At 66.0% G+C, this 134054-nt stretch overlaps 7 protein-coding genes across 10 annotated transcripts; 3 read left to right on the forward strand and 4 right to left on the reverse strand.

Moving 5' to 3' along the window:
• Window positions 1-15368: 15368 nt before the first annotated feature.
• Window positions 15369-26424, reverse strand: ALLC (allantoicase). Its single transcript, XM_045844718.1, has 11 exons — window positions 26335-26424; window positions 24949-24999; window positions 24402-24489; window positions 23267-23392; window positions 22147-22226; window positions 21345-21477; window positions 18326-18481; window positions 18005-18078; window positions 17055-17166; window positions 16228-16352; window positions 15369-15575 (listed from the first exon to the last, which is right to left on the reverse strand). The coding sequence occupies exons 1-11, from the start codon at window positions 26422-26424 to the stop codon at window positions 15369-15371; spliced, it is 1242 nt and encodes a 413-aa protein (XP_045700674.1).
• A 4788-nt stretch (window positions 26425-31212) lies between these two features.
• COLEC11 (collectin subfamily member 11) lies at window positions 31213-40230 on the reverse strand. Of its 2 annotated transcripts, none has more exons than XM_045844577.1 (7): window positions 40109-40230; window positions 37465-37608; window positions 36930-37001; window positions 33724-33795; window positions 32755-32808; window positions 32235-32330; window positions 31213-32016 (listed from the first exon to the last, which is right to left on the reverse strand). In XM_045844577.1, the coding sequence occupies exons 2-7, from the start codon at window positions 37580-37582 to the stop codon at window positions 31625-31627; spliced, it is 804 nt and encodes a 267-aa protein (XP_045700533.1). In that variant the 5' UTR covers window positions 37583-37608; window positions 40109-40230; the 3' UTR covers window positions 31213-31624. The 2 variants fall into 2 exon arrangements, with proteins under 2 accessions (XP_045700533.1, XP_045700535.1); XM_045844579.1 differs by lacking the exon at window positions 40109-40230 and adding an exon at window positions 39828-39909.
• A 3349-nt stretch (window positions 40231-43579) lies between these two features.
• On the reverse strand, window positions 43580-47663 carry RPS7 (ribosomal protein S7). The gene is made up of 7 exons (XM_045844408.1): window positions 47535-47663; window positions 47252-47335; window positions 47095-47166; window positions 46818-46961; window positions 46249-46313; window positions 44132-44282; window positions 43580-43691 (listed from the first exon to the last, which is right to left on the reverse strand). The coding sequence occupies exons 2-7, from the start codon at window positions 47324-47326 to the stop codon at window positions 43614-43616; spliced, it is 585 nt and encodes a 194-aa protein (XP_045700364.1). The 5' UTR covers window positions 47327-47335; window positions 47535-47663; the 3' UTR covers window positions 43580-43613.
• Window positions 47664-50321: 2658 nt separating this feature from the next.
• On the forward strand, window positions 50322-58329 carry RNASEH1 (ribonuclease H1). Of its 2 annotated transcripts, XM_045844406.1 has the most exons (8): window positions 50322-50533; window positions 50822-50937; window positions 53526-53693; window positions 55260-55359; window positions 56155-56209; window positions 56563-56647; window positions 57127-57251; window positions 57976-58329. In XM_045844406.1, the coding sequence occupies exons 1-8, from the start codon at window positions 50412-50414 to the stop codon at window positions 58060-58062; spliced, it is 858 nt and encodes a 285-aa protein (XP_045700362.1). In that variant the 5' UTR covers window positions 50322-50411; the 3' UTR covers window positions 58063-58329. The 2 variants fall into 2 exon arrangements, with proteins under 2 accessions (XP_045700362.1, XP_045700363.1); XM_045844407.1 differs by lacking the exon at window positions 53526-53693.
• A 5066-nt stretch (window positions 58330-63395) lies between these two features.
• On the forward strand, window positions 63396-67458 carry ADI1 (acireductone dioxygenase 1). The gene is made up of 4 exons (XM_045844289.1): window positions 63396-63671; window positions 65503-65622; window positions 66271-66450; window positions 66564-67458. Exons 1-4 carry the CDS (start codon window positions 63552-63554, stop codon window positions 66681-66683), a joined length of 540 nt encoding a protein of 179 aa, XP_045700245.1. The 5' UTR covers window positions 63396-63551; the 3' UTR covers window positions 66684-67458.
• A 1298-nt stretch (window positions 67459-68756) lies between these two features.
• TRAPPC12 (trafficking protein particle complex subunit 12) lies at window positions 68757-87446 on the reverse strand. 2 transcript variants are annotated; one of them, XM_045844287.1, is made up of 12 exons: window positions 87310-87446; window positions 84262-85445; window positions 82015-82131; window positions 80165-80278; window positions 78792-78930; window positions 76833-76945; window positions 75517-75589; window positions 74129-74202; window positions 72856-72954; window positions 70518-70618; window positions 70096-70183; window positions 68757-69962 (listed from the first exon to the last, which is right to left on the reverse strand). In XM_045844287.1, the coding sequence occupies exons 2-12, from the start codon at window positions 85438-85440 to the stop codon at window positions 69720-69722; spliced, it is 2340 nt and encodes a 779-aa protein (XP_045700243.1). In that variant the 5' UTR covers window positions 85441-85445; window positions 87310-87446; the 3' UTR covers window positions 68757-69719. The 2 variants fall into 2 exon arrangements, with proteins under 2 accessions (XP_045700243.1, XP_045700244.1); XM_045844288.1 differs by lacking the exons at window positions 68757-69962; window positions 70096-70183; window positions 70518-70618 and adding an exon at window positions 70627-71122.
• Window positions 87447-93242: 5796 nt separating this feature from the next.
• Window positions 93243-119498, forward strand: EIPR1 (EARP complex and GARP complex interacting protein 1). The gene is made up of 9 exons (XM_045844662.1): window positions 93243-93420; window positions 96976-97059; window positions 98915-99047; window positions 108900-109056; window positions 110768-110867; window positions 116106-116242; window positions 117211-117378; window positions 118508-118675; window positions 119046-119498. The coding sequence occupies exons 1-9, from the start codon at window positions 93379-93381 to the stop codon at window positions 119218-119220; spliced, it is 1164 nt and encodes a 387-aa protein (XP_045700618.1). The 5' UTR covers window positions 93243-93378; the 3' UTR covers window positions 119221-119498.
• Window positions 119499-134054: the final 14556 nt, after the last annotated feature.

Consider the following 134054-nt stretch of genomic DNA (forward strand, 5'->3'; position numbering starts at 1 on the left):
GAGACTGGCCACGGCTCACGAGGCTTAACACACCTACGACGTGGAGCAGCACCTGTTGGCCGAGCCCCGGTCTACAGCGTGAACCCCGGGTGCCGGGCCTGGCCTCCGAGGGCCTCAGAGTCAGCCCGGCCCCTTCTTCCGGCCAGTCCTTGACCCCTCGCCCTCCGGCCACAGCCAAGTCACTGTCACCACGGGACGGGCCACCCCAAAATGGCACAGCTTATGAGCAACTGCTGTTTTGCCCACACGATGGACCCTCGTGGACGTGAACCGTAGCCCACGGAGACAACGAAATATTCCTGCAGGAAAAGGCAAATGCCGGGCGGGCGCCGTGTGAACACGGGCACGCACACGCGGTGGTCAGCGGGTGTGACCCGCGTGGGAGTATCTCACTGGCAGGCAGCGGGCTGTGTCTGCAGCGTCTGCCCATTGGGGTCGTTGCGTCTCCCTGGGAACACGATCTGATTCCGGGTCCTACCTTCGCCCCACCTCCGGCTCCCGCCCGAGCGAGGAGGCCGCGGCCGCCCGGGCGCCGCGGTGCGCTGAGTGCGAGGGCAGCGTGCTCGCATGCCCGCCCGACGGGCTCCGGGCTCTCGCCCCCTGCGCTCGGGCTGAACCACCCTCTCCTGGCGGGGGCAGCCGCAGGCTGCTATTAAAAGGATGTCAGTCGTGGGAAAGACGGAATGTCACTGGCACATGTTCGGGCAACGTCCTCCCGGAATGTTGCGACAATAAGCCCTGGCACTCCCGTGCGTGACAGCCTGGTGCGCCTCCCGGGCGTGTCACATGCCGACAGACGGCTGTCACGGCCAGCAGCGGAGACACAGGAGGCCCGGGGCCCTGCTCTGCGGGCTGCTCAGCCGGTCGGTCTGCGGGGCCCTGGACGAGGTTTTCAACGCCGGGAGGTGACGTGCAGATAATGGGCCACCTCAGCCCCTGCCCCTGCCCCTCCCCCTGCCCCCGGGGCCGGAGACGCTGTCCCTCCTCCCCGAGGTTCTCCACTTGGGCGGAGCCGAGTTCTCGCATCTCAGCCTAAAAGGAGTAAATAAACCTCGTCATGGGGAAAACTGACGGAGGAGCTAGGTAAACGCCCCACAGCACAAGTAACTGGAAGGTGGTTCCCGGTGAGGAACCGGCCGTGTGTGGGGAGCTGCGTGTCAGGCCAGCGTGCAAGCCCAGCTCGCTTGTCCGCGCGGCGACGCACTGCCGTGGGCCAGGCCACTCAGGGAGCGGGTGTGCATCGTGAGCTCCAGCCCGAACCCAGCGGCGTTCCTCCCGTCTCCCGGGCACCCGGGTGAGAGCCTCCCGTCTCCCGGGCACCCGGGTGAGAGCCGCCAGCCCCCGGCACTGGGGCCACAGAGCTCCATCGATGGAAAAGCTGAAACGCGGTGTTTTGTAGCATGGCCAGCAGTCCATCCCCTTTTTCCCCACAGGTGACAAGACAGGGGCCGCTGTGCGAGCTACAGCGGAGAACGCAGGCTACCCAGACTTGGCGGACGTGCGGGCGCTTCCCAAGCCTCTGCGGTTCTGAGGGTCCGAGCGTGGGGACAGGCCACCGCCGAGGGGGGGTGTCCGAGCTCCCAGAGCACGGCCGAGTCGCACGGAGGGGCATTTCTGCGCCGCACGGGATTTCCTCGGAAGGCAGGGGTAGGCGTGAGCTCTTCCCAGAGGCGGTAACGCAGCGTGCCCCTACCAGGGGGGCCCCCGCCTGGTCTCCGCTGACCCCGACGTGCAGCCTGGGCCCCGGAGGGGCCGTCTCAGGGTGGGACGTTCCCGTGCAGCCACGCAGCCAGGCCGGGGACCCAGGTACAGAGGAAGCCAAGTGCTGCGTCTTTGCAGGTGCAGGAGCTCGCTCACCTTCCACACGGAGAGCTCTGGGAGTGTCTGTCCCCCTCCCGGGGCCACGGAGGGGCGGGGCAGCGCCCCCCAGGTGAGACGCTGAGGGGCGGAGAGTCAGACACGCGGTCGGACGGGAAGGAGACGGCGGGGGGCCGGAGGGGTTCTCCGCGCCCCCCGACCTCCGTCTACACACGGGCAGGTCCTTGGCTGCTCTCCAGCCACCTCGCCTGGCGCTCGGTCCGTGGCAGGCGAGAGCCCCACGGAGTTCTGCAGCGGCCACACCCCGCAGGCCCCCGGCGCGGGCAGCACTCCAGCAGCAAGCGTTGTGTTGGTTCAACGCGCCGGCGTCTCTTCGGTCGAATCTCGGATCTGCACGTCTGTGCTCTGCCCCAGCCGCCCCCGGGCACCCTCATCTCTCTCGCATTCGTTCTCCCCACAGGAGTGAGAAACGCACTGGGCCCCCTGAGCCAGCACTCCGACCTCCTCGGGGCCATCGCCGCGGCATCAGCACCATTCGGCCGCCCGGCCCCCAGGCCATAACCTGCACGCTGCAATTTTTGCAGGATCGAGCAATGCTAAGAAAACAGCATTTTAAAGCACCTCCCAGCCTAAAACAACAGACAGGACGTGAACCCCGGCCACAGGGGAAACGGGACAGGAGACCCTGTGCGTGCTGGACCCTTCCTCATCGCCAAAGCAACCCGCTCTCATCGCAGGAAAGTCGAAGCAGGTGAGAAGAAAACTAAAACACGCGGCACCCGACGCAACCTCGGCCGGCAGCCCGGAACGCAGCTCTGCAGGCAGAGGTTCACGCCCGCACACACGTGCTGTTGCAGGGACGGCACGGGACTGACCCTGGTGGTGCGCGGCCCCCTCCCGCTTCTTAACCTGCGGCTTTGCGAGCGACTTTCCAGGTCAACAGATGCCCATCGTGAAGTTTTAAACGGTTGGGTGGTGGTCCAGTGTGCAGCTATTTACTTAACCAGTTCCGTATGGGTGGACACACCGCTTAGAGAATCCCCAATTTCAAACGTTATAACGTAAAATTCGTCTTTCTCGTTTAAGCTGGAATTGCGTCCCTAGATGCCCAGCCGCGGACTTTGCGGACACGTTGCCGAGACTTCCGAGGACCACACTGCCCCCGGGGACAGTGCCCCAGCCCAGCCCCTCCCCGAGCTGAAGGCGGCAGCCCCGGCCCCGGCCCCGGGCTGGCGATGATCTCTCTGTGTTTATCAGCGTTGTCTGCGGACAGTGCCAGCCTCACTGCCTTCGTTTTCGTTGGTTTGCTGAGTAGCCACGTTGGAACGTCTTTCCCTGCTTCCTCCAGCTGCCGGAAGGGCGTGTGGGCCTCATGTTTCTCCAGGGAGCGAACCGACCCCGGACGGGGGGAGGCCCCCGCCGTCACCCACAGGTGGCATGAGCCAGAACCCTTACAGCGTGGGCACCCTGGACACGCCGGGTCCCCGGGGGCCCCGTGCAGTCACTCAGGTGGAGTCCGGCTCATCCACTTCTGCTTGCGGGGCCCGTGTCTTCGGGGTTGTGTCCACCAAGTTAGAAAGCGCCACACAGCAAAGGGAGGCAACCCGCCCAGTGAGGAAGACACGCACGAACCACACGCCCAACCCGGGTTGGCTTCCGACAGGCATGAGGGGCTTCTACAGAGAGCACAGGAAAATGAGGACCAGGTTAAGGATGCGGGCAGCCAGCAGGCGTGTGGAAAGCTGTTCTGTCCCCAGCCGTCAGGGAAATGCGAACCAGAGCCCCAGGGCGGGACCGCCGCCCCCTGCTGGGTGGCAACAGTCACACAAACCAACCGACAGAGACAACAGAGTCGACGAGGATGTGAGGCTCTTTGAAAAACTGTTTCGAGGAACCCGGGTTGCCTTGATTCCGGCGGAGACCGGCCCGGAAGCACAGCCGCGGGCCTGACGGTGCAGGTTTCGGTGAGTCGGCCCCGGCAGGTTCGCGGCGCCCGCGCTCTGTCCTGCGGACCAGCTCCCCTGCCCTCTGACCCTGACGGCTGCCTGAGTCGGACACCCCCGAACTCCCTCTGGGCTCCAGACAACCCCACCCCCCACCCGCCACACCCACTGAGCTGTCAGCCCGAATGCTCCGGACCCCGGTCCCTTCTGCGGCCTCGCTGCTGCTGACGGCCAGTCACACGGCCCCCGCTGCCGCATGACCCGCTGCCCTGTCCCCTTGTTCTCCCTGCTCGCCGCTTCCTCCGGCTGCCCGCACGGTCCCCGGGCCACGGACGCTCAGGTGACAAGACAGACCTGGTCGCTCCACCTCCTGCCTGAAAAGCCCTCGGGGACGCTGTGTGGCCCCTCACGCCCAGTCCACAGGCCACACGCCTCTCCTGTCCCTTACAGCCCGGTCCTGGCCCCAGCCCCGCCCTCCAGCCTCCTCACGGATGAGCCACCCCCCCACGTGCAGCGGGCACCTGCCCGCGCAGGTCTGGGGCCGCACGGAAGGATGGTGCTCCTCCCTCCAGCGTCCACCGTCTCCCCGAGATCCCACTGTGCCCCCGTAGCCCCTCCGCAGCGCTGCTGACCAGGCCCGCCGGAGAAAGAGGCTTAAAGATCAACGTGTTCCTCCTCCAGAGGTGCTCGGTGGTTTGGGTTGTCCCCGAGCACCCCACGGTGGAAGCGGTCTCCCTCCCCCGCAGTGTGTCACCGACTGAACGCCGCGCAAGCAGGGGACTCGCAGGAACCCGAGAGAGGTCGAGGGACAGGCCTGGAGGTCGCCGCCCAGTCACGCACACGGACTCTGGGCCGGCGGTGCGATCCGAGAGGAGACATGAAACTTCGGGACATGGTCCGTGCTGTGCAGTAACTAGGTTTGTACCAGACGGGCCCACTTTTCATGCCAGGTTCCTGCACAGGTTTTACCGACGGCTCTGTTTGGAGAGAAAGCTCCCGCTTTCTTCCTTAAAGAGTTCTGGGCGGTTTTACGGGGCGGCTTGGGGGCGGGGACGTGTGAGGCTGTAAGCTGCACACAGCCGGAGTCCACACGCCGACACACGCCGACACATGCCTCCCCTCGGCCATCACAGCCCTCCTGTTCTCCCCTCCTGCCGCCTCCTCCAGGCAACGGCTGGAACGCGCCATCCCGCGGGAAGAAGAGGCCCTGGGTGCACGGGAGATGCGCTTGTGAGGAGATGGACCCAGGACACGAGGCCCGACTCCTCCGGACGACCCCCCCACGGTGAGGGGGAGCCCAGCACATGAAACTGAGTCAGGAACGTTTTTACTGAAACTCAGAACCGGTTAAAGGGAAGAAGGACGCAGCCTTCACAGACGGCGGGGGGGGGGGGGGGCCTGGACACTGACATGCTCCCCTGAGGCCTGAGCTCCGGAAGGTTCCGGATGGGGAGCCCCCTCTTGGGTTCCCTGCCTCCACGCAGGAGTGTGTTTTCTGGTGCTGGGTGGCCGGCGTGGTGCGGTGACCCAGGAACCCCAGCCCGAGGAACTCCAGCACCCGTGTGCAGCCGAGGAGGCTACAAGGTCACGAGGGGGTGCTCAAGGTCACGCTCCCCCTCGAGTGCTCAGGCTGGGCTGTCGCTCTGCCGCCGCCGCAGCACCTCCGCGGGACGCGGCCCTGGGCCTGGAAGCACTTAAGCCGTCACTTCACGCGCCACCTGGAGATAAACACGCTGGGTCCGTCCGAAGCCTTAATTGCGTAATTGTTTCCAGACGAGGTCTGAGCTGTGTTTATTATTCCACACAACAAGGGGAGCGGAGATCCCACCTAGAGCCCGCAATGCCCCTGGGGGGGACGGGGGGGTTCCCTCGGGTCCAGGCCCACGGCCTCCACGGTGGTCCCCGAAGACCTTGCAATGGAAGGGACCCTCAGGACTGCCCCCCCCGCCACATGGGAGGGGTCCAAGCAGATTTGACGTGGCAATGTAAACTTGGGACGAACTCCTTATCAAAAATCACTTTTATTTGGGGATAGTAATCAACATTGGTTTTTAATGGAAAAGAGAGAGTTAGTCATCGCAGTTACAAAAAGGCTGCCTTTTCCCCACCGTACTGATGACCGCAGGGTTCCCCGGGCTGCGCCCGCACCCTCAAGGGGGGGGGGGAGCGGGGCCCGGGCGCGTGGGAGGCGGCGCAGCGGGAGCGCTTCACGTGGCGGTCCCCCCCTACCCCGCCCCGGGACCCAGCTGTGAGAAACAGACACTCGATGAAAACGTGTGTGAACCTTTTACTACATTAAATCATGTTTATGCTGACTTCTTTCATCTCAAAGATGGTTTATCTCAGCGCGTGCGGGGCTGTAGCTGGCAGCGGGACGGCTCTCTCGCCGCGCTGCGGTCTTTGCCCCCGCCCCCACCCCAGTCTGTAAGCCCGGAGGGTCCGCGAGCGGCGGAAGGGCGGAGCTGGGTCGGCACCCGCCACCACCACCTCCTCACTTTCCTCGACCTGCGTCAGGGTTTCTTAAGTAGAGACGTGCCTACGATCGATAGGATCAGTAACGACATTAGTTATCAATAATAACTGCTGATTGCATGTGTTACCATGAGCTACGCTGACACAGGCGATATCACGCTGTGTGGTCTTATGTGCTGCTGTATGTGTCCTACCAGTGCATGGGACCGGGGGTGTGAATACACAATACTTTGCTATGTAACTGTCCGTCGTAGGGACACGGGGCGAACAGAAGGCAGGGTCTCCGCCCTCCGGGAGCCCGAGACACAGGTGTGAAGTCAGCCCGCGCTCAGAGCAGTGAGAGCGGGTAGGGGACCGTCGGAGGGCAGGATGGGTGGGGGGGGACACAGGGGGTGGCACGCCCTTGTCCCCACCCACGGGGGGGCCGGGCATCTGAGTGCGTCCTTCAGCCCTGGGCCCAGTGCCCACCCTCGTGACCTGGGAATAATGATGTCTACTTCCTAAGAAGGCATTGTAGGTAAAAAATTGAAATGAGGAAACTTATCAAATGAAATAACATTTAAACAGCGCATACTAGGAACTCAAAAGTAGTGGTGGGGATGGTGATGATGGTGGTGGTGTTGATGATGGTGATGATGATGATGATGATGGTGATGGTGGTGATGGTGGTGGTGATGGTGGTGGTGGTGGTGGTGGTGATGATGATGATGGTGATGGTGGTGATGGTGGTGGTGGTGGTGATGGTGGTGGTGATGATGGTGGTTGTGATGGAGATGATGGTGGTGGTGATGATGATGATGATGATGATGGTGATGGTGGTGGTGGTGGTGGTGGTGGTGGTGATGATGATGATGGTGGTCATGGTGGTGATGATGATGATGGTGGTTGTGATGATGATGGTGGTGGTGGTGGCGGCAGTGATACTTGTCAACACATTGGGAATGTGATTCCAGCAGAACAGATCTGCCCCCACAGCCGTAGGGCTGTGACGTACATAATGGAGGTGTACTGGATCTATTGACTGTGGTTTATTATTTAAAAACCACCCACTATGATTCTTATGAGACCACAGAACACAAATTCCACAAATACAGTGGTTATAAGTTTCACATGTTTTAAAAGCATTTACAGCCTTAACCATAGAACCCGCTCAGTGGTTTCCGAACAGAAAGACAGGGAGAAACCCGGGAGAGAAGTCCGGGGCGCCGCCTCCCCGAGGTGGGGGGCGGCCGGACGGCCGGGTCGGGTGTGCAGCTTTCACACCTGTGCACACCCGACGTGCACCGCTCCTCGCGAGCTGCCGCCTCACGCCCAGCTCTCACGGGAGAGTCACAGCAGGGACCGTCAAGTGCCACACGCAGAAACGACGTGTGAGGGCACATACTACACGTGTACACACATTCCGTGTAAGAGCACACGGATCTGTTATGTACAGAGAAGCGTCCATTGCACAGACTTTCCGTCTCGCCGTTTGGAGAGGGGGGGCACGCACCCACACGGATCCGAGGTGCAGCTGGCGAGCCGCCGTTTGCTGGAAAGAAGCTCCTGGGGGACGTTCTCTTTAAACACAGACATTCGCACAACAGAGCTGCCTAATGAGCACTTTCCGTCCTCATCGCAAGAGACAAAACTGGGGACTGACTGTGTCTGGTACGTTGTTAACTAGGCTCCTCTGGCGGCGGCCACTCTGCAGTAGCTGCAGATGCAGAGCCGTGGTGTCGTGCAGCGGACACGAACCCAGTATCACGTCCACAGGGAATTCTGCGTGGGGGGGAGGGGGGGTCGGCGGCCGGAGGGCGTCGTCCCCTGAGCACCAGCTTCCCCTGCGCCTGGAGGCTCCTCCCTGGAGACTCCCCCACTGTCGACCATCCAGGACTCCAAAGGGCGGGGCGGCCCCTCCCACACGGGTCCGGACCCAGAGGCCCCACTGTGCCCTGCCCAGCACCCACTCCCAACGCACGCATGCCACACGCCCCACCACCCGCGGAAACGGGGCCCTTCTGCAGGCTGCAGGGTGTGTCCTGCACCAGCCTCGTCGGCTGCAGGGCAGAGAGGGATAAAGCGGAGAGAAAAATGGGACAATTGTAGTAGCATAATCAGTAAAATATGAGAGAGGCAACTGCACATGGGTGTTTCTCTCCCTCTCTTTTTCCCTCTCTCTAAAAATAAATAAATAAAATCTTCTTTAAAATAGCGTGCAGTCTACTGGTTTACAAACCGAACAACAGATCAGCCCAAAGTCAAGACTTTCGTACCTCAGTGAAACACACTTCCGATGGCTCCGCTCACACGGGGTCCTCGCTGATTTCAGGGCCACGGCCCGCCCTCCGGGGCGTCCCCCACACTGACATTGACATCTGCCCCCCCCGAAAGGATCACCTCAAATAACTGCCCCCGGTAAACTTCGGGGGTCCTGTCCTCACGCCCCCCCCTTTATCTGACCTGGCCTTGGTGCTCACTGCGCCCCCCCCCCAGTCCGTGCTCCTGAGCTCCGACGGCGCGGCTCTGACCAACACCTTGGAGGGTTGGGCTGGGTGTTTGTTACGCAGCGTAATCCGGACAACCCTGGCTGACGCGCTGAGCAGCGCCCCCTGAGAGCGAGCACAGGTCCGGGCCGAGGGGACGCAGCCGGTCGGGCCGGGTGCGCGAGCAGCAGCCCCTGTTTGTCACAGCAGCGCCCGGTCCCCCCAGACGGCAGCGGGGAAGGGGCCTCCCCAGAGACTCGGCCGAGGGCCACTGTGGTCAGGACACATGGGCGTCCAGGTGCAACCGGCAGAGAGACGCCGGTGTCCTCAGTGTCACCTCCACAGCCGACACCCAGTCCCGGGAGGGGACTCCAATGGGTGCGGATGCCCCAGGCGCCTGCCAGTCTTGTCTGCAGCGAGGACGCTGGGGACCCAGAGCAGGCAGGAGGGGAGGCCGGCGTGAGACCCAACCCCCACCTGCGCTTCTCCCAAAGGCTCGTCTGCTGTCCTCGGAGTGGACGGGCCCCACACGCCCCCTCACCGTGACCGGAGCTGCTGCCCATGCGCAGCGCCCACGTGCTCAGCCGTCCGGCACCTCGAACCTGCAGTCCTGGGTCCGGGCCAGGACGTGGGGACAAGGGCACCCGGGACACCCGCGGGCACGGCACCCACGCCATCCGTGCTGCGGGGCCCGTCCGCCCGGACCCACCCGTTGCCGTGTCCGAAGTACGAGACGCGTTTCCAGGCCCCGGGGTCCCCCACCCTGACCACACGCTCAGCCCGGCGCGCGCTGGGTGAGGCGGCAGCTCCAGAGCCCGCGTCCCCCGGTCTGAGGTGGCGCTGCGAGACTACGCAGCCCTTTCTAACTCCGTTTCCAATTACCGCACGGCGCGCAACCCAGGATGGCGGGGAACTGATAAAATATGCAAATGCGCCAACAATTCATAGAGTGCATTAAAACTCCCATTTAAACTGTTAGTTAAGCTGTACGTGTTCGCACACGTAAACATTAACCCTCCGGAAAAATATTTCCTAAATGGCGGCACAATGGGAATCCCACAATGATTCGTAACAGGAGGGGCGGTCGCACACACTCAGGGCGGGGGGTGGGGGGGCCCCGAGGCTGTAAGAAGGGGCCGCCAGCACGGCGCCCCCACTGAGCGACCCCCCGGACCCTCCCCCGGGCTCCCTGCGGGCCAGGTCCCCTCCCCGCCTCCCAGGGGGGCGGCCAGGCGTCATCTCCGGGTCAGAAGGCCCTGCCCTGAGGACAGGACCCCAGCCTGAGGACCCCACACCCCTCCTCTGGCTCAGTGGTGCCCCTCACGCGCAGGCCCCAGCGGAGCTCAGCCGAGTGGAGTGAGATTGGACGGTTTGAACCTGACGGAACAGAATGGGTGGGCGGGTGCTGTCGTGTCTGGGGGCCCCCACGCTGGATGCTGAGGAAGGCCACCCAGGTCTCCTCCCCTCTGCCTCAGGCCGACCCTCCCGCCGACTGGAGGGGATGGGGCAGGGGGTCGGGGCCGGAACCACCCACAAACCGAACAAACAAGCGGCCCACCCTCCCCATCCCCCCTCTGGGGAGGGGTCTGAGCCCCACCCGGTGGGGAGGGGACCACCAGACAGACGGCAGCTCTCAGCACCTCCTCTTCCCTCCCGGGGGGTGCTGGGCGGGAACCCAAAGCAAGAGGTGAGGGACCCAGGCCCTCCGACAGCTGCCACGGCCCGGTGTTTCCATCAGCTTCCCAAAGGTCCGAGTCAGAGTGTGCGTCAGGAAAGGCTGGCTTTCGTGCAAAACGTGCTCAAGTGTGTTTTGTCTGACACTGAAGAACTCAGACCCCCTCGACTGTCTTCCCCCCGTTCTGCCCACGACACCAGGGAGCTTAGAGCGAAACAGGGTGACGTTCTGCAGCGGGACTGTCTGCTCGCCCACCCTCGGGGGTGTGGGCACTGCCACTCCCTTCTGGTTTGGGTCCTTATTTCCCTTTTTCGCTGTTTCCTCTGTGTTACAGCAGCACTTACTGACAATAGCCTCAGGTTCTTCTTGACAATGAGGATAAATAATGGATCGTCAAAGTAGGACAAGTACCTGAATTACATTAAAACGGCAGGGCAAGCCCGGCCTGGTGTGGCTCAGTGGGTTGGGGGTCACCCTGCAAACCCAAACATCGCCGGTTCGATTCCCGGTCAGAGCACATGCCTGGTTTCGGGCCAGGTCCCCGGGGGTGCATGTGAAGAGCAATCAACCCATGTTTCTCTCACATCGATGTTTCTCTCCCTCTTTCTCACCCCTCCCCCCTCTCTAAAAATAAATAAATGAAATCTTTTTAAAAACTGGAGAGCGAGAAAAGCGGCACTACAATGAATTCCAGGGCTCCTCTGGTCCCGGGAGGGTCGTTTTTGGGGTTCTCCGTCGCCGCGACGACGTCCAGGAAGACGACGCAGACGGCAAAGCTCAGACCCGGGACTCGCGGCCATTTGGGCCGACGGTCCAGCCCGCGTCCCGAAGGCCCTGTGAACCCCGGGGCCCGTTTTGGGGAGGAGCCGAGGGGACGAGACGCTCCTTAGCCCGTCCCTCCGATCAGCCCGGGCGGGAACAGCGGGCCCCGGGGTGGGGGGGGGGACAGCCACGTGGGGAACTCAGCACCATCCTGGGAGGCAGCACCCCGGGCGGCCCCGCCCGAGCGTCGGGCACCCTGGGTGGGGATCAGAGACGCTGCGCGGCCTCTCCAGGGTCACACAGGTGACGAGGGGGTGCTGGCAGTGGCGGCGGCAGGACTGGGGTCTGGTTTGTTTTCATGGCCCCGGAGTCAGAACGGCCCCGTGATTCCGGGACCCTCGCCGCGTCCCACCAGCGGACGGGAACTCGTCCCCGGCACCTGCAGCCGCGCGGTGGGCACGTGGCGCAGGAGACCTCACAGTCCCGGGAGAGCAGACGCTCCCGTTCCCGAGCAGAACTGCAGGAAACAAGCTCCGTTTGGGCTCATGAGGAAACCCCCTCCAGGGGGCGGAGGGGGGCAGGCCAGCACACCAGCTCCCCCGGGGCTGAGGAGGAGGCACCCCCGGCTGAGTCACCCGGGAAGCACTCTTTTCACAGGGAAAACCGGCTGCTCGGGAGAAACCAGCCTGAAGAGTCTGCACCTGGAGCGGCTTCCGGAGGCTTTTGTCCGGGCCAGGTGGAGGGGGAGGGGAGGGAGGGAGGGAGGGGAAAAAAACAAAACAAAACAAACAAAAAAAAAAAAAGGTGCTCCTCCGTGGGTGGACCAACAGTGACATCTAGTGGCCAGTTCACCAAGTGCATCCTCTCCAGTCCACCATCAACGTAGAGAACTTAATAGTGTGTATCGTGTTATTCCACAGATTTTTGCGGGGAAGCTAGAACATGCTAGAGGTTATGCTGGGCGTTATACAACACCCTTCGAGCCTACAGAGACCTCCCCACCAAAACCATCCCCTAAAAAAGAAACAAAAAAACAATGTCTGGAGCCTCCCATCCTCTTTGAAAGGCCCCCGGCGACCCGGCCAGAGGGGTCGGCGAACCCCAAGGGGAACAGGAGGCTCTGCGGGGTTCCCGGCCACAGCGAGGCCCCGGGGGGACCGGCTGGGGGCCCTGTGGGTGCTGAGTCAAGGGACACCCACGGCGCCCCCGCAGTCCCAGGAGGCTGGGGGCCCAGCGCCCCTCTCCGCACTGGCCAGGCCCTGCTCTCCTGAACCTTCACGACGAGTGCGCTGTCCCTTTCCTGCGTCTCCGGGGCCGGATCCGGGGGAAGGACCCAGGGGAAGGGCTCGAAGGGCCTGGTTTTCCGCCGCGGGCAGCACCCCCCAGCCAGTCGCCCCCCCGCGAGCCCATCGTTGTCAAGGAAAGGGGCCGTGTTGCCCACCTTGCAAGCGAGCGAAGAACAGACGAAATCTTTTTTGTCTCCTTCTTTCCTGGAGCGGCCTGTGTGAGCTGAGCGAGCCCCATGCCCGGCTTCCAGCTGGGTGACCGGTCACCCCCCGGGCACAGGACTCTCTCTCTGCTTGCCGCTCTCTGTCCACGACGACGTCAGGGCTGAGGCAGAGCCCCTGGGGGGCTTTCCCCGCCCCCCCACTCCCGGCAGGGCCGCGTCCTCAGGCGCCCTCAGCACCCCACCATCCCCCCCCCCCGCTCGGCTCAGAGCAGGGCCGCGCAGGCCGCACGGGACAAGCATCCCCAGAGTCGCGCACCCCCCCCCGCCGCCCGGCCAAGCAGGGCTCCCTTTCCTGCCTGTCCCCGAGGAGGGTCTGTGCTGCAGACCTTGAAGGAACCCCCATGGGGAAGACGGATCCAGGAAGGAATCTGTAAGCTCGGGACAGACTTCCCGCCCTGCAGGCCAGCTCTGCCGCGTGGCGGCTCCCCCACCAGGACCCCGAGAAGTAAACTTTCCAAGCGTCCTGGTTGAGGCGGCCCCACCGATTGGACAGGGCAGGCGTGCCGAAAGGCCCAGCATTTGAAAGGATTCACGCTGCCCAGAGCCCCTGAACGCTTCCCAGAGCCGTGCTTGGCAGATGGGACGACAGGCTGGAGAGTTAAGAAAAAAAAAAAAAACATCTGTTCACAGCAGAGGGCGAGATGGAGGGCGTGCAGAGACACGGCCTTCCCTCCTGCGGGGGACCCCGCCTCAGAGCAGAGGGGGAGGGAGGGGAGGGAGGGGAGGCCGGGGGGCCGGCCCCCCAAGACTGCAGGCTCAGTGCGTCATCATCATCATCGGGGAGGGCCTCCCACAGGTTCTCGTGGGGGAGACGGCGGAATCACCAAGGCCCGAGGGTCTGCCCCGAGGTCAGCGCCTTCGGAAGTGTGAGCGCCGTCTGTGAGGGGCCGTGGAGTCAAGTGACAGCAGTGGAGACGCGTGTCGGCTTTGGAAAACGTGGTTGGGCCTGTTTGCTGGGAGAGCGGGGCTGCCGGGGCTCTGTGGGGAGGGCGTCGGGTCCCGCAGTCCCAGACGGGAACAGGGGCCCCGGGACCACCCCTCAGCTGTTCGGAGCAGGCGAGCCCCAGGCCGGGGCCGGGGCCTGTCCCTAAGGCTTGCCTCTGGCTGTAGGACTCAGCCTTCACCCTAAATAGCAAAGCTCTGGAGAGAGAGGGGGCTCGGGGCTCCGCCCGCCTCGCAGGTTCCCTCCCGGTCAACCCCGCCGACCTCACACCCGGGGTCTGCAGCAGGGTGCTGGGGCGTGACGCTCAGCTGGAAAGTCACAGATGTCACTGCACCCAGTGTCACGCCGCTGCAGTCTGCTGGCTGCCCTCCTGCAGCCGCTACCGTGACCAACCGGCCTCCAGCAGCGCGAGCTCCCGCGCTGGCTGAGCGTGGGAAGTCAGGGCTAGGAGAGGCCTGTGTGCACATGTGTGTGTGTGCGTGTGTGCATGTGCATGTGTGCCTGCTACGGCGACCAGCTCCCAGGTGCGAGCTGCAGTTTCACTTCCCCGACAGTCACGGAGCGCCCCGTGGACGCCAGGGACTCGGCGAACAGCTACGACGGTCACCGAGGAAAGTGCGTCTTCTTCGCCTGCGAGGAGTTTACTGTCCTGCGCGTGGCCCCGCTCCGCCGCCGCAGGTTTGGGGGGTCCCAGGGTGTCAAACCCCAGGGAGGGGCCCTGGGGGCCGTGGCTCGGGGGTTGAGTGTTGTCCCGCAAACCGAAAGGTCGAGGGTTCGACTCCCGGTCAGAGCACATGCCTGGGTTGCTGGCCAGGTCCCCAGCTGGGAACATGGAAGAGGCAACTGACTGACGTTTCTCTCCCTCCTTCCCCTCGTTAAAAATAAATATTTTTTTTAGAAAACCAAGTTAAGAGACTGGATGCGCTTCGGCAAGTTCCATGCGCAGGGCGAGGAAGGTCAGCTGACCACAGGACGTGCGTTGCCCTGGTCAGTCGCCATTCTGTCTGCGAACGTTTGGATTTCCTTGACCTTGAGTTACCGGGAGAAAGGCCAACAGCTGGTCCGGGAGGCTCGGGCACAGAGCGAACCCTGCTGCTTCTACAGACCTGAAGTTCCCGCAGCCTCCGGCCGGCGCGTGAACGGGCCGGTCCGGCGTGGGGCCTGGGTCCTCAGCGCTGCGTTATACTCTGCAGGTTCCCTAACGGGAGTGTGCAAGCCAGGTGCCCGTGAGCATTTACGCTGGTGTTGAGCGCCCCAAAGTCCCCTCACCGGCCCTCCTCACCTGCATCCCTAGCTCCCGGGACTCCCCAGTGGCCTACGGACCAGGGCTGGGGGTCGGGACTCAGAGGCCAGGTGACGCGGTGCAGGGGCCGGGGCGGCTCCAGAGGTCAGCCCGGGACGGCCTCGGGCAGCCTGGAGCAGCGAGGCGGTGAGGACCGCGTGACGGCAGCTGGCCCACGTCTCACGGGCCGGCCCCACACGGAGAGTGCGGGTGTCGCTGCCGTGACGGTCCCCACCGTGTGACATTAAAAAGGAAGTCGTCCCCACAGCGCCCCCTGCAGCCGGTTGGCAACCCCCCACGCTCTCCGGCAGCATTGAAGACAGAGGTCTGTGTGAGTGGCCACTTCATTAAATCACCAGGGATCCTACTGATCTGAGAAAGATTAATTGCCAGAAACTCCTCAAGGCTCAGGAGTGGAACGCCCTCCCGGAGGAGGGAGGGGGGGACCGGGCCGCTGGGGAGGCAGCGCTGTGCAGCTGTGCGCCCGCCCGCGCCGGGTCACAGGTTCGACCGGAAGCCGGCCTTGACGGAGAAGCGCATCATGGGCTTCTCCCGGGGCCGCAGCAGGCAGATGGAGCTGGGGAAGCCCCTCAGACGCAGGCGGCCGACGCCTCCGTCCGGGTAGATGGTGAGCCTGGCGTGGGTGACCACGTCCTGCAGCTCCGGGGTCAGGCTGTTGAACACCTGGCTCTCGTCGGGGGACAGCTGCAAGAGAGGCAGGCCCAGAGCTGCCGGCCACCCCCGGCGGGCCAGCCCACCCCCCCACCACCCCCGCGCCACCGTCGGCCGGGACTGGGGGCCTTCCGAGGTAGACGTCACTCCCTGGCGGCGGCCCGGCTGACCACCGAGGCCGAGGGCGGGGGCGATGCCCAGACAGCGCGGCTCACATGCTCGGTGCCGTGACGGGCGCGGCGCTTAACAGTAGTTAAGGGGTCAGACCGACAGGACCAAGTGGACAGGGTCCCCGGAGGCACCACCTGCCTCATGGGGGAGCAGCCTGCGCCCTCCACGCTGAACCCCACCGGGGACCAGAGGAGACCCCTGCGGCCAGTCCAGCATCCACGCCTCAGGCGGACGCACCCTTGCAGCCTCGATAAACTACTTCCTTTCTATAAAGTCGATGTAACGCAGCACCATTCTCCCACGGGTTCTCCGCACACGCCAACTTACACCAAAACTCGGTTGCCGTGAAAACCAGTGGAGTGCGGAGCCCTCCTCTGTGCCACGTCAACACTCAGAGACGTGTTACCAGGGGGCTGAGCGGGCGGTCTAAAGTGGGGGGGCTGCAGACAGGGAGGGGAGGCCCCGCGCCGCCCTGCCCACCCCGCCAGGCAGCCACCAGCCCCGCAGCCCGCACCTTGGTGACTGGGAGCAGCGCCTTCCACCTGTGGCCCGGGAGGTCCCACCGCTGCCTGATCATGTCCTCCTCCTCCTGGGTGGTCAGGATGCAGCCGTCCAGGCTGCAGCTGGCGGGGGAGCTGCCTGCGGGCACAGAACCGAGAGGGGCTGTGTCCACGCCGTTGGCTCTCGGCACAGACCGCGTCACGGGACAGCGGGCATTTCAGGTCGGACCCAGAGCCCGGCAGAGAGCAGACCAGCGCCCCCTGCCCCCTCTCAGCAGAAGCAACGGGAGGAGGGCTGGGAGGGGGGCGCCTGCCCACCCGCGATGGCGCTGGGTCGCCCCCCGAGATCGGCGTTGGTTTTTCGCGGGACGCGGAGGCGGAGGCTGCGTGTGCTGGTGGGGTGTGTCTGGTGCACTTCCTGGGCCGCAGCTCTGACTGACTACTTGGGTGCCGCTCTGGGGCGCATCTGAAATCATCGCGGAGCTGGAAAATCTTCCCTGACGGCGGCAGCACGCTTTGTAACGTGGCCATAAGAAGCAGGCATACTGAGCTCAGCGGAGAGTCTGGGGGGGGATCCTGGAGTGTCTCTGGGTGCAATTACACTGTCCTGAGTTTCTCCTCCGCGGTCAAGAGACTCGTGGCCTCCGGGCGCTGATGCGAGTTTGGGGGTCACCCAGTCGACCTGACGTCTCATAACAGGGGAGCCGGAACGCTACGCATGGAGGCCACTTACCCAGAGCCTCACGGCCGGTGGGCGGGGACGGCACGCCCAGCGCCCACTGTCCCGAGCCCCACCCCCAGGGAACACACCCGTCCTCGCCACCCCGGCCTTCACGGTCACCTTTGAAGTGTCTGGTGTCGACTTCGACCTGCGTGACCACGCCGGGGTGTGCCAGCCGGAAGACGGCCCACTCACAGCCGGCAGGGAGGACCGCGCCGCCGCCCTCGATGCCCTGGGATTCCAGAGGAGAGCGCGTCCGTCAGCCGCGGGGAAACCAGCCTGCACCCGGCCGGCGTGCACTCAGGTTGTTCATCTCTCGCCCTGGACGCGCCGCGCCCCGCGACCCGGCGTGCGAGCGACTTTTTGTGCCGCCGCCCCTTTGCTGTCGAGTCCGTCGGGTGGCCGGGAAATGCTTACAGGTTTGTCATGAGATTTCTGTGTCGGTTCTGAACTCGCGTGCAGGGCTGTGCACGGCAGGGTCTCCATCCGACCCGGCCCGAGGGCCCCCGAGTCAGTCCGCTGCGGCCTTTCAAGGGGGCAGGCTCTCGGCCAGGTTTAAGCCACACGCGTGTGACCTGCCCCCAAACCTTAGTCCGTGGGGAGGAGGGTCCCCTCGCCTGTCCCTGGAAGCGCGGGGTGGGGGGTGTCGTGACGACCGACCCGAGAGAGGGTGTCGACCGCCGAGTCCTCAGTGGGACTCGCGCGCTGGGAGTGGCTCCTTACTCTGCTTTCCTCTCCACTTGCTGACGCCGGCGAGCCACCAGCCGCGCCGTCTCTTGGGCCACGCGCCCCCCGTCCCGTGTTCACGCGAGCGCTCCCGCCCGGGCACACACACAGATACCAGCAACGACCAAACTGGTTTCCCCGCCCCGCCTGTCCGTGCACCTACTCGGGGTCCTACGCCGTCAACCCGCAGACCCCTGGTCGGCCCCTGGCGCTGTGCCCCGGCGCTGGGGCAACGGAGCAGGCCGCCCGGGGCGCGTGGGAAGCAAGCTTCCGCCGGAACGGCGAGCACGTGGCCCCTGAGAGAACGCGTCTCCTCGGCGCGGGGTGGGACCGCGTGGCCTCACCTGCAGCACCGGCGGCCGGTCGCGCCTCCGCGCCGTCTCCCAGCCGTCGCCCACGGCCTTGGGCGGGCCCACACCTGCGGGGGGGCGTCGGCACACGTGACTCCACCTCCCGCGCGAGAGGCCGCGGTCGCCGGAGCAGCGGCACCGCAGACCCGCCCGCCTGCCCTGCGCGCGGCCGCAGCGGCCGTGTTCGCCCAAGGTGACGCTTCAGCCGGAACCACGAAGGGAAACGGCCGAGGACGTCTCGTCGCAGAGGCTCGAGCCCCGCCCTCGCACGCCCCGGCCCGGCCCCTCCCCGCCGCCCCCCCAGCGCCCTCTCACCGATCATCCTGTTCGGGTGCCCGAAGCAGGCGTTGCTGAATCCTACGCAGGCCCCGCCGTACGCGATGGCCACCAGGTCCAGCGGCTCTTTGGGGTCGACGGCCGCCCAGTCTTTCTGCCCGATCCCGTACACCCTGAGGCGTGCGACTCCCCCGTCTGGAAGGGAGGGGTGCCACCGTGTTTTTTGGGGGGTTGGAAGAGCGGCTGTTTGCGGGTCGTAAGCCACCAAAGCGAGCGCCCTGCCCGCGCCCGCGCCCGCGCCCTGCCTTCCAGGGCCTGGACCGAGTTTCTCCGCCGCTTGCCCAAAGCACGCTGGTGTCGCCTAGGTGTCGCCTAAGTGTCGCGGCCTCGGGGAGGCCCCCCTCTGACCTCCCACAGGTCACCTCAGCCCACCTGCCTCCCGGGTAGATTTACCACGCCCCCACCCCCACCGCAGAGTTGCTCCACCGTCCAATCGCAGGCTGGAGCCCCTTGTTTGCTGTGTGAGTCCCTGCTCACACGTCTCCCAGGTCAACCAGAGCAGAGAATCTCCGAACCGCTGCCTCTCTCGTCCCCTCTGTGTCCTCCTCTCTACCTGGAACCGATCCCGGCACATAGTAGGTCTTCGTTTTCCACCTGAATTAGTGACTCCAGGAAAGTCAAAGCGCAGCTGGTCAGCTCACCACAGATGACACGGTGCCTGGTGCCAGCAGTCGGCATTGCCAAATCCCGCACAGGCTCCGGCGAGAGCCGTGCGGCTTTGCTTTCACGAGGACGCAGCACTCGGCAGTGCCGCCGGGAGCGCCAGAGCTGAGGTTCGCAGAAGCGAGTGGCCGCTGAGCGCCTCAGCCGCCCCGGCCTCGGTGCACAAAGCTAGGAGCAGGCACCAAGATTTGCCAGTGCCGTCTACTTCTCGCAGAGCGAACGGCTTTCACTGGTTCGAACATTGCTTCCCGGAGCTAGGAGCCGAGCATTTTCCCCGTGGGAACTCAAATGCATCATCGTCATCAGATGCTCCACTGGAGCCCAGCCCCGCGCGTTTTTGCAGGAGACACGCGGTGAGCCCGGGCGATCCGGAGCCGTGTCAGTGGAACAGCGGAAACCTCGATTGACAGTGAGTCGGCCCAGACCACGTGGGCGTCACGCCCGAGACCAGACCCAGCGCGGGTGCCGGAGCGGGCGCTGCAGCGCCGATCACGCTCAGCCACGTGTGGTCGGTCTTCACACGCCGGCGTCTCACGGGACAGCGTGGGGAGCAGAAACACACTGCGCCCACACGCGGGCCAGGAGACCCCAGGGCAGCTGGTGGAGATTAGAAGAAATAAAAACAGCCACTTAAAATCCCTGGAAAGTGTCCTAAGGGCATACGGTGAAGGACGCAAAGCTCATTCCAGAAAATTGGCTGGAGCTCAGTAAGAACCGCGAGATTCCGGTTCTGGAAGCAGGCCAGCAGCTCCGCTCCCTGGTCCCACTTCAGCAAGGTGCTGGCTCCAGACGGGGGTGGCCGGGACCACAGGCCTCGTCCTGGCTGGTGTGGCTTGAGCGCTGGTCTACCAACCTAAATGTCAGCGGTTCGATTCCCAGTCAGGGCTCAGGCCAGGGCTGCGGGCCAGGTCCCCAGTAGGGGGCGCTTGAGAGGCAGCCACACAGTGATGTTTCTCTACCTCTCTTTCTCCCTCCCTTCCCCTCTCTCTCTTTCTCCCTCCCTTCCCCTCTTTCTAAAAATTAAAAAATAATAATAAAATTGTTCTTAAAAAGTGAAAAAACCCCACAAGCCTCTGTGCCATCTGACAGCTGGGGGGCTTTCTTCCTGGGAGGGGCAGGACCCCGGCAATTGTCATTCTGTCCCACTGGAGGGCGAGTCCCAGGTGGGTCCCAGCCCCCACTGCCCCTCCTCCAGGCGCCCAGGTCCCCAGGCGGCGTGCCCCCGAGAGAGAAGTGTGCCCTCGAGGTCCCCAGCCCCAGCCCAGAGCCACGGCTCGGAGACTTGCCCAGGAAGAGGCTGGTCCCAGAGCAGAGAGCTCCAGGCCCCTCTGCCCACAGGCTGAGTCCGCGGGCCACAGAGCGTGGACCTCCTGAGGTCCGAGCGAGCGACCTCAACACCAGCCTCCGAACCGTCCCCCCGAGGGAGCCCAGTCTGACCGGGTGGGCAGCGCAGCGCCCCGCGCCCCGGGCACCGCCCAGCGGAGAGAGCAATTGGATGGTGCTGAGCGGCCGGCCGACTGCGGGCAGCGTGGGGAGGAACAGGGACCGTGGGGGCGCTCGGCCGGCCACGGCTGCCACCCTGATGGGTCCCCGCGGCACCGAGGCTGCTGCGCACCCTGAGGAGCCTCCCACCGGGACGGCGCCCTGGGCTCCGCCAGCGGACGCAGCCACGGCCTGACCCCACGGGCGCCTGGACAGGCGACGAGGCGACTGTCCGAACAGGCGGCGTGACGGCACGAGCCCCTCCCTGCTCTCCAGTGCGAGAGCGAGCCCCGGTGTGCACGCACACGACACGCGGACACGCGGCCTCTGTGCGACGTCGACCAGCGACACGCGGCACCCTGCAGGCCGTGGGGGCGCAGCGGGGCCGGCCCAGGAAGTGACCCCACGCACGCTCGGCTCGGCTCCGCGGGGCGGACGGGGAAAACCAGCGGTGGCAGACCGGGAGGCTCCCACGACAGACAGACAGACAGACAGACAGACAGTCGCTGCGTGAGCGCGAGTGCAGACCGCTCTCCCTCCCGCTCGGGTGTCTTCAAAGACACTCAGCTCCAGTTCCTCGGGGGGTTGGGCACGGTGTCGCTGGGTTTGCAGCGTCTGTGTGCGACTCAGAGCGACGATGCCACCGCAAAGGGGGCAGTTCCCGACACTCCCGCGGGGCGAGGCCTGGACACCAGGCTCTCCCAGAGAGCAGACGCGCCAACGGCCACCCTCGGGACACCCGGACCGGGGCGGGTGGGGCGGGGCAGCTGCATCTCCCATCCGTGCACCTGCGCCGCCGCCCCGCAGAGACGGCGGGGAGAGGACCCGCGCGACCGGGCCGGGCCACACGCACCCGGGAAGAGGTTGAGTCTCACGTGCGTCCACTTCTGCAGGGAATTCACCAGGAAGTAGTTGTGGCTGCAGGCGGGCTTCCCCGGCGTCAGCTGCGTCATGGGCACCACGCAGTCCCAGCCGTCCGACTTCAGCTGCGAGGGACGGGCGGGCAGAAAACCGTTGGTTGGCGCGGCTCCCCGCAGCGGCGGGCCTCGAGTCTCGCGCCCGCGTGGGGCTGGCGGGTGCCCTGCGGCAGGCAGTGCGGGGAGCACTTCGGTGAAGGTCGTGAGGCAGGTCCAGGTCTACTAGGCAGAGCACGGCCCTGGCTGTCCCCACACTGATCAGCGGGCGTTCTGCCCATGGTGGGGGGTGGGGAGGCCTGGGGAGGGAGGACCAGAGCCCGGCTGCCTTCCCCTTGGGGAGCCTGAGGGGGGCGCCGCCAGGACAGCGGTGAGAACAAGCCGGGAAGCCCAGGGCTGCCCCCGGGGACCGCAAGGTCCGGGGCACTCCGCGGGCGGGAACCCTGCGGGGATTCCCTCTGGGTCAGAGCTTCCCCGGGACAGGCCCCGGCTGCCTGGCGGTCCCTCGTCTCCCCGCCTGGTGCGGACCGGCACTCTTGCCAGACGCCGGTGAGTTCACTACCGGACAAGCAGGCCTCACAGCACAAGCAGGGGCCGGAGCGCCGCAGTCCCAGACTGGCCGTGTCATTACGTTCATCGGGCATGGGCTCACCTTGTCAAATGCCTATGGAACGTATCTGGACTCCGGCAGTTTCTGGACCCCGGCCCCTGACAAGCCCCCGCCCTTTCCCGGAGACCTACCTGGGCGACAGCTTCCCACTCCGCGGGCGTGGCCGCCACCCCCGCCCGGACTCCTCGCTCCGGCAACTCCGGCTCCTGATCTGCAGTCAGAGGGACCACAGGGGCGGGGTTAGGGGCTCAGGACGCAAAGGCACACGCACCCTGAGTGGGCTGCGTGGTCATTCCATTCGGCCGACCGCACCAGTGACGCCCCGCCTGCGTCCAGAGCGTCCGATGAGCGGAGTGACCCCAAGCTTGTGGTGCTCCTCACGCGTGGGGGCTGACAGGCGTCGGCCAGCACACTTGCCCTCAGGGTAGGCAATGTCTCCAGGCCAAACCGGAGCCGGTCTCTCCCCTGACCAGCGTTTTCAGACGTGGGGTCTGGCAGGGTCTCTTCCAGAAGCACGCCCCCCCCGGGGGGGTGGGCACCCTCAGAGCCAGCCCCACCGGGTGACCCGGGAACCTGAGCACCGTGGACGGCTGGCGGCAGGCGGGCTCGCTCGTCCGCCCAGAGTCACTTCCTGCTCGCAGAGGAACCTGCCACCCAGCAGCACCTGAGTCCCCGGGTGCCTCACTCGCTGTCTCTCCGGGGCAGAGCCTCTGACCCTACGGTGCTTTTAACATAAACTTCCCAGCTGACTTATCTCCCCAGGACGTGTCTGCACACGCAGGCGACGGCCCCGGTTTCTGAAAAATTAACTCTGGGGCCAGCGTCAGCTGACGCAGATGGAAGGACTGAAGGGACGGGTCCGACTTAAGGGTCCGTGTGACTCCGGCCCACAGGCAGGGCCCCCAACCAATGCCCGGGGCTGCTGCGTCACCGGCCCCAGGCTGGTGCCACGGGCTCCGTCCAGGCCTCCGGCGGCGTCCCCACCCTCCCAGCACCCTGCCCGCCACACCGCACGGTGACACTCTGGGAGAGCGTGGGGATAAGGCAACCTGAATTGGGTCAAAGGGCATTGCTACGCTAGAGAACAAAAATCACGGAGTGTGCCGTTGGGAATCCGAGCTTGGAGGCCCGTGGCAGCCAAGTGGCCGAGACGAGCTGCCGAGTCTGTCGGGGCTGGTGACGCACGGCCAGGGGACCCAGGGGCCTCAGGACCCCACGGGGCCATCCCGGGGCCAGGCGTTCCCAAGGCACCTGCTTCCAAGTTCGCTGCTTGAATGGAGATCCGAGGGGCGTAGCTGCCCGTGAAGTATGAAATGTCCACGTCGAAGCCCCGGATCACGCCCTGTACCCCCAGCTTGACGATGCACCAGTCGTGACCTGCGGGACCCGGACGACAGAGCACCCCATCACCCCGAGGCCGGCAGGGAGCTGCTGACACAGCGGAACAAACACACTAATGTCCCGCGGTGACCTCTCTGCCCGTCACAGGAGACAGGACGGGTCGGCTCTCAGCTACGACCTCAGGGTCTCTCGTCCCGGGGCCCCACGGACCACCGCCCCCATTTCCCGCGGGCGTCTCGTTCTCAGAGCAGGGCTGGGACGAGCCCGGGACGCCGAGGGCCGAGGCTGAGCCGTGGCCATCGTGGGTGCTGCGTGTCCTCCCGCAGCCGACTGCCCGGCCTCTCTGGGCCTCCCTGTCCTCCCTGGGGACCAGGCCCAGGTCAGCAGGTGCCTCGCTCGCTGTCACCACTGCAGGCTCCAGGGTGTCCGCTCCCGCCCCCACCCAGGCCCCTCCAGTGGGAGCGTGGGCTGCCGTCTGGGGGGTCAGTGGATCGCTGCGCGCCCCTCACAGGCAGACCCCTGCCCGCCACCCCGCGTGCGGATGTGCTGGGCTCCGGTCATGCCCGCAGCCCCGGGAAATGCAGAGAATCGCAGCCACCCAGCACGTCCTTGAGACAACAGACAAGGGCACCTTTACAAGCATGTCTTCAGCTTTAAGACACGCATTTCGAGGGTCTCTGAGGAGCAGCGATGAGTAAAAGCGGCATCCCACAGGGACTAGAAGACAGTGCTCCCCGTGGCGGGCCCAGACGGCGGGGCGGGGCAGAGCACGCGTGTCCCCCCAGGGCCGGAAGGCAGGGCGCCCTCCCTGCCCCCCATGCCCCCCCATGCCCCCCTGCACGCTGCCACCTTCCCAACGAGCGTCTGGCTCCTTCACGCCTGGGGCCCCAGGTGACCCGGTCCCCACCACCCCTCCCTGAACGCTCCCGGCCGCTGTCCACCACGGACCCCTGAGGTCACAGGGCACCCCGGGGCCAAGTCCGCGCTGCCCCTGGGGTGCCCGTTTGCGCACGCCCAGCGGGAAGGGGCGGGCCCGCACGGTCACCTGGGGCCCTCCGCCTTCGGGTCTCCCATCCGTCCATCCACTGGCCGAACTCCGTGTACTCGTGTTCCTTGAAGCGCGGGCCGTCGCTCTGAGGGACAGAGGTCCGGCGAGGCCGTGACTGGCCTGCGCTCCGCCTGGGCTCCCAGCGGTCAGCTTCTGCCCGCGGCCCAGGCCCAGGCGGGCCTGCAGACAGGGCGCTGGGGGCGCGCTCGGTGGGCCTGGCGGTGCCCGCCCCTTCTGCCCCGCACGGGTAACCCACGCCCCGCCAGCCGGGTCTGCAGGGCCCTCGGAGAGAGAAGTCCCCCGTGCGGCCTCCTGTTTGCAGCTGGGACCTCTGAGCGGCAGGCAACACGGCGTCACAGCCAGCGCCCGGCCCCGCGACGGTGCGGCTCCCGCTGCCGCCTCCGCTGTCCACCCGCCAGCTCTCGGCACCCACGGCCCGTGACCCCCACCCGCCTGCTGGGCCGACGGTAATTCCCTCGGCGGGGCCACCTTCCCCCCACGCCAGCACCGCGCCCCCTCCCTCCCCGGACCCCCACCACGGTACCTTTAGGAGGTTTTCTGCAGGAGCGAAAAAGTCATCTGTTGCGAACATAATCTGGGCAAAGAAAGATGACACGACGTAAATTAACCACCGCTTGGTCCCATTCCCCGGTGAACCACTAGGAGGCGCAGTAGGAAGTAAATTAAACCACCACTTGGTCCCATTCCCTGGTGAACCACTAGGAGGCGCAGTAGGAAGTAAATTAAACCACCACTTGGTCCCATTCCCCGGTGAACCACTAGGAGGCGCAGTAGGAAGAAGACGCCGGGAACTCGCCTGCGGGGAGCGAGACCAGGAGCCCCTGAGCCCCACGCTGTGACGCTGTGAGGGGGTCCCCTTCCACCACCGCCCTCCCCCCGAGTCCCCCACCTCCCGCCCGGCGCTTCTCTGACTCCGCTCTCCACCTGGGCCCCGACCCGGGGAAGAAAACAAGCCGGCTTTCTTCTTTGAGAGGATCGGGGACCCCGGGCGTGTGCCCCTCGCACGCAGAGCCTGTGGCCGAGCGCCTGGGAGCGCTGGCTGGGAGCCGGACGTCTCTGAGACCGGGGTGCCCTCCAGACTGCACTCAGAAGCAAACCGGGGGCCACCCCGCCTGAGCGGCGCCCAGCAACCACGGCTGCGGCCTGGAGGGGGCCCGGTGTGCGCTGGCCTGACCCCGCGCAGCGCCAGGAGGGCGCCCTGGTCTGCTGGGTTGGGTGGGGCTGCCCCGGGGAGCGCGTCCAGGCGACCCGCAGGGGGGCCGCCGTGCGGGCGCCCCTCCCGGGCTCCACAGCCAGCAGCAGCCCCCCTCGGTGGAAACCCTGGGGGCACCAGGGGCCTTTCCTGCCTCTCCGGGCTCACCCTGCGCACCCCCCGCCCGCCACAAACACTGGAATGTTCCAGAAACACTAGCCCAACTGGACCATGTCTGCCCCTCTGCAGCCCGCTCTGTCTGAAGCTCCCCAGGCCCTCTCTCTGTCCACCTGGGGAGCTGCCTGCCCAGATCAGGGCATCACTGCGGCCGGGTCCTTCCCCCCCTCCCCCGCCCAGCACACGCAGCGCCTCCGCCCGCGGCGGGGCGAGAACGGTGCGCAGTCCTGGTGGTGTCTCAGTGCCTGGGGCGCGGCCGGCGCCTCCCCGCCTCTGCACGTGGCGACGCCTCAGTCCCTTCGCCCCCTGCAGGCGCCACCGCGCCCGGCCCTCGGTGCGCAAAGTGTCCTTTCTCAAAAAGAACCTAAGGCACCCGCTGAAGAAAAGTTCTTTGGAAGCCCTTGGTGGCCGGGGGCTCCCGCGGCCGGGCGGGCCCTTCTGCCGGACCCCCGCTGCCCTCGATGCTGTCCCTGCGCTGGGGACCTGGGCCCCTCGCGTGGCGTCACTGCGGCTGGCTCCTGCCACCAGACCCCCACTCACCTTTCCGCCCACGGACTCAGACGCCATGTCGATCAGCTGGACGAAGTCGGGGGACCGGGACAGCTTTCCCTCCCTGGGCGAGTCCGCCATGCTGCCTGGGGGGCGAGAGGCAGGCGCGGTCACCCTCGGGCCGTGTGGGGCGGGGGGCGGGGCCTCCTGCAGGCCCCCAAACTCCAGGCTGAGCTGGGCGAGCAGCCCAGAGGGGGCTGGGCAGGTGTGGCGGGTGCACAGCCCCTCCGGGCGGAACTAAAAGGCGACTCTGCCCAAACATGGGAACGGGAGGGAGTCAGAGCAGTGCCCTCTACGGCCCACGCCGCAGCGGCGCCCAGGGCCCGCGGCAGGGGGACTTCGCGCCTCGTGCGCCTGGGCGATCAGGGGGCAGTCGCTGGGTGATGGATCGCTGGGTGAACGTGGGCGAACCTGCTTTCGCAAGCTCGCTCCGGCCCACCCGCGCTCCCTGGAGCCCACCTCCGACCCAGGCGGAAGTTCTCCGGGCTCCTGGCTGCTCTTCCCAGCGCGGCCTGGCGCGTGGACACAGCTGCTCTCACTGGCGGAAGTGAGTCCACTTTGGGGCGGGAGCCCCACGCCCCAGGAGCCACTGCGTGCCCGCTCTGCTGCGGTCCGCAGCACCGGTACACGTTCGGGTTTTGCTCGGATGGGTGCCTCTTCGTTTGGGTACAGGTGTGTTTCACCTGCGAGCTCAGTTTCCTGGTGGTGCCTAAGGCCCAAGGTCACCGGACTTCGGCCCAAGCAGAGCGGGACCCCGAGCCCACAGCCTCTCGTCTCACGCCGGGGCTGTCCCCGGCCCTGGACACACTGTTCCCCGCGCTGGCCCTCCCCGGGGACCGTGACAGCATCCAGTCACGTCTCCTGTGACCTGCCCCCCCTCCCGTCCTCCAGAGGTGCCCCACGCTCATCGCTATCACAGTGGTCTCTGCCGTCACCCTGTTCTTCGGGCAGTGACCACGGTGACACAGCGAGTTCCTTACGAACGGCTCACCCAGGAGTCCAAAGTCCAGGTCTAGGATTGGATTTCCTGCTCCTCAGAAGCCAGCCAGGGTCTCATGGCGTGCGGTGCCCGCCGGGAGGGAAGGTGCAGGGCCTGACCCTGTGAGGAGAGGGGCCAGAGTGGCCGGGCCAGTGTGATGTCACAAGGGCTGGGGGCGGGGCTGGGGCGGGGCCGCCCCTCCCTGGAGAAGCCCCACAGACTCTACAAGACCCCTGTGCACCCCTGTGTGGAGGGAGCTGGCCTGGTCCCGTCGCCAAGGTGCACCCTGGGTCCCCAGCCCGGGGGCTGAGCCCCCTGCCCCGTCCAGCTGCGACTCCGAGCCAGTCTCCTCTCCAGAGGGCTCCCCAGGCCGGGCTCCCACCCGCTCCGGGAGGCGGGCTCTGGGACCCCGTGGAGCAGCGGTTTTCGGCCATTCCCATCTCAGGGTGCACGTGAACTAAGTGCTAAAACCCGACAGCACACCAAAAAATGTTTTTGCTGCTCTAACAATAAATAAATAAGTATAATTTTGATCTATTTACAAAAAGAATAGTAATAATACTCATTACCTACCCTTTTTTCTCCAAAGTGACTTTTGTAAAAACTCAAGTGCCTAGACTCGTATAGAAGGATGGCCGGTACCAAGAATTAACCAATCCGACACAACCTTGTCCTGTGACGTGACCAATGAGCTGCGACTCTATTATTTTTGGTTCAAGGCGGCATCACACCGGACAGCTACCGTTGTGTTGGCGGCTGTCACTTTTTCTCTGACGGTCTAAGGGACAGGAAGCCAGTGCCCGTGACCAGTCAGGTGGGGTGTAGCTGCGCTTCCTGACCTGGGGGAGGAAGCACACCTTGCCCAGTGCGAGCTGCGTCTGGTGGCGTGGGACAAAAACTGCATGACCCACCCTCAGAGCCCGGGGAGGCGGGAGCTGAGCGCCCCCTGACAGCACCGGTGCCGGCGGTGCGGGTCCGGCTCACAGCTGACGAACAGGCCCCTGAGGTCGGGAAGCCACCAAGGCCTCCGGGGTCCTCTCTGGCCAAACCACAGCGGGAACCCGGCGCCCCAGGGGGCCCCAGCGAGCGCACCTCTGGGACCCAGGGCAGCCCTGCCCTCCCCGTGTCCTTCCTGGGCCCTCCTCTCCGGGGCTGGCCCGCCCTCCCCTCCCTGGTGAGCCCGGAAAGGCCGGGTCCCCGGGCACCTCCTGCGCCCTCCCCAGAGGCCCCGGGCTCCTGGGTCCCCGTGGACACAGGCCTCCTCCTCTGGATGAGATTCCGAAGGACACGAACCCCATCCTGCGCTGCCCTGGACTGCATCCCACCACATCAACCTGTGTTTCTGTCCCCATGATTCCCGTCACCGGTGACCTTCCCCCGGCCGGCAGTTAACTAACACGCCCTTCGCTCGCTGCCTCCGCTCAGTCTCACGACTGCAGCTGCAGGGCCCACTTCTGTCCGCGTCGTTACGGAGTCCAGGCCGCGGCGCAGAGGACAGTGCCCGGCTGCCCGGGGGCAGAGGGACTGCCCCGGCCCTCACCTGCACGCCGCAGCTGGCCCCTGAGCCTCCAGTGCAACCAGAGGGCTGGCCCTCCACGCCCACATGCCCCCGGGCCCGGAGGGAGGTCAGCGTGCCGGCCCCCCGACCACACCCGGGGAGCAGGACCCCACGCCACACTGCCCACGGTCACACCCAAACGGAGAGGCATGGGTCAGTCCGATCCGAAGTTTAGACCCTCTGTCTGGCGGGCTGAGCTCCCGGCCTCCACGGCTCCAGGCAGCGCCGGGGCAGAGCCCGTGGTCCTGCAGGGTGCAAGGGTGGCCCCGGGCAAGCCACAGACGTCCCCTGAGCCCACAAGCCACCCCTCAGCCCTCACCTGCCCCCTCCCCACCACAGGACACAGGGTGGGTGTGCTGTGCCAGCCCGTGACCAGCAGCAGCCACCCAGCACGGGCCTGCAGCGAGAGCACTGCAGCGCCGGAGCCTGGGATTCGGGACCGCCCGGACCACCAGGGCTGCAGGGACAGGGGCGGGGGGGACCCCAGGGCCTCTCCCAGGACCGCAGTCCACCTGCGGCCCCGCACCTGCCCCCACCTCCCAGACAGAGCCGTGTGCCTCCGAGAGTAGCCACACGCCCCCTCCTCGACCTGGTCTTTCCTGCCAGTGGTCAGAATGACCCGTCCTTTCCCTGACCAGTCTCTTGGTCAGTGTGGATGCTGCCACCCCAGGACGCTGGACTGAGAATGAGAAACCGCAGGGGGTGCTGCCCAAGGACGTGCTGAAGGCCGCGGCCCCACCGCCCCTTTGTTCCTGCTGCACCTCCCTCATCTCTGACAGACCCTGCCCCTCCGAGCCCCCCCCCCTCTCCCTCCCTCCCCCCCTTCCCCTCCCTCCCCCTTCCCCTCCCTCCCCCTCCCTCCCTTCCTCCCTCCCCCTCCCTCTCCTCCTCCCTCACACACACACACCCACCACCCTGACCCCAGCGTCTCTGCAGCTGCTGGCACCGCCCCCTCCCGCCACTGGATGGCAGTGTGGCCGCGCAGATGCACCGTTGCCTCTGCAGCCTGGCGGTGTCAGCCCAGCACCTGAGGAACGCCACCCTCTGCCAGTCCCCTCCCACCAGGCACGGAGGACTCTGCCCTCCCGCAGAGCTGGGGGTTCATTCTGACCCCAGGCCAGCTGCCGCTCCTCCGTCACTTTGCTCTGTACCACGATCCTGCCCCACACCCGCGTGGAGCCCAGGACACCCGAGGGCAGGGTGGCTTCTGGTGCTGGCTGTTAGCTCAGCTCTGCAGACAAGCCTGGAGGAGGAGGGGCAGGAGGCGGACCCCTGATTCCACTGGAAGCAGGGGGGCGGGGGGGGGGGCACCCAGCAGGAGAGAAGCCTGCCCTCGGAGGGGCTCACCCTGAGAGCCACCCAGCACACAGGCGGGGGGCCGCTCTGGGACTGGGGGCGCCTGCCCAGCAGACAGACAGGGAGGCTGTGGGTGCCAAGGCTGGGCCCCACCCTGCCCTGCTCCTTCCGGGCCCCGGCCACACTGGGCTTAGCTGTTCTACTCGCTCCCTCACCTCTCTGGGTCCCCACAGACGGAACCTGGCCCAGGGGTACCAGTGGGGGTCCACCAGGAGTCTGGGGCCCCCACCCCGGTTCCTGCAGTAACAGCAGCAGCCAGAGAGTGCCCGCCCTGCCCTGCTGCTCCTGGGCCCTGCCAGGCCGGCGAAGAGGTCCGGGGTGACGGCTGCGCTCCGCAGGCAGCACAGAGGAGGGGCCCTTTCCTCCGGCGCAGCCTGGGGCCCAGACGTCCAGACTCCACCACCGGCAGCCAGGGCGGGGTCAGGGCCTCACGCAGACCTGCAGCCCCCTCCAGGCCCCCAGCCCCCCTGGTTTCCCTCACACGTACGTGCGTGTGTCATCTTTGAAATGTGTGGTGCTTTATGCTTCTTACTTTTTTTTAAAAAAAGTATACTTTTTACTTTTTACTAGGGACTGTGTCCAGTGCACCGAACATGGTGACGGCGGCAGCTTCCGGAATGGCTCCCAGGGCCCCTCCTCCGGGGTGCACATCCCCATGGCGTCCCCGCCCCCAGTGCGCAGGCTGGGCCTGCCGGCGGTCCCCATGGCGAGGTTTCGGGCGGCCGTGGCTGGCTTGCCCGCAGGTTGGCTCTGGCCCCCCTTCTCGGCTCAGAGGTGGGGAGGCCGCATGCAGGGATGGGGTCCTGCCCATGCCCGCGGGGCCCCACCAGGCCTGAGCCAGGCCCTGGACACAGGAACTCGGGGACGTGCATATCTTTGTCAAAGGCCGCCACGGTTGGGGAGAATTTATGACACAACAGACAACACACACAGCTCTCGGAGACACGGAGACAGTAAAACAGCACACACCCAACGGTTAGGGCTGGAGCATTTATTTCTCTTTCTCCCGCACTCGGGTTTGCAGCGAAGCGGAGCCGCCCCTACCGGCTGCCGGGGAGAGGGATCGTGCGCTTTGCTCTGATTCACAGAAACATCGGTCGCGGTGAAGCGGGCTCTTCTCCACGCAGAAATCACGGGGAAGGGCCGCCACTGCCGGGCGTGGCCACGGCGGCATCCGAGGGCTACTTCCGAGCTGGGGCGGGGGCAGGGGCGATCCCGAGCGGCGGCGCGGCACAGCGAGCATCCCGACTGCGACACGAGTGGGGAGCCTTCCCCGCTCCCCAGGAGCCACCCGGGAGCCCCTCCTTCCTCCTCGGCGGGCGCCCTGGGCCAGACCAGCCACGCCACGAGGGCCCTCCGCGCAGGGAGCCCCGAGGGGCCGGCCGCGCTCACACGTGCTCCTTGTCGAACTCGCACAGGAAGGGCAGGGTGGTGTGGCAGGCCACGTCGTTCCAGCCGCCCTCGGCCACCAGCTCCACGCAGTCCTCCTCGTCGTAGGCGTTGTTGGGCTCGCCGCCGCGCCACTTGTGGAAGGTCTGCGTGGGGGAGCGGTCGGCGTACACGAAGCTGCCCTCGCGGTCCAGGTCGTTGACGCCGATGAAGACGCGGGACAGGCCCGCCTGCGTGACGTAGGCGGCCATGAGGCCGTTGGCGGCCTCGTCCTTGGGCATGGCCAGCGTGCCGCCTCGGCCCTGGCAGGACCGCTGCGCGTCCACGTACGTCCTCTCCTCCTTGACCAGCAGGTAGATCTTGCCCTCGGTCTCGCGCACACCGGCGACGGCTGCGGGGGGTGGGGGGTGGGGGTGGGGGTGGGGCAGTGCGGGGAAGTGAGCGCCGGCGTTTCTGCAGCGGACCCAGTGCGCGCGCGCGCATGCGCCGTGGCGGACCTCACGCCTGCGCCGGCCACCGCGGGCCTGGTTCTCCCTGGGTTCTGGGGGTCGGCGGGGGGTCGGGGGGGAGGCGTGGCCCGGGGCAGAGAAGGCACCGACAAGAACCTACCGTTCTTGATGAATTTCAGCTCGGTCGTCAGCTGGGTGACCTGGTTGTCCATCTCCCCGATGGCCTTCCGCAGCTGGCTGCACTCACACGGGAGGCCTGCGGGGCGAGGCGGGGCTCAGGAGGAGGACTCGGGGGCGGGGCTCAGGACAGGAGGGGCTGCTCCCCAGCGCAGAGGTGTCACTCAGCAGACCCCGGGGGGCCCTCGGGGCTTGGCCCAGGGCGGCCACCGTGGAGGTGGAGCGTAGACAAAACGCTGGGGATGGGGGCGGGGCGGGACCGGGACGCAGTGACTGAGTGTTGGGGACACTGGGTCCCTGTCTCGGGGACTCAGTGGGAGGCGGCGCCGCGCTGAGCTGCAAGGAGCAGAGCAGCCCAAGAGCCGAAGGCGGGGCGGATGAGGGGAGCCCACGCCAGCCACCGCCCGCTTCCCAGCCGGGGGCAGCTTTAGGGAGGAGTCACGGGTTTTCAGAATCTCAATTTTAACATGCGTTCTAGGCGCCTGGGACCCTCTGAGCAATACCTGGGTCTCCGTTGGGGCCGGGGGGCCCTGCATCGCCAGAATCCCCTTTTTCACCTAAAAAAGGAAAGCAAGGTCAAAGTCGCCAAGTAGAGGTCGGACATGTTTCACAAGTTCACAAGGATGACCTGTCACGTCCCTCACGTGGGGACGCCCCGGGTCCCCCGATCCACAGGGAGCGACATTTGGTGGACCCCAACCCTCATGCCCCATGTGCAAGGCGGAGCAGGCCCCTCCTGCGGGACCTCAGAGGCCAGATGACTGACTGTCCTCTGCACACACGCTCTGGGACACCCCGGGCCATCGGGGAACACACGTCAGACATCACGCCACGAGTCCTGACACCACGAGCAAGCGGCCACTAAACCCGATGCCAGTTCTGCCCGGGCCCCTCCTCACAGCGGGGAGATGCAGGCAGAACATGTGGCCCTGGAGCCTAGGGGACCTCGGGGGTCATCTAACCAACAGGACGGAAGGGACCTCCCCTTCCTGCGGAGACCGGTCCTCCTGGCCCTGCCCCCAGAGGCAGCGAGGTGGCCCGGGCACATGTGGCCACCCCAGACCCGGGCTCCCGCCACCTGCTGCGTGGGACACTCCGCACAGCCACCTGCCCCTCCGTGTCTCTCGGACAAAATCCGGCCACACAGCCTCCTAGCTTCTCCAAAACCAGACGGTGAGCATTCACCCTACAGCACCTGACATTCCGGAAGCGTTATCTTCCTCCTCCCCGGGAAACCCCGAGTCTCGGCTGGGGGCCAGCTCGGGGCCAGCGACCACTCCTCCCGTGGATTCAGGGGCAGGGACTGAGCCGGACAGTCTCCCGGGAGGGAGGGACTGAGCCGGACAGTCTCCTCCCAGGGGGCTCCTCCATCTCCTCCGTCAACACCAGGGCTGGGAAATGACAGGCAGCGGGCAAGGACCCGGGACGGGGACCCCCCGGGCGGCAAGGGGAGGCAGGACGCATGGGGGTACCTTTAGAACCGATGGGACCAATCTTTCCGTGGCGACCCACAGTGCCTTTCTGTCCTTTGTCACCCGAGTCTCCTGCGGAAGACAGAGCGACAGAAGGTGGTTGACGCACAGGTAGTGCCTTGTCCCTCCCGCTGACATCACACACACGCACTCACTCATGCACACACATGCTGCACACACAAATGCATGTACGCACATGCATGCTGGGCACACACATACACGTGACACATGCCCACTCGCAAACACATGCACAGACACGTATGTGCACACGCACACCTTTCCGCTCGCCCCGCACAGGCTGTCAGCACCAGCTGGGTGTGTGCGCCAGATCGCTGAGCGGCCGGGAGGCCCTCCCACGGCACCCCCCGCCCCCCCGTACCAGCTGCCCACGCCGAGCCCCACCATGGTGCCGGCTGCTGTCTCTGAGGGGACAGTCTGTGTGGGGGGCACATTGCAAAGGTGGGGATGTCCAGCCCCTGTGACTGCCGCCACCGACACTGTCGGCTCCACACTGCAAGGCGGTCCCTGCGGCCACGGAGCCGTCTGCCCGCAGCCCCCCCTCTTCCCAGACGAGGGAGGCCTGCTCTGACGACGCGTGGACACGGCTGCAGCCCCCGAGGAGGGGCGCCCCTGCGGGTGAGGAGGAGGGAGGACAGGCGGGAGCGGCCCAGGACCGCAGGGGCTGCGAGGCTGGCCGTCCGTCACTGTGGAGCGAGGCTCTGGGCTGTGGGCGAGCGTGGGCCTGCGGCCGCCAGTCCAGGGGCCTCTGCATGGAGCCTCGCTCTCGGACCAGCCACACGGACGCCGTGAGTCCGTGGGGCCAGAGCTCGTCTTCGGGCGGGAAGCGTGGCGTCTGCCGGGCGTGCGTCGGGGAGCCCCGCAGGCCTTCACCTCGCCCAGCGGCGGCAGCCCCACGTGTGACTCTCTGCCTCGGTGCGCCCTCTGCGTCCACACAGCCATCGCCCCTCTGGGCTCCGGGGGCTCCAGGCTGCGTCCCCCGGCGCTCAGCCCCTGATCGAGCTCAATTTAGGAGGAATTCAGCGACTGGGGGACCCCGCGAGTCAGCCCACCTCTGTGCCCGGGAGGGGAGAGTCCAGAGTCCGTCCTCGGCTCTCGGAGGAGTGAGAATGTCTGCGGCCGCCGTGGGCCTGCGCTGCCTCTTCCAGCGGGAAAGGAGACTGGTGCTGAGAGACAGCTGAGCGCCCGGCACAGGGACGGGCAAGCGGAGACGCGTCTGCACGTGACACCCGGCGCGGCCGCCCTGCGCGCTGCTGGACTTTCAGCTGTCGTGACCGGAACTCTATGGAGCGGCCAAGTGGTCTCCTCCCGCAGGTGGACAGGAGCCCGCCCTCCGCCCATCCCCAGGGGCCTCTGGTCCAGGCCCTGCCGCTGCCGCTGTCGCTGGTTCTCTCGGCAAACAGACGGGCCAGAAGGACAGTGGCCGCCCGCTGGGCGGGGCAGCGCGGGGCCAGCACGGCGGCATCTGTCCCGACACCCTCTCGGGCCAGAGCCCCCGGCTGGCAGCTCTAGGGGAAGAGTCAGAGACACCAGCAGAAAACAGAAGCGTGGGATGCGCCCAGAAGGGAAAGAACCCAAGAAGGGCCTTTAGACAGATGGAGACACACACGACCCGGCGGAGGACAGAGACAGGAGAGCGACGAATCCCTTTCAGACACCCCAACAAACGACTCTGCTTCCTTGGAAAGACAGAGGCACTGGGACCCCCAGCGGCGGTGCGTCGCCGCGCGGCCAGCGCACAAGGGGCGGCCTGCGCACACAGCGGCTGTGGGGCCGCACGCCGCCTCGGCCCCTGGGGAGGCGTCACGGGAACTTCACCCACGCCGTGGCACGGCGAGGCGTGTCTTCCAGCTGCGCTCACACTTCAAAAAGTGACCAGCACGCGACTGTTCACGGCAGCGCAGCCCCAGGGACGTGCGAGTCCCCGGGACCAGCGGGCCAGGCGGACGGCGCGCGCGGACTCCCCGGCGTGGGGGAGGGGAAGAGGGAGGCCCGGTCCCCGCGGATGGATTTCCAAGGGCCACGGCTCGCTGCCCAGGGCGGCGTGCGGACGACGCGGGCGCTGCACTCTCACGAGCGGAGGGACGGGACGCCCACGCGCAGCCGCGCCCCGGGACCTCGCGAGGATGGGCAGCCCCGCCGAGGCTGTGGCGGGGCATCGGGAAGGAGACGGCTCCCCGTGCGCCATTTCTGCGCGTTCCAAACTGTGGGCCGCAGGACTGGCCCACGTTCTGATTTTTCAGTTCACGTTGAGGAGCAGAGAGAAAAGCGAGACGGGAACGTCGGCGCCGGGGGCTGGTGGGGGCCGGCCGCGACGGGGACGCGCTGGGTCGTGACCGCGAGGAGCGTCCACGCGCGTGCACGGCTGTCACGGGCCGCACCGCACGCTTCAAGAGGAGCATGCAGCCCCCCGCAGAAAGGTCAGAACCCGGGCGAGGGTTTAGAAGCTCACGTTCAACGGCCTTTACTGGGGCCGTCGCGGTGGTTCGGGAGGCTGGGCACAGCCTGACCGCGGCGCGGCGGGGCCGGCGGGGCGCCGAGCCGGGTGAGCTCAGCGCTGCCCTCGCGCGGAGAGTGAAGGTGCCGACCACGCACTTCCGCGGAGGGTCCCGATGGCTTGATCGAACCTCGCAGCGGAGCGGTCCACCCCGCCGCGCCCTCAGCAGCGCCATTCACTGGGCGCCTCCCGGCTGCTGGGCCGCCCGCCTGCAGCCTGCACGTCCAGCCCGGTGCCCGGAGCTCAGCGCCGCCCCGGGGGACCGCCCGAACGCGCCTGGCCGTGACAACCCGCACCCACGGCGGTTGGCGCCACGCAGGACTGCGCGCCCGCCCACATCTGTGTGTGTCCCTCCGCTGCCCTCAGGAATGGTTGGTTGGTTGGTTATTTGCACACTCTCACATTGCACTTGCACGTGTGACACTCGCAGGACCCCGTCCTGCAGGTGAGGCCGGTGAGGGTCGCGCAGCGTGAGCTCCCGTGCACGCAGCCGACCGCGCACACCGCCCAGGGCCCACTGCAGCCCGCGGGCCGGCGCCCAGGAGCACTGCTCAGAGAGGCCTCGGCGCCCTACCTCTCCGCTAGGCCGGCTGGCCTCCCGAGACCCACGCGGGTGCCCGGTGCCCTCGCGCCCCCCACCCGGCCTCTCCCGCGCCCTCGCGTGCAGAGCTCCGAGAGGCTGAGAAGGTACCTTTCTCTCCCGTGGGGCCCACTCTGCCAGGCCGGCCGGGCGCGCCTTTGTCCCCCTTCTCGCCAGCGTCCCCTGCGGGAGAAGTCACGTGCGTTCAGGACCCGCTCCGAGCGCAGGGCCCAGTGTGACGGGTGGAGGGTCAGCAAGGAGAAGCTCACTCTGTGCCGCCACGGCCGGGCTGCCCTCTCCCCGCCCCCCTCCTCCTCCTGACCCTCTCCCACCCCGACCGCCCCTAGAGGGCGCTCGGCTCTCCTCCCCCCCTGCTCTCGGGACTCTGCCCCTCCCCCACCTCCTATGAGCATGGAGAACAGTGAGCCCTGAATATCAGCGCAAGGGGGCGGGGGGGGGGCGGGCTCCGCCAGGGACCGCTTCCCTCTGTCCCGTTACCCCTCTAGCTGGCTCCCAGTCTGGCCCCAGTGCGCCGCTCCGCACCTGCTCCCCGAGACCCCGAATGTCTACGCACAGGTGGCAAACGCAAGCTCCCCTCTGCATGGCGGGGGGCCAGGCCCAGGACCCCGGGAACGGGCGGGCTTACCTTTGAGGCCTGGGACCAGGATCTGCACGGAGCAGGCGTCGTCCACCGTCTGCTGCGGGTCCGCCGGCGGGGCCAGCGACAGGAAGGCCAGGCCGATCAGGGCCAGAGCCCTCTTCATGGTGAGCGCGGGCAGGGCACTGACCCCTGCGGGAGGGAAGGGATAAACAGTGACGGCAGTTCCCAGCAGCCGGCCGCCAGTGACAGTGTGCAGGCCCCCGCCGGGCTGGCGGCCCCGGCCCCCCTCCTCCCGCGGGGCCGCAGCGGGGCGGCTGCCCCGGGGGACTCCTGCCGTGTGGGGCTCTCTCGTCCCCGTCCCGGGAGCTGGCGCACGGCTCTCTCTCCCAGGTTGTCACGACGGGCCCTTCGCTCACCCGAAGGCGTGTTCACAGGTCAGGGAGCCGTGCGGCCTGCACGGCCAGCCTCCCGAGCCGGGTCCTGCCGTGTGCCGACACCCCTGGCCCATCCGTCCCACCCGGCCCCTCGCGCACACGGTGCCGCGCCCCCGGACGGGGAGTGCCCCTGTCTCTTGCTGACTCCGCAGCAGTGTCACCACACAGACGCGAGTCCCCGATCAGCGGGCCACCCAGCAGGCTTGAGTCTCGCAGGACAGCACGTCACAGCGTGCGGACTTTCTGGGGCACCCCTTCCCCGCCACAGGGTGCCCGGGCTCAGCCACGCAGGGGGCTACAGCTCCCTGACTCTCAGGGTGGGACGGGTGGAGTTGGAAGGGCCAGGGCAGTGGTCCCTGGGTCCCTGGGGGAGCATCTGACACCTCCCCCTCTCACGATGTGGGACCTCAGCGTTGGCACCACGGCTGGGGACAGAGGGGCGCCTGCCGGACCAGCGCCCTGGCCGAATGGCATCTCCTCAGTCCGCCTGGTCCCCTTGAGGCGGAGGCAGGACCCCTCCCGTGACTGAGGCACCCGGGGCTCTGCCTGGGACCCGGCTCGAGGCCAGTGCCCCCTCGGTGGCCGCTCCGTGTGCCCGTGGCCACGCGCTGTGACGAATGGAAGCGCGGGAAGCCGGCAGGCGGCAGACACGGAGAACAGCGCCCACGTCCCGGGGCAGCGGGAAGGTCCCAGAACCGAGCACAAAGGGACGAGGGTGGGCTCTGCACGGGGACAGCAGAGGCCGCCACAAACTCCGCGCCGCTCAGCTGCCCTCCCAGGAGCGATGGCCGCACCTCAGGAGGTGGTGACGCCTCGGGCAACATCACCGCGGGCACTCCCTGGCCACACTGACCGCTGTGCTCCGGCCAGCGACACCAGCCGGACTTGGCCCCTGGGATGCGACCGGGCAGCGTCTCAGGTGTCGGGAGCCGACGTGTGCTCTCCTCTCCGGCGAGCACAGCCAGGTGAGCAGGAGCAGTGCTCACCTGGGGACGGCGGGGGCAGCGCAGCTTCGAGGAAGACCTGCAGCCACGTCCTGGGAAGGGAGGGCAGCAGGACAAGCTGCGGCCGGGACCCCCGGCCCGTCCTTCCCCCACCCCCTGACCCCGCTGCCCTGCCCTGGGCAGCTCCATGTCTGTGGCCGGGAGTAAGGCGGGGTGGGGGCGACCCTGGCGGGAGCTCCCTCCTGCCAGCCGGGAAGAGGAATCCCGTTTTGTAAACGGAGAAGCCACAGCCCTCCCTGGGCTCTGGAGCAACAACTCTCCCGTGGTGGCGGGGAGGGGCGGCTGGGGAGGCAGGAACTCCATCAGGATTCTCGGTGGGACCCCAGGGGAAGGAGAAATCAACAGGGAAACGAGGACTCTGTCTCGGCGTCCCGTCTCCGCAGCAGCCCCGGTCCTCGGCAGACCCCCTCGGCGGCTGGGGGGCAGCCCCGCCGCCGGAGCCCACCGCCAGCCGGCCCCCGACCGGGCACCCGGCTGCAGCAAGAGCAGCTCGCCGCCCCCACAACGGCACACGTTTTCCTCGTCTTTTGACGGAGACTGCGCAGCTTCACCCAGACCCTGCCTGCCCTCGTCTCCGGGACACCGAGTTTCCAAAGCCCCTGTGTGTGGGCAGGCAGTGTCCCACCCAGCGGACAGTCGCTCTGCACGTGGGACGGCCCAGACGGCACGCACACGCTCAGAACCCACGCCTCACTTCCAGGTGTCAGGCGGGAAGGGCCGCGCCCCGACACTTCGGTGGTCCCCCGTCTGGGGCTGCAGGTGACCCCCACTCCGTGTAAGATGACCCGCCTGTCCCCCAATCCCCATGACATCCCACCAGGATGACATCCCCCCGTGACTGAGCCACCTGTCGCTGGGCAGAGATCACCGGCCGCCGCTCCCCACCCCACCCAGGCTGCCTGCTCCGAGCAGCCCCTACAGCAGCAGCACGGCCGCCCTGGGCCGGGAGGGAGGGAAGAAACGGCCTCACCTCTGCGAATCTATGAGATGGGACACCACCGCCTTGTCACCGGACTCGGGTCCCTGTGGAGGTGACTGCCCCGGGGGCTGGTGAGCTGATGGAGCCTGGGACTCCGGGTCCTGCAGGACTCCAGCCTCTGGCCCGGATCCCAGCACAGAGTCCCGTCCCCTGCCACCCAGGCCTCCCTGGGACCTTCTGGAATCTGCCTTCCTGGCTCTGGTCTCCCCCCACCACCCTGGTCTCCAAGGGGACAGAGTCACAGGGCGGTGATGGTGGGGGGTGTTCCCTACCTGAGGCGCACGGGAGGCGAAGGGGTGTCCTGACTGTCGGGGGCCGTGAGGACACTGGGCCCGGGAGCCCCGCGCAGAGGCCAGTGAGCCCGGGGCCGTCCCACCGCCCAGCAAATCAGGCCGGGCGCCCCGGTGTTATCTGCAAACAGCTTCCTGTTTGAGCCCATCGCTGGACGGCTGGGGGAGGGGGCGGCGCTCCGAGCGTGGGAACAGGCTGCCGGGGGATCGGGGCTAGGGGCGTGGGCCCCCGCAGAGAGAGGCCCAACCCTCCACCCAAGCACCCCGGTATCTCCGTATCTCCGCTGTTCTTCTCGTTCTGTTTTTGGCACAGACCAGCGTGAGTGTCAGGAAACCAGTTCAGCACAAAGAAGGGTGACAACAACCCCCGACACGTGCCCTGCTTGTCCAGGCCGGACCCCGGGGGACCCCAAACTCACTCCACTCCCGAACTTTCATTTGAAGGCAGCGCATGCCCCAAACACGTGTTTGTGGTGGGCTGGGCGGATCCGGCCTACCCAATGGGGTGGAGGCGTCTTTGAGAAAGGTACCTGCCCCGGCTGGTGTGGCTCAGCGGGTTGAGCGCCGGCCTGTGAACTGAAAGGTCGCAGGTTCGGTTCCCAGTCATGGCACGCGCCTGGGTTGCAGGCCGGTCCCCAGGTGAGGGTGTGCGAGAGGCAACTGGTTGATGTTTCTCTCTCACCTGGATGTGTCTCTCCCTCTTGTTCTCCCTCCCTTCCCTCTCTCCGAAATAAACGAAATTTTTTCAAAATAAAATGAAAGCTACGTCCAGGCTGGGGTGGTGCAGTTGGTTGAGTGTCGTCCCAGAGACAAGGGTCACCGGTTCAACTCCTGGTCAGCACATGGGCCTGGGCTGTGGGTTCGGCCCCCGCCTGGGTGTGTGTGTGACGGGGGACCGGCCAGTGTCTCTCTCACACATCTGTGTTTCTCTCCCTCTCTCTCTCCCTTCCTCCCTTCCCCTCTCTCTGAAACAAACGAACCCTTTTTAAAATGAGGCGCGGACTCCCAGGCACAGCAGGTACCAGGGCGTGACCGCGGGAGCGAGCGTGCCGTGGGACACCGGGAGAGCGAGGAGAGCCAACCCCGTGGTTCTGTTTCCCTTTTTACTCCCTGTCGGAGAGCGGGGGTGGGAGGGGGAGAGAAACATCCATGTGTGGTCGCCTCTCACGCCCCCAACCAGAGACCTGCCCCGCAGCCCAGCCATGTGCCTGACTGGGCATCGAACCCATGACCTTTTGGGTCACAGGCCGGTGCTCAATCCACTGAGCCACACTGGCCAGGGTGAAGTTTTCTTCTTACCGTTCCTCCACGGAACGGAGGCTGCGGGGCAGGCACCTCAGAGCAGGCGCATCCCGCTGCACACCTCCGTCCTGGACAGTGCGTGTGTCGACAGCTTCTCAGCACCACCGGGGAAGCCCTCCACCCCTCCGCCCACATCAGGCTCCGGCGGAGGGCTGGGCGTCTGCCCTGAGGGCCGGCACCAGGCCAGGGCACCCTCTGCGCCCTGGACATCGTGCTGGACGTCCCGGCCAGCCAGCGAGGCTTCGACTCCCCCAGACTGCCCTGCAAGCTCAGCTGGGTCCCCGCTGGAACCCCAGCAGGGGTCTGCAGGTGTGGACAAGGCTACGCTAGATTTCTGTTAAAAGACGGAGCCAGACTAGCTGGGGCTGTTGTGGAAACTGAAGTGGGAGGAGTCGGCGTACCCGGTGTGGAACTGTGCGCACAGTGGAGCTGCACGGAACCGCGCACTAGCCCCAGCTGGTTTAAGTGTGTGTGTGTGTGTGTGTGTGTGTGTGTGTGTGTGTGCACGTGAGAGCATGTGCCTGGTGCAATACACATCGCAGTGTTTGTCCCTCTGTGGCTGCTGATGTCAGGCAACCGAACGTCCTCGGGGACCGTCCACGGGCAGCCTGGGTCCGCGTTCCTCTCCCGTGGAAGGCTGAGGGCCCCCGGGTGCACCCGGCCCTCCGGGGGCGCAGCGCTGGGTCCGCTGCTGCCCGTCACTGCAGCAGACCCTGCCTTAGCTCTGGGGGGCTCGGGCTGGGGGAGGGGCTGCTGGCGGTGTGCGGCGCAGCCCACGCCCCCCTCCTCCCACTCTGTCTTGTCTCACAGTCGAGGTGGACACTTACCATTTGGTTTTATATTTTTTAAAGATTTTATTTATTGATGTATTTTTATTTATTTATTTATTATTTTTTTTTTTTAGATTTTATTCATTTATTTTAGGGAGGGAAGGGAGCGGGGGGAGAGAGAGAGAGAGAGAGAGAGAGAGAGAGAGAGAGAGAGAGAGAGAGAGGGAGAGGGAGAGAGAGAGAGACATCAATGTGCGGTTGCTGGGGGTTATGGCCTGCAACCCAGGAATGTACCCTGGCTGGGACTCGAACCTGGGACACTTTGGTTCCCAGCCCGCGCTCAATCCACTGAGCTATGCCAGACAGGGATGATGTATTTTTAGACAGAGGGGGAGAGAGGGAGAGAAACATCAATGTGTGGTTGCCTCTTGTGCACCCCCTGCTGGGGACCTGGCCCGCAGCCCAGGCATGTGCCCTGACTGGGAATCGAACCAGCCACCCTTTAGTTTGCAGCTCAACCCACTGAGCCACAACGGCCAGGGCACCTTTTGCTTTTACAAAGTGCTGATGACCTGAGAGTCCCTCTCGGACGCTGGGCTGGGTGACAGTGCTTCACCGCCTGGTCTGCTTCAGCTGGACCGTCCGTGGGAGCCACCTCACACCAAAGCTCGCCTCTGCCGGCACCGTGCCACCCAAGCGCCAGTCATTGGGAGTCGCTGGGTCCGCCCGCCCCTTCCTCCCCTCCCCTCGGGAACAGTCCTCCCGGCCCCTGAGAACGGCCTTTCCCCTTGTGAACTCCGACCCCCTGCCTGGCTGCTTCCAGTGGGTGGAGGGGATTTGGCTGCCTCCCAGTCAGTGTTTACATTTCTCAGAGATAGCGGGTAAGTCTGGGCGTCCGGGCCCCTTGTGCAGTGGGCGGGGCCTCACCGGGCCTCCGGCTGGGACACCGCGTGACCGACAAGCCCTCGGCCTCCCACCCCAGCGTGTGGGCTGGGGTCCCTGCCTCCCCAGGAGGGCACTTGTGGCCGCAGCCCAGGTGGCACCAAGACTCAGGGGACAGCACCCAGCACGGGGCGCTGTGGCTGAACACCGAGTCCATCAGCAACTGGGACACCTGAGTCTGACTGGCAGGTTGGGGGCGGGGCCCACGTGCTGCCCCGTCCAAGGCGGCCCCAGGCACCGCAGCTGCCGCTGGCTCAGAGGCCACACTCCGAGGACCGCGGCCACCCCAGGGCCCTGGGGGTGCCCCTCGCGTGCCTCCGACCTCGTGGACAGGCCACAGGAGCTCTGTCCCGAGGGTCTGGCCGTGCGGGAGACGGGCGATCCTGTGAACAGCCGGGACCCACGGCTCCAGAACTTCGAAAGACACGCCTGAACAGAATACTGAAAACGGTGTTTTATTTAGTCATTTTTGCTCACAACTGAAACTCTGGGAATTCAAAATTAACGTCCTTGCCCGTGAGCTTCTTATAGACACCAGAGAAAGTTTCCACCTACGAGGAAGAAAAAGAAGCCGTCACAGGTCACAGAGCTCACCCAGGTGCCCGCCCCGCAGCCTCGCGGCTCCGTGACGACGAGCCCGTGTGGCGTCCCTCCCCTCAGCCAGCAGCAGCGAGCGGACAGGCCCCGCAGGGCATGCGCTCCGCGGCCCCCAGGCGCGGTGGGACAAGGTGCCGTACGGCGCCCCTCACCTGTGCCCCTGCGCCCCTCTGGGCCACGCCGACGGAGCCCCAGGGGACCCCACGGTTGGCCCACTGTGGGGCACTGTCCCAGGAAAGGAGAGTGACAGCTCTCCCCACATCCAACCCCCCACGGCCTCACTAAAAGTCAAACCCGGGAACCACTGTACTTCCCATGCCCTGATCGTGGAAACCACCCCCCACCCGCACCCAGTTTTGGGGAGCCCACTCTGCGGCGCCCCGGCAGCCCGCACCTTGTGTTCCACGTTGTTCTGCTGGGCTTTGTCCAGGTGCACCTTGATGAGCCGGCTGCCATCCAGCTTCACGCGGATCCGCTTGCCCACGATCTCGCTCGGGAACACCAGGTCCTCCAGGATGGCGTCGTGCACGGCCGTCAGGGTGCGGCTGAGGGAGCGGGACAGAGTCGGCCGTGGGGGCAGGGCCCGGGCTCCGGGCGCCTGTGCCCCCCGCAGGCCGGGGTGGGAACGGCACACTCGGGTCCGGAAACCACACCAAGGCCAGTCTCCACACCCGCGACTCGGCAGCCCCCACCCCCCACGTCACCGTGTCCCCTGCGGAGTGCTGGTGTGACCACACAGGTCCCCCACCCCAGCTCCGCAGGCCTCTGACCGCCACCCCCCTCCCTCGCTTGCACAGGGCAACATTCCGCCCCAAGCCTGGCCGGTGCCCCGCCACACCGACTGCTGATGGGACCCCAGCCTCCGGGAACCGCCTCACCCTCACAGCACTGCCGGTGGCAGGTCAGGGGCTCCCACACTGGGAGGCCCCGGAGGGGTGGCAGGGACAGCAGGGCCGCGGGGTTTCTCGAGGCCCCGCCACCAGGCCAGACGCCACACGGCACCGACCCGCCTCCCCTGCCCGCCAGGCCCCCACACGCAGCCACATTTCCCAGGGGCCCTGCAGGGACCGCCGGCCCCGGCCCCACCGGGACAGGCCACAGACGGCACGCTCCCAGGCTGCCCTCGCCTCTCCGAGAGCAAAGGAGGCCGACAACGCGACCCAGCACTTCCGCCCTGGACCAGGCACGTTCTCACCGGCCCGTCCGAGGCAGGCACACGGGCGTGGGGGTCTCCGCCTGCTCCCCCGGGACAGAGAGGAGGAAGGAGTCAGAGCCCCCCCCGACGAGTCACCCCAGACCCCGATGTTGTTACGGGGGGCGGCGGCAACGCCTCCTTGAGCCCCGGGAACCAGAGGCCGAGCCGCACCAGGAGAAACCCTCGACTCTGCCGCCAGGCCGGCCAGAGAAGACATCCCTCCAGCGCCTGCCTCATGCCAGGGGAGGGACGCCGAGGGCAGACGCCGATCTGAAGGCACGCCGCGGCACCTCGGGGTGGCAGGGCCAGCTGCCGGGGCCGCAGCACCTCGGGCCCAGGAGAGGCGGGTCCGGAGCCGGACGACTGAGACGGCCCACCAGGGAGCCAGCCCCCGAGCCGCCACGAAGCCAAGGGTCCGCCTTCCCTCGCAGGCACCCACAGGTGCTCAGCAGCGAGGCTGCAGACCCGCTCTCCCAAGGGCCGTGACCAGCGAGCCGAGAGCTCCACTGTCTCCTGAACCCGCCCCCTGCACACCACCCGGAACTCTCAGGCTGCTCCAAGGGCCGGCACGCCTGGCTCCCGGCTCAGGGCCCCGAGGTCAGGCCCCAGCAGCCCCGCACCTGTCCGCCCAGCCTCTGCCCCCCGCCACGGTGCGGTGTCGCTGGCCCCGCCACTCCCCGGGGGTTCGCAGAAGGCCGGGGTTTCCTGCACCCGCACGGCCATGGCGCACCCGCTCTCCAAGCCCAGGTGGGTCCCCTACCCCGTGTCCTACTTACTTTTGAGTAAACGCCCCATCCCCCCATCTTTAAGCAGGGATAAGGGTGACACAAACTGCACCCCCCTTAGGACAGCCCACGTGGCACTCAGAGGGACGGCAGACCGCGTCTCCTCGGACCGCCCCGGCACCCACGTCCGTGGCACAAGGCCGGAACCGAGGAGCCGGCTCCCAGCCCCTGCGTCTGTGCAGAGGACCCCAGTCAATCAAGGTGACGCCCACCAGCGTGCACACGGGCACCGACACGTCCAACCCCGGGTGCGGGCACCAGAAACACACGGTTTAGCCTCAATTCACAGCACAACGAGAAGCAAAGGCGATGCACCCCAGCCCCCGTACCTGCTGCCCCCTGCACATCACAACGGGTCCCCTCTGCGACCCCGGGCAACCAGCCCCTCGATCAACGACCGGCGAGGCGCACACGGCTCTCCCAAACCCCCGCCTGCGACCCCGGGAGCCGACCGCAGCGCGGACGGCCCCTGCAGGTCCCCCGCTGGGGCAGGAGCAGAGCGCACCGCGCCGACACCGACAGAGGACTCACCTCCTGGGACGCTTCTGCTTGTTCTTCGTGCGGCTTTTCCGGGTCGGCTTAGGCAGGATCCTCCTCTGCAAGGCAAAACCGACCATGCGGTTCACAACAAACGGACCGAGGTTGGCAGGAAGAGCTGTCAAACTGCTCTAACGGGAAAAACCCTCCCAGGACCGACTCAAGCTCTGAACCGTCAAACGCCGGAAAGCGAGCCGGGGGCCAGCGCTCCTCGGCTCTCTGCCCTGCTCGCCCCGCCGCCGCGGACGTTCGTGCCCGAGCACCCCTCCTCCGCCCGCCCCACCGGCCTCGGCCGACACCAGGGGCCGCAGGCGGGCGAGCCTCCCGCAGGGCACCCGGCCCAGACCCACTGACCTGCGCCGGACCAGCGCCTGCAGCCACCACACCTGCCCCGCGGTGGGAACGGAGACGGGCCCTGCGCCTTCGCCCCCCGCCCGGGCGCAACTCCCCGCCCCCCGAAACCGTCTCCGCGGTCCCGACGGCTCACTTCCAGCAGCCCGAGCCCGCGCACGTGGCCTCGGGGACCCCCCCCAGCCCCCGGGACGCCCCGCGCGCGCCCCCACCTGCGCGATGAAGACCACGTGCTTCCCGCTGAACTTCTTCTCCAGCTCGCGGACCAGCCGCACCTGGATCTTCTGGAAGGACTTCAGCTGCGGCACCGGCACGAAGATGATGATGGCCTTCCGCCCGCCGCCGACCTCGATCTCCTGGAGGCGACACACCGGGCGGCGCTGGGGGAGGGCCCGGAGCCCCGGCCGCCCGCGCCCCGGCCCCCGGCCCCCGCCGCCTCCCGCCGCGGCCCCCGGCCGCCCCGCGCCCCCGCCGCCCGCGGCGCCGCACCTTGGCCGCCGTGATGTTCAGCTCGCGCAGCTGCGCCTTGAGGTCCGAGTTCATCTCCAGCTCCAGCAGGGCCTGGGGGAGAGAGCGGGGGCGACCTCAGCGGCGCGCGGGCGGCCGCTCGCCGGGGGCGCCCGCGCCGGCCAGCCCCGCCCCTCACCTGGGAGATGCCGGACTCGAACTCGTCTGGCTTCTCGCCATTGGGCTTCACGATCTTGGCGCTCGAACTGAACATGGCCGTCTCCTAGGACCACAGGGAGCTCCGGGTTGAGCGGGTCCCCGCGCCCCGACCCACCCCGCCGGCGCCATCTGGGGGCCCACGCCGCCTCATCCGCCGCATCCCCACCCGGTGAGGGGGGCCCGCCACTCCAAGGCTGACTCCAACGCCTGCTGCCCCCCAAATTGGCAGAAAAGTCCCGGCGGAGAACAGGCCTCACACTTACCTGGGTGAGCGCCGGCCTGGGAAGAGGCCTAGGTCTCGCGAGAGCTTGTCAAATCCCGGCGGCAGAAAGGAAGAGGCGGGGACTAGAGGAATCGGAAGGACCACCGAGAAATGGTAGAAGCCTAGAGAGTCCCGGAAAGTGGCTCCGGGGAACTAGTGCGCTGGTAACACTTTTCCGGCTGAGGAGCCTCTATTTCGGTGGCGTTCGCGGAAGTTCCCCTGCCGGCTCCCGGGGTTTGAAGCGGCAGCCGGGCTCCCGGGCCGCGGTCTGGGCGGGAGACCTGGCCAGAAGAAAGCAACTTCGATCACCCCCGACGACAGGACATTTAAGACCGCCGGACGTCACTGACTTCCCACTGAATCAGGGGAAAGGAACCCGACCCACAGTCCGGTTCAGCCTATGGAGAACCAAATGAGGGGGTTTCTCGGAGCTCTTTGGAAACGTAGTGCCTTAGGGAGGAATGTGCTTCTCGGCCCATGGACTCCATGGTGCGGCGACAGTTCTGAGCTGTCTCTAGGCACCTGTCCTGGGGGCTGGGGCCAGGACCCCAGAGGCGGAGGGCGGGACGCTGGGGAGGCGACCCCGGCGGTCGGGACAGCTGGGGTGAGTGGGGCGTGATCGGAAAGCCAGGAGGGGAGGCTGTGATGGGAAATCCGTCCTGCCTTGCTGTCGCAGAGACCCCCCCACCCCCCAGCCCTCATGGTTACGGTTATCGTGTTACCCACCAATGTAAAAGAAGTGTTTTTATCGCCATTTTCCTTTCTATCCAATCTCAAGAGATTCCCCACTACCTTTGCTTTCTCCCATCTCCTGTCACCAGTGAATTTCATGTAACTTCCTTACCCTCCTCTGACTGTAATGTATAAAGTAAGCTGCAGAACTGCCATTCTCTGGAGCATTTGCTCAATCCGTGGAGATTTTTGCTTCCCAGAATTGCCAGTTTGGCTCATACAAACTCACAAAAATTATCTGCAGGTTTGAATGGGTCTTTTTTAATGCCTTTATCTATTTTTAGAGAGAGGGGAAGGGAGGGAGAGAGGGAGAGAAACCTGGACGTGTGGTTGCCTCCCGTGCGCCCCCCACTGGGGACCTGGCCCACACTCCAGGCATGTGCCCTGACTGGGAATCGAACCAGCCTCCCTTTGATTCGCAGCTCAATCCACTGAGCCACACCAGCCAGGGCTGAATGTTTCTTGCGCTGACAATTTAAAATGTAGAAAAAGTAACAATTTTTGTCTTAAACTGATCATTTGTTCACCTTCGGTATATTTCATTAAAAACAACACCATTCTCCCACCCATACTCATGAAACATGTACAGGATGAAAAGGGTTAGCGTGACAGGGAGAGCACACCTGTATCAGCCCAGGTGAGAGACGTCACACGCGTCCATGTTCACAGCCACCAGAGCAGCGTCATGAGCTCCGTTTTTCAAGGGAGAGAATAGACGAAGCAAATCAGATGCACGCAGCTGGTAAGTTGCGGCCGGAACTCAGAGTCAGTGTATGTGACCTGCACGGCTCAGGGACGGAGAAGGGAGGGCGCTGGGGGAAATAAATTAGTGATTTCACACACACACACACACACACACACACACACTTGTGCACGTCTACCACTTAGTTTTCAAGTGTGTTCACATCGAGTTCTCCTTAGACCTTCGCAGTTCGGATGTTTTCACACTAGTGAGTTCATCCCCCTCTGCCAACGGAGAAACTGGAGATCACTGGACAAAGCCTTGCTGAAACATCCCCAAGGTATCAGAATTCTGCCCGGATCATTCTTGTTCACAGGTCGCTTTAGGTGAACCCGGATGACCACCTTGTAGCGCTGCCGGTTAAATAAATAACAAGCACATTGTCTCTGGAGGATTGCACTTAAAAAGCCTGTAGCGCAGCAATTGACCTACATTCCTTGGGCTACGGGGGGGCATCTCCTACTGCCGTCCATGCTGGGGAGCAGACTGGCGAGACCCCCACAGTAGCGGAGACCTGAGAGTGCACTCGGAAGGAACGGGGCAGGGACGTCCGAGCCTTTTTCACACCCAAAGTGGATTATTTTGTTAACACCCTCGTCCCATCAACAAGTCTTAGATACAACCATGTAACAGTCCGTTGTACCCGTTTCCTTAATTCGTTCTTTGAACACCAATAATCAACACTTAAAAGTGTACACTTCAATTTTAAAGACGTCATTGAAATTGAATAAAACAATGTGTAAACTAAAACCTGCACTTTGGCAAAAATATTTCACCTGTAGTTCTCACTGCCCTGGTCACTGATTGAAATTTTAAGCACAGATGGCCACCGTGACAAAGGACGACCACAGCCAGCCAACTGACTAGGAAAAGCAAGTCCTAAGTAGCTCTAATTCCAACAAGATCTCGCCCGGTTGCGGGAGGGGGCAGCTATCATGAAGCACTTTTCCCGGGCCCTGGGTACTCTCATTTACAAGCCCCACCTTCTTTCCCGCCCCAGAGACAGTCTGGCCACGCCCACTACTCCCAGACCCCGCCCACACAAGGCCTGGTCCAAGCCCGACTCCAGTCAACCGCCTTAGGCCACGCCCCGCCATAGGCCCCGCCCAGAGCCTTCCTTTTCTCCACGTTAGCCAACTCTCTGCCGCCTCGCCGCCGCAACCTAGGCCCCGCCCCTTTCCCGGCCCCTGCGCCCCGCCCCAGAGCCCGCCCCGCTCCGCCCTATCCTGGCAGCACGTCCCCGAAATTGTTGAACCCGAAGAGCGCCGGGCTCTAGGTCCCGCCCACCGACCCAGCCACTCGGGGTCTAGCGTCATCTCTCCGCGCCGCCGCCGGAAGTTTGGCCCAGGTGATGGCGGCGCGGAGCCGAGAGGGAGGATGCTGGCGGGTCCCCGGGAGTGAGCGATGACCCGCCTCCTGGTCGCGGTGCAGAGAGTCGCTTTGGCAGCCGTGCGCTGCAGCAGCGGCAGGCCGGGCATGTTCTACGCCGTGAGGCGGGGCCGCAGGGCCGGGGTCTTCCTGACCTGGTGAGCGAGCCGCGCCGCCGCGGAGGCGATCGCTGGCCTTGTTTTCCCGAAGACCCCGGGACTGAAGTTCGCTTTGAGTGCGAGCGACGCCTTGCGGTGCTGGTGGGCCGCCTAGTGTGGGGAAAGGCTGGACACGCGAGATGAAACCACACACCGCGGGGCGGGGCTCTGCCCCCAAGAGCGGGCAGCCCAGCCTTCTCACACTGGTCCCAACCCAGGGCGGGAACCACCTAGAAAGGGGGAGTGGACCGGGGGAGGGGACGGGAGTGACAGCGCCCTCCGTTCCAGGGACGAGTGCAGAGAGCAGGTGGACCGGTTCCCTGCCGCCAGGTTCAAGAAGTTTGCCACGGAAAAGGAAGCCTGGGCCTTCGTCAGGAACTCGGGGAGCCCCCAAGATTCACAAGGTAGTCGCGGCACAGCCTCTGTGCCGATGTAGCCTCTTCAGAGCCTTTCCCGCCCCGGGTGTCGCTTGGTCTGCGCAGCTAGGTAGCGAGCAGGTAGAGAAGATGTGACTGGTGACGTTTCTCCCTTTTACAGTCCAGGGGACAGGCTGAGAGCAGGTGAGCTTAGTGGTGCTGTTCCCGGGGAGACCCGAGTTGGTGGGGGTCTCCCCCGTCTTGCTTGGTAGAGATGGGTTCGAGATGAGTTCGGTCGAGAGACGACACAACTCGAGTAGCGGAAACGAGCTCATGGGTTTGCTTACAAAATAATGCACTTGAGCACGAGGCGCAGGCGGGCACCCAGCCAGTCCGGGTGCACCAACTGTTGGGGTTTTCGGGGTTGTATGCTTGCAGCCAGCTTCTAGGTTCCCCCCTCCTCCCCTCTCCAGACCTTGGGATGAATGTGCAGTTGCAAAGGCTCTCGCTCCCAGGTGGTGGGAACGAGCCACGCAGGACTTCGGGGGCGCCCCCCTCCTCCCGTGCTATCATGGGAACGCGGGGCGATCTCACCTGACCGGGCTGTGGGCTGCTGAGTGAATGGGTGAGACGTGTGTCCCTCCCCCGCCTCCGTTCACTCTCTGTCCTGCCTGGCAGGGCCTGCCAGTGGTGACAGCCTTAGGGACGAGCCAGGACTCGGCTCTCTCACTGTTTCCACCCAGTGTCCTCACAGCAGTGCGTCTGAGAAAAAGCCTGCCCATGTCACTGGAACGGATGGGCTGCAGTTCCGGAGTGAGGAGTGGCGTGCTTTTCCCAGCATGCACCTGGAGGGGGTCCCTTTGTCATTGTGACAGGGCTACACAGCCGGCGTCACGGCAGTTCCACGGGTCACGGGAAGGGTAGTCCGTTGACATTGCAGGCCGGCCACAGGGACAGCAGGCTTGCAGGATAAACAGTGATCGCTTCAGAGCACAACCTTTTTAAAAATGGATTTTAATCTATCTTGAAGAAGTGGGGTTTTCTTTTTCTTTAACTTTACTCACAGAGCTTTTTTGGTGCAGTAGGTTAAGTCTGAGCAGAGGGGAGTTTGATGAGCTTGGGTTGGACGGTCTCCAGTCCCCACTAGCTGCGCGGGCACCGAACAGCTGTCCGTGTCAGGTGCCCTGGAGCCCGGGACGGAGCAGAATTCGGGCAGCGGCTGGTGGTGCTGGGAAGCCGCCCTGAGAGGCGCGTTTCCCAGGCGGCGAGAATGGTGCTGCCTGTGCTTCTGCCCCGCCCTCCACCTCTCCAGCTGTTTGAAGAGGCTCTGACGAGACAGCCCCACTCTCCGCTCAGGTGGAGAAGCCGGTTCGGGCCACAGAGCAAGACCGGGAGGACGGCTCCTGCCCTGGTTGGGTTCCTGCTGTTTCCTGTCCACAGGGTTTCTGTTCTAACCAGTTAGTAGTTTATTCACATCTGAAGTTCTCCAGTACAAGCATGTGTCTGCTTGGTGCGGCTGTAGGTGCTCAGACAGGCTAGTTCTCTGCGTCTGGGGGTCTGCCCTCCTTGGAGGTCTACAACGACCTCCCAGTCGGTGGTACACGTACACCCACGCACACACAGGGGTGCCCCGGGTTGCAGGTGCAGCCCCGGCCAGCGCAGGGAAGCCAGTCACGTGGACTGGGTGTCCCGGCGCGTCCGGAAGTGGCGTTCACACTGCCCTGCAGAGTGTCGCGTCTGCCTGGGAAAGATGCACACACTTGATTAAAAACACTCTTCTCCTCACTGCCCCCTGAGCCTCCGGCGAGCCGGAACGGCTTTGCTGACGGAGGGTCTTCTCCCCGAGGCGAAGGCTGCTGACCGGCCGGGGCAGTCACGGAGGCCCCGGAGGCTGTGGCCGTTTCTTAAAATCAGACGGTGGAGGCTGCCGCGTCCGTGGACTCTTCCCTCCACAGACTGTTTCTCTGCAGCGCGCGGTGCTGTTTGAGAGCATTCGCCCCCAGACTTCTTGCAGAACTGGAGTCGGCCCTCCCAGACCCTGCCGCTGCGTGGCCCTGTGAGTTTGTGTCATCTCCTGAGCCCTTTGCTGTCACGTGAACCGTCTTCCCAGCGCGGTCACCGGGAGCTGACTCCGTGTCAAGGAACCGAGCTCTGCGCGCCCACACGGGTCCCCCGCTCCTCGGTTCAGAGCTCTGCCGTGCGGTTGAGCGGCTCGGTCACAGCCCCGGGTGCCCCTCCTAACTCTCGTTCTCGAGTTTCCGTGCAAGACGCTGGTCTTTGTTTCTCCGGGAAGGAGCCCCTCAGGTTCTCAGGCTCTCTGCGATGCCGGAGGGCTCGTGACCCTTGGCGTCCCCACCGGCGGCATCGAAACCAGACTTACGTTTCGGCAGAGGCTTTGCTCTCCTCCCCACACGGCCCCTGTGAAGCCTGCCCCGGCGCGTGGGGCGCAAAGGAACAGGCCGTGGGGGTCTGAGGGTGCGGGTGCCCTGGGTCGTCCCCTTTACAGGGCCACGCGCACAGGGCGTTTAAAGTCTGATGTAGGGACCCGAGCTGACTGACCCACTGAACTTCTGGGTTCCCGGTCACGGCCCGTCGGGTGCGCGGTCTCTGGTTTCCGAGCAGACTCTGTCTCGCAGGCCGGAAAGAGGAACGTGCGCAGGAGCCACAGGCGAAAGCCAGCAAGCGGCCCCGGGAGGCCCCAGCCGCCAGCGAGGAGGAGGAGGAGGAGGAGCCTTGCGCGAAGCAGGGGAAGCCGGCCCCGGAGGCGACGGCTCCTGTCGGCAGGGACTCCTTCTCCTACGTGGGTACGGCTTTCTCGGGGTTCAGTTGTTAGTGCAGAACGAGACTGTACGCGTGCAAACTTCTCTCGGTCCTTTAATGGGGGAAATTTGAGCTGATGTTTTTAACATCCTCGTTCTTACCTGAAGGGCATTTTATTTTATGTAAACATCTCTAAGGCTGCTGTTTTGTGGTTGATCACGTGGTACAGAATGGTTACAACTTGGGACACTCGCAGGAGAGCCGTTCGGAGGGTTCCTAGTGGCTGACCCCGGCCTTTTAAAACACCCGTGCTCCTGGGTGCGCAGCCCTCCTCCAGGCCCCCGAGAGAAGGTGCCGCAGCGGTGGCGTCTTCCACTGAGGGCGGCCTCCAGGGCACCCCTCCCGGGACCCTTTCACTGCCGGCCTTCGCTCACCCCCGTCAGCCCACCGGCCGCCCACTCTCCTTCTCTGACTCACACTCTCCTTCTCATCCTTCACGCGTGCGAACAGAACTGGGTGGGGGGCGGCAAGCAGCGTTTTCTAAAGAACAAGTCAGTGTGTTTGTAGGCCCGTGTTTTCCCCCAAGAAGCAGCCATTTTCCAGGTAGGTTAGGAAGCGTTTGGTCAGGCGGGGCGGGAACCGGCTGGATCAGTGTTGCAGTCACGGTGTCTGCACGCCCCCACCCCAGGGGGTCTTGCCGTGGCCGTCACCACAAGGGACGGAAGCACGCGCCATGGGTGGTTGGGGAAGAGCTGCTGGCAGCGTCCTGGCAGTGGCCGGAGGCACGGTGACACCCCCACAGGCCCGGTGCGGGGGCGGGTGCTGGCAGCTGACACGGCAGTGACTCGGGAGGAGGCTGGCGGTCAGCTTGGTGGTGCCCAGTCCTGGTGACCAGGGCAGGCCCCGCCCCACCCCTCACCCTCCTGGGACAGAGGGGGACCTGGCTGGCACATTGCCTGCGTTTGCCCCCGCGCCCCCACTCCCGACCTCCCCGGCCGCCCTGCCAAAGGTCCTGCTGGTCAGTGGGGGCCAGAGGGTGGCCGCCTGTGAGCCCTGTCCACCTCGTCCTCTGCAGCGCTGGTGTGTCGAGCACACCCTCTGCCTCACGGGAAGAGAGCCGGGCGGAGCCCAGCTTACGGCGGTGAAGAGGACGCTGAGAAGAACCAACGGCAGCGTTTGTCAGAGGCCTGGCCTCGTGGCCAGCAGGTCCCCATCAGGCCAAGGCCCTGCTTGTCTGGGAGGACGGCTCCTTCGAGTGGAGGCGGCCCTGCCGCTGCCCCCACGGAGAGGGACAGTGGCGGGGCTCTGTGACCCTGCAGCGGGGCTGAGCGGCACCTGCCGTGGCGGCGGGGCCTGGGTCTTCCAAACGGCGTCTCATTGTGCCCAGCGGGCGGGGCCCAAACCCGAGTGCAGTCCGGGCAGAAGGGGTCAGGCGTCCCCGTGTCAGGAGTGACCGTGTTTTGTAGACAGGACGCTTCTGGAGAACCGTGGAGCCCCCTCTGGGTCTGACATGCTGGCCCCAGCACGGGAAGTGCTAGGTGAGCTGTGGTTGCTGGTGGCGCCTGGCCGGCGGCCCTCACTGGGCGTCCGTCTGTCTGCCTGTTTTTCAGGAGAACATGTCGTCGTCTACACGGACGGCTGCTGCTCTAGAAACGGGCGGAGGCGGGCACGCGCGGGGATCGGCGTGTACTGGGGGCCCGGCCACCCGCTGTGAGTGGATGGGGCCTCGGAGGGTGGGGGGTGCTCCCGCTCACCGAGTCGCATCCGAGAACTCCCGGACGGCTGGGGCTCCACCCCGGGGCGGGCGGTGTCGTTCCGAGCGGGCAGCTTCCGAGTCTCGCTGATGAGACCACACCGAAATGACCTGCCTGCCACCCTAAGAGAGGCCCGGTGTCCCGGGGACACGGCTGTGGCAGGGTGCAAAGGGACGGGTCACAGGACTTGGAGCCCACCCTGTGGCCACGACCCTCCTGAAGGTGCGAGAGGCGGGTCAGGGTCAGAGTGTGACCCAGGACAGGCAGCCTGGGGTGCGGGGGCGGGGGGGGGGGGCCAGGCCTGCGGGAGGCGGCCACGTGCCGCTGGGGCAGAGTCCCCAGGCCCCCAGGGCCCACAGCTGTGTCAGGCAGGGTTAACAGGAGGGAGCTGCTCTTTAACCAGTGTTAACAGCCCCCTCCGAGTTCCCCTAGGGCTGTGCGGTCTGCAGAGCACCTGCACTTCGGCCGCATGGCAGCCCCGAGCGCCGTGCGTGCTGGTGAACTCGTACGTGCCGAGTGTCACAGGTTTGGTGCCAGCCCGGGCCACCGGCTCACGCTTCTCAGCCCAGAGTGAGATTTGTCCTTGACCTTGGTCCAGTGTTCCTCCTCCAGCAGCACACGTGGCGTTCTCAGTCAAGTGCTGATGTTGCTCGTTTGAGTCTGAGGGCAGTCTCCGTATGGTGCTTTGGCATTTCAAACAGAAACGTGTATGGACCTGTCATAAGTTCGTTCTCTTCTGTTTTGAAACCAGAAACGTAGGCGTTAGACTTCCTGGGCGGCAGACCAACCAGCGTGCAGAAATCCACGTAAGTCACCAGCTGCAGTTCTCGTGTTGAGCCCCGACTGGGAACGCGCCGACGGCTCTTCACCGCCTGCGTGTGAGCTACTCCAAGCCCAGGGGAGACCAGGTGGGGGGGCGGGGGCCAGCAGCACGTGGGAAGCATCGGCGCTTCCCAGGAGAGTCAGGAGGCGTTCCAGACGGACGTGTCCGCAGGATGTAGCGTTGCGTGTAGCGTTGCTTCACGTGGAGGACACGGACGTGACAGTCCGCCCGGGAGAAGAGGGAGGTTTCCGTTGTGAGGTCACTGGACGTCAGCCGTGTCGCACGCGCGCTGAGCGTGCCCTGCGGCCTGACGCCCGCCCCTCCCCTCCCCTGCAGGCGGCCTGCAGGGCCATCGAGCAGGCGAGGGCGCAGAGCATCGACAAGCTGGTCCTGCACACGGACAGCATGTTCACCATCAACGGTGAGCGTGCGTCCTCGTTCTCCTTCCTCAGGTGTTCCTCCAGCAAGCTTGCCGGGGAACGGGGTCCGCCGCCCCAGCGTCTGCCACGCAGGGTTGCTTTGTCAGGCCCCTGACACGTGCCAGGAGGGCAGAGGTGGCCCTGCTCCCGTGGCACTTCAATCTCGGCCTGCGTGGTGACTGAGGATGGCGCGCCGGTGGCCTCTTGGGGGAGTGCCATGTGTGGGAGCACGGAGAGTCATTCTGGAGGCTGGGGAGGGCTTCCTGGAGGAGGGGGTGTCCTGGGCTGAGAGCTGCAGGTCGAGCCCAGTCAGGGTGGAGGGAGGAGAAAGGAAGGGTCTGGGGTCTGCCGGGGGCCCGCGCACGCCCAGGGAGGAAGTGGAAAGGCCCGAGTGCTGCTGGGAACGCGGTGGGGTGCGAGGGGGAGTCCAGGGAGGGAGACCGCCACGCCTGAGGCTCACAGCCCGGGGGCGTGGCTCCAGGCATCACCAGCTGGCTGCCGGGCTGGAAGGAGAACGGGTGGAGGACGAGCGCCGGGAAGGAGGTGATCAACAGGGAGGACTTCGTGGAGCTGGACCGGCTCGTCCAGGGCATGGACATCCGGTGGGTGAGTGTCCCCTCAGGGGCCCTGTCCTGTGGTCCCTGTCGGGACCGAAGTCTCAGCCGACCCAAGAGGTGGTGCTGCTGCCAGCCGCTCGGTGACGCAGCCGAAGGGGCAGGTCCCCGGGTGCACGTCGCCCCGAGTGTCGGGGCGCGAGCGGTGCTGCTTCCTGGGGGCCAGCAGCAGGATGCGCTGCCCCGCGCCCTCCGTGGCTCACCTCGCCTCCGGTGGAGCGCGGGGCAGGCAGCCCGCTGGCCTCTCTGGGAGCAGCCACCGTGTGGGATGGAGCCGGCGTGTAACGCGTTTCCCTGAAGGTGCGGCCGTGTGAGCAGCGCCCCGTAACGTGCCTTTTCCCTGAGGGAAGTGGCCCTGCCGGCCAGGCCCCCTGACAGCCTGCTCCCCCGAGAGCAGTGCCCAGCCGCAGGTGCGGCCCCTCGCGCAGCGTGTGCAGGGAGTGAGTGTGCATGCCGTGCGCACACACACACCCATGCGCAGTGCAGGTGCTCTGCCTGGGAAGCAGGACGAGCGGTGAGAGCCCCCTGTGGGGAGTCGGAACGGAGCCGGCCTCCGCGGGGCCTGGACACAGTGCCGTGGGGCAGTCCCGTGCCCTTCAGTGTCCTGGGGGTGGGAGCGGGGCCGGGGCCAGGGGGCTGCCTCCTGCTGCGCCCGCCCCAGGGCCGAGTGCCTCACCACGCAGGAGCGAAGGTACAGGGAAAGCTCTCTCTCACAGGTGCACGTCCCCGGTCACTCGGGCTTGGTGGGCAACGAGGAAGCCGACAGACTGGCCAGGGAAGGAGCTAAGCAGCCTGAAGTCTGAGCGGAGCCCCGGCTGTGGGCGGCGGGCCCTCCCGCACCGACTCAGGATGGCGGCTGGGACCCGGGACTCTGCGCGGAGAAGCTGCTCCAGTGTGTGATGGACGGATCCCGTGTTCTTGGAGATCTGAGACGCGTTTGGGGTTTCAGCGTTACGCTGCTCTGGGCTGGATGCGGTTCTCATTTGTCCCATTGCAGCTCTCGGACTCCACGTGGTGGGGGTGCAGTAATAAAACGCTGGCTGACTCCACGTGATGAGGGTGCAGACCAACCTGGACGTGCCTGGAAGGTTCATTTCCCTGCCACCCGGCAGGGACCGGGTCTCGAGACTTACAGCTTGGCCGTGGCGTGGGGGCGGGGTCTCTTGGGGCTGGGCGCAGGGGTGCCGGGCAGACCTGCACGTACACAGCCCCGGCGCCTGACCGGCCTGTGGGGTCAGCCCCGACTCTCAGACCGGGATGCACCAGCAAGTCCTTCCAACTTCTCCTGGGGTGTTTGTGTTAGGAGCTCCATGCGAGCTTTAAAATGTCGGACAAGATCCTTACTTTGTGTATCTGTTACCCTTTACCCCAGAAACATACAGAAAGTGACAGTGGACAGATGGGTGGCTCATTGAACTGTCACCACGAGGTGGGCGCCCTGTGACCTCCCCCAGGCCCAGAGGCAGCCTTGCCAGAGCCCCCGAGGCCCCCCCGTCCCACCCTCCCCGTGGACGGACCTACCTCTGACCAGACGGCTTCCTCATGATTCTCGATGGCGTCCCCCCTCCCTGAGACGAGTCTCTCGTTCTCAAGTGCCCCCTGCCGTGTCCCCCGTGCAGTTTGTCTGGTGCGGCCCCCGGGCCGTCTGTCCTCTGGGTCCCGCGGCCCCGGTCTTGCTGTGCGTGTGCTCACAGTGCTGCCCAGCACTGCCCTCTGTCCCTGTGTACCCTGCAGGGTGGTGGCTGCAGCGAGGCCTGTCCAGAGCCAGGTCCGTGCCTTGGGCGGGATGCTGGCATCCACCTGTGCCCGCTGCCTCGGCCCGTCCGTGAGTCTGGGTGGCAGAGCGGTGACACTTGGCCAGCCCACCTGCCCTCCCCGGCCGGAGTGGTCGCAGCAGGTGCCCACGCCGCTGTGGGCTCCCAGCGGCAGTTCACAGGGGACAGGCGGGTCAGGGCTGGGGCGACGGCTGGCTTCCACCGTCCTTGGACGCTGACCCGTGTGTATCTCTGACGTGTGTGGGTGGTGGCCGCCAGGCACAGTCAGGCCTGGGACCTGATCGTCCCACCAGGGCTGCACAAGGTCCTCGCCTGAGGCCTCTGTCACAGGCCATTGCAGCCGCCCCCCCCAGCCCCGCGGGTTTCTGCTCCAGCCCCACCTCCCGCTCTGCCCCAGGCATATGCCTGTTGGCCCCCAATGCCTGGACCCCCGCCTCAGGCCCCATTCTTGCCGACCGCCCTGCCTGGCCCCCCTGCCCGCAGGTGTGTTCATGGGCCCCTCCCTCCCTCCCCTCCCTCCCACGTCTGCCCAGATTCCAGATTCCAGCCTTGCTGACCGCCCCTGCGTGCGTGGTTCTGCCTCCCCCTCCCAGACCGCGGCGCCCTCCGGCCCCTCCTCACCCCCCTTCCCCCGCGCTGCTCCAGCGAACCCACCCAGCCCTCGCTGCCTGCAGACCTCCGCGTTGGTTCCGTCCGCCTCCCCAGGGGGTTCGGCCTCTGGAGGTGGAGACTCCCCCCACCCCCCAACTTGCTCACTGCTGGGTGCAGGCGCCCTCAGAATGGTCTGAGGGAGCAGAAACCAGGTGCTGGCCCTGGGCAGGAAGGGGGTGGAGATGAGACCCTCCCCTCCCCCGGCCCCCTCACAGGCTGACTCCGCACAGCTGGAGTCCTCGGCATTACCCTCCCCCCCGCCCCCCCCCGCAGGTGCCGCACCTGTGGGTACAAGTTTGCTTTGCCGCGTGAGATCTGCTTCCTGAAAAACTATCCTGTGGTTCAGGTTTCAACGTCTGTTGTTTGCACATTCCTGCGGGGCCGCCACAGGGAAGATTTCCTCCCAAGGCCCCGCTCAGGTTTCCAGGGGCTTGGCGCTCGGGTTTCTGCTTCTCCGCCCCCAGATCCACCTCCGAGAGCCCCGGGCAGCCGACAAAACCAGTTCAGACGCACAAACAAAGCCTCGTTTACTTTACCTTGAAGACAAGCTTCTTGTTTATGCCCCTGGAAATCTCGAGCAAATCCCACGCTGTTTCCCCAAGTTTGCTATGAGGCCTCAGCAGTGACCGCTGTCCTGCCCTGCGGGGCGGCTCTGACAGTGGGCAGCAGTGGGCGCGAGGGGCGAGCCGAGCCCCGCTGGCGGCCGGCCGGTGCGGACCAGGGCCCAGCCGGTGGGCTGGGGCCTGCAGGGCGCCCCCTGCCATGGCTGCAGCAGCCCGCCGGTCGTCACCGCTTTGGCCCCTGGGTCTCAGCTCTCACTCGTGAATTTGCCCCAGTGTCTCCGAAAGGAGGGTCTGCGGGCCCCTTGGCGCTCGCATCCGCCTCCCCCTCCCCACAGTGTCTCGTCCGTCCCCACTGAACAGCGTCCTCGTCGCAGGCCCCCCCCACCCCCATCTGTCAGAGGAGAGGAGAGTCTTTGACCTAACACTCTGCAAACACTCTCTCTCGGCCCGGCCCGTGTGCCTGGGTGCGCATCTGGGGAGACGGTTTCCCGGAACCAGTGTCCTGAGGGCAGGGTGACCCCGAGGATGACGACAACACGGGGGGAGTGACAGGGGACCTCACGCCGCAGCGAACGTCAGGCTTCATCTCCGTCTCGGGGGCACGGAGGTTTGGGGGACCTCGTGGAAAGGCTGCCCATGAGCCTGCGTCTCCCCGGGAAAAGCCTGGAGTCCCACATACGTCTGCACCCCCTTTCAAAGACGCGTCAAACCCCGAGAGGTGTTCTCCTCCCAGTTAGCGGGGATGACACGCTGCTGACCGTGGCCTCCGGGCAGCTGTTTCTGAGCGGCGCTCCCTTTCTCCAGTTCAGAATATTCGTATGCACAGGTGGCTTATTTCTTAATTCAAAACGCCATCCCTTTTTGTAAGAATTGTTGGAATTTTTCAAATATACAGGAAAAGAACGGATTCAGGGCTGTCTGTGCATCTCTGCACCCAGTGTCACTGTGTTGGTGGTCTCTCATCACCTGTGCCTTTCGTGAATGCGCCAGGTGCCCCGGACTGGGGCGTGGGGCAGCCCTGTGGGTTCCCCCCGGTCTCGCTGCTCATGGGGCTGGTTTGCAGCTGGACCCGGGCCTCGCGGCCAGCTCTCTGGGCGGCTCTTTCCTGTGCACTTCCGGCCCGGGCGCTCAGGGGAGCCGCTCGCTCCCGCCAAGGCCTCCTGTGGGTCAGGCCCTTGAACTTCTGCGTTTCCCGGAGGTGCCCCAGGCTGTCCCCGTCAGCAGACAGGAGCTCAGGGTCACCCTCACGCAGTCTGCAGACCAGGCTCCCACGGAGGGGGCCGCCCTGGCCTCCAGGTGGGGTTGGTGCGCAGGAGGCAGGGCCCACATGCTGAGTGGAGGGGGTTTGGCTGCTCTTACTCTCTGTTGAGAGTAATTAGAAGCTGTCAGAACGCAGGGCCTGCGGCAGTGCCCTGCATTCGGTGAGTGCCTGCATGGTGTCCCCCCGCCCCCCGCAATGCCACCGAGGTCCTCTGGTTCTCAGAGGCCCCCGGGGTGATGTGTGGCTCCAGCTAGCCACCTGGACCCTCCCATGGGCCTGGACACCACAGAAAAACTCCTTTCCCTGGGGTGAGAAGTTTGCCAGTGAGCCCCAAAGCAGTGACTGCACCTGGCAACCCTGACCTTGGGCGTCCCAGGCACGGTCTAGCGGGAGTGCCGGGTGGCGAGAATGAGGAGACTGGAGCAGCAGGAACCCCGGAGGCAGGCGGAGCCCTGGGGGAGGAGCGGTGATGATGGGTCAAGGGGGGCAGAGAGAGATGGCCCTCTGAGGAGGGCGCGTGCAGAAACAGAAGTGAAGTACGTGCATGCTCTCTCTGTGCAGGTTTCTGGAAGTTCTAGAGCCGGCCGCACGCACGCCCTTTGGAAATGGGCCACCGTGGAGCGGTCTGGCTCGAGCCCCACGGGTGCACCCTGACTGGATCCCCTGGGGCGAGCGGCTGGGGCAACCTGATCTTTTTTGGCTGATTGATTGCTTTGAAAAGATAAAGCTAAGCAGACTGAGCAGCTGGATTTACTTTCCTTATCAGCTAAATGTAAGAAATATGAGGATTGGGGAGGAGAATTGGTGGTTTTTATAACTGATTTTAGAGTGTGGGGGGGGAACCCCATGGATTTGTCAATGTAAGAAACATCCAAACCTGTGAGAATTTTGTGAGTTTACCTGAGCCACACGGACAACTGCCGGGAATCAAAATCTCAAGGGGCGGAGAAAATGGCAATTGTACCACCTCCTTTGTACATCAGAATCCAAGGGGGACACGTGAGGCGGTTCCATGACATCCACTCGTGAAGGACTGATTAGGAAGGTGGGAGCAAGCAAAGCGGGGAAACCTGTGGGATGGGATAAAAAGTAAAACGACAGACACACACCATTCACACAGGTGAGTGCAGGACAGGTAACAGTCAGCAATTAACACGATGACACTGACGAGGGGGTCTGTGGTCCCGGGTCTGGTGTGCTGGTTGTGGGTTGTGCTTTGGGGGGGTTAGAAAAGGAAATGGTTTTGGTACTCCACAGGTGTGTTACCGCAGATGCAGAGAGCACAGGCTCAGTTAAAACGCACCTTTGTTAGGGGAAAACGGCGACCTAGCACGTGACCAGCCACCATGACCAGCCTCTAGTTAGGTTTTCATTTCAGACCGCCCTATGTGGTTCCTTAGGTCTCTGAGTGTGTGAGGCCCGTGCAGGCCTCCCCGGAGCTCGTCGGGTTTGGTAAGTGGCCCGGGTTCCCGCCACAGTTTGTTGCTGCACTGACGGATGCATTCATTTAGGACGCATCTTCAGCGATGCAATGAGGAACCATCGGCGGGTCCCTGTGTGTGCCCTGACCAGAGAGGGAACCCTTGGTGTACGGGGAGGAGGCTTCCCCTCCCTGAGCCAGCCGCCAGGGTGTGTTTTGTGTTTTCATTCTAGGACGCGCTGCACTTAAAATTACAGGGTAGTGTTGTAGAAACCGTCGGAGTGGCCGGGGAGGGATACCCGGGTTCCCCGGTGGTCACTTGGCTTTAGCAAAACCACCGATTTCGGTCTCTCCAATCCTCGCGGGCAACTATCAGGTGTTCGACGTCAGTGCACAGGGGGACTGCAGCCGCCAGGAGGTGCGCGCGCAGCCTCGAGTCCCTGTTTACAACCCCAGGTCGGCCTCTACCGCGGGCCAGGGGCCCGTCCCCCGACTCAGGGCAGGCTCAGCCCACGCCGGCCCGGCCCCGCCCCGCCGCAGGCGTCCGGGGGACGCAGGACCCGCCCGCTCGCGCTCAGGCTGGAGTGAAGCTTAGTGTCGCCCGCCCGCCGCCACGGTCGCCATGGTGCAAGCCTGGTACATGGACGACTCCACCGACGACCCCCGCCTGCCCCACCGCGCCGAGCCCGCCCGCCCGGTGGGCCTGGAGCAGCTGCGCCGGCTCGGGGTCCTCTACTGGAAGGTACGCGAGCACGCGGGGCGGGCGAGCGAGGTAGCCTTTTAGGGTGTCCCTGAACCGGCGCACTGACCCCCCTCCCCGCAATTGCTCCGCCGAGTGCGGGTTGGCGGCCGGGAAAGGACGGGGGCGCGCTGCGCACGCTTAGCAGCCTGGAAGGGTAGCCGGCGGCCAGGGCGCACTGCGCACGCTCAGCGGTGGGGCAGGAGGGTCGGCCTGCCGGGCGCACTGCGCATGCTCACTAGCAGCGGGCTGGCCTCGCCCCCGCCTCGGGCTTTTCTAGGTCCTGGCGGTGCCTGGTAGGACCCGGGCTCGGGGAGTGACGAGCCGGGGTGACACCGGGCAGGCCCAGTTGGGGGCCGGCGGCAAGGGGTGCGGGCCGGGGCGGCCCCGCTGCTGCGAGGTCCGCGCTGTTGGCGCAGGTCCCGGCGGGGCCGGCATGGGGTTCAATCTGCGTGTCTGCTGTGCGTGCGTTCATTCCTCTTCCCCTGGTGTTTCTCTCTTCCTGGGCTGAGATGGGACTCCTCTGAGCAATGAAAGGGCTGGCAGTGTCCGCTACGGCAGGGAAACAAGTTTTGTCTGAGAATAAAGTGAAGACACCCACAGCCCGAGCGTCCAGAAGGGGCCCCGGCCGCCCTCGGCCGCGTCCCGGTGCCTGGGAGGCAGTCTCCGCCCAGGGAACCGCAAAGGCGCTAGATAGGCCTTGGAGGTGCCCTTGAGTTACCCGCGGGCCAAACCCAGGCCCCGCCTTCTGGATCCCGGTGACCAGGGCAGAGGCCGCCTGACGTTCACTGTGGCCTGTGGCCTGTGGTCTTGGCCGGGGAAACCGAGGAGCGCAGTGCGCACGCGCTCCGGGTGGCCCGGGGCGCGGCAGAAGTTGTCCGTCCCTCACACGGTTGATTTCGTGTTAGACGGCCGTGGAGCGGGGGGGTGGTGTGCCTCGCCGTGGCGGATCTGCTCCCTTTCGGAGTGATCTGTGCAGAGGTTACTGTGTTCACGACCAGTAGTTCGAGATATCCTGGAGTCTGGCGTTCGGTCCTCCTGATACCGTGTGCGTCCTGTAGCAACTCACAGCGAAACGTGCTCGATTCACTGCCGGTGGTTTCCATCAGGAGTTCGGACCGACTCTGGCCAGCTGCTCCCTGGGGGAGGGGCTTTATACAGGTGGCATTGATACAGGACCTTAAAGAGCGCGCGGGCGGTGGTGAAGGAACAGGTGAGACCGTCTCAGGTGTGGGAAGCGGCCGGGAGCAAGGGCGTGGGAAGTGTCGCATCAAGAATGTTCGAAGAGTAGCAAGTTCTCCCATTTGGTTTATAGTGTACATTTAAAAAAAAAAAAGTGAGTAGGGACAGGGTTTGGAAGAAAGGGCTCCTGGGACCAGATGACAGAAGGCCCCGACCCAGCCTGAACTTGGGCGTTACCTGTAGGCTCTGAGGATGCATGCAGACGTGTTGACCCCGGGAACACCGAGGGTCAGCAGAGGCCACGGGAGCTCCGCGGGACTGCGGGGTGGAGGCTGGCAGAGGGGACGCCTGGGAGGGGGGCGTGGCCTGCACAGGCCGGAGGCCGGCCCGGAGCCCTGAGTGGGGGTGGGGCGGGGGACGCGAGTGTGAAGAGGAGCCCGGGGGAGGGCTTGGGGGGCCAGGAGGCGGGACTTAAACGCAGCTGCATTCTGTTTAGGTGTTAGGGAGAACGGGGAAGCCTCCAGAGACCGGGGAGGCCGGGAAGGACGGTCGGTCAGGAGTGACAGAGCTGGGGCGGGGAGCCTTGGGAGAGAAGGACCACGCGTGTCCGCGCGTTGACGTGCCCTCCTTTCTGCTGTTGGGACCCTTCCAGCTGGATGCTGACAGGTACGAGGACGACCCAGAACTGGAGAAGATCCGGAGGGAGAGAAACTACTCGTGGATGGACATCATCACCATCTGCAGAGAGAGGCTGCCGGATTACGAAGAGAAGGTGACGCGCGCGGGGTCGCTGGCAAGGGGGCCTCGTTAGTCACTCCGGACACGCAGGTCTCTTTAGCGCGCCCCTTGGGTCCCACAGCAGAGTGACGCGCGTTGGTGTATTTTGTTATGTCGGGGGAAAGACACGAACGTGGGGGCGGACAGATGGAAACTCTCCGTTTGTTAAGATGTGGCTGCCTCCCTCAGACTTTCTTGTGGCTTCTGCCCGTGCAGTGTGGTCACATGACTGTGCTTGTGTTGTCCGTGCTGGGCCGTGAGCAGGAGCCAGGGTGTGTCTGGGAGCCGTGCTCTGCACGCACGAGCTGTGTGGCTGTGTGACGCCGGGGCAGCGACCTGGCCGTTCTGTGCCCTGTTTCCTCACCGTCCAGCGGGCACTAGGTCAGCACCCCGGGGAGGCCTGGCGCAAGTGTGGAACTCTGCCCGGCCCCTGCTGACTGCCACGTGGGCGTTCATTCTTTAACTGTTCGGTGATTGATAGTTTCACAAACTGTTCTAGTCCCGCCCCCTCCTTCCCGTTGCGCTGCCTCCGCTTTCTTCCGCGAGAGTCTCCACCCGCCTCGCTCGGGTCTGGGGCCGGAGGCTGAGTGCGCCCCGCCGCAGCCGGGCCGCGCCAGACTCAGAGCCCGCCCCCGTGCTCTAGATTAAGATGTTCTACGAGGAGCACCTGCACCTGGACGACGAGATCCGCTACGTCCTGGACGGCAGCGGGTACTTCGACGTGCGGGACGAGGAGGACCGCTGGATCCGGATCGCCATGGAGAAGGGGGACATGATCACCCTCCCCGCGGGGATCTACCACCGCTTCACGCTGGACGAGCAGGTGGGGGCGGCGTGTGACCAGCGTGCTGAGGCGCGAGAGCTCCACGAGGCGGGGACCGTCGTCCCGACAGCCGGGGTGACGCAGTGGTGTCCGTGCTTGTGTGTGTTTTGCAGAACTACGTGAAGGCCATGCGGCTGTTTGTGGGCGACCCGGTGTGGACGGCGTACAACCGGCCGGCCGACCACTTCCCGGCTCGGGAGCAGTACGTGGCGCTGCTGGCGCAGACGGCGTAGCGGCGCGCGCCCCTGGCGCCGGCTCCTGCGCGGGATAAGGGCAGGCGGTCTGCCGTGTCCTCGTGTCTGTGGTGTGGGCTGGGGGCTGGGAGAGCTTCGCTTTGCGAGATTATTTGGTCGGAATACGTTTTAGTGCGAGGAGCCATAAGACTGACTTTCACGTCGAAGCCACTGGGAACGCGGGCAGTCCCCTCCCTTTCCTGTGACCCTGTCGACTGGCACCACACACGGTTCCACGTGAACCCCCATGAGTCCCACGTCCCCACGCCTCACGGCCTAGCTGCCCCGTGGGGACCGATTCCGCGTCTTTCAGCAGCTGGCAGTCAAGGCCACGCCCACCTGCGGGCGGAGCCAGCAGAGGCCGGACCGGCTGGTAAAGCGCACCCGGACACGGGCGGGGGTGGGGCTGGGGCTGGGGGCGGGGCGAGCTCTCCCAGGAAGGGGTCTTGCAGCTGCTCACACCGCTTCCTCGGTTAAGTAGCTGCCTTAACTCTGGGCTTGTGCCTTGGCGCCCCCTTAAATGCAGGTGCACGTGGCTCCCTCAGATCACCCACGTGTGATCATCTTTGTGTGATCATGTAATTCCTATTCTGTGTGCCACTTGGTTTAGTGTGAGATTTCTAGGTCAAACTCCCTGATATATATTGTTACAATCAAGCTTTTGAACTTTAACAAGGAAATGGTACATTAATTTTTTACTCAATAATTCTGAGATGCAATTATGCCTACTTTGTTACAATCATTTTAAAAAACTAAAATCATGCTTTGAAGGGCAGACTGTCTTATGCATTGTTGGAACTGGAATACAAAGGCTCTGTGTTAACGCTGTCTCCCGAGCCCCCAGATTGGTGCTGGGACACTCGCCCTGGAAGTCCCGGGGACTCTGCACTTCCACTCGAGTGCTCCACTCGAATTTCCACGCAGGGCGTGCACGTGTGGGGGCGGCAGAACGCTCGGTCTGCTCCCTGTGGCCCCAAATCCAATGAAACATGAAGATTTTTTTTGAAAGTGTGGGGATTTAAAAATACGTCCGTAAGTTCTTGGACAATGCTCCCGAAAGACGGAGCCCGGTCCTCCCCTCGTGGGTGGGCCGGACTTGGCGACGCATTCCCCCCGGGCGGGGCGTGGCGGCTCCCACCAGGCCAGAAGGCGCTGGTCCCCTGCCGCTCCCTGGGGTCCCGTTCAGGGAGGGCCGCTGCCCCGTGAGGGACCAGCTCCTTGGGCCCCGGGACCCCCTCCCGAGGGCCCGGCAGCACCCCGCTGACCACTCCCAGGCTCCTGACTCGGCGACCGCGGGGACGGCACACCACTGGCGTGAGTCGTCGGTCTGAGGCACGCGCCATCGGGGCGGTTCTGTCGTGCAGAACAGCGCTGACAGTGGGCAGCCCGAGGAAAAGCCTTCTCGGCAGTGGCCCGGCAGTGGCCCTGCACCCAGAGGTGCTACCGGGGCCTAAGGCGAGAAGTAGAACGAGTGGAGCCGGGCCTGCAGGAAACGAGCCGAGGACAGGGCTGCTGGCCGTGTGCGCGGGAGCAGTGACCGGTGGGTGGGACCCGGGGGGTGTCCTGTCCCCAGGCCCCCTCGGGTGCACGCTCTCCCACAGGCCCTGTGGGCAGCAGCCCTCCAGCGGGCGAGAAGGTCCTTGCCATCCCAGGTGCACGGCCGTGGGCTCCTGCCTCTGGGTTTTCATGGCTCCTAGTCCCTGTGTCCCGAGTCTCCGCGTCCCAAAGCTCAGGACGGGGTTTCTTCTCTCGTCTCCGCTGGGGCCGATCCGTTAGCTGCAGTGACAGAGTCACCCGGAAGCAGGTCCCCATCCAGGGGCGCCGGGCCCTGCTCCAGCCAGCCTGCCTCTGTCCAGCGTCACCTGCTTTTCTGTGCAACTGACCAGGGACCGTCCTCAACTGCTGACCCGGACGCAGGTCCCTGGGGAGGGGATGGCTCTGCGGCCTCCGGCCGGGTCCCAGCAGCAGGCTGAGTCTCCTCGCCCTGCCCAAGCCAGCGCTGAGGGAACCGCTCTCGGTGAAGGGGTTCAAATGATGTCAGATCTGGGGGCTTGTGAAACAGAGGACTTTACATTTCCCTGTTTTTAATTTTATTTTTGATTTTAGAGAGGAAGGGGGGGACAGAGGGAGAGAAACATTGATGTGAGAGAGAAACCCACCAGTGGCCTTTTGGGCGCACCCCGCCCGGGGACCGAACCCGCAGCCTGGGCCTGCGCCCCTTCGCTGTGCTGGACACCGCCCGCCCGCGGGGCTACCCCAGCCGGGGCCTCTTCCCTCCCCTCGAGGAGAGAGACTCCAAAGCCCCAACAGGCCCCTGGCCACCTCGTCCTTTCCTCCGCCTCGGCGCGTAGCTGACCTGTTTCAACCACTGCACTGAGGTCGCTCTGTCACCGACACGGACAGGACACAGCTGCGCTAGGTGTGCACACACTTGCGTCCGTCTGAGACACCAGTGCCACCCCGGAGGCCCCGGCAAACCCAGCTGCCAGGTGCACCCCGGCGGGGGCTTCTCTGGGGAGAAGGGGCCGGCTGAGAGCTGCAGGGACGTCCGGGTGGGAGAGCAGACGCCCCTCTGGACACCTGCCCGGGGCAGCGATGCAGCACCCGGATTCTCCGACAGATTCCCCCGCACACCCCACCTCCCTGGGACGTGCAGAACCCAGAGCCCGCCCTTGTGGCCCGGCTCGCCCAAGGGGCTCCACAGGGGCTGAATGGGCGTCGGGAGTGAGACGGTTGTGTTCGGCCTGGGGGTGGGAGGAGAGAAGCGAGTCTCACTGGGTGTCTCTGCCTGCTCCCGGCACCCTGGGCATGCAGGCGCAGAGCGAGGATGGTGCAGGTGCGTGTGCGGCTTTTCTCCGGGGCACTCACAACCAGTGGAGCACTCAGGCCGGCGAGGGTCCTGTCTGGGGCCCCCGTCCTCGGACGGCGCAGCGCTGTGGGTCGAGCTGGCTGCATCGAGCACCAAGGACACGGGCCCTGAGCTCCCAGCGAGAGGCCCCCCCAGGTTCGCAGACCGGCTCCTCGGTGCAGCCCGGCCTAGGCCAGCTTGAGGCACTGGGTGTTGAAGCTGTCGCCCTCCCTGGCGGCCACGGCCCCCAGCAGGGCCTGCTTCTTTTGCGCGCTGCGGGAGGACTCCAGCTCGTACATGGTGCTCAGGTTGAAGAGCACGCTCTCGTGCAGGCAGCGCCCGGGGTCGCGCTGCACCATGGCCTCCAGCTGCCGCAGCGAGTCCTTGAGTCTGCCCAGGTAGAGCAGGCACACGGCCGCGTTGTTGTTGGCCTGGGGGCGGGGGGGGTGCCGGTCAGGCCTGGGCACATGCTCTGTGCGCCAGGGGGCGTTCTCGGCCACCACCCGGGGGGCAGGGGGCGGACAGGGCCGCCGGCGGGAGACCTACCGCTCGGGAGCGCCTTACCACGGCATTTGTGGGGTCAATCCTCAAAATTTCCGTGAAGAATCTGTGCGCTTCTGCAAAGTCATTCTGGCCGAGGTGAAGGAAAGCTCTGGAACACAAGCGACAAGTGCAGTGTCCATCAGCTGCGGTCAGGACGCTGGTGTGGTGTGCCCCCGCGAGTCGGACGGGCGGCTCCCCCGTGTCACCCCGAGCAGGCGGGGCCGGTGCCCGCCACGGGGTCAGCGGGCCACTCCGAGGCTCGCTGGAGCTGGGAAGGGCAGCGTGGGTCCTCCAGACGACCGGGAAAAGGCCGCCGAGCACACACGTGTGTGGCCGAAGGGAGGTCCCTGCGGTCCGGCCAACCGCCCGCCCCGCTTGGGCCCGGCGCCCCGGGCTGGGACACGGACACGGGGGCAGACGCCCCACGGGGCACGCGCGCCCACCTGTTCATCAGCACCACCGTCCTCCCCTGCGGCCCGTCCTGCTTCTGGGCCGCCTTCTCCACGTCCTGGAAGTACTTCTCCGCCGTCTTTATGTCTCCGATCTGCGGGGACGAGGGCGTGTACTGTAGTCGGCTCCGGGGACGCAGCCGCGCCCTCGCACGCAGCTCTCCGGCGTCTCGTCGCGGAGACGTTCACACGTCAGGCAGGACAAGCAGGTGCTGTGACCGTGTATTACCACGGCTTTTTGTAGAAACCGCGGAGCCACTCGGGACGCGGTGGAAGGCGGCTCAGACACCGAACGCACGCGGCCTCTCCTGGGGGCCTGGCGCGGCGGCGCAGGGTGAAAGGAACGGCTACGTGAAGGAGGGCGACGTTCTCAGCCCGGCACGATACGCGGGCCTCAGACCGACGGTTTTCGGCTCACTGGCCGCGGCCAGGAAGACGGTAGAGACAGCAACGTGCGAGGGTCTCTGGGTCCTGTTGACCCGGCAGCACAGAACTCCGCGGGAAAGGGAAAGACCACCCGCTCCCACGCTCGTCAGACACACCAGGATCCGCCGGGGCCTCTGACGGCCGCCGCCGCCCCGTGGGGCGGGCAGGTCCCTCTGCCGAGGAAGCAAAATGAGGCCGGTGTCCTGGTGCTCCCGAGACCCACGGGCCGAGAGCTGCCTCGGACGGGGGGTGGGAGCCGCTGTGTCCCCAGACCGGGGTGCACACGCAGGGCTCTGAGCACGGACCCCACAGTGGACTCGACACCGTGAGTGCTGTGAGGGGCCCGTGACCTCACGCCCTCCCCCAGCACCCGTGAAACCCGCAGCCGACCTCACAGCTTGCAAGGCCAGGTCTCGGACCGGGCCCGGCTGTGCATGGGGCCCACCACACACGCCCTCGGGGGCAGGAAAACAGAGGGAACACACGTGAGACACACCCCCGGAGAGAGCAGCCGTGTCCACCCACAGCACCCCCGGCCCGTCTGTGGCCTGTCCACTTCGTGCAGGCTCGACCCCCGGACCCGCGCTCCCTGCCCTGCCCACGGTCACTGAGCCCTCCCACGGGGGCGCAGAGAGCATGGCTGACACACGGGGGTGATGATGGCCGTGGCCGGGCGCTGGCAGGGCCCCCCTCATGCGAGCCTCAGCTGTCCTCAGCTGGGGGGGGGGCCCGCGAGGCTCAGAGGGGGCAGGCGCCAGTCCGGGGCCACGCGGCTCCCGCAGGCAGACGGGCTCCGGGCCGGGCCTCTGCGCACCTCGTGGAGCTGACCCGCATCTGGCACTGGGGCCGTTTCAGTGAAAAAAACAGAGAAATCTTGGAATGTCCTTTGCCACCTACTGATTTTCCTGGTGCTAAGTTCACGCCTTCACCGTCACTAGAAGGCCATGGACTTAAAACCGACAGGTTTTCTCGGACAGAGGCTGCCTGAAGGGTGACGCAGCCTGTCGTTCCTGAGAGGGGCGGCGTGGAGAGGCAACCGGGAGTGCCGCCGAGCGTCCGGGGAGCCAACAGCCTCTCCGGTCGTTCAAAGAACACAGGAGTGAGGGCGAGCTCACCGAGAAAAGGCACACAGATCGCTCCCGGTCCCGCCTGCGCAGGGAGAGGTGGCGCCGGGCGGCAGCGGGGACCCAAGAGTCCCCGGGAAAGAGGAGCGTGTGCAGCTGTGCCGGGCCCTGCGGCGGCGGCGGAGAGGGCTTCTCCAGCCGAGTCACCACACTCGGCCCAGAGGCCGAGGCAGGGACGCACCCGCGGGACACCCCCACCAGCACGGGGTGGAGGGCCGAGGGCTCAGCACCGGCCCCCCGGGGTGGACTGTCCGAACCTTCAGAGGACAGAGGGTTCCGAACCCCCACAACCCCAGGCAGAGTGCAGGGCGCAGAGCGGAGGGCAGCCCTCAGGAGCTTGGGGAAGACCGATGAAAACTGGACCCGGGGCTCTGGGAAGTGCGCTGGAAGGCCACACAGATCCGGAGGCCCGGCTCCCCGCAGTCCTGAGCGCAGGGACCTAGGACACGGCTCTGCGGCGGCGGCCAGCGGCCCGTCCTCCGTGGACAGTGTGCAAGCGAGGCTGCAGCAGACACACGCCGCCCTCCTTCGGGGGGGTCTGGGCGGGCACCCCCCATCCCCCCCCCCCCCGCAGCTCTGCACACAGGGACCACGCCCGTCCCTCCCGGTCAGCCCAGACTGAGGTCCCCGCACTGAGCCCCCCGCCCACCTCGAGCCGTGCTTCTCAGGCCCACCAGCTGCGGCTGCAGCGTCCGGTCCCCTCACACCTGCGCTGCCCCGAAGCCCCTGCCTGCCCCGAAGCCCCTGCCTGCCCCGTGGTGCCCGCACGGCGCAGCGCCCACCTGCAGGAAGATGCGGCCGATGCCGCTGAGCAGCTGCGGCTCCTGCTCGGGGTGGAACTGGATGACCGAGCGGTACGCGTCCACGGCCAGCACGTAGTCCTGGGGGGAGAGGCCCAGAGACGTCGGGGATGAGATTGCTCTAGAAGCCACCGGTGTCCCCGGGCAGCGCCTGCCTCGCCCGCCCACCCACTTGGTCAGAGACCCGCGCCCTGCCCCTCGGCAGGACAGAGGCCAGCTCGCCCTCGCACCAAGCGGGGAGGGCACTGCTCCTGACCACAGGTGAGGGCCTGGCACTGTCGCCTTCCAGGGGAGGAGTGGGGGGGGGGTGAGACGCTCTGAGGACAGAGCCCCGCCCCCGGCCCCGCCCACTGGGCTGAGGGGCTGCTGACGCCCCGGAGCTCCCGGGCGCCCCAGGGCCACGCACACCAGCGGTGTGGGGACTGCCCGGTGCTGGCCCCGGGCAGCAGGTCCCGGCCGCACCTCTCTGTGACCAGATGGACCGAGCCCGGAGGCTCCCAGTGTGCCCCTGCACCCAAGCCCTCCCTGCGCCCAGGGCGGCCCCGTCGGGTCGGGAGGGGAGCCTGCATGGAGAGCAGGGCTGCCGCAGCAGGGTCTAGCAGAGCCCTGCAGGCGCACCCCCCACGCCGCCTGGGAGACCGCCTGCCTGCCTGCTCTGCTGGTGTGGGGGGGAACCCGGCTTGGGAGTGACCTCAGGGACCACAGGGGGTGCCCCCACAAGTGCTCCTAATTCCCCAGCAGCTGGCAGCCGGGCTGCCTCAGAGCAGGTCACCCGCCGCTGCGGCGGGGAAGGGGGACGGGCTGCGTGCTGCAGGCGCCCCCCTAGGGGAGGAGCCCGCTGCACAGGCTGCACAGGGCCAGCCTGCCGGAGGAAGGCGGGAGGGACTGGAGGAGACAAAGGGCCAGCCACCGCAGCCCAGCCACCGCAGCCCAGCCTCCGCCGCCCGACCAGCACTGCCCCTCAGGGGCTGCAAGCACAGCCTCCTGCATCACGTCACACCCAGACGGGGGCAGACGCCCCCCCAACACGCGGAGGGCAGGAGCTGCCTTCCCGGGCAGAACCCAGAGAAACCCGGACAGAACCCAGAGAAACCCGGACAGAGTGGGGGTTGCGGGGGAGTTGGAGCGAAGCTGCAGTCCAGTCACCATGGCCCCGGGCTGCGAGGTGGAACCTGGCAGTGAACGCCCTCCACGCTGCTGCCCTCCCCGGGGCAGTGGGCACTGGCCCCCCCCCCCCGCCCTGGGGCACACGCACCTTCATCAGCAGCAGGCAGTTGGCCATGGAGCAGGTCGCCCGGCCCAGGCGGGACCGCCACAGCTGCACGGAGGCTGCAGGGGAGGGCGGCGGTGAGCATGCGGTCTGTTCCCAGGCCGCGGCCGCCCCCCACCCCCGCGCCACTGCCCGCGTGCCGACGGGGGCCGGGAAAGGAGCAGTGGGAGGGCAGTCAAGGCCCACCTCGGGGCCAGCGTCAGCGCCTGGAGAACCCCCAGCCCTCTGAGCCACGGGGAGCAGGGAGGGCCCGCTGCCCCAGCCCGTTTCCCAGCCTTTCACGGGGAGACTGCCCGCGCCCGCCCCCGCACCCCCCCCACCCCCCCCCCACCCCCCGGCCCGGGGCTCGGAGCTCCGCCCGGGTTCCTTCCCCCGAAGGTGGCGGTGGACCGTCCGGGAGCCGCAGACGGCGACCCTCCGACCTCTCCCTGGCTGGCCCTGCCCCTTCGCCTGACAGATCTGCGCTTCGCTGTGAGGCCCCCAAGACGCGGCAACGCTCGGCTCGTCCCCACCAGGCCCGCGCTGCGGTGGGACGGAGCTGGGGGCGGGCCTCGTGGACACACCGGCCACAGCATTACTGGGAAGGACACGGCCACGGCCCTGGGGGTCACGGGACTTCTCCAGTAGGAGTGAACCCCCCCCACCCCAGTGCCAGCGCCCCCCCCCGAGGACCCACTCCCCGCCCCTCGCCCCTCTGCAGGCTGCCCCACCCGCCCCCCACCTCTCTCCCCTCGGGGTACAGCTTCACAGGAGGCCCAGCACTCGCCAGCGCAGTCCGGGCCCCAGACCACGGAGGGGACTCAGAGCAGGACGGACACTGCGGGAACGGGGTGTCGGCACCCGGGGCTCCCGTGCAGAGGCGCTGCCCCGAGGGGTGGGAGGCGAGGGCCTATCATGGGGGTGCCACCTGCCACAGGTGTGCCACCTGCGCTGGGCACAGAAGCTGAGTGGAAGCTCATTCCTCTCTCGTTCTCCAGAGCTCGCGGCCAGGTGGGAGTGGGGGTCTCAGCCCGCAGGCCGCCCCGCTGCCCGGCACTCAGGACAGAGCCCCGGGTCATCATCGGCCTCACCAGGCTCTGCCCACGGGGCCCGCCTCCCCCTCCTCACACCAGGAGGGGTGCCCCCTCCCGCCGCAGTGCCTGCCTCCCCGAGGAAGCTGACACCCGTCCCTGGGACTGGGTGGTGCCACGGGTCCCCTGCACCCAGGCTGCCCTGAGCCCTGAGCCGGGTCATGCAGTCTCACTCTTTGGGACCCACCACACAGAGCCCCAAAGCAAGGGGGGGGCATGGCCCCCCCCCCCAGGGAAGAGGGAGGAGCCTGGGAAGGACCGGAGCTTCCGGGACCAGGCAGACCCCGTGGGGCCCACACTCACCCTGCCTGTTCTCCGGCGTGATGGTGCCCACGCTGCCGTCCTCGGCCAGGCCCTGCTCCAGGTGCGCCAGGATCTGCGGGTGTCACACGGGAGTGGGTCACCAGGAACGGTCTTGCTCCTGGACGTTCCTGTCGCCCCAGAGCCCCCACTCTGGGAGCACCCACTCTGGGAGGGCGGTCTGCCAGGGAACATTTTGCTCGGACCCGCTCCCAGCCTCACCGCTCGCTGCATTGTGGCCAGCGGCCCTCCCCGGCCGGACTCACTAGGCTGGGGGGACGGGACTCGGGGAAGGCAGGGGCCCAGGAGCAAGACCAGCCACAACCCAAGAGCCTGGGTGGGTGGGAACCACAGTCTGAGTGCGGACGGACACAGTGCGGCCACGTCGGTGAGCGCCCTGCACACGGGCTGCGCTGTGGGGAGGCCCCTGTCCAGGGCCGAGTCCACTCCGGCCTGCCCGCTGACCCCACAGGCTGACCGGCGGGGGGATGGGGAGAGGAGGAGGAGGGGGCAGGGAGGCGTGACCCTCAGCCTGAGCCCGTCCCTGAGAGCAGCGATGACCTGGGACGCAGTGGTTTCTGGAGCGCCTGGACGCCACCTGAGGACTGACAGACGGACGGACGGACGGGCGGGGACTGGGGGCCCGGGCAGAGCTGTGGGGCAGGAGGAGGGTCTGGACAGGGCTGCTTCCCAGTCGGCAGGAGGCCGTGACTGCGCCCTGGGGGGCTGGGCGGGTCAGCCACACCCACGCTGGCCCCCCAGAGAGCCTCCCCAGCCCCTGGGGACGGCCACACCAGCCCCGGAGGCCCGGGCGCTCGGGGACACGTGTGCACACACGACCTGGAATCTGCGGTTCTGCACGGCCAGTTCCGACCCGGGGGCCCGCGGAGCAGCCCTCGCCCTGTGCTCCCGACCGGCTCCAGGCCACACCCAGGCTGACGACAGCCTGGGACCAGGGTCAGGAGGAGGCGGCCATGTGCCTGTCCATCTGGCGGCCGTCAGGGGCTGTCTCGGGGCGGGGTGGGTGGGTTGGGCACCCTGGAGCAGACCCGGGGGACCGGCACCGACTCGAAGGCCGGCCGCTCACTCAGGCCCCACTGGAGCCCAGACGAGGGTGAGAGCAGGTCCGCCCGGGGCGGCTGGGACTTCTGTGTGAGATCCTGGGGCCCTCGGGTCCCCGCTGGGGCCGAGGGGACCTCAGGGAAGGCGGCCTTCCGCAGGCGGAAGAGGTTTCCTGGGCCGTGTACCCAACACCCCAACGGGCTGGGCGCCGGGCCAGCTGCCGGCCCGGGGCTGGGGGGGGGGGGGCGCAGCCTCACCTTGCCGCAGACGGCCTCCACCCGGTGCAGCCGGTCCAGCGACTCCTGGGGGCGGCCTAGGTACTGGTGCAGCTCCGCGTGCAGGATCCGCATGGAGAAGGGCACCATGGAGCCTGCAGCCGAGGTCGGGGAGGTCGGGGCCGCGGTCAGCGTCAGAGGTGGCCGCAGGCCTCCCTGCCCCGCGCGCCGGGAGGAGCCCGGCAGGCTCCGAGCAGCAGGGCCGCCGGGCCGCTCTGTCACGGCGCGCGCTCTGGACGGCCACCAGAGGGCAGGTGGGTGGCCGCCACTCCCACAGCAGTGCCCCGGCCGGCACCAACTGTCCCACCACCTGCTGCGGCAGGGCCGCCCCGCCTCCAGCGCAGGAACCCGGCCCCGGGCTTCCGGACACAAGCTCACCGGGTGAGGGGTGTTGCTGGGCTCCAGCCCCCCAGCAGGAGGCCCTGAGGGAGGGGCTGCCAGCAGCCGAGGGGCCCCGGGGGCGAGGTCGGGGCCCAGGTCCTGAGGACGTGGCTCTAGACCAATTCTGAGGCGTGTGCGCACATGCATGTGTGCACGTGTGTGCGCACGTGTGCCTTGGAGCCCAAGGTCAATTCCTTGGCAGCACCACCTACTAAGCCTCACACAAGAAGCAAATAGCCTAAACAGGCCAACGTCTATTTAAAAAGTAAATTAGGAAGCCTTCCAAAAAAGCGAGCGTCGGGCCCACATGGCCTCACTGGCGAGTTTTACCAAACCTGTGAGGGAAGTGGTCCCAGCTCCCTGAATTCTCCCTCAGCAAACAGAAGCAGAGGGGCTTCCTAACTCACTCTTGGGGGCCAGCGTGACCCCCGTACCAGAGCCAGAGACGTTCCGAGAAGGAAAGTGGCAGACCAGCGGGGCTCCCGCCCGTGGACGCAGAACTCCCCCCACAGCACGCAGGGCGGGCCCCAGTGGGCAGAGAGGATTCCGCAGGAGGAGCCTCGGGGACCCGCCCCCCAGGGAGGCGGGTCGGGCCGACGCTGAAAAGCCCACTGAGGCGGCCCCTCCCGTCACGCAGCCTCAGCGAGAAAACCCGCAGGGGCGTCGACCGCGGCCCGGGCCACGTGACAGAACACGGCCCCGTCCATGGTGGAGACCGCCAGCAAACTGGGGCGGGGGACGACTCCCTTCGCTTACGGAAGGGCGTCCACAAAAACCTGAGGGGCCCCACAGGAAAAGGGGACACACGGGCACTGTCCCCCTGAGGCCCGGACCGCTGCAGGGCCCCCTTTCCCTCCGCAGGTCAGACGCTGGCTGACCGCTCGGGGCTGTCCTGGCGGCTTTGCCTGGGCCGGTGCCCTGGCCTGGCCTGGCCTGTGCTGAGCTCCCACCCAGCCAGGCCCCATGCTGCTCCCACAGCCGTCCGGGCAGCCCCGCAGCAGATGGCAGCGGGCGGACGGGTCTGGTGGGACGCCGTGACAGGCTGCACAGCCCCCAGGAGCCAGTGCTGCTCCCGCTCAGGACCCGCGGGACCTGCGGAACTGGCGCTGCACGCCCCCGACCGACATCCTGCCGGAGCTGGCGGAGATGCCGGCCATCGTGGGGAAGGGCCCGGCTCTGGGCACCAGGCCCTCCCGACGGCCCCCACCACACCCCGACATCTGACGGGCTGTCTGCCAGACACGTTCATGGTGCTCACTTCCCCGGCCCGCGGAAGGGCTGCACCCGCATTCTTAAACACACATCAGAGCAGAGGCTGGGGGGACGGCATGGAGTCAGCCCTGGTGCCCCCCGGCTGCTGACTCGGGCTGGCGCCCGGGAAGTGGCCGCGGTGCACACGTGTGGAGAAGCTGCACGCGTGTCCAGACGCGCGGGGGAGAGGACAGGCGGCGAGGGCCCTGCCTCTGGGGGCTCCCGGCCAGGCCACGCATCTCGCTCCCGCCACGGGGCGACCATGGTGGACCCAAGGACGCGGCACGGACGCGGGCGGCGCCGCCTCACCCCTGCGCCCCGGGTACACGTGCGGGTAGTACTCGTAGTAGAGGTCCGGCTGGTCCAGGTCGCCGAAGGGCTCGAACTCCATCTCGGCGTTCTGGAAGAGGCCCAGCTTCACCAGCAGCGCCAGCCGCACGAACCAGAGCTGGAGGCACGAGGGAAAGAGAGGCCGTCAGGGCTCGCACGCCCGTCAGAACGAGGGCTGGGCTACCCGTCCTCGCTGTCTGCACGGCCACACGGCCACGGCCATGTGAGCGGTCTTCTTGACGCTCCAGGGCCCTCCGGGGCAGGGTGTGTGCTCGGAGTGTGCGCCCCGGGCACAGACACGGCCACCCCCTCCCCAGGGGGGCCACAGGCTGGGGCTGGGGCGGGGATGGGGGAGGGGAGGCAGCAAGGCCGCCCAGGGGGCGTGGACGCTGGTGCTGGGGTGTCTGGGCCGGAGGCGGCCGCTCGGACCGGATGGGGCGCAGTGGGAAGGGGTCACGTGCAAGCCGCACCCTCAGGAGAGTGCAGGGAGACCCACGGGAGAGCCGCGGAGTCCCAGGCGCTGAGGGGAGAAGCCACTGAGAAACGCACTGACCCGACCTCGTTGCCAGCAGCCAAGGGCTCAGAGGCCAGCGGCCCCTGCGGGCAGGTGGGCCGTGGGGGCCTCCATGGGGCAGTGGGCTGACCTCACTGCACAAGACTGCCTGGAGGCAGCTCACTGAAGAAGGGGCAGCGGGGAGCCCCGAGGTCGGGCCACGAGGGGGCTGGGCGGCCCCGCAGTGAGGGTGGGGCCGGGGTGGGGCCGGGGTGGGGCCGGGGACAGGACAAGCTCGGGGACTCAGGAGAAGAGCCCCTGCGCATGTGAGCAGGTGGGGCTGCAGGGGTGAGGGGACAGCGTGACTCCTGCCCTCCAGCCACCGTGGGCGCAGACGCCGGGCACGGGCTTGCCCGGGCACCCCCATGGCCCGGGACCCCGCACGGAACCCTCCCAGGGAGGGAGGGGCGGGTGAGGACCCGGCCCGCCGCCCCCCCCACCCCCCCCGCCCCGTGTTCACGACGCCGGTCCCCGCACCGTGTCACGTGCAAACACCTGGCGTCACACTGGGGAGGCCCCCACCCCGACGAAGTGCGCATCCCCCCTCCAAGGGCCCCCATTTTCCCCGAGGCCCCGCCCCCGGGCCCTTGCAGCCCAGCGCCCCGTGACAAGTGCGGCCCACACCATGTGGGCACAGAGGGGAGGGCCAGGGTCGTCTCACGGGGGGACTGGGCTCGGGGCACGGCGATCCTGAACTCGGGAACTCTGTTTTCAGACTGGTCTCACTGTCACGCGAGGTCCTGGCCGTGACCCCCGTCCCCACGAACCCGAGCGCAGAGCGGCGTCCGAGGGGCCGTACCTGCAGCGAGTCCGCCGTGTGGCTGGTGGGCAGCCCGCTCTTGCCGTAGCCTTGGCCGTGGGCCGTGAGGAGGCGCCCGCACAGGTCCACCGCCGCCCTCCAGTTTCTGCAGCTCTGCAAGACACGGCGGCGGGGCGTGGCTGCGGCGGCAGCCCCCACTCGCACAGGGGCCACCCAGCAGGGGGCGCGGGGCAGACCCCGAGGACACTGGAACCTGACGGGGACGGGACCGGGGGGCTCCTGCTGGGGCCGCCCACTGCCCCAGACCTGTGAGACCGCGGGCTCCCTCAGCGGGAGAGCTCTGCCACGTGGTCCCACCAGTTCAAGGGCAGTCATTTAGTCGGAGGTTGTGCGTTGGCTACATTCACATGCGTGTGAAGGTCAGCTGTGACTGTCGGTGGTTCATACGTTTAACGTGACTGTGCTTCATTAATGTGAAAAAACCAACCACGCTGACGCCGCCTCCTGCAGGCCGGGCTGTCGGCTCGGCACTCGGTCACTGGCTCCACCCTGTGGCCGGAGCAGGCCCTCCCAGCGTGGAGACGGGTCAGACCACCGCGTGTGTGGGACACCCGGACTAGTGGGCGCCGCAGGGCCGCCCGGGCAGCGGGTGAGCTGCAGACACCGAGCCGCAGCAGCCGTGCACCGCCACCTAGACTCGTCGCCGCCAGGGCACACCCCCGGCACAGACCGGGGCTCAGGGGCACGTCACGGCACTCTGCTTTGTCAAGGCCCAAGGACGGGCGCGCCGGCAGAGCCCTCGTGGCACCGGACGGGGGCCACGTCAGCCACGGTTGACGCGGCCACGGGAGGGGGCGCCCTTCTCAGCCCTGCAGCTCCCTCACCAGACGAGCGAGTCTCCAGACCCCCTCCCCTGCAGAGCAGAGCAGAGCAGAGCAGCACCGTCTTGCCTTCCCGGAGCGTCCCAACCGCAGGGGTAGTGCTACAGCAGGACGTCCAGCTCACGCTCACCGGGGCCACACCCGCCCCGCGGCGGCCCTCAAAGGGCCGGAGGCGACCTCAGGACTGTACACGTGTAACTGCTCCCTCACAGCGGAGCGAGAGCTCGGAGCTGCCGCCGGGTAGAGACGAGGTGCCAGGCCGGGTAAAACCAGGCGGGGGCCGGGTTCGGCCCGCGGGCCTCGTGTGGGCCGCCTGTGCTCTGGTCACGTCGGTACAGGATGCTCAGCGGAGCAGCCGGTTTACAGCCGGTATGAAAAACCAGACTTGAAGTGGTCTGCACGTAAGGTGCCTGCCAGCCACCTAAGAAGGGGCTCTCGCTCCCCCTTCTGAGGACGACATTTCTGCAAGGCGGTCACAGGCGCTGAGGACAAGGGCGACCGTGGGGCCCGGGCCTGCAGCGGTGCCTGCCCAGCAGCCCTTGCCGTGTGAGCGCGCCCGGTCCAAGCACACCCCCGTGCCCCTCGACGGCCTCTGCCCGGCGCCCGTGCCGGCCCCTGCGTGTGAGCAACGACCCCCCGCATGCTCCTGGCCGGCCCGCCCGTGCAGAAATGACCTTCCTCTACCCAGCGCAGAGAGCAGAGTATTTTTAAAGGACCAGTGTGAGGTTACTCGTCTCTAGTTACTGCATGTGATGAAGCGTATCTAATCAAAGTACCTGCTGCTTCAAGCAGTCCGATCACTTAAAATAACGGCTTTTAAGCTGACGGGACATACGGTGTGTTGGCGTGGTGCCTTCTGCCACGCAGGGCCGGCACGCAGCAGCACCGCACGCACCTGCGAGGGCCCTGGGTGGCACATCCGAGCAGTTAACCTGGGGAAAGATGCCGCGCAGGCAGGCGGGGCCCGTCACAGGCACGGCGACCGCGCGGACCGAGCGCCCCACTCACTATCAGCTGCCTCAGCCCCACGAAGGACTGCTCCACCGAGCTGGCGTTCGGGACCTGCCTCTTCGCCGCCACCTTCTCGCCCAGGAAGCGGAGCACCAAGTCCTTCACCGCGTCTCCCTGGAGAGAATGCGGGGAGACACGTCAGGGCGGTAAGACGCCGACTAAACTCAGCCACCAGAACCCGTCTCCAGCCGACATCTGCCCCGCCCCCGCCCCCGCCAGCTGGCCGGCGTGTGCAGGTCACAGAGCGCTTGGGGCACAGGAGGCGGTGCCAGGCCAGGCGCTCCAGCACGGCCGTCCTCCGAGACCGTGCACTTGGGACCTGCTCGTTCTCCGGAAGGGGCGGTGGCCCGCAGCACTGCTGCACCGGCTGGGACAGAGGCCCCGGGCGGGTGCGTGGTGACACCCCTGGGGACGAGGAGCGGCAGCTCACGTGCCATCAGCCCCGTTGGGCCCAGGGAGGGGGCACCTGCATTCACCCCCAAGCCCGGACCACTGCCGACAGGGGACGCTGGTGGGGGGCCAGGTCCCTGTGAGCCACAGCACAGGGACCTGCGGCCTCACGACTCGACTCCTCAGGTCAGACCCCCTGCAGGCAGGGTGGAGGCCATGACTTAACAGGAAGGTGGAGGATGGGGCTGGGGGAGGGTGCTCGGGGAGGCCAGGGTGAGCAGGGTCTCGGGCGGCCTGCGATGACCAGGAGGAGTCTCTCAGCTGGTGGGGCATGGGGCGAGCCCAGGACGGGAGCCAGGAGCCGGGCCCGTCTGCACCCGCAGCACCCCTGTGGCTAAGGGGGTGAGGGCACGCGAGCTCGTCCGAGCCGGGAGCCTCCAAGCCCGAGGGCTCCGGCACAGGGGTCCCCGACAGAAGGTGCTGAGAGAGCTGTGGGCAGCAGGGCAGCGCACGCCACGGCCGAGCCCACGGCTGCCGGGCCCACCAAGGAGTGGCAGAGCGCGGGCAATGCGCTGGGGGGGGGGGCTCTGAGCCCCTCTCCCTGCAGGGGGCTGTGGCCCATGAAAGGTGCCGGGCACAGACCCTGCGCCGGTCCCGGAGCCTCTCTCTTCCGTGACAAGGGGACAAGGGAAACCAATAAGGGGAGTGACTAGAGAGCGCGGGTGTTGAAGGGTGAGCCTTGATGGACAGGTTTAAGTGATTAAAGCTGTGACTAAGGAGTTAAAGAGTTAAGCCTTAGTTGACAGGCTCAGGTGACGAACGCCTGTGGGGAGCTGTCATCCCCCCAACTGGGAAGCTTGTGAATGAAGACCCCTTTCCTTTCCCACCAAACCTTTGCCCTGGAACTCAGCCTCGAGGGGGCAGGGGTGGGGCCCCACTGGCTGCCTGGTTACAGCTTGCCCTGCGCTGTCTGGCGTCTGGTTTCCCACTTGACCCCTGAGACGGGACCCTCGTTACACGTTCCAGTGCAGCACCACTTTTAATACCCACATGAATACTCCAGTGCAAAGACGACTCGGACGGTTCCCACCAGTCCCCCGCTAGAGGGCTTCGGACCGTCCTGCAGGGTTTGCGAGGAGCAGCCACGCCCCGACGGACACCCCAGAGGCTGGGCGCCTGCACGCCAGCAAGACCACCCCCTTCTAAAGACTCCCGAGAGCAGGACTGGGGTGCAGATTTCACAACTTAACTTTAAAAGGTCTGCACTAAATTACGGTCCCATCAGGGCTGCCTGAGACAGGCCAGCAACTCGGAGTAAACCTAAGCAGACACTGAACAACGGAAATAATTTCACCGTACCAGTGGGCCTGAACTTACACTACCACGTACTCCAACACAACGTTTGTACACTTCCACGATTTATTACTTTGGGGGGCACTCTTGCTTCTCTCACGGGACCTGTAAGACCTTTTACTACCTCAAGCACGTAACACACAACACACACACATGTTCCTCCAGAGTTCAGGAAGGGACTGGGAGACCCGTCCTCCTGGGGCCCAGGGCCACGACAAACCGGTCACACGGTCGGAGCTGCTGCAGAGAGCCAGCCACGACAGGACCCCGACTCCCCGGGGCTGGGGACATGGACAGGGGCTCAGACATCACAGGGACCTGCCGTCGGAGGTCTAGGCGCTCCTCAGACACAGGACCGTCGATGCACAGCGGGCCGACTGCTCACGGACACACACACGGGGCGCGGAGACCCTCGAAAAGGACGAGCCGGGGCCCCGGGGGCATCCGTTTGGGGGAGGGGAGTCGAGAGCACGCGGTCCCTTCGGAGACCCGGGGCCTCACCTGGATGTTGTCGAACTTGAGGCCGGGCATGGTGAGGTTCTCCTTGTCTATGAACACGGTGCTGTACTGTTGGGCGGCCACCGAATTCAGGATGTCCCTGGTCCCCTCCCCGGGCAGCCAGGCGTCGCTCCGCCGGTCCATCTCGCTCATGCTCAGGGCCGTGGCGAAGGGGTCCTCGCTCCCCGCGAACACGGCCTGGATCTGCGGGAACGGCTTTGGAGACCGGGGGGTTTCCAGCGCGGCCGTGGGGCTGGCCAGCTCTGACACGGTGGGGCGGGGCTCCACGGGACCCGGGGGGACCCCTGCCACCGGGGACGCACGCGGGGACAGCGGCTCTGGAACGGCAGCCCCCGCGTTGGGGTTGCTGACGGAAATGAACGCGGATGTTGTGAACGAGTCAAAGAACTCGGAGGCCAGGGAGTTGGTGCTGGCCGTCTCCCCGAAGAACGTGCTCAGGCTGGGGCTGGGCTGCACCGCCGGGGGAGGGGTCCGGGCGGCCGGCCGGCCGGCCCCGCTGAAACTCGGCGACTTCACCACCTGGGACTCGAAGCCGTCCTGCAGAAAGGGGGGGGACGGGGCGGCCGCAGGCTGCGACTGGCTGAAGATGGTGCACACGGGCACGGGCTCGTCCTTGGGCGAGGGCTGCCCGGAGGACGGGCCTGGCGCCCTGGGGAGCGGGCCCTGGCTCCTGGAGCCCGAGTCCCCCGCGCCCTCGTCCGCGCAGGTGCGCGGGCCTCTGCCTTCCGGCCCCAGGTCCTCCTCCGAGGAGGCCCGGCTCCCGGGGCTCACGCCGGGGGTCACGTCCTGAGGTGCCTCATCTGCGTCACTCTCGCCATCCCGCCTCGGAGTGTGGGCCACACCTTGGCCGGTGGCACCGTCCAGCCTGGGGTCCACGCTGCCCTCGGCGGCCTCCTGCACGCCGCCAAGGTCGCCCGCGTCGTCCTCGCTGTTGTTGGGAGAGTCGGAAATGAGCACGCTCTCCATCATGTGCTCACTGAGCTTGTCCACGAAGGTGCTGGAGTCCTCCGACACGGTCTCGATCTCCTCCGACCCGAACTCGTCCCCCCCGAGATCGATGGTTTCCTCCTGGTACAGCAGCCCCGGGTCCTGCGCCTGCGGGCTCTGGGCGCGCCCCTCGGCCGGCTCCGCGGTCAGGCTCGGGGCCTGGGCCTCCTCCATGGTCTCTGAAACAAGACACACCGAGCTCAGCAGCCTGCCGTCTCCGTTGCTATCGGACTTTTACCCTCCTATTGTCTTGAATCTATAAAAATGGCAAATGTCATCATGATGGTAAACACGGGCCACTACACATTTGTCTAAACCCGCAGGAAGTCCAACGGCAAGAGCAGCCCCTAGTGTCCACGGCAGACTCTGGGCGACGTGCCAGGGCAGGCGGTGGCCCAAGGCCCCGCTGGTGGGGAAGCTGCGAGTGGGGCCGGCTGCGGGGCGGGGCGTCTCCGCACCCGCCGCTCAGTTCCGCGGTGACCCTCACGCTGCTCTAGAAAAACGACGGTTTATCAGCGACATGTTCACACTGAGACTCAAAAGACGCCACTTCTGCAGCCTTGTTGCGGTAAAAGACCCAGAGCGTAATCAACTTCGCCTTCTTGGTCATTTCTCTTTTATTTTATGTATGTTTTTAGAGAGAGGGGATGGGAAGGAGAAAGACAGGGAGAGAAAGATCGATCGGTTGCCTCTCCTGCGCCCCCTGACCAGGGACTGAGTACACAACCCAAGCACGTGGCCCCCCGGGGAACCCAACCCACCTTCACTCGGCGGGACGACGCCCAGCCCACTGAGGCGCGCCGGCCAGGGCCTGAGTTCCTTCCAGGTGCACAGCTCGGCGGCAGGGAGTACGTTCAGGCTGTGCGACTGCCACCAGCGCGCACCTCCGGACCTCTCCTCGCCTGCGACGCAGACCCTGCCCCCGTCCAACAACTGCCCGCTGCCCCTCCCCGGCCCCTGGCAGCCACCACCCTCCTGTCTCCCAGTCGGAGGACCCTGGGGGCTGGTGCACGTGGAACCACACGGCACGTGTCCCCCTGGGACTGGCGTGTCTTACTTAGCCTGCCACCCGCAGGTGCATCCGCTGGTGGGCGGCGCCAGAACTCCCTCCACTGCCAAGGCTGAAGAACAGCCCACTGGACGGAGGGACCACATCTGGTCACCTGTCTTCCCGCTGATGGCCACTCGGGCCGCTCTCATCTCGAGTACTGCGAACGTGCTGCTGTGAACGGGGTGACCAAAGGTCCCCTGGAGCCCTTGCTGGCAAGTCTTCGGGGTACACACCCAGAGGTGGACTGGCCGGACCGCGCGGCAACTCTCCCCTCCGTTGTTTGAGGGACCACCGAACCATTTTCATCACCATTTCACACCCCCACCCACCACACAGGGCTGACACAACGAGGGGCCGGCGAGGACCCTGCAGCACTGGGGGCCAGACGCAAGGAAACAGCTGCACGCCGTTTGCATGCCCCCTCGGCTCCCACCCCATCGCAGGGCCTGACTCCGTGTCCTCCGTCGACACTGTCCTCCGAACGTATGGGGGGAAAACAACGAGGAGTGAATTATCTGAACCCCAAAGAGGCAGTGTCCCCGAGTAGCCGTCAAGAGGCAGGAACTGGGGTCCAAGAGCGTGGGGTTCTGGGGTGCGAGCCTTGTGCCGGGGGGAGAAGAGGAGAATTCCGTGCGTTAGCGCCGCCTTGGGCCGGTGGCTCCTTTTCAGCAGGTGGGTTCTCGGCGTCGACGGCGCCGCGCGCCGCGGCCCCCCCAGCCCCGACGCGGCTCCGGGAGGGACGGGGTGGGCCGTGCCAGCCCGCGCTGCCCGGGGACTCAGATGCTGTCGCACACCACCGCCTCTGGCCTCCCTCCGCCGGGGACGTGGCGGGCGGGTCCCCACGGGCCGCCGAGAGCCGGAGCCGGGCCCGGGTCGGGGACCACCGTCCGTCTCTGCCGCCGACGGCTGGCCCGCGAGCGACGCGCCCCACCCCCCGCTGCGAGCTGCGGACCCGGGCCGGCCCGACCCCCGCCCCGCAGCCCGGTCCTCACCTGCCACACGCCCACGGCGCGGGGGACGGGGTCACCCGCCGCAGGAGCCAGACGCCCGGAGAAAGTGGAGGAAGCCCGGAACCGGGAGGCAGCGCAGCACCTCCTGCGGCGCCTGCGCACGCAGGCCCTCGGCGGCGGCGCTCGCGCATGCCCAGTGCGGGAGCTGGCGCCCCCTCTGCGCGCGGGCGCGGCTGGGGGCGGGGCCTGGGCCTCAAGGTGTGAACGCCGGAGGGGAAATGGGCGGGGCGCGGTGACCCCACACCTGGGAGCGGAACAGGAGGCTACAAACCAACCAGTGTCCAAAGGGCCGCTGCAGGGAGGTGGTTCTGCCGGCCCTCTGCACTCTGGGCCAAAGCACCCTAGAAAGACTGCATTTTAAGGGAATTGAGCCTACCTGTATTTTCAGCTTTTCCTGCCGTGCATTTGTACTAGTTGAATGATAACATTAGTGGTAAAAATGGTAGGAACAATAACACCAACAGTACCCAGATCCCCTCATTCATCCAGCAGATATCCGTCTAGCCTGAACTCTGCCCAGCACAAGGCCTGAGGCGCTGGAATACTACAGAGTCAGGCCATTTCTTCCTTTTCTTCCTTTTCATTATTAAACATTTTAATTTATTTTAAAGGATATTTTATTGGTCATGCTTTTACGGTTGTACCATTTTTTTCCGTTGCCCCCTTCCACCTGGTACCCCCTTCCCTCCAGCACTCCCCTCCCTTAGTTCATGTCCATGGGTTGTGGGTGCCAGTTCTCTGGCTTCTCCGTTTCTGTACTATTTTTAACCTCCCCTGTCTGTTTTGTGCCTACCAATTGTGCTGCTTCTTCCCTGTGCCTTTTCCTCTATTCTCCCCCATCGGCCTCCCTGCAGATAACCCTCCAGGTGATCCCCATATCGATGATTCTGTTCCTGTTCTGGTTGTTTGCTTAGTTTGTTTTTGTTTTCTAGATTCAGTTGTTCATAGTTGTGAGTTTGTTGTCACTTTCATATTCATAGTTTTGATCTTCTAGTTCTTAAATAAGTCCCCTTAACATTTCATGTAAGAATGTCTTGGTGGTGATGAACTCCTTTAGCTTTACCTTGCCTGGGAAGCACTGTATCTGCCCTTCCATTCTAAATGCATGGCTTTTCTGGATAGAGTCATCTTGGTTGCAAGTTCTTGCATTTCAACACTTCAAACACTTCTTTCCAGCCCCTTTGTGCTTGCAAACTTTCTTTTGAGAGAGAAACTGATAGTCTTATGGTAACTCCTTTGTAATTAACCCTCTGCTTTTCTCTTGTGGCTTATAAGATTCTCTATACATCTTTAACCCTTGGCATTTTAATTATGATGTGTCTTGGTGTGTTCCTCTTTGGGTCCAACTTGACTGGGAATCTCTGTGCTTCCTGGACATGCATGTCTGTTTCCTTCACCAAATTAGGGAAGTTTTCTTTCATCATTTTTTTTATAGATTTCCAATTTCTTGCTCTTTCTCTCCTCATTTCAGCACCCCATGATGCCAATGTTGAGCTGCTTGAAATTGTCCCAGAGGCTGCTTATACTACACTCATTTTTTTATTCTTGTTTCTCCGTGTTGTTCTGAGTAGTTGTCTTTTGCTTTCTTATGTTCCAAGTCATTAATTCGATCCTCAGCTGCATCCACTCTACTGTTGTTTCCCTGTAAATTGTTCTTTATTTTGGCTATTGTATCCTTCATTTCTGACGGGGTCTTTTTTATGCTGCTGAGGTCTTCACTAAGTTCCTTAAGCATCCTTGTAACCAGTGTTTTGGACTCTGGGTCTGATAGATGCTTATCCCCATTTCATTTAGCTCTTTTCTGGAGTTGTGATCTGTCCTTTCATTTGGGCCATGTGACTTCGTCTCACTTTGGCAGCCTCCCTGTGTCTGTTCCTATGTCTTAGGTAGAGCCGCTTGGACTCCATGTCTTGGTAGAGTGGCCTAATGCAGTAGGTGTCCTGTGGGGCCCAGTGGCACAGCCTCCCCTATCCCCCAAGCTGGGTACTCGAGGTGCACCCTTTGTGTGGGCTGAGCTCCCCCTCCTGTTGTAGTCAAGCCTTGGTTGCTTTTGGCAGGTCAATGGGAGGGATTTACCCAGACCAGTCAGCAGTAAGGGCTGGCTGTGACCACTGACCACCAACCTCCACCCTCTGTGGAGGGTCAGCTGTGCAGGGGCAGGTGGTGGTGCTGTGACATGGCCTATAGCTGTCCACTGGGTGTGCTGGCCCTGGGGTTTCCTGGGTGGTGGTGCCCAAGGTCAGCCTCTACCTGTGTTTTGCCTGGGGCCACTCTGCCTGAGTTATAAAGCCATCTGAGAAGGCTGCTACCTCTGCTGGGCTTGGAGATTCCCAGGTGAAGCCAAGCTGTGAATCTAGGCTGGTGGCTGTTAGTGCTGGACCTCAGGCCATTTAGCAAGAGGTGCAGGGGTTCAGTGAGGCCAGCTGTTGCTTGTTTGAGAGGGTTTAGGAAGTCGTGAAGCAGGTTGGGCGTGCCATTTAGCTGGATGGGGCAGAGCCTCTGGGTATCACCAAGGTGGGCCCAACAGTGCCAGCCAGGTTGGTGGAGTCTCAGACATGGCTCCAGCCAGCCAGTTCCATGGCTCTGCAGATGGAGGACTAAAACAAGGAACAATGGCTTCTGCTTGCCCTGATGCCAGACCCTTCAGTCTCTCCCTGTGCACCACTGGTGCCCTTCAAGCTGCCATCCTGGTGGTGGAGCTCAGAGGGATGAGTCTGAGTAGGGGAGTCCGTGTGGGGGCTCTTTCAGAGGAACTGGCTGGGGCTCCAGCAGTTTCTTCCACTGACTCCATCCCCGCTGGTGTTTGCAGCCAGAAGTTGTGGGGCCTCATCTTCCTGGCCCTGGAGCCCTGGGCTGGGGGCCGGGTGTGGGGCTGGGACTCCGCGCTCCCAAGAAATCCCTCCCAGATTTTTATCCTCCACACGTGGGTGCGGGACCAGCCCGTTCTGCACCTGCGCCCTTCCTTCCCGTCTGGATGGATGTGGCTTCTTTAATTCTGTAGTTGTCAGGCTTCCGTTCAGCTCAATTTCCGATGGTTCTGAGTGATGGTTACTCAGTATTTTAGTTGTAATTTTGATGTGGATGTGTGAGGAGGCGAGCCATGTCTGCCTATGCCACTGTCTTGACGGGAAGCCTTCAAAATTCTAATTTGTTTTTGACAAGTAAAAATTGTGTGCATTTAAGGGTACAGAGTATACATTGTGAGATGATGACCACAATTGAATGAACACATCCATCACCTCAGCTACCTTTTTTTTGCATGTTTGATGACATCTGATATCTACTCAGCAAATTGCAAAAATAGGATGTATTAGTAGCAACTATAGTTACCTTTTGTACATTTGGTTTCCAGAACCTATTATCTTCTAATTGAAAGTTTGTGCCCTTTGATCAGTCCCCCCTGCCCGCGGTCTCTGGTAACCAATATTCCATTGTCTTACAGTGACTTCAAATTTCTTTGTTACATTCTGTATGTAAATGGAATCATGCAGTATTTGTCGTTCTGTGTCTTTCTTATTTCACTTAACTTCCTCCAGGCTCATACATGTTGTCACAAATGGCAGGATTTCCTTTTTTAAAAGCTATGTTTATATGTTGACTTTCTAGAGAGAGAAGCATGGATGTGCTGTACCGCCCACCCGCACGGCCCCCTGACTGACCCCAACACGTACCCTGCCAGGAGCTGAGTCTGCGGCCCCGGGCCTCTGGGGTGAGGCTCCACCTGACCCAGCGGCAGAGCTGCCCACCAGGGCAGTTGCCTTTATTTTTAAGGCTGAATAAGGTTCCACTCTATTTATTTGCATGTACACAGGTGACTCTTGAACAATACCATCTGCACTGTGTGGGTCCGCTTAAACAAGCGTTTTCAGCAAACACCTGTATCATCTTTGATCTGCGGTTGGGAATCCCTGGAGAAGGAAGGCTGACTACCTGCGTTGATCTGTGCGGTTTTATGTGGGGGACCTGAGCATCTGTGGATTTCAGTACCTACGGGGGTCCTGGAACCAAGACCGCAGACACACAGGGACTACTTTCGTCTTGGGGGAGTCAAAGGTAACATGTGGATTTTCCACTGCAAGGGGCGGTCGTCATCCCCGAACCCTGCATTGGTCAAGGATCAGCTGACCTATATAAGCTCACATCTTCTTTATTCAGCTCTTTTGAAAAAAGATTTTTTAGATTTTATTTATTTTTAGAGAAAGGGGAAGGGAAGAAGAGAAGGAACATCCATGTGTGGTTGCCTCTCGCACGCCCCCTACTGGGTACCTGGCCCACACCCCAGGCATGTGCCCTGACTGGGCATCAAACCAGTGACCCTGTGATTTGCAGACCAGCATTCAGTCCACTGAGTCACACCAGCCACAACTTTATTCAGCTGTTAATGGACACTTAGGTTGTTTCTATCTTTTGGCTACTGTGAATAAGGCTAGAATGAACATGGGATGCAGATACCTCTGAGATAGGGCCCCTCCCCCACTTTGGATCACAGAAGTGGGATTGCTGGCTCATGTGGTAGTTTTAATTTTTTGAGGAATCTTCATATTGTTTTCCATAGTGGCTGTACTAATTTACATTTCCATTAGCAATGCCCAAGGACTCGCTTTTCCCCAGTCCTGCCAGCACTTGTTACCTTTCGACATTTTGATAACAGGTGTGAGGAGGTACCTCATGGGGTTTGGAGTTGCATTTCTCTGCTGATTAGCAATGTTGAGCATCTTTCCTACACCCACTTCAGACTCGGCTATTTGTCATGAAAGCTAATGGAAGGTTGATGGTGGGGAGAAAAGCTAACCACACAAATGGAGGAGAAATGCATAGTCCTGGAAAAGTCTGGAACCCAGGTTATCGAAGGGGGTGCAGCTGTGGGATTTTGGGATCACATTCAATGTAATTTGTCTGCCAAGGGTGTTAGATAGGACAAGGGTCTCGAGGTCTGGGGCACTCGCTGCTAAATGCTACCCTTGCTACATGTTAAATGCAGAGCACTATTTTGCAGAGGCAGCTGCAGCCAGACGAGACCGACAGGAACCCAACCGAACAGGGTTAGCTAACTGCCAAAAAGGCCTCAATTAACGGAAGAGTGCATGGGAGCCGAGGCTAAGCCTCCCTTCTGGGAGACAAGGCTGGGAAGAGAATCCTTCTATTTGCTGCAAGTAAATAAAACATGTAAGGACAAGCATACCCCAGGTTTGGACAGGACACCCCAAGCTACAAACCCCTTCGGTTGGGTAACATGGGCGTGGCCTGGCGTCCAGGCGCACACTTTGGGAGCACTGCCTAAAAGGACCGTGACGGTTCTTGGACATCCGGGGGTGGGAGAACCCAGGGTCTTTCCCAGCCGATTCCCATACACCGGCAAACGCTGCTCAGGTTCCGCCAGCCCTGCCAAGCCAGCGTCACTGTCAGCCGGCGTTGGGAATGCGATCCTTTCCCCAGGCCGCCTATGCTGCTGGGCCCCGGTTTAACCCCGGGCCCAGCCCGAAGGAATCGGGCAGGGCAGTCAGCATCCGGGCCCCGGCTCGCAGAGCCTCAGCTGCAAATGGAAGTATGATTCTTTAGTCCCGAGGTTGCGGGGGGCCAGGAACGTAAGGACAGTGGATAGGAAGCGTCTGTCCTCGTGCTGGGGAGGGTACTCGGGTAACTAAGGACGCCGTCACCACCCCAGCTGAGCGCCTTCGGGACGAGGCGGCAAAGCAGGAAGCCGGCTGGAGATTCCCGACAGCCTCCAAGAGCAAGTCCGGGAGGCCCCGCCCCGCGAGGCCCCGCCCCGCCCAATCCCCTCCAACAGCGCAGTCTCGCGGCGCCCGCCGGGGGGTCCGCAGAGCAGAGAACCCGGATGAGAGAGCCCACTGGGCATGCGCACGATCCGGATCGCGCGAGGAGCGTTTTGGTGACGCAGGAGGAAAACACAGGAAGTGGGCCCTACGGCAGCTGCATTGGGCCAGAAAGAGTCCTGTTTCGGCGCCGGCCGGGCGGTGGGGAATGAATGGGCGCTGAGCTGAGGGCGCGCGGGCTCTCGGGACTGGCCTGAGGTGGGCAGGCGGCCGCGGCATGGAGGACGACGCGCCCGTGATCTACGGGCTGGAGTTCCAGGTGGGTCCCCGCGTGCCCGTGCAGCGAAGGCCCTGGGCGGCGGCGGCGAAGGACCAGGCCCCACGAGCGCGGCCAGGGCCCGCGGGGCCGCCCCCGCCGCCTCGCTCCGCCCGCCGGGGCGTCCTGTGGCCTGACTCTCCCCGCGGAGCCCGCTGCCCTCGCGCGTGTACGTCTCCGCCCCGCCCCGGCGCTCCTGCAGGCAGGAACGCTGCTTTCTGCAGGTCATTCGGACCCAGTTGCAGGGACAGACCGACGGAGGGGAGTTCCGGCCGACCCGCGCCCCGCTCCCTGCTGCGGACACCTTCCCCGGCGCGCGGGCAGAGCTCGGACGGGCGCGCGCGCGGGGACCCCCGGCTCGCGGGTGGCGCTGCTGCCCCGCGCGCGCCCCCTTTCCCTCGTCCTGCGTCGTCCAGCCCCGGTGCCCGGGGGCAGCGCCGTCGGTGCTCCGCGGACGACGACGCAGGAGAAGGAGCGGACCCCCGAGTAGGCGGGGCAGCCCGCGGGCGCGTTCACAGCGCCGCGGGCCTCCGTCTGCGGGAAGCCCGCCGCGGGAGAGGCGGCCTGTTGGTCCCTGGTGGGTCCGCCCAAAGGTCGTTCGGCTTTTTCCGTAGAACAAGAGACGCCTCTCTCGCTCTCACCGCTAACTGCACTGATGTGGGTACTCTGAGCGTGTCGGCGCCCTCCCGCTGTCGGCCTCGAGTGGGGAGGGGCCGCGGTGCCGCCCAGCACTTTCCCAGCCGCGGGACAGCCCCGCGGCAAAGAGTTACTGGGCCACAACGTCCGAAGGACCAGGAAACGTCGCAGACCGCGGTCGGCAGGTCCGGTCCGGCGCACACCGTCTCCGCACACGGCACACATCTTTTTTTTTTTTGCGTTTCAGTTGCGTTTTCACCTTCCTTGAAACAATAAAGCATGCTATGCTGAAAAACATTGCATATCTTCGGCACTAACATGACCGCATAAAAACCCACCGGTGTTGACGAGTTTCTCTAGAGTGCTCGCCGATAGGACGGCTCTGACAGCACGACCTAAGGACGTTCTTCCGAGTGGAGTCAGAGGCGGCCGCGTGTTCCTGGGGCGGGACACGGCAGCTTCCCTGCGCCTCTTGCCGGCGTGGCTCTCTCAACGCGGGTGGCCGGGGGCCGGGAGAGAGCTCTGTGGGGACGAGGACGTGCTTTCCCTCGGAGCCCTGGGTGGGGCGCGGGGGGTTCTGGTGAAGCCACCCGTGACGTCCTGTCCACCGCGTACGTGCGTGTCCTCCCGAGTTTCCGGTTCCCTGCTTCCCCGTGGTGGCGGAGAGGGCGCCGGGCCCGGCTGGGAGCTCGGGCTGTCCTCCTGCTCTGGACGCTGTGTGGCTGGGCCCGGCCCGCTGCCCTCCCTGGTGCTCGGCGTCTTTATCTCCGAGTGGGCACAGAGCACCAGCTCCCCCGGCTCCAGCCTTCCCGCCCGCCTGCCCCCTTGAACGAGGAGGTGAGCCAAGACGGGGCACATGGGCGTTCTTCTCGGCCTCTTGTACTCCGAAGATTTCAGTCTCGTTGCAACGGCGTCGTCTCAACCCCTGACATGACAACCGTCGTCGAGACTAGGCTCAGAAAGGCCGTTTGTCGCCCACTCAGTCACAGCAGCGGGACCCCAGGCACGGGTGGGGCTTTGTACCCCGAACGCCAGCGTCGCGCTGTTTCTGTGAGTCTACTCAGGCAGCCACTAGAAGGATCTTCAACTTTTATGGGGTTTCACTCCAATTTTTAAAGATGCGGTTTAGATTTTCTCTTTTGAAATAAGAGTGGTTTTCGCCCTGGCTGGTGTGGCTCAGTGGGTTGATTTGCCGGCCTGTGAACCAAAGGGTCGCTGGTTCAACTCCCACTCAGGGCACAGGCCTGGGTTGCGGGCCAGGTCCCCAGCAGGGGTCACGAGAGAGGCAACCGCACGGTGATGTTTCTCTCCCTCTCTTCCCCCCTCTAAAAATAAATACATAAAATTAAGCAAAAAGGATGTTTTTCCTCCTCGATTAGACACAGTGCCTGCTGGCTGAGGACGAATGGGGAAGCTCCGGATCTGCGGTGCTTTTCTTGCACCGTGGCTCCTTGACCCGGGAGCACGGGGTCGCCTTCGGCCTCATTGTGCCTGTTGGCCGACGCTCCTTCCTGTCCAGGCATGCGGCCCCGGCCCCCTGCACTGCTCCGGAGCGAAGCGGATGGCGTGCGGGGTCCTCGTCGTCCCCCCAGGAGCCCCTGCCTCCTCCCTGAGCTGCTCCGCTGGCTGGGTCGGTCTGATGGCCTCACACTCAGTTTGCTCCTTTCGGGTTTCCTTCCGCCGGCAGTGGAGGCCTTCCGTCCCGCCTTCCGTCCGCAGCTGGGCGGTCGGTCGGGCTTCGCCTTCCGGGCACGGCCTGGACCTCCCGTCCTCACGGGTCACTCTCCTCTGAGCCGGGGGCGTTTGAGTTGGACGGGGTTCAGGGGGTCTCTGCATTTGCTGACACGCACAGAGTTCTGTGCATGTGTATGCACGTTTCTGGCAGAAAATCTATAGATTCATAAACAATTCATCAGCTTTGCCAGGAGGCCTGAGACTCCAATAACTGTCAGCCCACTTCAGAAAGGGTGGCCCAGGGGGGCGGCCCCCCGGCAGCGGGGGCTGGGCGAGCCTGCAGAGGTGGGGCAGGACGGGGTGGGCGTTCTTCCCCGGATGCCCGATGGTTGAGCGCTGCCGCGGACACCTGCTTCTCGGTCTCCCCGAAGTGTGTGGCGCGTGGTGGGAGCTGACGGTTCCCGGCCGCTGGCTCTCGAGGGAGGGTGGGACCCGGGCGAGGGGGTCGTGTTTCACGGGAGACGCCCAGAGACGGCCGTGTGCCCCGGGCCGGAGTCTGGGACAGTGTGGAGCCGCGCCCCTCGCTGAGCTGGAGGGAACGAATCCGAACCCGGGCAGTGAGAGCGGGCGGCAGGCCCATGCGACGGGAGAGCCGGGCCGTCTGCCTGTCCCCGGCTGCGGGGCCCGGAGCGAGGACGCGGCAGGGCCCAGCCGTGGCTGTGTCGTCTGCACACGGCCGCACCAGCCCGTGCTCCCCGCTCCCGGAGAGCGGCACCTTGCTGCCCGGCGGCTCTGTGGCTGTCGGCGGTCTTCCCGTCGCCCTCTGGCAAAGACCTGGTCTGAAACGCCTGATGGGGCCCTGGCTGGTGTGGTCCAGCCCGTCTGGCGTCGCCCCGCAGACCAGAGGTCTCCGGCCTGACCCCGTCAGGGCACGTCCCTAGGTTGTGGGGCAGGTCCCCAGTCGCTCCCAGTCACCGATTCTGTCATCCATCGACGTTTCTCTCCCTCTCTTTCTCCTCCCTTCCCCTTTCTCTAAAAACAAATAAAATCCTTAAAAAAAAGTGCCTCCTTTCCCTCCCCCCCCCGCCCCGGCAGGGCTGGGGGCGGCCTCGTGCTGCGTTGTGGAAGGGTGACCGCCCCACCAGCCCGTTACCGTCGGCGGTGACGGTGGATGGACACGCGGTTTGCCCCCCCACCGCTCCACTCCGTGCCCCCGCCCACGCCCGTGCTCTCCTCCCTCCCTGGCAGGCACGCGCCCTCAGCCCGCAGACCGCGGAGACGGACGCCATCCGGTTCCTGGTCGGGACGCAGTCTCTCAAGTACGACAACCAGGTCAGTGCGTCCGGCCAGTGCGCGTGTCCTCGCCGACCCTGCTCTTCGTGTGGTGACCCTCTGGCTCTCGGCGGTCCCGGCAGCCTTTGCACCGGTGAACGCCACACCGGCAGAGCCAAGCTTGACCGGGGTTTGGGTGTGCGGCTGTAGGGACTGGCTGCGTTCGGGAACGGACACTTACCTGCGTGGCATCGCCGTCGGCGCCGTTGTGGTCGCGTGTATTTACTGCGGCGGTGCCTGGGCGGCGGCCCGGGGTCCACGGTCGGGCCCCCCCCCCCAGCTGGGACAGCCTCTCGCTGCTCCGGGCACGCTCCCCCGAGCCTGGGCGAGGCCCCGGCCCCGTCTGCACGCAGAGCTCTGGGCTGTGGCCACCGGCCGCCCGCCGGGCAGGCACTTTGCTGCTCTGGCCACGTGAGAAGAAAGGATGGTGGGTGTTCGTGAGGCCAGGGTTCAGTTCACGGCCTGACCCTGACCGTGCGGCCGTGAGCAAATGGCCTGATCTTGCCGGCCCGCATTCCTTCCCTTCAACAGAGGCCCGTGGCAGTGTGTGGGGTGGGGGCGCCGACTCTGACCCTGACCCTGACCCTGACCCTGACCCTGGGGAAACGCACACAGGCCCTGCTGGACTGGAAGCTCGGGGGTGGGGGGCAGGGGTTTCAGGAGGGAGGGGTTCGTTGGCCCCCACTCTGCTCTCCCCAGGTTTCCGCTGCAGGCGACTAGGCCCCTGTTGCTTACGCAGATGGGGGCGAGTGTCAGGCGGCTGCCTGGAGGAGGCTCCTGACGTGTCCTCTCCCAGCACAGCCCCGAAGATTGGGGTCAGGGTCAGGGTCAGGGTCAGGGTCAGGCCCCGGCCCAGCCCCCAGGGAGTGACCATTCGCTGGTGCTCCCCCTGCAGGGCTGTCCCTGTGTGATCTCCCCTTCCCGTCTGCGCGGTGTCTGCATGCGGACGAAGAACCGCTTCGTCCCACAGTGCCCCCCCCTGCTGGCAGGTCCTGGCCTTGCCCCTTGTTAGAAATCAGACTCCTGGGCCCCACGCCGGACTGCCGGGCCCCCCCTGCTGTCCCCTCCTCCCCCATCCCTGCAGTGAGACGGGACCCTGCTGGCCCAGGGTCGGGTCCTGGATGCGGCGGGCCCGGCGGCCCAGCAGGGTGGCGGAAACCCCTCCGTTCCCACTTCCGCACGGCTCTTCGGTGTCCTGCCGAAGTCGGGGGCTCCGATTCGCTCTCCCCGCCCCCGAAGGTCAGTGTCTAGGCTGTGCCGCCCGAGGCGCTCTCCGGGACGTGCCCCAGGGGGCGGAGCCCCTTCCGTCCCAGGGAGCGACCTCGCGGGCAGGGCGAGGCTGTGGCGTGTGGGGTCCTGCTCCGGCCTCCGGGCTCACTTCGTGTGAGCGGGCCCTGCTGCCGGACCTCGGGGTGACCCCCGACTCGTCGCGACGACAGCCAGCGCCCCTGAACATTCTCTGACCGGCATCCTGGGGCAGATCCGTGGTGGAGTTGTGAAGTTAGTGTTTTGTCTTTCTCGTTGACTCGGGTGTTGAGAGAGAGTGGATGTGAACATCATTTTAATTCCCCCCAAATTACCCAGCCGAGCGTGGAGACGGCACGTCGACCTCTTCCCGTGGGGGCTGACGTGCAGCGCCCTCAGAGTCAGCGTCGCAGAGCCCGCCCCGCGGAGACGGGCGCGTCAGGTGCGCCGGCGCGGCGCCTGCTCACGGCGGCGCGGGGCTGCGCTCGTCTTCCGTCTTCCGGGAGGCGCACGCGCCGGGAGGCGGGCGTGACGGGCGTGAGAGCCCCTCCCGCGGGGGAGGCCGTCGGGCGGAGGGAGGCCCTGACCGCTCGCCCTGCCGCGCCTGCAGGTCCACATCATCGACTTCGACGACGAGAACAACGTCATCAACAAGAACGTCCTGCTGCACCAGGCGGGCGAGGTCTGGCACATCAGCGCGAGCCCCGCGGACAAGGGCGTGCTGGCCACCTGCTACAGCAAGAGTGAGTGCTGCGCCGTCGTCTGCGCCGCTGGGGGGCGTGCGCGGGGGGGGGGGGGTGGCGCCGGTCTGTCAGGTCGGACCTGCGGGCAGTGCGGGCGCGGGGTTCAGGGAGAAGCTGCGTGGGTGGGCGCGCGGTGCGGCGGATGGTGGAAGCCCCGTGCACGGCCCGGGCCTGCAGTCCCAGCTCTTCCCGGAGCCCTGCGCCCTGGGGCGGGCGGGGAGCGGCGATGTGCCCCAGGCGCCGGGACCGTGGGTGTGGGCGTTCTCCCACGGCAGCCAGCTGGGCCGCTCGGGGAGGCAGCCGGGCTGGCCTCTCTCCTGTCACCTGCGTGTGTGTGTGTGTGCACACGCGCGTGTGTGCGTGCTCGTGTGCGTGTGCGAGGACAGCCACGATGGTCCCTACCCTGCGAACCGCTCCTCCCACCCGCGCGGCTGTGCATTCGTGTCCGCCTGCTGCTCCCAGCTGGCTCCCAGCTGGCTCCCAGGGCGCGCAGACCGGACGTCCGTGGCGCACACCCGTCTGCGTTTTCCTTCCCGTCTCGCCCGTGACGGGCGCTGGAGTCGGGCCTCTTTGCCCGTCGTGCCGGCCGGAGTGCCGCCGGGCAGTCTTCCGCCGGGTCGCTCCTGACACGCTTCCGCCGTTCGTTGGTCCTGCCGGGACCCTCTGTGCCGTTCTGCGGCCTTCCGGCACCGTCACCCGCTCTGCCCGCCTTTCCGGTCCCGTCCTTGCCGCGGATGTTGGCACGGTCACCCTGTGCGGGCACCGGGACCCCGGGCCCACACGTCCGCCCGCCCAGGTGCCTTCTGCAGGCGGCGCCCTCAGCCTCCTCGCCGCCCTCCTCTCCAAAACGCCCGTTTCTTCCTTCGGGCAGAGCTGGTGTCCCCCCGGACAGGTCTCCCTGTCCCCGGTGCGCGTCTCTGGTTCCTCCCGAGCCTCTGGTTGCAGTGCCCCACGGACCGGAAGCCGGGCCCCGGGAGCTGCCCGGGGGTCCTCCCCTCCCCCCTTCCTCGGTGGCGGAGGGCCTGCGTCCTTCTTCTGCCACCTTGTCTCTGAGGAAAACCACCTGCCACGGTGGGGGCTGGGACGGCCTGGGTGCCCACCCTGAGTCTCCCCTCTGCGTGTTCGGGGTGGAAACGTGCGTTACACACGTGTGTAAACAGTGAGTTTGCCAACAACTGGGAGTGAGCGTGAGCTGGTTCCCACGTGAGTGCCCCCGCCCAGGGCACTCTGTGCAGGCGGCTGGGGTCTGCCCTCCGACAGCGAGGCCTCCCGCCTCCGTGTCAGGTCCGCTGTCCCGGCACGGGGGTGGCCCTCTGCCCGCCCAGCCTGGCAGTGCCGGTCCTCTCCGGTGTCCCCACCACCCCCTCTGAAGGGGGGCTGGCAGCCCTCCGTGGCTGGAGGTAGCCACAAGTGTCTGTGCATGCGAATAAACGGAGGTGGCCCTCTTCCGGAGAGGGCCCCCCAGCCCTCTGGACCAGGCCTCCTCCGGACCCACGCAGGGTCGGCTGGTCCACGCACCCCCAGGGCGCCTTCGCCTCTGCCGTGTGACGCCGCGGTCACCGGGTGGTGCTGTCACCTGCGCCACATCCTGGCGGTTGGAGGCAGGTCGCCGCTCCTGCTGCGCTCGAGGGGGCACCGCAGAAGGGTGTGCCCACTGGGGACGTCTCACACTCTCCACGGGGCTGGTGCGTGGCCCCGGGCAGGTGCCATCACGGGTCTGTGCTCGTCACCACTGTGAGCTCCTGGCCGCCACAGAGGTGTGCCGAGTCTGTGTCGCTGGTGTGTCCGCACGTGTTGCCTCGGTCCCTGCTCTGCTGCGGCCCCGCTTCTGGCTTCTGGCGGTCTGCGTGGCATTTCGGACGCGGTAGTACCTGCTTGTCGAGAGACCGAGGGCCCCCGAGCCAGGCTGCGAGGGGCAGGGGTGGAGGGCGTTTAGCCGGGCAGGCCTGCTCCGCGAGCTGCTGGGAGTGGCCGCGCCTAGGGCAGCATGCCCTCCCTCAGAGCCCTCGGCCACCCCCGCCTGGCTGTGCCCACGGCCCCCTTTGGGCAGCAGGGGGCGCCAGTGCCCTCTCTGTGCCTCAGCACTCTGGTCCTTCCACCCCGCCCCCTGCAGACTGTCGTGTCCCCCCCCCCCCACCCCCTGCTGGCTGTGCCCTTGGCCTGAGGCTGTCGGGAAGCTTTCTGGCACTTCTCAGGCTTTTCTTCTCTAAATCCTGTCACCCCACGGAGACCTTGCCTGGAACGCATGTGGCAGCATGAGGCTCACTGCCGGCCTTTCGCTGAGCGGACTCGGGGGATGGCGTGCCTGCCTCGGTGGTGTGGGTGTCAGCTACTTCATCCCACGCCCTGGGCTCTGGGGGGGGGGTCCGCTGGGCTCCCGGCCCCCATGTGCTGGGCCCTCGGGCGGTGGGGGAGCCACGGCTGCCTGGCCAGTCTGCGGACATCGCCCCTGGGAGGGTGGGGGTTGCCTGCGCTCCCCGGGTTCAGACGGGCCCGTCACTCCCCGTGAGGACACGGTTGTGACAGGAGCCAGTGCCCCCAGGGCTTGTGTAGTGGCTGCAGAACACGGCTGGGGGTGACGTGCGGGGCTGGAGCGGACACCCTCCGGAGCAGTCGGGAGTGAGGGCGGCCAGGCTCACGGTGCCCCCCGGGGCCTGCTGCCGCCCCCGGGAGCCCGCTGGGGTGTGCTGAGCCCTCCCAGCCAGAAGTGCCGCCTTTCCGTGCTCTCGGAAAGTCCCCGTGGGGTGCGGTGCCGGCCCGCGGCTCCTGAGACGCCCCGGGGCTCCCAGCGGGGGGCTCTGGAAGCAGGGTCCGGGGACAGCAGTTCTGCAGAGCAGCAGTTTCCCGTGTGTCTGCGCGCCAGGCCAGAGGAAGGGCGCGGGTCCGAGTTCAGACGGCGACGTCGTGTAAGCGAGCCGAGGGCGGCGGTGCGTTTCCCGGAGCAGGGCGGTTTCAGGGCCCTCTCTCGATGAACCGCCGCCCGATGAACCGCCGCCCGGAGTGAAACGACAGGGGCCCCTGTGGCGAGCGGGGGCAGGGGCGGCAGGGGGAGAGCTGGCGTCTAGAGGCTCCTGGCCCCGTGGCTCCTGGCCCCGTGGTCGGCTGGCGACAGCAGGAGCCCCCGGCTGCACACCAAACCCCCCCCCCCCCCCCGTCCAAGGTGCAGCGGCCTGTCGCGGGTCAGACCGCCTCCGTGTTTCCCGTGCGCGTGGGAGAAGGTGGGACGCTTTCTCTCTTTTTCGGGGCACGGGTGCTGGGCTGCAGAGTGCTGGGTTTGCACCTTGGAGACCCAGGTGCCAGGAGGTCGCACCTCGGAAGGAAGGGAGGGGGGCGATCCTGGCAGGAGAGCCACCCCCGCAGGCGTGCTCGCGAGCGAGCAAGTGTGCGAGGCAGTGCCGCCCAGACCCAGGGCCGCCGTCTCGGTCTCCCTCCCAGACCCAGCAAACGGGTTTGGAAACGAGGACGCTTCGAGTTCCGTCTCAGCCCCTAAGCGTCACGTGGGCTCTCGTTTCTTGTGGCTGACAGACACACAGCAGGGAGGGCGGACGCCCTGCTGGAGTGGCTGGGCGCGAGGAGTGTCGGCCGAGGACCGTTGCGCTGGGGACGGACGCCCGGGGGGCTGCAGAGGGGGTGCTGTGTGTGTGTGCGTGTGTGTGTGTGTGCGTGTGCATGTGAGCTGTGCACACCCTGTGTGCTGTGTGTGGAGTGTGCACGCTGCGTGGGTCGTGTGTGTCGTCTTTAACCGTCCAGCCATCCGTGGACGCGCAGGGTGTTTCCGCGTCCCGGCTGGACGTGGTGCCGCGGTGGACACGGGCGTGCAGGAGGTCATCTCAGACCTGACACGCCAGCCTCCCTTATCTTCTCAGAAACACGCCTGCGTTCCACGAGAGGCCCAGACGCTCTGCGGCCTGCGCACGCCCCGAGTGTCCTGATTCCGCGGGCGTTGATCCCGTAGGCACAGAGTCCCCCGTGTCTTCGGAGCACACCCTGCCGGGACGCGCGGTGTTTCCGGGCTGGGGGGTGTCCGCACCAGCCCTCCCCGAGCCCTCCCCGAGCCCTCCCGGGCAGGGGCCCGAGGTGCGCCGCGCTGCCGGAACGGGTCAGGTGTCTGTGCTCCGTCGGACGGGCAGGTGGGGACCCGACGGCCCTGTCCGCCTGAGCCCTGCGGGTCCCTGGAGCCCGGCCTCGGATGCGAGGGCGGGAACGGGCCGCTCCAGGCTGTGGGGAAGGTCTTAATTAGCTTTTCTCTGGTGCGCTCGTAACTGGCCTCTCCGGACCCCACCAGCGCCATTCCTCTGTCCTCATTGACTTTCTGCGGCACCTCCAAATTTAGCATCATCTGGAAATTTAATTAATTGAGCTGTTTACTGTTCCTTCCAGATCGCTAATGGAGATGTTAAATAAGACTGGGTCCCCAGAGCAGCCCGCTGGACACCTCCTCACAGCTGAAGGCTCCTCGCCGCCCCGGCCCTCTGTTTACGGCCCTTCCGCCGGGCTCCAGGCCACGAGGGGCGCTCGGGCGGGCCCAGCCTGCGCTGATTTTTCCGTAGGACGGCAAGGGCTCGTGCGGAAATCCTCCCGAGTCCCCAGACGAGAAGTTTGCTGTGCTCTCCCACGGCCGGTGGTGGTTTCCGCCCTGGCCCTCTCCCTCCCCCAGGCCCGGGGTCTATGCCGCAGGGACCAGAAGGGCGTCCCCGCCAGGTGCAGGGAGGCGCGGCCACCGCGAGGGGCTTCTGGCCCGCCGTGCGGGCCGCAGCGCACCCCTGACAGAGGGCACGTCCAGCCCCGCAGTCCTGGAGACGGCGGGCTGCGGTGGGGCGGGCGGGCCGGTGGCCCTGAGCCCCTCCCAGGGGCCCATGGACGCCCCCTTCTCTGGGGTCCCCCCGGGGCCCTCCTTCTGCATGCGGGTGTTCGTCTCCTGCAGCCCCAGTCACCCCCCCCCCCCCCACCGGCAGCCTCCTCCTACTCTAGTCGCCTTCGTGAGCGTGCTGTCCCCAAGCACAGCCGCGGCCTCGGGCGCCTTGGGCGCTGCGGCTGGGACCCCAACCTGTGGGCGTGGGGGACACCCCTCCGCCCCTGAGAACTGAGGCTCCTTTGACGTGCTCATGCTGCACGCCGGAGGGTGGGAGGGGCGCTGTGTGGGGTAGGTCCCGCCACCAAAGCCAGGTCGTCCCCACCCCAGCACGCGGTGAAGCGTCCGGGGTCTGGGGTTTCTGCGTGGGTTTCCACTGGATGTGGAAAGAGGGGTCGACAGACAACCTCGCCTCACGTGTGTCGTCACGGCAGATGCAGGCCGGGCTTCATACGTGTCGTCACCGCAGATGATGTCACAGCAGATGCGGGCCAGGGCCTGCGCTTGGACAGAAGGGCTGCGGGCCCAGTCACCCTCACTCCCCCCCGCAGAACGGGTCGGCTGTGTGCAGGAAGCAGCCCCTCCTGAAAGACGCAGAATTTGTCGTCAGGGTGTTTTGGGAAACCCTCTCTTGCTTTTTGGAAATCAGGTTAACCGGAGAGCGAGCATTCGGAGGCCAGGGAGAGTGTGGTCCCGGGGTCCTCTCCGTCTCTCCGGCGTGTGGGCGTGTGAGCGCGTGAGGCGGAGACACCTCTGCTGCCCGAGGCCCGTCCACCTGCACAGGCGGCGGCTACGGCGGCTGCGGCCCGGGTCTGGGAGCGCCTCCAGCGTGGTGTCTCCGGCACCGTCGGGGCACAGGCCTCGCCGCGCGCCGCCGTGCAGGCGAGGGGACCCGGGCTCGGAGGGGTGCGTCTGCTCAGGGTCTCACGGGTCTTGTGCCCGAGTCAGGTTTCCACCCAAATCCGCTTTTCCCCACTGGTGGCCGTGCCCCCTGCCGCACGGAAAACTAGGCTGATTTGTGTATTTGAAAAGATCAGATGCTTTGGGGGAAAAGAATCATGAAAAATTCAAGAGTATACCAAGATGTAAGAGATAAAAATATTTTTTAGGCATTCGCGTGCCTGTGAGACATTTCAGACCCAGAGAGAGGTGCACCCCGTGGGTTTTTTGTGTGTTCTGTGTGGTATAACACAAGCCTCCTCTGAAGTCCCGGTCAACTCCCTGGTTTTGGGTCGTCAGAACCGGGAAGAGCCTCTGAGGACACACGGTGTGTCTCTTCTTCCTAGTGGGAACCCCAGCAGGGGAGGGTCTCACGGCGCCCTCGCCATCCTGTGGGAGCCACAGGCGTCCTGCGGGCTGTAGGGCCCCCAGAGCGGGCACCTGTGTGCTGCCGCCCGTCCTCGGGGACCCCGAGGCGCTGCGCTCGGACCGAGGCTCTGGGCGAGGAACCTGCCTGTGGCGTCGAAGCGACGCCTCGTGCGCGTGCTGGCGTGGCGGTGCCCACCGCTGACCGCTGACGGCTGCCCTCAGTGGGCTCCCTGACGCGGGGAGGGTGGTTGCTGGGCCCTCTCGTCCCCCGGGGCGCCGGGCTAACGACCGAATTTCCCCGTTGGGAGAGCCACAGGGGGCCCCCTGACCTCCTGGTGCCGCCGTCACGGGGACCTGCAGCCACACCCTTGGGCCCGGGTCAGACCTTCCCGGGGACGGGGACAGGCTGTAGACCCTGCCCGCCCTCCGGGCCTCTGCGGGCGCGCTCCTGCTGACCACGTCAGGGTCGCCTCCTGGTCACCAGACAGGGGCGGGGGGGGTGTGAGCCCACACACTGTTGTTTCTTCTTCTTCTTCCTCTTCCTCTTCCTCCTCTTCTTATTCTTCCTCTCCTTCTCCCTGCTCCTCCTCCTCCCGGCTCCTCCCTCATCCTCCTCCCTTCCCCCTTCTCCTTTTCCCTCCTTCTCCCCCCCCCCCACCGCAGTTGGGGGCGTGGCCCTGAGGGTCTCTCCTGCCCTGAGCCGTGTGCGGGCGCCGTGATGGTGTGGGACAGTTGTCTCACTGCGCCTTCGGTGCCACCTGTGCGCATGCCCTGGGGCCCGTCGGACGGTTGGGATGGTGTCCACGCCCGTGCACCTGGGCGCAGCGCACGTGTGCTTCCCTCGGAGCCGGAGCGGCCCCGTGCGGGGAGCAGGGCCGTCCAGCGTCTCAGACGACAGGAGACCCTTTCCGCAAGGCGGCGCACAGGATGGCTCGTCTCCACCGTCCAACCCGGCGCCCGCACCCACGGCTCGGTAAAGCGGTGACTGTGTCGGTGCTGCTCTCGCCCGGCGTTGGAGCCTCGCTCGTGTCCCCGCCCGGTCAGGCTGCCGTGGGCCCCGCAGCCGGGGCCCTCACGGACCGAGTGGCGCGCCTGGCCAGCAGAGGGCGCAGCGCGCCCGGGCTTCTGAGGCCGCACGCCCGGCACCGGCCTCCCACCTTCTCTCTGGGCCTGGGGGCCGCGCGGGAGTCAGGTTGGAGGCACCTCGTGCAGCCGTCGTGGATGCCTGTCTTCTTCTCAACGGCCTGCCTACATTTGGGGGAGTCCCTGGGTCGCGAGTCCCGTCCTCTGCTTCCACTTCCCTAGGGACCAGCAGGTGACCGAGGCTCGCGGTCCGAGCCGGCCCCATGAGGGGCCGTGGGGGCTCCGCTGTTGGCGGAGTGGGTGCCGCGCAGCCGTCAGCATTGGGGAGAGCGGTCGCGGCAGGAGTGCGGGCCAGCCCCAGGCAGGGCCAGTTCTGGCGCCCAGGGGCCCGGGTGCAGCGGCGGCTGCTGGGGGGTGGCCTCCCCGCCGGGGGGTGAGGACCGCAGGTGTGCAGGGGCGGCGCCACGTGCGGTCCCCTGCGGTGCCGCAGACAGAGAGGGGGGGGGGGGTGCGGCACGACCGCCCCGCCCGAGTCCTGGGACCATCCCGTATTCAGTGGGCCGGCTTTGTGGGTGGCCGCTGGGGCGTGGTGGATGTGCATGCACTCTAGTGGGTGCAGAAGCCCTGGGGGGGGCTGGACGAGCCGCAGCAGCGCAGGCACAGCGGGCCACGCCGACCGCGTGTCTGTGAGCCCGTGCCGCATCACGTGCCGTGGACCCTGGTGTTGGTCTCGGTGTCATCGGCCCTGCCCAGGAAGAGGCTGAGGCACAGGGAGCTCACCTCCTCGCCGCAGCCCCAGGCGCGCCCTTCCTGCTGACTCAGGACCTGGCTTCGGCTCTTCCGGCCACCCCTCCCACGGTGCAGGTCCCCGGCCCACAGTGGGTGTGCCGGGCACCAGGCCGGCACCCAGAGGCGGACCCGAAGTCCCGAAGCTCACGGGTGGGCGGGGAGGGCGGACGTTCAGCTGCCCCGCCCAGATGACACTGCGCCACGGCTCGTGGCCTGAGGGGACGGAGGTTCGCCCGCCAGGGCCGGGGGCCCGGCTCCAAGCCCCCTGACGGTGGCCTCTTGGACACGGCTGCCCCTTCCTTCTGCAGACGTGTCCGGCTGCCGTCCCTGCCCCCCAGCGAGCGCTTTGCGTCTTCACAGGCCTCACGCGGTCCGCACAGTGAGAACACCTTTACCGAGAGAAACGTGGGGCAGGAGCAGAATGACTGAGTGCAGAGGAGAGCGGGGCGAGGGCCCGACAGAGCCCGGGGCCCCGACGAAGAGGACGGCCAGGGGCTGTTGGGTGTTTGGTTTTCAATGGGATTGCTAATAACTTTTCAAATTTCATTTTCTCAATTTTTTTTTTGCTAATCTACAGATACACAATTGACTTCAAGAACATTTTAAAAGTATTGTATTTATTTATTTTTAGAGAGAGAGGGGAAGGGCGGGAGAAAGAGAGGGAGAGAAACATCGGTGTGTAGTTGCCTCTCTCGTGACCCCTACTGGGGACCTGGCCTGCAGCCCAGACCTGTGCCCTGACTGGGAACCCAGCCAGTGACCCTTTGGTCCGCAGGCCGGCGCTCAGTCCACTGAGCCACAGCAGCCAGGGCTACAATTGACTTTCAATGTTTTTTTTTGTTTTTTATTCTTACCCAAGGACATGCTTATTGATTTTAGAGAGAGGGGGAAGGAAGGAGAGAAACATCGATGTGAGAGAGAAACATCGACCGGTTGCCTCTCGCATGCACCCTGAACTGGGGTTGTGCTCGCAGCCCAGGCGTGCGCCCCGACTGGGAGTCAGACTCTCGACCTCCGGTTCGCAGGACTGCGCTCCGGCCCGCGAGCCACACCCGCCAGGGCCAATTAATTTTTACGTGCCTGCTCTGTGGTCAGCGGTTTTGTTAAGTGTTCTGTTGTGTTATTACTAACGGTGTGGTGTGGAATCCCTCGGATTCCCGCACATGTGATCGTTAGCGTGAGCTGCTGTTTCCGTTTCTGTTCCTGGTTCCGCCCCTCTGGTTTCGGGTCGCCGCAGAGGAGCAGCAGGACCTCCGGTGTGGCCCTAACTAGAGGGGGCGGCGCCCGGCACTCCCGCTTTGTTCCCGTGCTGGGGCTGCGTGGGCCCCACACTCAGCAGCTGGTGGGCGCGGTCTCAGCACCAGCTCCACTCCTGACCGAGGGAGCCCCTTCCCGGGCGCCGGGCGCCTGCGGGACGTGCTCCGCGGGGCGGTGAGGGAGGACCCACCGGACGCCAGCCTCGGGCAGCCCCGAGCCCCGTTCGTGGTGACCCTGTGTACCCCGCCGCGCCATGCTGCCGTGTGTGTTGAGGAACTGTTGAAGCACGGAAGGAAATCGATTTTGAGGAACTGAAATTTTTCCCGAGACAGAATGATGGTTTTCAAACCAGGAGGAAGCGTTGAAGCAGGAGCTGGGCCTCGCGCGTGCCGGCTCGGGGCCTCTGCGGGCCTGCCTCCCTGCTGCGGCTGCTGCTGCTGCTAATGCTGCTGCTGCTGGGAAGCAAGGGGCGTGGCTTGGGGGTGGGCGTGGCTTGGGGTGGGCGGGGCCGGCCGCGGGCGGGGCCTGGCCCCGAGCCCCGCTGACGCTGCCCGTGTGTTCAGCTGCAGACAGCCGAGTCCAGCGCTGCGCCGCCGTGTGGAGGATGCCGGAGGAGTCGGAGCCGGGCAGCCACGAGTCCCCCGACGACTCGGCGAGCACTGCGCACGCGCTGGAGCTGCTCTGTGACCTCGACCACACGGCGCACGGGAGCACGGCCTGGTAGGTTCTGCGCATCGGTCCTCCGGAGCAGCCTGCGGTGAGAGCGCGACCGCGGGCCGTGCGCGCCCGCCCCTCCTTTCGGCGGAGAGACGCTCGTAAGTGCTCGCTTCCACTTCATCTTCGTCCCCGCTGTCGTCTGGCCGGGACACATTCACGGAAACCCTGCCGCACGCGCGTGGCAGAGCTGCGCCCGGGGTCCTCCACCGCAGACCCGCTGCCCGGGCCCCTGCCGCGGCGCTGACCACGGCGCGGCTCCTGGGGGCACTGCCGTGTGGCTCGCCAGCGCCCCGGGATTCAGCCGTGGATGCCCGGGTCACGCGTTCCTGCAGGTGGGGGGCGTGTCTTTCTCCTGGGGGCCGCACACGGTGCGCTGCGTGCGTGCGTGCGTGCCGCGCCCCGGGCCCTCCGCGCAGTCGTCCTGAGCGTACTCTTCCCCACGTGTCCCCGGCGGTGCCGGGCACCGCTGCTCCGTAGGGCTCGGGCCTCGCCGTCCCGTGGACGGCAGAGGGTCTGCCGTGCCCGCCGTGGTCTCGGGGACCCTCCTCAAGAACGCACAGCTGCCTGCGGAGTCCTCGGACCCTCGGCAGGTTCCAGGGCGGAGCTTCCAGAAGGGAGTCTGGGAGCGTGATGTCGTCTCGGGTGTTCACAATCACATGGGCAACACTCCCGGGTGTGTGTGCGCGCACGCATGTGGGGACCCGGCCTCAGGAGGGACACCTCGTGGCCGCAGTGCTGAGCTCCCGCGTGGAGTGAAGAGCGTGAGTGGAGGGAGCGGACCGCACGCGGGGCCCGTGCGCTCTCGGGAAGAGTGGGGCGTGAGGTGGGGCGTGAGCTGGGAGCTCACCGCTGCGCTCCTTGCAGTGGGTTTCCTCTGTCTGACCGCTGACCGCCAGCTGACCGCCGGCTGAGTGGACGTGGTTCTCTGGGGGGTTCCCCCTTCCCGATGCTGTGTGATCTGCTCTCTGGAGTGGGCGGTGACTCCTGGGGCTGCGCCCCAGCTGTGGAACTGACACTTGTGCCAGCCTGCACGTCCGCCTGTCGCTGAGCAAACCGGGAAGAGGAGGCTGGGGGGACTGTGGTCAGGGCCACTGGCATAGCTTGCGGCTCCCCGGTCCTTGTCAGGGATGTTCTGGAGTGTATGGGGCCTCGCGTGCACGTGCGCCCCGCTCCGTAGGGAACGGACTGGGGCCTTCACGGGCATAGAAGTGCTCTAGCAGGCACCTGGGCCGTCCTGTGCTCCTCACGTCCGAGGTCCCGGTTTTGCTCAGCGACCTAACCTGCCCCCACCTGGGAGTGGAGGGAGGGACAGGTCCTCTGCGGTGGAGCCTGCTGTCCTTGGCGTGCGCCCCCGAAGACCCTGCCGCAGGCCCCTTCCCGTCTCATCAGCCAGAACGGCCCCCTCTGGGTCCGGTCGGGTGCTGGGAGGACGTGTTGGCGAGGGCGTCGGGCAGCTGGGCCAGGTGCTCGCGCAATGGAAGCGTTTCTGCCGCACGGTCCTGGCCGGCGTGGGCGTCTCCTGGTGACCGAGGGTGCACGCCCACTGTGTGCTCACAGGGTGGGGCGGGGGCGGGACGAGGGCTCCTGCAGGGGTCGGCCCTTCCAAGGGCCGCGGCCCACCGACAGCTGGGCCGTGGCCCCGCCGGGTCAGGCTGGGCGCGGGAGGGAGGGGACCTCCCGTGCGAGCTCACGCTGCCCCTCCTCCTGCCCCCAGCGTCGCGTGGGAGCCCACGGGGGATGGGAGCCGAGTCATGTCGCTGGCGGACAACCACATCCTGCTGTGGGACCTGCAGGCGAGCTCCCGCCGGGCCACGGTGAGTACCGAGATTGCATCCTCCGCCTCTGAGACTCTCGGGCTGGACCTGGGCTGAGTGTAGAATGCACTTTCTGGTTCATGTGGGGTTGGAATTTTGACATCAGTTACGAAGTGATCGGGGAATGGATTGAGTTATCGATGAAAGAACTGAGCGATTGGCTCCGTCGGGTGCAGGCCGCCTGCACTGGACCTCAGGGCCGTGTGCGGGTACGGCCGAGCCCTGAGGGTTGGCGCAGCTGCCCCCTGCTCACAGCCCCTCCGCAGGAGGCGGGGGGCGGCCCGGGAGTGTTTCTTCTGCGTGAAGTGGCCTGTCCTTCTGAGGCCCGGGTTCCCGGTCTGTTCTGTTCAGACCACCGTTCGGGCAGGCCGACGCCCGGCGCTGACCAGCCTTCCTCACGTCTGCGCCCGACGGACCGTCGGCCAGTGCATCCTCCTTTTCCTCCCATGCACAGCAGGGCTCGGGTGCCGCCACCAGACAGCGGCAGCCCCTGCGCATGTGGGAGAGGGACTGCGGGACCCCTGCCGTGGTCGGGTGCCCACCCGTCACGGCCAGTGTCCCGTCTCCAAGGACGGGACAGCTGGGTTCTTGAGCTTCCCCCGCAGGAGACTCCGTCTCCCCGACCAGCCGCCCCTCGGACCTGCAGGTGGTTAGTGCCGGCACTTTGGAGTCAGGTCACTGTCAGGTGATCGTCACTGGAGATACTGTGTCTCGGATGATCGGCCGCTCCAGATACTTTGTCTCTCAGATGATCCTTGCTCGAGATACTGTGTCTCGGATGATCGGCACTCGAGATGCTGTGTCTCTCACAGAGAAACGGTCTGCTGATTGGCGCGTGTATGTTTTCACATGGGATGCCTTTAAGTTTTCTCCTTTGAAGTGTGATTTTTACCTGCGTTCATAATTTTGTTCATTTGTTTATGTCCAAATAAGAACTTCGGAGGGAGAACAAGAGCTTTGAGGAGGTAAAGGTCCTTAGCGCCTCACGCCTGGGAAGCCAGGCTGCCGTGCGAGGCCGGGGCATCGAGGGCACGTCCGTGTGTCTGGTTTACGACGTTAGTCACCCTTCCTCTCACGGGCCGCACAGTGTCGGTCGGTCCGTCGCCCTGGCCCGGTGGAAGAGACGGCGTGGGCAGCGGCTGGTGGCCACGGATCGGTGACACAGGACCCGGAGTGTGTCCGAGCCTTAGAGCCCTCGTGGTCAGAGGAGCGTCTCGCAGCCTCCGGAGGGCACTTCAGAGTGGGCCTGCCTGTGTTCGCATGCGTGGCATTCAAGGGGAAACGTCCCTACTCTTACTAGAATAAAGGGACACGGGACATCTCCCTGCATGGAGCGCGGTGCCAGTCGCACCCGCGGTGTCAGGGTGAAGGAGGACACTTGCTCGAAGGAAGCCCGGGGCCCGAGACCGTTCCCCGAGGCCCACAGGTCTGGGGCTCGCCGGGGCGCCCGGGTCAGCGTCTGGGGAGTGCCCCCGCCCCTCCTCCAGCTGTGCACAGGGGTGCTGGGGCACGTGGGGTGTGGGGCTCGGCTGCTGGTCTGGGCAGGGGAGCCTGCAGCCCCCCTGGCTCTCCCGGCAGGAGGCGGCCACAGGCAGGGGGCCTCGGGCTGCTGCCCCAGGACTCAGTGGGGGCCTGCCCCCCAGCTCTGCCGCTGTTGCCCCACGTCAGCCTCCTCCCCCGGCCCTCCCCGCAGTCCGGCCGGGAGCCCACAGTGGGCGGCTCACAGCGTCTGCCGGTGCGGCCCGTGACCCCGGCCGCAGCGCGGGAAGCCGAGACCCTCTGATCGATCCGGCGGCTCCACGCCCGCTCCCGGAGCTCTTTATTGTTCGAGGAGGATATTGCTGCGTGCGGGGAATCTAATCTCGGGCTCCCCGCGTCATTACCCTTTGCAATTAAGCCAGAGGCTCTGTGCCATTTGTAACCATTAGCGAGAGCCCAGGGGAGGCCTGGGGGCGGGTCCGCAGGTCCTGGACCCCGGCGAGGGCGGCGGGGCGCCCCTCCCCCGGTCCAACGTATGCTCATTTGTCTCTGGGCTACGGCAGCTTTCACCGGCTGTGGACACGAACGGCTCCCGCCGTGGCGTGCAGCGGGCGCAGAGCCAGAGGACACTGGGCTGCCGGGTGCCACGGCCGCCCTCCCCTGGCCGCACGTCGGTGCGGGAGCCTCCGAGGAGCAGGCCCGCGTGTCCCCCGCGTGCCGCAGCGCCCTCTGCTGGACGGGAGTGGGCTCCAAGGGCACTGGGCGCTTGCAGGGCCTTTGGTCCTTGCCACCCGACACTCGGCCCCAGGTCCTCGGGACACGGCTCAGAGGGGCAGGTCCAGGCCCATCTCAGTCGCGCTCGAGGCTCAGCATCCGGGACCTCTGGTCCGGAGCCTGGCGGCCGGACTCAGCGTCAGCCCGCCGCTCGCCACCGGCTGGGCGCGGGCGAGGGCACTCCCCTGGGTGCCGCCCCCGCGCCTGCTCCCCGCGCTGTCCCCACCGTCTCGGGCCTGTGCTGGCCCCTCCTCGCGGGACACGCCCCGGGCACAGACCCCGCCGCCAGCCTCCCTCGCGGTGCCGTGCCGCCGGGCGGGTGGCAGGGGCCTCGGGCTCCGGGCAGGGGCCCAGCGCCGAGGGGACGTGTCCCCGTCACCGTGTCCTGGTTCCCAGGTGAGGAAGCACTTGTGCTCGTCTCCTTGCCCTTCCCTTGACTTCGCGTCCCCTCGACAGGGTCTTCTGCAGGGCGGCACTCAGGAGTGAGTCTTTCAAACAGCCCTGGCTGCCGTGGCTCAGTGGGGTGAGCGCCGGCCTGCGAACCAGAGGGTCGCCGGTTCGATTCCCAGCCAGGGCACAGGCCTGGGTTGCAGTCTGGGTCCCCAGTTGGGGGCACGCGAGAGGCAACCACACACTGATGTTTCTCTCCTTTCTTTCCCTCTCTAGAAATAAATAGTAAATTTTCTTGAAAAAAAAATTTCTCTAATAGATTTTAATTTTCAGAGCAGTCTGAGGTTCCCAGTGGACCTGAGGGGAAGGTCCAGAGATCTCCCTTCTCCCTCCGGCCCCCACGTGCACCGCTGCCCCCCTAGTCGGCACCCCCACCAGAGTGGGCGGCGTCACGAACTTGCGGGGACGCTGCTGCCTCCTCCCCGCAGCGCGGCGCCTGCAGACCTCCGAGGACGGGCAGCTGTCCCGCCGCCGTCGGACCCAGAGGGGAGCTCCGGCCGCTCCGGTGCCCCCGTGGGGTGGCACGGGTCCTGTCAGAGTCACCACGCAGCCAGTGCCGGTACGGCCGGTGCTGACGAGGACAGCGCCGGGGTCCCCTGGGTCCCCGACAACCTCCATGAGCCGCACTCAGAGGTGACGGCGGACTCGCGCCGTGCCCAACACGCCGTCACTCCACCGAGTCTGGACTTGTCACTTTAGAGAAGGACACGGGCCTCGGGCTGTGCATTCTGACTCTCTCAGGTGACAGACGGGAAGAGAAGGCTCAGGGACTTCCTGCTGCCCCCTGTGGTGTGAGTGACAGGCCTGGCCTGCTGCCAGCCCGCCCCCACGGGGGCCCTGGCCACGTCCCGGAACCTGTGGGCCCCCGCTCGGACGTCTGGAATGGTGGGTGACAGACACCGTTCTCTGCGAGGGCAGGTTGATTTCTGGCCACAGCTGAGAGTGACCAGAGCCCAGTCCAGTGCGCAGGCAGGACGGTCCCCCGAGCTGCGAGAGGCTGGCTCACGGAAGCCTGTGAAAGCCCCGTGAAGACGGGTTTTCTCGCGGGACTCACGGGAGGGTCCAGACCCCGGGGCACGCCGAGCAGCGTCTGCGTCGCCGGAGCCCCTGGGAAGGCCGCCCGGGGCATGGGGGTTTCGGGGGCTCGCCCGACGCGGCCACGACTCTCGGGGGAACCCGAGACCGGCCACCGCGATGGCGGTGGCGCTGCAGGTGTCGTACGGTTCCGGGAGCACTGGAGACCGCCGTTCTCCTGACCTTCCGGTCGGGGCTGGGCGGCACGTCAGCAGACCCAGAACAGACTGGGTGCTGGTGGGCGGTGTCTCCCCAGCTCCCGAAGGATTCTCTCCGGCAGCGGAAAGTGGAGAACGCGCCCGAAGACTGAGGGTCTGTAGCGGAAACTGCCGCCCGGGCTGGGCTGGGGCCCATGCCGAGCGTGGACCCGGGGGCCACCCAGGCCGCCTGCCGCACCGTCCCCGCTGAGCGTCTGTGGGGACGGGCGGTGCCTCCGGTCGGCCTGCCCGGCAGGGCTGCCCGGGGTGGCCGGCACGGGTGTGGGCCTGCGGCTGAGGGGAACGGGACGCCAAGGACCGGGGGCGTGTGGCCTGGGTCTCCCGGAGGTCAGGGCAGCGTCTGAGCAGTGCTCTCGCGTTGCTGGGGGGCTGCGGGGGGCTGCGGCGTCCGGGAGTGACAGGTGGGCCTCCCTCGGGCCCCCGTCCAGATCTCCGGGGGCCTGTCTCCGGTGCCCTCTCCCAGCGTTTCTGAGAGCAGGGACGGGGGCCGTGCGCCCGGCGGGGACCAGTGGCGGAGAGTGCCAGCCCCACACTCACCCCACTGCAGGAGTCACCGTGGGGACTGGGCTTCAGCCCCGGGTCGGAGTGATGAGCTGGTCAGTGTGACACGCTCGCACAAACCCCCAGGCAGGTGGGCGGGCGGTGAGATGACCCTCATTCCCTGTCAGAGGGCACCTGGGCCTGACCTCCCTCTGACCCCGGCCCCCCCCAGCATCTGGGAGGTGGGGGTTCTGCCCAAAGACGGCCCCAGGGGGCGTCTAGTGGGGTCGTCGTCACTGCCTGCTGAGGTTCGGGTCACGTCTGTGTGACGGGTCGGGGAACCCCGAAGGCAGGGGGCAGGGGTGTGCATGCAGAGCGTGTGGTCAGGCCCCAGCTGCCGTCCTCCTGCGGCGGCCTCGGCCGCGTGGGCTGCGCCGGCTCTGCGTCCGTCTCGGGGGCAGCCAGCCAGCCGTGTGCGGTCCCGTGCCGTTTCTTCCGGTTCGAGCCGGCTCGCTCTCGGCGCATCCTGCACGCCCTGCCCGGTGGTGGGTCTGCCAGTGTGCTGGCCGCCCTCTGCCGTGCCAACCGTGACAGTTTCTCCCCGACGAGGCCCAGGCACTCCCGCCTTCTGAGGCCGGGCAGCAAACACCTGGCTGCTTCCCGGTGTCCCCAGTGCGGACGCGCTGCCCCCCGGTGGCCCGGGGCGACCTCCGGCGGCTTCTGGGGAGAGGTCACGCGTCCTTCCCGTGTCCTTCCCTCGCAGCTGGCCAGCTCGGCCTCCCTGGAGGGGAAAGGGCAGCTGAAGTTCACCTCGGGGCGCTGGAGCCCGCATCACAACTGCACCCAGGTGGCCACGGCGAACGACACGGCCGTGCGAGGCTGGGACACGCGGACCATGAGGTCAGTGGTGGGCGGGGCCGGGGACGCGTCCTCTCTCTGCCCCCCCCCCCTCCCGCGGGCCCCTCGGGGCCGGTGCGTCGGGGGCAGGCGGCTCGTCCGCCTCCGCCTCCTTCGGTTTCTCCTCCCCGCCGGGAGCGGCCGTGGCCCACCAGTGCTCGGTCGGCGGTCCGGTGCTCCAGGCGGGCCTCCCGCCAGCTCTGGCCATCTACAGGCGTCGGAGATCCGGCCTCTGTGTCGCCGTCCACTTGGGTATCTGTGAGCGGAGACCACGAGTTGGCGTCGTGGTCCCCTGGTTGCGTGTGTGGCGTGGTCTGCGACCACTTCCGTGCCTGACGGGCGACCGGAGTGAGTCATGATGCCACGACATGCAGCAGCCGCGTTCTCACAGGTCACAGGGGAGCAGCTTCCCATCCCAGGTGCCGGCTGACAGGTGGCTGTTGTCATGGCGATGGAGCCCTGCCTCCTCCAGGAGGTGCAGCTGTCCCCTGCGCGTGTCAGTCATCGGGGGTTTCAGACCCTGTGGGGAGCAGCCTGGAGCGGCGGGAGCTGGGGCGTCGGGCGTGCGTGTGTGCGTCTGCAGCTCTGGGCGCGGAGCGGGTGGGCTGGGCTGGATTCCGGCCACGGCGCTGCACATGGGCAGTGAGGGGTGTGGGTGGGAACGGCCACGCCCTCCACGGCAAACGCTGACCCCCGGTCCGTGGCGGCTTTTCTGTCCTGCTGGTCCCTCCGTGACTCCTGATGCCTGTGGTGGGCATTCCCGCCCCCTCACCACTCCCGTCCTCTCTCGACCCCTTTTCTCGCGGCGCCCCTGCAGGAATGTGGGTGGGCGCCGGGCTCCGTGGTGTCTGCAGCTGCTTCTGGTGCTGCCCGGGGCGCCCGGGACGCCGGGTGGGGCCAGGACCCCGGGGGCTTGGGAGTCACGGCCGGCCGGCCCCGCCTGACGCATCCTGCGTGCTCCCCGCCCGCAGCCAGATCTACTGCATCGAGAATGCCCACGGGCAGCTGGTGCGGGACCTGGACTTCAACCCCAACAAGCAGTACTACCTGGCCAGCTGCGGGGACGACTGCAAGGTCAAGTTCTGGGACACCCGCAGCGTCGCCGAGCCTGTGAGGACCCTGGAGGAGCACTCCCACTGGTAGAGGCATCGGTGTGCCGGCCGGGGTGGGGCGTGCTGGCCGGGGCGGGGCGCGGCGGGGGCGTTCGCCAGCTCCCTCCCCTCTGGGGGCCCGCCGGCCTGCGTTTCACTGCCGTGACTCAGCCAGCCGGCCGGGCTCTGGGTCGTCGTCGGAGAAGGACGCGCTGCTTCCCATCCGCGTGCGTGTGATTTGTGAGCGCGGGAAGGGAGGAGGAACGCTAGCTGTTGCGTCCTCTGGGCACGGTGCCGTTCGCGTGCGCGGCAGGGAACGAGCACAGGCGTGTGGGGGGCCCGCGGGGACCGAGGCCCTGGGTCAGCGTGGGTGGCCGTGTGCACAGCACTCGCGTGCGCGAGTGCCCAGGCCCGCCCTTCCTCTGCCGAACTTCCGGAGTGTGCACCTCGGGGCGCGGCCGGGAGGCGCGGGTGCAGGAGGGTGCGCCCAGCAGCAGCGGCTCTCGTTCGAGCGGGGCGTGTGCGTGTGCCTGCGTGTGCCTTCGTGTGCGAGCACGGGAAGCACAACCCAGCAGGGCGAGGGCCCTGCTGCTACGAGGAGCCCCACTTGGGCGGGTCCCTGGACCGCCGACTCCCTGGTCTCTGCCCCCCTGCTCTCTCAGCTGCTCACCAGAAGCTACGCTGTTTCCACGACCAGAAAGTTAGAAGGCCCAGGGTGCTCGGGCGAGCGCAGTTTTAACGAATCCAGTGAGTGGCCGCAGTGACCGCTGTGGGGGCGGAGACGCCGGCCCCCGCGTGCGGGCTGTGGGCACTCTCCACCGCTCGGCGGACCAGCAGCCGCCCGGCACTGCGGCGCTCAGCCCTCTGGGCCCCCCCCGGGCGAGTGTCGGGGGCTCACCGGCCCGGGGCTGCTGCTCTCGGGCCCCGCGGTGTGGCTGTGTGGCTGTGGGACCCGCCTGCCGTCCAGGGCCCCCTGCCGCGGCTGAGCCTCCTGCCCCAGCGGGGCCTGGTGTCCGTCCTTGGGGTTTAGGCGGTGGTTTCAGGAGAACGCGTATCAAACCCGCCCTCGGCTGGACACTGCCCAGCGTCCAGCGGGCGACGCGGGGCGGCTGCCGGGCGACCCCCCGCTCCCTGGCAGGCAGGTCCCAGCCCGTGCCCGCCGCCCCCTCGCCCCCAGGGTGTGGAACGTCCGCTACAACCACTCGCACGACCAGCTCGTCCTCACGGGCAGCAGTGACAGCCGGGTCATCCTCTCCAACATGGTATCCATCTCGTCCGAGCCCTTCGGCCACCTGGTGGACGACGACGACCTGAGCGACCAGGAGGAGCGCCGTCCGGAGGACAGGTGAGTGCTCAGGGTGGGGGGGGTGCACGGGGCGGGGACCACCCGTCCCCCCAAAGCGGCTCTGGGTCCCGGCTCCAGTCCGAAGCGTCCGGCTGGGGATGGGGCCGCGGTTTGGCAGGTCGTCGGCTCCCCGGACGGGGCGCAGAGCTGGTGCCGGCCGGTCAGCGCGTTCCAGTTGTGTGGACGCAGGCACGCGCCCACGCCCGTGGGTTTTCTCGCGTGAGCGCTGGGAACCGCCGCTGCTCTTGGAGCGTGACCTCGGTGCTGTGCTGTCAGGACTGAGGCCCCCCCATGCGCCCCCCTCCCCGCCACCATGCAGACGGGGGGCTGGGGGCCCCGCCTCGCTCACGCCTGTCCCCGGTCCCCGCAGGAGCCAGGAGCCCCCACAGGATGGCGCCATCGCCACCTACGAGGAGCACGAGGACAGCGTGTACGCCGTGGACTGGTCCGCGGCCGACCCCTGGCTCTTCGCCTCGCTGAGCTACGACGGGAGGCTGGTGATCAACCGCGTGCCGCGGGCGCTGAAGTACCACATCCTGCTCTGACCGTGCCCGGCGCCCGGGGGACTGCGCTGACCCTGTGCCCACCCTGCGCTCTCAGTGGGGAGGGGGCTGGTGCTGGGCCCCGGGCCCGTCGCGTCGCCGAGCAGGGAGCTGTGAGCCTCCAGCCGCCGCCGCGTGACCCCACGAGCCCCGCCTCCGCTCACTGTCCTTCTCTCTGTTAAGGACGTTGGGGGTTTGTTTTACATAAAAAGACCTTGTTTCCATCATGTTAACTCATTTTTCTCCTGAGAGTGAAACTGAAATAAAGCAGTAGGGCCTTACGCCTCCTGGGCTCCTGGCTCATCCTTTCCAGGACTCTGGGGACTCTGGCCGCCCCCTGCTTGTCGGCGCCTGGGCTCTGTCCTCCGCCTCGTCCCGGCCCAGACGAACGAAGGCAGGGGCACCGGCCCACACGGCTCGGGGAGCCCACGTGTCCTGGGCCGCGGCCGCCCTCGCTCAGGCCCTGGGGCCGGGGCCTGGGCCCTGCTGCTGACCCAGTGTCTCCCATCAGCCTCAGCAATCCCCCCCACCCCCGGCCCAGCGCCCCTCTGTGCTCTGTGCCTCCCAGGATGCCGCCAGCACTGGAGGTGCAGCCCCTCGTCACCTGCAGCACCAGTGCTCCCACTGGCTAGGACCCCTCGTCACCATGCCTGTCCCCCCACCCCCACTCCTCGGCGACCCCGAAACACTGATCCTGGGGCCCCCTGCCCCATGGGCAGCGAGCTCTGCGCTCCTGGTCTCTGTGGCCCCCGCTGCGTCCGCAGTGGGACCCCTGGGTCCTGCCCCCTGAGGAGCGGGGGGCACGGGGGTGCTCGTTCCCCCCCCCCGCCCCCCGGCCGGCTGGCAGGCCTGGCCCTTCTCTCCAGACTGGCTTCCTCCCGAAACGGGACGAACCCCGAGCGGCTGAAGCCGGCCGGGCACCCTGGTGCCTGCGGCACATCTGGGGCTTGTCCCTTCTCTTTGGGTGCCCCGAAGCTCTGCCTGCCGTCCCGCCTGTGACGCCGTGGTGGGGGGGTAGGGGCAGGACGAGGCTGGTGGCTGGGAGGGACCACAGGACACTTGGGGGCTGGTGCGCATGTGCCACCGGCGGCGCTGAGCCCTCCTGACAGAGGAGCGGGACTTCCGTTTCTTTTTTTTTTTTTTTTAATATTTTATTTTTAGAGAGACAACAAGGGAAGGAGAAAGAGAGGGAGAGAAACATCAGTGTGTAGTTGCCTCTCCTGCGCCCCCTACTGGGGACCTGGCCCGTAGCCCAGGCCTGTGCCCTGACTGGGAGTCGAACCAGCGACCCTCTGCTTCCCCGTCCGGCGCTCAGTCCGCTGAGCCGCACCGGTCGGGGCGGGAGGAGCAGGGTTTCTGTTGCGACTTGGTGGACGCAGATATGTCCGTCTTGAACCGGGTGGGGACAGAGGGGACGGGTCCTTCCTGGGGGCGGTTGCTGCGCGAGGTGGAGGGCGGTTTCCGGCACAACGAGTTCGAGGTGCTGGCTTGGCCCACGGGTGGGGACGGCCTGGGGGCTGCTGGACGGGGAGGCCGAGAGACTTGTCGCCGGACGACTCCTCCGTGCGGCAGCCGCAGAGCCTGGGGAGGGCCGTGCCCTCTGCCCCCCCCCCCCACCCCCCGTGTGAACGTCTGCGGGGTGCTGCGGGGCGGGGGCCGGCACCGGGCTGCCGTGCTGCTCAGTCCAGAGAACAGGGGACTCCCTGGTGGCCCGCAGTGACCGGCCGTCGTCAGAAGCCCTCAAGGCCAAGTTCCGGGAGAGCAGGGGCCGCGCCAGGGGAACCCACCATGACCCGCAGGGCGGGGCCCGGCCTGTGACGGTGCCGGCGCTGTTTTCAGAGCCAGGTGTGAGTTGCGGAGGCGGGTCCCAGAGCCGTGGCGTCTCGGACAAGCCCCGAGGCTCCGAGCTTCCGTCACCACCGTCACCACCGCTCCCCTGCCTCCCCCCAAGGTGGGGTGGGGGGTGGGGGGGGCCACAGCCAGGGGACCATGTGTGGGTCCTCGGGCTGGAGCGTGGGCGGGTTGCTGGGCTCCGTGCTCCGCTGCCCCTGGGTTCGGGTGCCTGGGAGCGAAGCCGCGGTGCCGTCCGTGTGCGGGTGTCTGCGGGGACCTGAATCCCCACCCCCTCTCGGGGTGGGGGGACGCCTGGCTCCCGACGGCCCCACTGCCCGAGCGGCCGGCAGGCAGACCCCATGGCGACGGTATCAGGGTGTGCGCTCCCGTCGTGCGGGTGGCCCCAGTCGGAGGGCGGGCGCCGGCTCTCCACGGAGAGCCCCAGACCCCAGGGCCACTCGCTGCTGGGCGTCATGGAGCCCTCCTGTGAATGCCCACGGGACAGAGCCTCCACCCCTGGCCAGAGCCCCCCGAGGGTCCCCGGCCTCAGTGTGCCTGGAGGAGGAACCCAGGGTGGCCGTCACGCTGCACCCCGCTCCCAGGGAGCCAGCCTCTCCCGCACCCCAACCACCCCTGCGGCCGCCCGGGGGCCCTCCGTCTGCCCCGCCCCTGCTGGGAGCAGCCTCCCCGCGTGCCGACTGGGACTGGAGGAGGCCGGGCTGGAGGGGCCTCTCTGTGAGGGGCTGGACGCTGAGCCGTTGTCCAGCACCGCTGCTCTCTGCCCGCTAATGAGTCCCCCAGCGGGCCGGCCTCCGGCCGCGGTAACGAGCACCTGCCTCCGGCTGGCCCGGGGCCGTCGTTAGCTTCCCGGACGGGCGGTGGGGGCGGCGCCGCGGCGGGGGCCTCGGGGCCACAGGAGCCTGTGCCGCCTGCCAGGCCTCTTGTCGGGGACAGCGGGCACCCGTGAGGGCACTGCAGCCGCCGGCACTGCTGTCCCTTTGTCACCCACCCTCCCCATCAGGGGAGGGCGGTGCCCCGCACGCCCACACGGGGCGCAGGTGAGGGACTGAGCCCGAGCCCCAGCCACTGGGCTGCTGGGGTCCTGCTGGCAGCTGCTCACCCAGCGGCCCGGGAGCCGGGAGGCCTGTTTGCGGCCTCGCTCGGAGGCTCACAGCAAAGGTCACGTCGGCCCAGCTGTGGCCTCGTCGCGTGTGGCGCCCGGCATCACTGTGCCCTCCGTCCCCGCGGGCTGCGGTATCGCTCCGTGCAAACGAGGGGAAGCCCCAGGGTCCCGGCGGCAGCCGCCTGGGGCGGACACGCAGCACAGTGCGTGTGTGCGTGTGGGGTGGCTGGGGTGGCCGGGGTGGAGGGGCACCCAGGACCTAGGGGGCTGGTGACCGCCCACGCCCCAGCCGGTGGCAGGAGGGAGGGACGAGGGCAAGGGGTCCATGGTGTCGGGGCCCTGAGGGCACTTCTGCCACGCGCACCTGCCCGCCCGGGGCCGGGAGCCGCGCCTCTGCGGCTGCCCCTGCTGCGGCCGAGTCCTGACACGCAGCAGGAGCTCCGCACGCCCCTCCCGCGGGAAGGCCTGGCCGGGCCGCAGCGCCGGTGGCCGGCTGCCGGGCCCTTGGAGCTTCGGGCTCCCTGCTGCCGCCCGCACGGGCCTCTGTCCCCGCGGCCCCGTCTGTGTGCCGTGCTTCAGGGCAGCGAGGGAAACTGGACGCTCACCGCCCCTCCCAGGAGCAGCGCCCAGGCCTGAGGGGAGGAGCACGTGCTTAAACTGTCAGAGCGGACGGCGGCCCAGCGCAGTTTCCGATGCGGCTGTGACGTGGCGTTCGTGGCGCGGGGAAGGAGGATGGAACTGAATACGTGACGACGTTGAGTCCTCCGACTCTTGTGCCCGAAACCGCTTCCAGGCACCAGTGACTGCGTGGTGACCCACGCCCCGCCCTGTCTCCCCACTTACTTAGTGCACGTGCGGGAGCCGGCTGTGCGCCGTCGCTGGGGTCTGCCGGGGCCCCTGCGGGGGCTGCGGGAGCAGTGGCCCTGACGGACGCAGCCGGCCACGCCCCCAGTACGGGGCAGGACCAAGGCCTCCGTCTGCCTAGACTCCGCCGCAGAGAAAGGGGTTCTGGGAGGGGGCACAGCCTCCGGCTTGCTCCGGGGTCCCCGGTTTCACGGCATTCGTCACGCGTGGTTGCAGCTGATGTCTCAGGGGAGCGCGGCCCGGCCCGCCCCACGCCCAGTGCCTGGCTTGTGATGGCCACTGGAGCTGGCCGGGGCTGCTGGGGTCCCGCTTCCCGAGCTGGACGTGCCCCCCACCCCCATGCCCCCCCCCACGGCCCCCCCTCCAGGAATCTGGAATCTCCCGGTTCCTGCACCTGAGGCGCACGCCTCCCCCTCCCCCTCTGTCTGAGCCCCACCTGTGCTCTCCAGGCGCCTCTCAGATGCGACTGCAAATGTCACACCGCAGGCAGCGTGACCTTCAGAGAACATACGTCAGGCCACGCCGTCCCCGCGCCCACACGCCTGCACGGCCGTGACGGCGTGTCCACCCCACCCGAGGCCCTTCTCCTGCCGCCCGCCCTGCCCTGCTCCCCAGCCAGCCCGGTGTCCCCGCCCCGCTTGAGGGGCACCTGCCGTCGTTTGGGGGTGGATTCCTCGGCTCTCCACGGGCCAGCGCTGTCTCAACAGCCAAGTCTGAGTTTGCATACGACAGGGTCTTGGGGAGCCCTTCCCTGAGCCTGCTGGGGGGTCCCTGCAGAGGTCCCAGCCCGCACTGTTTGGTGTCAGGTGGCAACCGGTCACAGAACCAAGGCAGGTCACACTGGTGAGACAGGTCACACTGGTGAGACAGGTCGGAGAGGCACCTGGCAGCCGAGGTTACCGGCTGAGGCTGGAGGAAGGGGCTCCGGGATGGAGGGGCCACGGGCCAAGGTTTTTGGGGGCCCCTGGAAGCCGGGCGTGGCTTTGGCAGGGACGTGGGACGGACGGAACTGCCCCGTAAGGAGAGGATCCTGCCAGCACCCCCACGAGCCGGGGACGGGGTCTCCCGGGGAGCCTCCGGGTCGGAGCGCAGGCTCAGCGAGGGCCACAGGGGAGCGGGTGGTGCACTCGGGTCTCGTCCCGTAAAGTGTCATTTTTGTGATAAAACTGATTCGTGAACGTGTGATTCCTTAGCCCTTTCTAGAACATCCCAAGTAAATAAATTCATAAATGAAAACATTCCCCCCCCCCGCCCCAAACCTGGGTGTCAACTCTCTGGGTCAGAGATGACGCAGTTGCCGCCCTGCGAGCTCCCTCCCGGGGGGGCGGGTCCTGACTGCAGGCCAGGCTCGCACTGGGACCTGCTCCGGTCCCCCGGCCCCACAGGCCAGCCCTTTGACCTGGGGGGGGGGTTGGGGGCAGTCCACCCCCGGGTCCCGGACACCTGGTCTCACGTGCACCTGCCTGGCGTTGCCTCCAGCGGGGCCGGGGACGTCCACCCCGGGGCTGCAGCGGCCCTGGTCACCTCAGCTCTTTGGGTTCCCGCTCATTTCTCACTCGGGGACCGGGAACGGCGGCAAAGTGGAAGCGGGGGGTGGAGCTCAGATGCCGTGTGCTCGTGGCGGCCGGCCTGGGGGGGGGGGCAGGCAGTTTGGGGGCCCTCCTGCAGCCCCCACTCACTGGCCTGCTGCCCAGCCCCCTCCCTGGACCTCCTGTTCCCTTTGAGGGTCCAGGGCAGTGTCAGTGTAAGGGGGGGACAGCCAGTCCTGCAGAAGGGGGGGAGGGGTTTTCCCTGCACGGGTCACTGGAGACGTGGCCCCCCCCACACAGGGCGGCCGGCAGAGGGGCAGTGGCACAGGTGGCCCTCCTTGGGGCGATGCTGGAGGCTCCTGCCGGCTCTCGGCACGTACGGGACTCTGGGAGAGGGCTGTTGGAAGGAACACTCTGAAGAGCAAACCGCCAGTTGGAGGTGCCGCCTCCCCCGGCGGGGGCGTGCCAGTGGTGGCCATTGGGGCCCACGAGCAGGGGCCGGGGCACAGACTCGACGCCCAGGGCTCGACACCCGGGGCTGGGCAGCGACTGGGCGCCCGCCGAGCCACCTGTGTTTGCGACAGGGTTGGCCGGGAGCCCAGGGTCCCCGCGCAGCCCGGCACGGGGCTGGCCGAGGGTGTTGGCGGTTTTCCTCGGGCGCCTTGGAGGGGACGGGCTCCAGGCAGAAGCTTGCGGCTGTTTCCGAAGACGCTGGTGACGACGGCGGACGGCGAACGGGTGTGTGTGTGCTCATGCTGCTGCAGCTCTGGGACCCCCGTGGCGGTTGTGACCACAAATGGTTCGGTGGCTGTTTTTGATGTCACACTCTGACTTTTCCTTCCCCCTTACTTTTTTTACCCAGGTATTTTAGTCAGAAACTTGCCATTATTTCAAGTTATATGGCTGGGTTTTCACAAAGATTTTACTTATTTTTAGACAGAGGGGAAGGGAGGGAGAAAGAGGGGGAGAGAATCATCAGTGTGTGGTTGTCTCTCACGCGCCCCCTGCTGGGGAACCTGGCCCAAAACCCAGGCATGGGCCCTGACTGGGAATCGAACCAGCGACCCTTTGGTTCACAGACCACACTCAATCCACTGAGCCGCACCGGCCAGGGCTGACTGCTGTATAAAAGATTCCTTTCTTTCCCACCGACCTCCATCTTTGCAGGTTTGCCTGGTGGGCAGCCAGTGGGAGGACGCACGCCCTCCCCACCGGTTCAGCAGCATCGGGGCAGCGGGATGGCGGGTGTCTGGCCAGTCCCCGGGGGGAGCAGGCAGGTCTGTGGGACGAGGAGAGGCAGCCACGGCCGGTCATGGCCGGCCACAGCCGGGCGCCCTCCCTTCCGGGGAGGGGCTGCCTGTCAGGGGGACCGGCGGGGGCAAGGGCAGCTGTGAGGCCGGGCGGGTGAGGCCGGGCGGGTGCTCCTCCCCAGGGTGGGAGTGCGGGAACCGGGCCGCAGCGTGCACCCCGCTGGGGAGACCCCGGGGAAGCCGTCCCGCAGAGCGTGCGTTCTGTGAGCCCCGCGCCGCCGTGGGAGCGTGCACGGGACGCGGGAGCGACGGGCCCTGACGTGGAGGAGCACGCGGGGCCCACGGTGCCCCTTTGCTCGCCGCCGGGTCAGCCCGCGCCGCGAAGCGCCGTGAGCACCGCTGCGGTGGCCCTGGGGGCGTGTGGGGCCCAGTCGCTCCGGCTCTGTGGGACGGCGCCGGAGCGAGACTCTGGGGTCCCAGGGCCGGGGGGGTGCTGTTGGCCCAGGACCCGTGGGTGGGGACGCCCCCCTGCCCCTGTCCCACTGTCGCTGCGATGGGAGTCTGGGGCCTCCTCTCTGTGGCCCCCCCACCCCCCAGTTCCTGGGCCGGGTGCCCCCGGCACCTGCCTGCTGCTCAAGGAGCTGTGGTTTCTTCAGCTGCGACACGGGGCCAGCAGCCTGCGACCTCGGCTGCTCTGAAGAGAGGACGCCGCCAGGAAGCCTCTGTCCCGCCCACGGCCCCAGCTTCCTTGCCTTGACCGAACGGCAGGCAGATGCGGGGCGGGGGGGGGGGTTGCAGGCGGCCCCAGAGCATTCCCCCCCTCCCCCCACCCAGCGAGGGTTGGCAGAGCTGCCGCCACTGAGTCGTTCCTAGAACCCTCTGTCCTCTGCGTCCCTGTCCGGGGCCACGCACGCTCCCGAGGCAGCTGGGTCTCGGGCCCCTGCCCAGGACCCTCCAGAACGTCTGGGTGTCCGGGGGTACGTCCCCGCCGCCCCGGAGCAGCTGTCCGGGTCCGCCCCACTCCTTCATTCGGGGTGGGGCTCGCGTGCCCCCACCTGTCCTTGGCGCCGCAGCTCCCTCTGAGGTGGGGGCTCCCGACTCGGCGCCCGCGTCTCCCACACAGGCTGGCGGGGGGCCCGCAGTGTGCCCGCCGGGCCAGCGCACCGGCTCCCAGCCCGCCGCCCTTCTCCTGCGCCCCGGCCACGGCGGGACCCCATGGGCACGCAGACGCGCGGCTCCGACACGTGGACCCTGCAGCTGCGGGGGAGACCCTGGCCGTAGAGAACGTGTGTTTTGGTGTGAGGAGGGTGTGTGTCGCCGGCCGCCTTCGGTTTCTCTGAGCGCTCCCGCAGGTGAAGGCCGGGGCTGGGGCAGCACCTCCTCGCGTGCTGGCGGCCGCCGCTGCCGCTCCGGCCAGATGGCGCCCCCTGCGCCCTCGCGCGGGGCCGGGTCTGCAGGGACGGCCCCCTCTCCCCAGCTTTCCCGAGTCTGCATTTTATCCCGTCCATCTTCCCCCCCCTTCCCCGCCCCGCCCCCCTCCCCCGCCCCTCCCCCTCCCCCCCTCCCACATTACAAACACCTGACCGCCGCTTCCTACCAGTTACTTTCCAGTTACATGACCATCAGATTTCCACCCCTCCCGGGGGGGGGGGGGCTGTGAGCGAGCCGGGCTCTTGTCCGCTGGCCCCCCACACGCGCTGTTGGATGCAACGCCTTCTCGGGTAGAAGCGTCTTCCTGCCGGGTCCTCTACGAAGGGCCCACGTGCCCGCGGCTCTTGCTTACCTGGTCTGCACACAGACCTGTGGCCCGCACACGCTGACGAAGAAAGGAAAGCACAGAGAAGTTCAGTCACCCGCTCGGGGTCACACAGCGATGAGGAGGAGCGGGAAGCAGGGTTCCCGCCGGCTGTCCGGGCGGCGGGCCCGGGCCCTGCCCCCCGCAGGCAGCCCCCAGGTCGGAACGCTGAGCCGTGTGTGGCCGCTTCTGGTTTCTGCCCGGCCCTGCACGAGCCTTTTGGCCCCGGGGCCTCGCACGTCGACTCACTGCAGCTGTGCTTCCACCTGAGGCGGCCTCGGTGCACCTTTACTGCCCGGTTCAAAAATCTCCTTGTGGGGCTCCCGGCCCAGAGGGGGCGTAGGTGGACACACTGGGCCTCCTCCCACAACCAAGACAGGGACAGCAACAACTTAGAAACAGAGTAACAACCAGAACCGACAGAAAACTGAACTGTGTGGGAGTCGGACACCCAAGGAATTAAAATAGACACAGTTCATCCAGACCCGTAGGAGGGGCGGGGTCGGGCAGCTGGGCGGAGAGGGGTCGCAGGGCACAAATAGCGCAGTGGGTGGACCCTGGGCGCGCAAGCGGCAGCTGGCAAACCCCGGCTGAGGGGTGGCAACCGGCAGACCCAGCGAGGTGGGAATTGTGAAGCAAGGCACTGCGTGCAACCCAGGGTCCCAGCGCCAGGAAATAGAGCCTCAGGGCACTGACTGAAAACACCTGTGGGGGTTGAGGTGCAGGGAGATATTCCCAGCCTCGCAGGAGAGGTGCTTGGAGGGTCCCACAGGGTGCACAAGCCCACCCACACGGGAATCAGCACCAGAGGGGCCCAGTTTGCTCGGGGAAAATGGCGGAAGGGACTGAAATTGGCAGAGAGTGGAGCAAGCACCATGGTTCCCCCTCAGACCCCGCCCCCACATACAACGTCACAACCCAGCGACTGGGGTGCCCCTCCCTGGTGAACACCTAAGGCTCCGCCCCTCGTACGTAACAGGTGCAACCAGACCAAAAAAAAAAAAGATGGCTCAAACAGAAGAACAAATGAAAGCCCCAAAACCCATCCTTTTAAGTGACCGAGAGATAGCCAACCTATCAGATGCAGAGTTCAAAACACTGGTGATCAGGATGCTCACAGAATTGGTTGATTTTGGTCGCAAATTAGATGAAAAAGAATGAAGGCTACAATAAGTGAAATGTAGAAAAATGCACAGGGAACCAATAGTGATGGGAAGGAAACAAGGAATTAAAACAATAGAGTGGACCAGAAGGAAGAAAGAAACAACCAAACCTAGGAAAGAATGGAGAAATAAGAATTCAAAAAAACGAGGAGAAGCTTAGGAACCTCCAGGACATCTTTAAACGTTCCAACATCTGAATTATAGGGGTACCAGAAGGGGAAGAAGTAGAGCTACAGATTGAAAATGTATTTGAACAAATAATAAAGGAGAACTTCCCCATTCTGGCAAAGGAAATAGACTTCCAGGAAATCCAGGAAGCCCAGAGAGTCCCAAAGAACTTGGACCCAAGGAGGAACACACCAAGGCACATCATAATTACATTACCCAAGATTAAAGAGAAGGAGAGAATCCTAAAAGCAGCAAGAGAAAAGGAGACAGTTACCTACAAAGGAGTTCCCATCAGACTGTCAGCTGATTTCTCAAAAGAGACCTTGCAGGCAAGAAGGGGCTGGAAAGAAGTATTCCAAGTCATGAAAGGCAAGGACCTACATCCAAGATTGCTCTATCCAGCAAAGCTATCATTTAGAATGGAAGGGCAGATACAGTGCTTCCCAGACAAGGTCAAGTTAAAGGAGTTCATCATCACCAAGCCCTTATTATATGAAATGTTAAAGGGACTTATCTAAGAAAAAGAAGATAAAAGACACGTATAGTAAAAGGACAGAAAACTCTCAATTATTAACAACCAAACCTAAAACAAAAACAAAGTAAGCAAACAACCAGAACAGGAGCAGACCCACAGAAATGGAGATCACATGGAGGGTTATCAGTGGGGGAAGGGGAGGAGAAGAGAGGGGGAAAAGGTACAGAGAATAAGTAGCATAGACGGTAGGTAGAAAATAGACAGGGAAGGGTGAGAATAGTAGGGGAAATGCAGAAGCTAAAGATCTTATGACACATGGACATGAACTAGAGGGGTGGAATGTTGGGGGGAGAGGGCGTGCAGGGTGGAGGGGGATGGAGGGGGGTAATGGGACAGCTGTAATAGCATAATGAATAAAATATTTAAAAAATTTTAAAAGCAAAAATAATTTCCTTGTGTTCTCTTGCTTTTTATTCTTCTGAATGGCTTTTATAATCAGTTCTACATAAAAAGTTCTATTGGCACCCTGGCTGGCATGGCTCAGTGGATTGAGCACCAGCCTATGAGCCAAGAGGTCGCAGGTTCGAATCCCAGTCAGGGCATGTGCCTGGATTATGGTCCAGGTCCCCAGTAAGGGGTGCTCGAGAGGCAACCACGTATTGATACTTCTCTCTCTTTCTCCCTACCTTCCCCTCTCTCTAAAAATGAATAAATAAAAAACTGTTTTGGAATTTTACTTGAGGCCCGTGCGACTCGCCCATCAGTTCGGTCAGAACGTACATCTTCTTACCCGTGGTCTGCGGGTGTGGACTGGACTGTGTCCGCCCAGCGGCTCAGACCCGTCCCGCGCCAGCTGCTGGGCGCGCGGCTTTGCCCTCCGAGCCCGACGTCCGTTCCGCACCCGTAACTCCCAGCTGTTCGGTTCTGCGGCTGTGACGGGGGCGTCTTTCCCACTCGGGCCCTTACTCTCAGCGCTAGCGTGGTGCTCTTCTGTGTTTGCAGCAGTCAAAGTTTAAAAACGTGTGTCTTTTTAGGTTTTTTTTTAAGCGTCAGCAATCACATCACATTTGAACAGTGCCAGTCTCCACAGAGAAGGGGCCACAGTGCACGTGTGTTGGCACACACACAGGCGCACGCACACTCATGCATGTAGGTAAAATCCTTCTACCCTCTCCCGCCGGCCCCCGGCTGCCCCCCTCGCCTGCCCACCCGGCCGGAAGGCGCCCTGACTCTCTGTCAGGCGTGAGCTCTCCGCCTTGTGCTTTGCTTGAGCGGATATTTCTAATCACGGTAAGAAATTCTCCCTTTTTCTCAACGGACTGAAAGGTTTCAGGAGACGTCTTTTCAGCATCTAGTGAACACGGTCTTGGTGCCTCCCCCTGTTCAGACTCGGGCTCAGCCGCCGCCGGCCGTCCCAGAGTCCCGCTGCAGCCCCGGGGCCGTGCTGCTCCCCACGTGGTCTCGGCGGCACCGCGGCCTGCCCCGCAGCCGGTCCCGGGCCGTGCCCACAGAGGGCCCTGCCTTCGGCCAGCCTCCTTGTCCTCCTGGCCCTGCTCGGGCCCCAGGATGGGCTGGCCTCGGGATGGGTGCTCCTGGGACTCACCTGTCTAGGGAGAAGCGCCGTCCCCGGCCCGGACCCTCGAGGGTCTCTCCCGGACCCGCTGGGAGAGAATTCCCGACCGGCGTGCTCCATCCAGAGCTAGCCTTCTGCCTGCTGCTTGCCGACGCCGTCGCGGTGTTCCATTTCTCCGGGGAAGGAAAGGCGTCGTTGTCTGGAAAGGCGTCGTTCCCACGGCGTGCCTCCCCGTGGGAACTGAGGGACCCGCAGGGCCGTCCGGTGCCCCTCCTGCCCCTGCTGGTGCCGCCGCTCCTTCTCACCAGGCCGCTGCGCTCGCTCACGCACCGAACGTCTCCACGGTCGGGGGCGGCGCGGGACAGAGGCGTGTCCCTGAAACAAGTGTGCAGATGTGCGTGCCGGCGCGGTTCCAGTGCTCTGTGCTGCACCCACCCCCATCTCTGGGGGGCTCTTCCCCTGTTCCTGCGGGCGCCCAGACTGCTGCCCGCGGCGGGCGGGCGGGCGCGGGGAGTTCCGGGGCCTGCACCGGGCGTGGGGCCCTGGGTCCCAGGCTTCTGTCTGTGTAACTCCGGAGTCTCTGCTCACTGCCCCCTCCCGTGTGTTGCTGTCCAGGAGGGACAGTGCGGCCAGGCTGGCACTCGTTTATAAGGAGAAGCCTAGTTGTCCCACGGGACTCTTAGAAGGAATTTTACCTGCAAAGTTCACGACTTTGCTGGGGTTTGACGTGGGTTTGGGGGCCTCCTCGCCGGTTTTAACCGGCAGGAAGCAGCAGGCGCGGGAAGCAGGGCCTCCACCCTCGGGCCGATTCTCCCCGGGGTCACGGCGGCGGTCCCACTCACTCCAGCCCACTGGCCAGCGCGGTCCAGGCGGCCACCGGCGGTCTGGCTGCTCCGGCCCCGGCCCCCGGCCCCAGCTCCAGCGCGTCAGGCACCTCGGCGGCCGGTTCTCGTCACGCTTGGACTCCGGGGAGCGACCGGGAAAGTGCTGCCGGCCCCACCGTTTTGGGGGGGGGACGCGGTGGGGCCGGGGCAGGGGGGTCTGGAGAGCAGGGCATCGGGCTTTGGTGTCTGCCAGGTGGTCCCGCACCGGCAGCGCCGTTCCGTCTGGGGAGGGACAGAGACCGTCCAAGACACGCGCCCGGCCCCAGGCCGCCGGTTCCGTGGCCCCGGCCGCCGGTTCCGTGGCCGTCTGGCACCCGCTCCGCGGCGAGGGGGCCTGTGCCTCGATGAAGTCGCGGTTCCGTTTCGCTGGCGAAACTCGTGACGGGGTCCCCACCCAACGGGCCCTGCCGCGAACCCTCCCCGGGAGGGTCAGAGGTGAAGCCAAGAATGGCTCCTGCTGAACCGGTGTCTCCGGCCTCCGACGTGTCACGTGGCCGCGCTGCCCCGGACACGTCCAGCTTTCCACGGGGCCCGTGCGAGGGATCTCGCCCTCCACCCCCGTGTCAGCCGGGGGAAGAGCGAAAAGTGAGCTGGAGAGTCTTCGTAGCTTTGTAACAATGGCATAAAATGTGGAATAATGAACTGTAAATGTGTCTAATTACATAAATAATGCATTTGTGTAATTGTCAAGTAAGGGGGTGTGCTAATGAATCAATTATTTTTAATTGTAGGATGCTTGATTGTTTCAGAAATATAATTGATTGTAATCAAGAATCAATTAAATGTTGATAGTAATTATGTTTATCAGGCTTAAATACATGACATCATTACGCTGTAACTGCTGCGGGAGGAAGAACCTAGAACGAGGTTATTGTACGTGCAGGGGAGACGGTGCCTATTTATGCCGGCGGCTCGGCAGCGGCGGCGGGGGGGCTCAGGAAGGAGTCAGAACACGGCAGGGGCGGCGGGGCACCTGCCGGGTGGGGGAGGGCGGTCGCTCTGGTGCAGAGCTGGGCGGCCCGGGGCCCAGGACGGCGAGGTGCCCTGAAAGCGAGTGTGGCTCGGCCCCAGCCCCGCGGCTCTGCCCACAGTGGCCGGAGGGACTGGAGCCAGGCAGCCTCAGCGGCAGGGCGAGGGCGTCGCCATGGGGCGCTGCATCTCACTCTTGTGTGGACGCGGCCTTGTGCCTGCCACGCAGCAGGGGCCGTGGACGCGTGGGAGCACCGTGCACGACCCTCAGCTGGACGGGGCCGGCCTCGGAGGGGCCGTGTCTGTGCTCGGCCCACCGCGCCATGCCCCACATGGTCCCACACGGTCCCACACGGTCCCACACGGTCCCACTTGGCCAGCACCAGTCCTGCCTTCTGGGGCGCTGACGGAGCCCCGCTCTGCACCGAGCCCCCGCAGAGGTGCCCCGCCCTCGCTGGACGGGGGAGGGGGGTGCCCGCCCCCACGGAGCACTGGCCAGTGCGATTGGCGGGAAACGGCTGGGGGACCGGTGCGATGGGGATGCAGCTGCGGCCCGGACCCGGGGCTCACGTGACTGCCGCCCGCCGCAGGAGGCCTCCCGCCCTCCGTCCCCGCGCCGACGGTGGCATCGGGGTCTCTGTCCTCAGGAGCTGCAGCGTGTGGGAGCGTGACCCCCCCGAGCTTCCCTGCCGCCTGCAGTCGGAGGGGCCCGGGTGCAGGTGACAGCCCCCACGAGGGCCTGCGGGGCCCCCACATCTGTCCCTCTCCTGCTGCCCTGGCACCTGGTCGTTGGAGCGGCCGCACAGGTGGGGCTGGCGTGTGTGCACCTGGACGCACGGCCGCGGCTCACACGGCCTGCTGGCCGCTCCGCTCCTGGAGCCCTCTGTCCGTCTCGGAAGTCCGAGGAAGGGTGCGGGAGGGGCCCCGAGGTGGCCTGGAGAGGGGTTTGGGGGAGTCTCTCCGCAGTCCGGTGCCTCCTTCCGCCGGGAGGGGCGGTGCTGCTGCCGTGGCCCTGCTGGGGCTGCGGCTTCATCCTGAGTGCCGGCCACTGGCCTCGCCTCCTCGTCTCGCTGCCCCGCCCCATCCGTCCCTGCTCCCTGGGGCGGGAGACGAGAGATGGAACCAACCAGCCGCGCTCCGCCGACACCGGCCGCGGGTGGGAGGCTCGCACCGCGCCGAACCTCGGGCTCTGCGGAGCGACCAGGGAGGGT

This window comes from Phyllostomus hastatus, unplaced genomic scaffold (assembly GCF_019186645.2).
Source record: "Phyllostomus hastatus isolate PE091 unplaced genomic scaffold, TTU_PhHast_1.1 phas_contig_402, whole genome shotgun sequence".
NCBI lineage: Eukaryota > Metazoa > Chordata > Mammalia > Chiroptera > Phyllostomidae > Phyllostomus > Phyllostomus hastatus.

Coding starts and splice junctions, on each gene's coding strand:
- TRAPPC12 (XM_045844287.1), bottom strand. CDS start 85,440: ATGGAGGAGGCCCAGGCCCCGAGCCTGACCGCGGAGCCGGCCGAGGGG. Junction 75,590..76,832: donor TGGAGGCCGTCTGCGGCAAG/GTGAGGCTGCGC, acceptor TGACACCCGCAG/ATCCTGGCGCACCTGGAGCA. Junction 70,619..72,855: donor TCGGCCGCATCTTCCTGCAG/GTGGGCGCTGCG, acceptor TCGTCCCCGCAG/ATCGGAGACATAAAGACGGC.
- RNASEH1 (XM_045844406.1), top strand. CDS start 50,412: ATGACCCGCCTCCTGGTCGCGGTGCAGAGAGTCGCTTTGGCAGCCGTG. Junction 55,360..56,154: donor TGGGGGCCCGGCCACCCGCT/GTGAGTGGATGG, acceptor TTTTGAAACCAG/AAACGTAGGCGTTAGACTTC. Junction 56,210..56,562: donor ACCAGCGTGCAGAAATCCAC/GTAAGTCACCAG, acceptor CCTCCCCTGCAG/GCGGCCTGCAGGGCCATCGA.
- COLEC11 (XM_045844577.1), bottom strand. CDS start 37,582: ATGAAGAGGGCTCTGGCCCTGATCGGCCTGGCCTTCCTGTCGCTGGCC. Junction 33,796..36,929: donor GGGCCCCACGGGAGAGAAAG/GTACCTTCTCAG, acceptor TGTCTTCCGCAG/GAGACTCGGGTGACAAAGGA. Junction 32,809..33,723: donor TGGTCCCATCGGTTCTAAAG/GTACCCCCATGC, acceptor TTCCTTTTTTAG/GTGAAAAAGGGGATTCTGGC.
- EIPR1 (XM_045844662.1), top strand. CDS start 93,379: ATGGAGGACGACGCGCCCGTGATCTACGGGCTGGAGTTCCAG. Junction 93,421..96,975: donor TCTACGGGCTGGAGTTCCAG/GTGGGTCCCCGC, acceptor CCTCCCTGGCAG/GCACGCGCCCTCAGCCCGCA. Junction 110,868..116,105: donor CGAGCTCCCGCCGGGCCACG/GTGAGTACCGAG, acceptor CTTCCCTCGCAG/CTGGCCAGCTCGGCCTCCCT.
- ALLC (XM_045844718.1), bottom strand. CDS start 26,424: ATGGCGGACTCGCCCAGGGAGGGAAAGCTGTCCCGGTCCCCCGACTTC. Junction 22,227..23,266: donor AGCAGCGAACTTGGAAGCAG/GTGCCTTGGGAA, acceptor CTCTGACTGCAG/ATCAGGAGCCGGAGTTGCCG. Junction 18,482..21,344: donor GAGACTCAACCTCTTCCCGG/GTGCGTGTGGCC, acceptor CCTCCCTTCCAG/ACGGGGGAGTCGCACGCCTC.
- RPS7 (XM_045844408.1), bottom strand. CDS start 47,326: ATGTTCAGTTCGAGCGCCAAGATCGTGAAGCCCAATGGCGAGAAGCCA. Junction 47,167..47,251: donor TCGAGTCCGGCATCTCCCAG/GTGAGGGGCGGG, acceptor TCTCTCCCCCAG/GCCCTGCTGGAGCTGGAGAT. Junction 44,283..46,248: donor AAGCAGAAGCGTCCCAGGAG/GTGAGTCCTCTG, acceptor CCGCTCCCTCAG/CCGCACCCTGACGGCCGTGC.
- ADI1 (XM_045844289.1), top strand. CDS start 63,552: ATGGTGCAAGCCTGGTACATGGACGACTCCACCGACGACCCCCGCCTG. Junction 63,672..65,502: donor TCGGGGTCCTCTACTGGAAG/GTACGCGAGCAC, acceptor GGACCCTTCCAG/CTGGATGCTGACAGGTACGA. Junction 66,451..66,563: donor GCTTCACGCTGGACGAGCAG/GTGGGGGCGGCG, acceptor TGTGTTTTGCAG/AACTACGTGAAGGCCATGCG.